Source organism: Rhea pennata, chromosome 3 (genome assembly GCF_028389875.1).
Source record: "Rhea pennata isolate bPtePen1 chromosome 3, bPtePen1.pri, whole genome shotgun sequence".
NCBI classification, from domain to species: domain Eukaryota; kingdom Metazoa; phylum Chordata; class Aves; order Rheiformes; family Rheidae; genus Rhea; species Rhea pennata.
In genome coordinates, this window is record NC_084665.1 from 12,507,626 (window position 1) to 12,626,795 (window position 119,170).

A 119,170-nucleotide genomic window follows, 5' to 3' on the forward strand; every position below is an offset into this window, starting at 1 on the left:
ACCAGAATAATGTGAGTGATAGATAAAGACCCTGTTACAGTTCGGGAGTGGTTCCCCAGTGTAATTAGGAAATGCACTGTTATGCAATTAAGAAAATTAATTAGAAGTAAATGTTTAGGGAATGTGGGTTGAAGACATGTTACAGCACAGTCTTGTCTAACTCTGTGGTGCTTTTAAGATCTGCTAGTGGTTTAATTGGCTTTATATCTCTGAATGAGCTATATTCCCAGACTTCCCTACTGGCCACTCCAGTAGCACGTAACATAATTTACTACATCTGTCAGAATACTCTGGCCTACCAAAATGATCATCAGCCAGACTTGCTGTTCAGTCTTTGCTCAATGCAGTGAACCCCTGTGGCCTGGTCAGGTTCATTCCCTTTCCAGGTAAACACATCATCCTCAGAAAGGCTCCTGTTCTGGTTTAGTCATCTCCATCCATCCATGCAATGATCATAAGTTCAGGGATGGAAACATTTCCACACCAAGTATCCTCAAGCTAATTATCACTATGCTGCCAACTACTTGGAGACTTGGCCAACATATTTTACATACCTTTGTTTTCAAGGAACCCTGAAACAGAAGTGTTAATTCAGAGTAAAACAAAAATTAAATAAAAATAAAATCACCTACTTCATATCTGTGAAAACTTCTTCTATTCTGCACATAGGAATTCAGAGAAGTGATATCCTGGTTAGAAAAATACCATGTTTTTTCAAGATATGCTGTTGCGTATGCTGTTCACACAATGTACTTTGTCTTTGAAAACTGTACCTCCCCATTGACAATAAGACATCCCCATTACATATCACCACCTCATCCAAGAAAGATGATAGGACACCAGGTAGAGAAGAAAGAGGTACCCTTAAAACTAGAGCAATGCTGGCAGTTTGATGGATAGAGCTTCAGGGCTGCTTACGAGGAAAAGTAAAATCGAGTCTCCCAGTGGCAGTGGCCCTGGCCCCTTCTGTCCCAAGGTGCAGGCGTCACAGACCTTTGGTGATCAGTCACCTATGCTGACTGACCGACTGCTCATGGGCAGCCCTCCATTTGGGGATGAGACCTCAGGCTACATTGCGCCACGAAGGGGCCCTACACCCCACGGCGCTCCCTCTCACACAGGCTTGCCGCTTCCCTGGAACACTAGTATTTGGATTTGGTTTTGTGCTGCGGCACAGCTCCCAGAGAAAGGTTGGCAGGTGCCTCACCACCTCTCCCGCCACCGGGATGGGGATGGAGGAGGCTCACCTGTATCATCTGCAGAGATGGGGGGCTTGAAGCAGAGCTTCTCATGCCCTAGTGAAATGCTTGGTCTGCTCCTCCACCACGTGTGGGAGGCAGGTGGAAGTGGCAACAGGCACAAACTGAAACAGGAAGTTCCACCTGAATATGAGGAAAAACTTCTTTACTTCTTCACTGTGAGGGTGACAGAGCACTGGGACAGGTTGCCCAGAGAGATTGTGGAGTCTCCTTCTCTGGAGATACTCAAAACCTGCCTGGATGCAACCTTGTCTAACATGCCCTAGGTGACCCTGGTTGAGCAGGAAGACTCAGATGATCTCCAGAGGTCCCTTCCAACCTCAACCATTCTGTGATTCTGGCAGGGAAACAACTCCTGCTTAAATGTGCTTCGAACGAAAGCAGAGCCACCACCATGCTTCAAAACGAGCCGGACCCACCTGGTGAGCTTTAGGCATTACTCTAAGGTGCCTCTTGGACTGAGTCTCTCAGAGGACTTTTGTCTGGAGAAACGTCTAGTACCTGAAGTCTGGGTGGGCTTGAGTCTGAGCGAGATGCCAAAAACCGAAAACTGTCAAAAGCTCAGAAGCTGCAGTGTCCCCAGAGCTGAGGCATCTCACAGGCAAGCGGCAGCCGACCACAGGCAACACCAAGGACTGTAGCTTGGGGTCAGGGCCTAAACTACAGGGATAAACAGCTTAAGTGACTTCCCCAATGATGCCCAGGAAGTCGTTGGCCAAGGGGAGAACTGAACTCAATTTCCTAGCTAGGAAGGTTATGCTTAATCTGGCTACTGCTTTGACAGGACACATCGGGAGCCCCCCGCGAGGCCCACCTCGTTTTTAAAATAGTGGGTTTTTTCTTGTTACTTGTGTTACTAGCACTACTATACAACGCAAGCCATGACCTGCATTTTCTATTATTATTATTTTCTGCCTCCGTAAAGCTTGTTTGTTCTTTGTGCTTTTGTCAGCTTGGTCACTAAAACGTGGTTAGATGATTTCTCTTCCAAGCTTTCATGTACCAGACCAGCATGTCTGAAATGCCAACATTATCAGTCTACATAAAAACATGCAACACAAAAATCTTACTCCAGAACAAGGATGTGTTCAAATTGAATTATCCTGAAGAAGGTGGGCGCTCTACTGGAAGTAACATCATCTTTCTTGTTATTGAGTTGACACCTGCTGCTTCAGATAGCCCCTTCTCACGGGATTTGGACTAAGGCGTTTTACAAATTAGAGGTCAGGCTGGTACTTTTTCATTTCCTCATTTTCTTTTAGTCTCCGTTCTTCCATTTAACTAATTCCAGGCTGACTCTTTCTGAAAGCAAACGTCTTTTCCAAGCCTCCTGCTACAGCTACCGCTCCCGCAGCAAGGTTTTCCCAGCAGAAAGAGGCCGTGTAACGCACGGCGTGCAAGGAGCCTTCGCGCGCGAGGCGAACACCAACCTAACACCCGGCAGATACACCCCCGACGAGGCAGGGGTTACCGCTGCCCTCCCGTGAGAGGGACCCTGGAGGCGCCGCCGGCTTGCGGCGCGAGCGGTCCTGCGCCCAGCGAACACCGCACCTCCCGATCTCGAGCGAACTCCGCGGGAAATCAGCGGACGGATGTTACGAGCTTTTAAAACACACGGCGGAACACAGCGCACCACGAGCTGAGTGGGTCACAGAGCCTCCCAAAATCCCAAGAGAGCTTACCGGCCTCGGGGGGTAAGCTCGCGCACTCGTCCGAGGGGCGATTACAGCTGGTGAGGAGGATGGAAACTCCCTTTCAAAAAAGCCTTCAGTGCCGTATCTGCTAAGGACGGCACGGTACGTTTGGTCAGCCTGGTGCCACGAGCGCGTTGGAGCCGGTGGGGTCCTGGTGCAGCAGGTTTTTCTCTCTCTCGGTGTGAGCTACGTTTGCTGGCACCAGAGGTGAATTTAGGCGAACCTCCAGAGAGCGTTGCAGTCTCTTAACTTGGGTTGTCTGGATCTGCTTCCCATAGTAGAGAGGAACGTTGAAAATGTTTTACCACAGCAGCAGAGGAGAAACATAGAGTGGAGACAGAAGTGTGACCCTGTGTGCAGTCAGGAGAATAAGAAAGAGAATATCAAAAAGGATGTAGGAATATAGGAACAGCTGAAATGCTGTAAGACACTGGAAGACCCTTACTGTTGTCTTCTCTGTAACAGCTAGACCAAGCTAGTCCGTTTAAACTAGCCTACGGAACCTCAACTTGCTTGAAGGACCATATTGAGATGCAGACCGACTAGCTTGAACTTAAAACATCACTGAGTTGTTGACTTTTTTTAAAGGTGCAAATAGGAACTGAGTTAGAAAAAAATACCTGAATCACCCCTTGAACTAATAATATAGTTTTTATACCTTTAGAAGTGAGTGGATAGACAAGAAAAAGCAATGTTTCAGAGTTTTCCACATAAGAAGACAGCAGTGGAAAGCCATTCGGTTTCTTGAGTCAGCGCCGTGCATTACCAGGGAAGTGCATGTACCTTCTTCCCAGAAAGCAGCAGGAGTCAAGGATTTTATGCTGTACGTGCCAGTTATGCAGAGAGACAGACACCATGGCAACAAGCTTGTCAGGCAGCAGCAGAGCACTACTTTAAGATTAACTATCACTAGGGACATCATTAGTGGTGGAGAAACTTCAAAACCTTCGGAATTTGGGGTTGTTTTGAGCCCAGAATCTCACTGGCTTTTCTGAGCTTTATCTGAATCTCCAGTCAGTAAGTTTATACTGGGATAACAACAGCAGCAGACTGGGATTCTGGATGCATCCTGAATAGGGCAGGAAGGAAAAACATACTCACGAAACTCCGTGAAACATACTCACACCCAGAACACACAGTTGAGTTCGGTTCAGCAGAACTGAATTGAAAAGGTGAAATGAAGTTTGAGAAGGACTGTTCCTTCTGTCCTGACTCATAATCCATGAACGTGCTCATTCGCCTGCAGTGATGAGAAAGGCGAGATCCCCATGTAAGTCTCCTATTCTGGGAGGATGAACAGGCGACAGATAACTGCACGTACTAGGTTTGACTCTTTCTATGCTTCGAGCTCTTAGGCAGAATCCTAAATCACAGTGTTTGTCTTGTGCCTCATGCAGATGTTTCCTCTGGTGCAAAGCTGGTGGCAGATGCTGATGTGGTAGGATTTATACCCACAGGAAGTTCCTGTATAAGCAACTGCAAGACAATTAGGCCACAAGGAGGTTGAAAGTCTGAATCTGGACTAATATGAACCACATTTTACAGGAGCAATATGCAGAGTTCAGGTTTCCATGCACCAGGCTGCAGTGAAAACAAAACCATTTCCACAGGGAGAAGGAGGAGAGAAGGGGAAGGTTTGAAGAGCCACCGCAGAGCTTCCAAGGAGGCCTCTTTGGCCCCATCTTACTTACCAAGTCCTGAAAGTGCCATGTAGCAAGGTTTGTGTAGTAATGATGAACATATCACAAATTCATGAACTCTTATGTCTTGCCTGCATTACAATTCCCCATGACTGAGCTACTTCAATCTGAGGGGATCGAGCAGTGTTTGGCAGCTCTGAAAATGGAGCGTGGTGAAGCAGTAGTAGAGCTCAAGGAGCCCAGATGCCCAAGCACTTGCTCAAGCCACCATGCCTTGCTGCTGCCGTTGGAGCTGCTGCAAGCATCTTAGTCAACAGCCCACTAGAGCTAACTGGGAAACTGATGAGAACAGACATTTGTTCAGCTTGTAGCACAAGGAAGGCTAATAAGGGGATCTTAATCACCTTTTTGCAGGTGCATCAAGTAAAAAGAAGTGCATTCAATCCCATGAAAAGGCTTATTTTTCAGCAGTCGTCAGAGCCCTGATAGCCAAGTGCTGTGCTCAAAGAACAAGTGAGAGAGGAAGTGGCTCTTCAGGAGCTGCCTGCTTCCCAAAGATAAAGCAAGATGAAGTGCAGCTCTCTGCCCAGCCTGTGCAGGAAGGTGAGAGTCATGGAGATAACCATGAAACGCATTGTAATGGGGGTATCTCACTTAATGTGAGGGGAGAAGGACTGGGAGCATGCAATGGATTTCTGTGTATATTTGTTTCTTCCCAATCCTGTTAAGAGAGGCCTCTCTGTGACCATAATTGGAATAAACTGATAAATAGCTGCATGTGAGCAGAAAGATAATCCAAAGCTGTAAGCAGTTAGCTCACCCTGCTGCACGGTTAGAAAGGAGATGTGGTGCATACTCAAGATACCGGGCAGAGAAGGACATGTTCTTGCTGAACAGGCAGAGTATTTGCTAGAAAAGGGCAATAGTTCTTGAGACCTAAACTTGTCCCAGGTAGCTCTCCCTTCCAGGAAAGTGGAGGTGTGAAGATATCCTTTGCTGGTTAACAGGCAAATATCTACCATGAGAAGCTGGTAGCAACATAAGACGGCTGTGTGCACATCATGACCGATGATAGGGTCATGGCCATGACATTCAAGTGCAAGCAGGGGAAAGCTTGCAGTTCCCCTCACCAGCTGTTTTTACCCTGCAACCTGAACTAAAAGATGTTTATTTCTCTTCTACTAGCAGAGGATTTCTAAATGAGTGTAGCAAATACCATCTATTAGAGAGGTAGAGTAATGCACTGAAACAGGATATAGTTCCCTTTTAGTCATACAACTATATCCAGCACCAAGGAGAAATGCTAGGAGTTGTCAAACTGAAACTCGGAGGCTGTCATGAGGTATTTTTTGTTCGGAGATGAGGAGCAACCACCAGTTTCCTTCCTGCTTAAGAAAATTGCTTAGGAGAAAGTCAGCATGGAAGGAAAGCTTCTCTTAAAGATAGCTCTGACGAGACAGGGGGGTAGATCTGTGTTCCCACTGCCCATTTTGAGGGTACAGCTCTTTGTCTGCACTTCTTTGGCTCCCAGATAAAGTGTCATAGATATCATCTTGCCAATTCATAACAATATTGTGAGGTACAGAAAGGTTTTCTAATTACTACAGAGGCTGCTAGACTACCTAGCCTGCCACAAATACGGTTATTATGATACCATGAAATTAAAGGCAGAGATCTTTGAAAGGACAAAAGTTTTAGAAGATACTAGGGAAGAACAGCACTGTTGGCCAATGACTATTAGCTTCATTTTTTTCTTTAAATCACGACTCACCTTAGCACATCCGTCACACACAAGTTCCAAGACCCCTGCAAGTGCATTTTACATTCCTCCTCTCATACTTGCCTTTCTGATCTTCTGGACTTCAATCCCTTAGCTCCTAAAGCTCCAAACCCCATCCTTGGGCACTGAAATATGCAAATGGACAAGTATTCAAAGGAGAAAATCTCAGCTGAAGGAAAAGCGGTAAGGTGCCTACAGCCTCCCATCCTCACTCCTCTGCCTGGAAGAGCCAGCCAGGCCTAACAGACAGCTGCCGTCATGTTTGCCTGCTTCCCCCATTCGGACTTGGTGCCATGTCCGTGCCTGATCCCTGCATCCTTTCAGCAGCTTGCCTTGTCCCTCAGAGCTTCTTCATCCCAGCTTCTGCTGACACTTAGCATAGCCAAAGCAGGCAGCTGGCTAGGAAGGGAGGTAACCAGAGCAGCAAAGCAGAAGAGAGCTAAGGTACGTGTGCATCAAGTTTGTACTGTTCATTCAAAATCCGGAAGACACCTGTGGATATGCACCTTGGAAAACATCGCTTTCAATAAGACGGGTAACTTCTCCCATACTATGTGGCACTCTGAAGGGTCCATGGGCACCTAAGAAACTCAAGACAAGGCTTTTCTTTTTCATTCCCTGTAGCTCATTGAACACAATTTTTGCCCACACTCAGAGGGCAAAAAAAATGATGGATATTGCAAGCAACAGAGATCCATTCCTGGATTTTGAACACTGCTGAATTACGGTGCACAGTTAGAAGACAAATCAAAGACACCCAGACAGATCTGTGGTAAGTCAAGATTGTGACATTTCAGCATGACACAAAGAAATATTCTTTGGGCAGTAAAAGGAAGATAGAACTGAGTTTGCTTGTTTTATTTGCACTTTTTTTGCTCAAGAACATCTATATCTTCTAACTGAAAGGAAATCATTTCATTTTTATTTGACTTAAAATAATTTGCTAGTAATTAAAAAAGATTTGCTCTCTCTGTTGTCTGTAATAGGGAGAAGCCAAACAAGTCATTCCTTGGTTGTAAGAGCTGTAGAGGTCTCTGCTGAATTCATCTATAGTTGTTCAAACCAGTGTGCAGCACAGCCACTACGGGAGAAACAGAAGGAGCAGTTAGATCATCTGGAAGGTTCACAGCATGGTCTATCATGGCTCTCTATAATGGGCTCTGAGAGAAAATGCTGCAAAAGACTGGAACTGTATTTTTATGTTGTACGTGTAGGATCCATCTGCACTGGAACTTTGGGGAAATTTACTGCTGGGATGGGCTTCAGACCTTGCACATAGGGTTTCTATTGAGGAAGGACAAAGTTCTCCAGGGCAAGTTGCACGTTCTTTTAAAATTCCAGGACAAGATTATGCAACATACACAAATGTAATTGGATTTAAATAACTCTGACTGATGGCCACAGGGCTTCTGAGGCATCCTCTCCTCTTTAGAGACAGTCTTCAGCTGAGAAGACTAATTAGATGGACCTCTTGGGACCCCTTCCAGCTCTATTTCCTGTGATATATTTGTATTCTGCAAAGGGAAGACTGAAGCTGACTGCTTTTATTACGTCTTCAACAGGAGAAATTTGCATTATCAACAGTAAAAAAGACCTGACATCTTAAAAGGTCTTTTCTAATTCTGGCAGGTGGTTCAGTTTATTTTCAGCCAGACAGGAACAGTTTTCTACTGTCTGTTTTCTAAAACATTGACCATTGCCTCCCTGAAAGTAGACAGTAGAACATACTGTGAAAGCACTTCTTCAAGCCACTTTGGGTGTTTTGAACATATCTTTACTTTTTTAGTCATAATAAGTAAGTGTTTGGCTTACTAATTTGGACAGGTCTTCTGAGCTGAAGAGCTTTTTTGTATAAGTAAGCTTTCCCTTTGAATCAATATTTAATTTAATACTTACAATAGTTATTTTAAAGAAATGAATTTTAGTGGTGTTCATTGTTATAGCTTAACCACGTGGTATTTCAATTTGACTAGCCTCACCTCAGCCAAAGAGAGCTGGATAACTCCACTCTTGTCTTTGTCGAGGAGCTGGAACACTTCTAAAAAGCAAAAGAGGGAAAAAATGGATATAAACCCCAGAGTTTGGCATATAGAGAACCACTGTTTGACAAAAGGTAGAGGTCCAGCCTTTTACTATGACCTACTGCAGACCTACTGAGATTACAGCGGTTTTTCTCCTTTCCACTGCATGTAATTTCTAAGCCACCTCACAAGGCAGAACAGTTAGATCTACAGCAGCAAACAGAGTTGGCAGCAGGACAACTACAAAATCCAACATGCTCATATCTGGTATGATTTGGGGGATGCACATGTAAATCAGGTCTGAGTCAGCACTGTAAATGATAAAATGGTACCTTTTAGAGGAGATGGGACAACAAGGGGCCAGAGCACTGAACATAAAGTGTAGATAGTCATCAACCAGAAGAGCCTGGTAGATTATAAAAACATTTCCCCCCAACTCCACGGCCATTTGGACAAAGCAGCCTTTGCCATTTCTCTGCTGCTTTTTGGAACGGGCACGTTTTTGCTGGCTCCCTCGCATTTCCATGCACTTTGCTACATTCAGAGTTAAAAGACACCAAATACTTAATAAAAATCCAAAGTTATCAGGAATCTTCCTTGGCTGATGAAGGCCGGCACTTACTGAACAGGGTCTCCAGGCGGATCATGCAGGCCACAAAGCCATCGAAATCGATAGTCAGCTTGCTGCAGGCATAGCGGATGGCAATGCTCTGCTGCACTTGATTGTTGAGAGTGAAACCTGAAGGCATGGGAAGCACACAAATCACTGCCACAGCAGGTTAATATGCTGCCTTTGATGCGACTCATCTGTGGAGTCCTGCAGCTGCAGGCAGCTCTGGATGAAGGAGGGAGTCCATTCATCCCAGAAGGTCTGTTGGACACTTTCAAAGCCCATCGCACTATGGTGAAGGGACACATAAAGTTCTCCCACAGCATTTTGTCAAACTGCATATTTAACATCGTTTCACAGCATTATCAGTCCTCTGTTCCCTAGATAAACCCCTAATTAGTGAGTCAAGGGGATCCAGATGAATAGCAGTGATGGCAGCAGAGCAGGTTGCTCATGTAACATGTTGGGCTTTATTCAGGCCCGTATTAGTGTTATTTCTGTCTCTGGATCATTCACATAGCACTCCACTGGGCACAAAACAGATCAAAAACCAGCGCTTCTCTAGATGCCCATGAGCTGGCAGGCACTGCTGCAAAAATGAATAGCATAGATCAGAGATGATACAACTGCAGCATGCCTTGATAAGGCTTGCACCATCTCTAGTGTGGAGGAAGGTGGTGGGAGGAAATGAAGGGAAAAGAGACTTTGGGCATAGCTTCAGGAGAAGATGATTATATTAGGAAATAATGAGGCCAAAAATAGAGCAAGTAATAATCAGATGGACAAGAAATGATCACAGCATAGACAAAAATATTAATGGTTGAGAATGCAGAGAAGAGGACAGGGTTTGATGTATATAACAGCAAAAGGACTTAGTGGCATGTCAAAAAGCAAGAGTGGCACTGGCAACACTGCAATCTAGGAGATGGAAGCGGAGCAGTTAACATGCTCCACTGGCCTCTCAGTGCTTGTTTTTACTGGGGGATTGCAGTGGTCAGAAGGTATCCCCAAGCAGCATACCCACCTGCCTCACTGAGGGCCTTCCGCATCTCATAAGAGTCCATGGTCCCGGAGTAGTCACTGTCCACTTTCTTATAGATGGCCTGTGGCAGAGGAACAAGGAAATGTGGGAGCTGCTTTTAAAAGTGTGCCTGCACAGCAGTGGGGCAGTGGGGTTGTGCGAACACAGGCAGGTGGGCTTTGACTTCCACAGCTGGGTAATGACAGCAGTGAAGACATGGTCACATGAATTCACCAGAGGTTGGCAGCCAGAATGAAATATTAGGGCCTTTCTAGGGTCTAACCTTGGTTTGCTAGTCCATAGCTCTGCCATAGTCCCTGCTCTTGTAGCTAGACTAAAGCTAGACTGATCATGCCTGCCTTTGCTGCGTCCGCACCACCACTTTGCTGTGTAGACACAGGCTTAGATTTCTGATGGGCTGGGATAGGCGCTGCCCCTATCAGCCAGAACTTCTACTCATTGAAATGTTAATGAGAAGGGAAACATTTCAAGCAGCTACTGGCAAGCAAACCAGACTGGGAAGCACTCTCCCAAGGGCTGGCAGCCTGCCTGTCTTCACATTGCGTGGTGGCAGACAGAGCATTGAGGAAAATATCCTATCGTTTGGCAAACACAGCAGCAGACAAAGTCCATTCTGCTTAATATTTCAGACATGATGACAGATGCTTCCTACTGCCAGCAGGTTTGTTATCCAGCATTAGAAAATATGTAGGCCTAGAGCTCAAGCTGGAGTTGGCTCTCAGGGCTTGCTCTGCTGACGTAAGCCTCCTGATGGACCCAGTGCCTCCAGCCTGAGGGTATCTGAACACTTCTTCATGAACATCCATGAAAGATGCTCCGTGCTGAGCAGCATCAAACATGGTAGCAGCAGACTTGCCTTACAGGGATGTCACCAGATTTGCCCTTCCTTTAAACTGCTTGCTTCTTGGTGAACTTCTTGGGATATTAAATCCTCCATCAGAAAAATAACTGTAGTATTTCTACAAGATTTTAAAAATACAAAGATGCTAAATCCTAAAAATGTATGGTATGGCTTTTGGTAGATCCTAAAAACATATATTTCTTGTGTTTGCTCCAGCAGTTAACTAGCAAACTCTAGTGCCAGAGCATGTCTCAGAGACTGTGGTGCTCAGGCGATAATGTAACACACCGCAATGCCAGAGACACCTTCATATGAGCTTTAATAAAGCAATCAGCATGGTGAGACTCTGTCTTTTGTCCAGCAATGAAAGGGAGTCAATTTGGCTTTTCAGAAGGTATTGCAAATTATGGGGAATGGCAGGACTAAGGTGAAAGAGGCTCTGCTTGTGCCCTTTTAAATGGAAGGTGTTTCTGAGCCCTGGATCAAACTCCAGCTGCAAGAACGGAAGCTGACATGTATATTTGCCTTTGGTGCCTTAACCCAGCCTCAGTTCTGGATCTGCACTTTAGAGTTGAGAGGGAAGGGGAGACAGTCAGAAATATTATGTTACCAAATAGTTTTGAATCTTCATCCAAAGTGTCTTGAATTCTACAAGTCCCAAGGAGCCGGTCCCGTTCGTCTGAGGTTGTTAAGGCAGAGTTCAAAAATTAGGATTCCTCTATCCTCATCAAAGCTGGAAGGCAACTAGTTCTGCCAAAAACAAACCACCCATCACAGTGTAATCTTAATGCCATATTCACTCTCTCTTGTAATCTCCATCTCCTACAAACAGGCCCATATTTTATTTGCTTAGGGAAAGGGTCTCTAGGCTATCTGCACTCTCAAGGAATGATTCATGGGATTGCTAAACACCCAAGCGTCATTAGATCCACTCGTATGTTGTACAGTTAACAGTGGATTGAAGACCCCAGGAAACAAAGCACCTGCCTTGGGGGAGACCCCTGAACTGCAAGTGAACCACGGGAGCTGGTCTTCGGTGACGCCGCCGTCTGCACACCTCTTCCTGCAGAAAACCGCGCGCACTCATGGCTTTCCCCCTCCAACAGTTTCTTCAGCCTGGTTCTAGAGATCGAAGCTGAAGTTGTGCTTAAAACCCCAGCTCCCACCGAGCTGTCTGTGCGTCTCAACCTGGCCCCGGCCCGGGGACGCCCCGGCTCAACGTCCCTCCGCTGCTGCTCTTTGGGGAAATGCTCAGGCAATGGGAGGCAAAAAAGCCGGAGAGAGAAGCAGCCAGCAATGAAGCGGTTCAGGTTGCTGCTGCCCTGAGCTGAGAGAGCTTCCTTGGCCGAATTTTATGCCTTTGGTCAATAAAAATACATGTGCTGAGGCAACGAAAACGCAAACTTAGCCTTGTCTTGGCAAAGACACGCAACAGAGATCCAGAAACTTTAACGGTGATGAAATGACTTTTAAAGGATACATCTAAAAGGCTGATCATCTCCCTGCAAGTGTTAATGTTGAATCCGTCACTTTTAATATCCCTTCCTGCACACAAAGTAAGTAAAAATGAAAGTCAGAAGTACTTTTAGACCAATATTTCTCAGCAGGCCACCCCAGAGGTACTGGCCACGTTAAAATCTCGCTAGCAAAATAAATGGTCTGACATTGCACTGTTTCCTCCCAGCTGTGTGTCTCTCAGTTTATTAATAAGTGGACATTAAAATGGCTTTTTTGGTGCAGAGGCAGGGGATGCTCTCCTTTTAGGGGGTGGTAAATCTCCATCTGCCCACCAAAATCACACAGGAGCATGATAATAATAATTTCCCCTGGTGAAGGGGGAGGGATTTGGTAGCTCTGTGAAGGTGAGTGCCGGATAGTATTTTTTTCCCCCCTATATAAAGGGTTCAGCAAGTCAGTAGAAACTCAGCGGTGAGAGGAGCAAGGCGCCGGCCGGAGCCTGGCTGCGGAGCCCCGTCCTGCCGTGGGCCCCCTCCACTCCCCTCGCCTCCCGCTGAGTCCCAGCGCAGCTCATGCCGCCCCACTCAGCCTGCAGCCCGCGGTGCAACTCACGCTTTGCCAAAACCCGGTTCAGGATGGTTTGGAGCTCAGCTGCAGTCACTTCACAGTCCTGGGCAGAAAACATAACGCGGTAACGGGAAAAGCAGTTGAAGAAAACTGTACTCATTCTCTGCCAGCTACCTGGAGACTATTTTATCAACCCTATTCTCAGGCAGGTAAATCTTTAATTTTTTTCTAAAGCTTCCCATTTTCCAGCAGACATCCCATGGAGGAGATCCTCAGAAACCCATTAATATTTCCTTGCCTTTCAAATGGGAAACACGTTGTTTGTTAGGTGACGTGACCCAGCAAATATTAAACTTTTTGCCAGTATTGGCTGGATTGATTCCATATCTCCGTTTCTTTTGCGGCTAAAGGGGTACAGGGTCACATTCGAGATTTTCCAGGCTTATGGAAGCGACAAGCAAACAATACTGAAATTCCCTTCTCACAAGATAGAAAAGTCTTTCTAACTATGAAGAGGTTTTCACGCTTCGGTGCCCATGGCCATCAGGAGCAAATGTGACGTGCCAGCTGCAGCCTGGCACAGCGGCTTCGGGGGATACTGATGTCTGCCAGATACAATCAATAAAGAGAAATTTCACCCGACGGCTCTCTGATTCCAGCGGCTTCTACAACAGAAGCAAGGGATTGTCCAAATAGCCATTTGTTACAATTATGTGCTAATTCCACAGATAATTTATTTCACCATGGAATAATATTTTCACCAGTCTGACTCCCATCATCCATATTTTCAGAGTTTTTCGACACCTTGCGTTACCGAGTGAACAAATCACATTCTGCACCACTATGGGGAATATTTTAGCAGAACTGCTCTGTTGTGGAATAAATTGAACTGAAGCTGTGAGCTAATAAAAGGGGAGAAGTGCCTGGTCTCTGAAGGCCAGGAGTTAAAACAAACTGGCCAGCCAAATATTTGCATAATCACACCAGAGAGGTCACGATCTTTTCCTTTAATTTTAATCCACTTACCTCTCCTGAAAGCTTGTGAAACAGACTCTTGAACTCATCGTCTATATCTTTGTTATCGACACGAGGCTGGAGGAAAGAGATGATCAAGAATGTGACTTATGATGTGGTACTAGAAAGTGAGATGTGGGTGGCATAAAGCAACTTCACTGGGGACCAGTTACAACCATGGAAAATGCCTGCTTGCACCGCAGCAGTGGCAGAACAGAAGCGCTCCTTAAATCAAGGCTGGTCAGCGGGTTGCCTTCCCTTGGGACTAACCACTTTCTAAGACTGAAAAAGTTTTGAAAAAGTCTCCTTGCATTATCAAAATAGTCATATAATTCATTTTGAAAGAAAAATGCGTTAGAAAAAAACCAGCCTGTCCAGTTCAGGTGTTTACCTCATATGGTTTTGCAGCCACCACATCACCAATCACCCTAAGGAAAAAAGAAAAAAACAAAAAACAAATAAAACACAACAACGCAGAATGACTAGTTTACCATTACCCATAGAACAATTAAGAAAACAACGTTTTAATATAAAAGGCATTGCCAAATGCACAGAACAAGCCTCTAGCTTCCCTGCTTCCTGCGCTTCCCATTTCACCTCTGCCTGTACCACCTCATTTTAAGATATTTTCATTGGGAAATCCAGCTTTATTGTTCTTGCTTCCTATGCAGACTCCTAGTTCTTTCATTCCATGCCTGCTTTGGTGAATCATCACTTTTTAAAACCATCTCTTCACCACCATACTCACAAATCCTTCCCCGCACTCTTAAGTAGGGGCAACTTCTACTTTGTAGTCCTGGGGGTCCAGTTAGGACATCGCTGCTCGCCGGAGGCCATCTAATAAGCCGTGACTGTGTGTTTTGGATGTATGCGCCATGCAGGCTGGACTGTGTAATAAAATAGGTCCTAGAAATAGATCTGCTTGGCTGATTAATTGCTGGTTAAGGGGAAGCACACGGAGGACACGGGTCTCTGGCACAGAGCCGAACATTTTCCTTCGTGCATCTCACCAGCGAAAGAGGAGGCTTGACAGAAGATACTTACTGAGTTTTAGCCTTTTTCTCAGAAAAAACTCGAAGGCAAAACTCCCCGTTTTTGTAAGGCTCAAAAGTGGAGGGCACGATGAGGTACTCTCCTCGGGGCAGCTTCATGCGGCTGGAGACCTCGCGCAGGTTGATGTAAGTGCCGGACTGGGCTGCTGGTTTGTTTCTTGCAAAGAAATCACGGTTCAGATGAATATCCGTGCTATTTTCCAGCTGTGGAGAATATGTTTTGGTTAGAATTCATTTGTCAATTGACTGGTAAGCCAGACACTCTACTTCAATTTCATTGCTTAAAAGCCATCCCAATAAGTTCTTCTTAGCATGAAAAACTAAATCCGTGAGTGATGGCACAAAAGATAAGCGCCAGGACTCTGCCTGGGAAACAGTCAGGCAGATAATTAGAAGGGGAAAGTGTCTTGCTCTATAAAGATTATCTTCTCACATACCTCTTCACAGTCTGTGTTATAAAAGTAACTTAAAACACCATAACATGCACTCAAATTTGGTCAAATTAGTACTTGCTATACAAGTTGTCTCATGTATTGAGCACTTTTTCCTTTCATAGCCTAGTCATGAAAAAAATTTTGATTTCACGAATGCATTTCTTTGGAGCAATTTGTGCTCTGTGGTAGAACTCCTAATTCGTAGCAATTATGCTGCCTGATTTCTTTAAACAGACAGAAAAGAATAGCAAACAGGACAATATACTAGCATGAGGGTGAGATTTTTCAGGCCAGTTTAGAGGACTTAGCCAGCTTCTATTAAAAATATTAAAGATATGTATATAGCAATTTGGATTATGAGGTAAATAAATAGTACTCAACTTTTCCGTAATATTCATGTATCATTAAAAAAGTGATACACAGTATAGCTCATAAAGCACTGATGTAACAGGGAAGAATAGTATCTCTGCTTTTGAACCTCACATTCCTGACTTTTCCTCCACAAGGATGTCTTTCAAAAAGTATACTCCCATGATCCACAAAAAGAGATGTATGTTTGACACAGGCTGTGGAACACAACACACTGATAAAAATTCTGCCTGTCTAAGATCAGAGAATACAAAGGTGTTATCAAACACTTTAAGTTAATTCGGTGTTTTTCTCATAATCGGTAGAATAACAGGGGTTTTTATCTTTTGGGCGGTTTGAAGATGAAATTGGATTTGGGATTTATTCAACACCCTCACCACTTCTCTCCATTCAAGCTTCAGCTAAGTGGAGCTGCAAAGATTAAGAAGTCAGATCGCACATCTTTTTCAATGCATAAGGTTCATTTTCCCTTTGCATCTGCAAGGCTGCTAAAAGAGCAAAATTAATTGGTTCGTGACCACACATTAATTTACTGAGAGAGAAGGAAAGGGTTGAAAACCTAGGAAAAATTGGCAGCACAGACCACTGGACTTAAGGAAATCAGTATAGGCTATTCTTACTGCCAGACACCCCTGTGGTCTCTTTCTTCAGGAATGAAGTCTCTTTCCTTAATATTGACAGCTCTGAGGATTCAGGAAGGTTGAGCTGGGTTTGCTCATTAACAGCAGCCCCAGCTCAGAACGATAAAAGGAATGGATCCCCAGAGTCTGGTATTTCCTCTAAAAAACATTAGCTTCATTTTCTCATTTTTAGAGTTCAAGGGACCCTGTTCTGCCTTCATCTTTAATAAATAGACAAATTCTGACCTCTGCTATATGAAATCAAATTTCAACAAGCTTAAATGAGATCAAGATTGGGACTCAGATCTCTGTAATAAAAGCTAGTGCCCCAATCCCTTGGGAATGCTTATTGAGAACTTGAGATATTAGTGCAGTGATAAAAGAGCAAAGCTCTCCAGAAGAACTGTCATCAGCAAGGAAGAAGTCCTGCTGGTAGTCTTTCCAGTGTGACAGGAGGTGTCCATCTGAAGGTTAGGAGCCTTCAGCAGAGATCACATACCTCCGGAGGAATCTGAAAGGAAGAGAAAGAGCTAATATTAAAGGGCTGCTACATACATTCTTCAGCCAGTAAAGAAAAACATCAGATAAAGCCTCATTCAGACACTTATTTTTCATACTTTTTTACAACCACATATTGTAGTGTACAGATCTGCAGGAAGTTCTAGCTTGTGCTAGAGCTGTTCCAAAGGAAAACCAGGATCTCCAGCCAGAGGAATCTGCACAACACTTAATTGCTTTTCTCCAGATGTGATGGCGTGAATGATACTGTTGGCTGGAAACCTTTGGATGAGCCTTGAAATGTTCAGTCAGGAGACTCAACAATCATTTAGTTTCACCTTGTAAAACTGACCTCTGAATTTTTCAGAGCAGACCTAAAATCTACAGGTCTACAGTTACGGGAATGCTGATAAAAATATAAGGCCACTGGCCATCAGCCTGAGAATGAATAGACTGTTGTAAGGTGAATATAATGAGTAACAAATTTCAAGATTTAGTCCTTGCTAAATCAACCAGACTAAATCAGCTATGTTAACTGGTAACTCCAAATATAAGGTGGCTTTCTGAAATGCAATCAACTGTAGTGGGAGCACAAAATCTGATGAGAGCCAAAGGGATTGTGCGCCCAAGTCATGAAGAGCTTCTGGAAATTTCGTTTGTACAACGCTTCTGAACAACTTGAGATTGCCCCTGGGACCTCAGTCCTTGTTCCTTATATCCACCACACCAGAAGTCAGGAGCTCAGGGACAGGTCCTGTTACAGGATTTTTCACATGGCAGCTCTAGCTACACAACTTATAAAAGCTCTGCAGGGCAGGTGGGCGTGAGCTCACACGTTTTCACTTTCTCTTGTATAGGGATCTGCTTTGGATGGCCATCCGTGTTGCCCTAACCGGATTCCCTCAGCCACGGCATCAGCTGCAATGATGTAAATCTACAGCACTGAGTGACTTGGATTATGGCTGGATGTCTACGTCAGGTGGCTTAGGAGCCACTTCTTTCAAAAGAAAGCATTCGTCTTGTTAAGAGTCACTAAATCTCCCTAATAAGGAAAAAAACACAGAGGAAGCAGATGAGATGAATTATGTGTAAAGCAGAAAGGGACTAGGGAAAACAATTCCCAGTTTTGAACCATCTCACACAAGACACATTAGCAAAAATCAGCCATTACCATCTGCTCCCACCTGTGCCAGCTAGTGATCTCCATCCAGAGGAATCTATACTACATTTAGTCACTTTTCTCCAGATATGATGTGATGAATTAAAATATTGGTTGGAAATTCTTACATTTGCTTTTCTCCCCTCACATCACAGAAGTTAGAGATGTCCTTGGAGAATTTTTCCCTACATCATACTTACAGAGACAGAAGCAGAAGGGAAAATCAGGAAAAAAAAGCAAAACTATTGTTCTGAACCAGAACAACAGCATCTAGCAATGAATGAAAACAATTTTCAAATGCAAAGGGAAAAAAAATGCAAGCAACTACTGAGCATTAATGATAGGCTGTAATCAAAGCCAGTTATCTGGACTTGCCAGGCTCCCTCAGCCTGCCCCCATTCAGATGCTGAAAGAGAAGGCTCTCAATAAGATTATTGCAAATTAATTGCCTAGTTTTACACCTCCCTCTTGTTCAAGCGGGACAAAAACTGAACACAATTTTGTCTCAAACTTCCCATTTATCTGGGTCAAGAAAAAATGAGAGAATGATTTGCATCATCTTCCAAAATCCAGTTCTTCCTGAAGTGTAGTGCTGAATGTCAAGATGTTCACATTACTGATTTCTTCCAGGAGAACGGAACAGCAAACAAAACCTTAAATGATGAACAAACTATACCTTATAGAGTGAATAGCCGATACTAAGCAGAGCTTCCCCCATTCTCTTCTGTCTCCTACGGTTCTTCTGCATCAAGCCCACCAGCAGAGTGCAGCACGGCTCGTTCGCACTCCCTTCGTGGTCATCATCTGGTTCATCCAGCCGGATTTTAAACTGAGGATTGGTCCAGTATGTTGCTACAAATTCCCAAGGCAAAACAAAAAGGAGGAGATTTTGCTCTCATTGAAACCAAGATGGTTGCCACTTGAATTGCAACAAATATATGCTTGGAAGAACCTTTGCCTGGAGTTTGCCCATACGCTTCCATTATATTATATGGTTCTATGTTTTCACAGCAATGTCAAACATCAAGTGGAGCCATAGCAAATCACAGCACCCAGATATTTCCTGGGCAGTAACAAAAAAACAGGAGGAACTCTTGCCATTAATTCCAACCAGGCATTTATCTCCAGCAGATGTCCTTGGCTGAGGCTGCTTCTGGTGCAAGAGGACCAAATGCCAGCAGGCCTCTCCAGAGGTCTAACCTGAAAATGCATACCACACCACACTGCCACTGACCTGGGACACTTTCCTGGTCTATCTAACCCCTTGGAGGATTATTCCAGTCTGAAGCAGAAGGAGCGTAAGCAGGAAGAGCACAGAGAGGAGAAAGAGGAGAGGCATAAATTAACTGCGCAGTGGGGAGATAATGCCCTGCAGAGGAAAGAAGTGTGAATTAGATCTTGGTTTAGACTGCCAAGCTTTTGCTTATTATCTAAACCTTACAGGAAGAATTTCACCTCCAAAACCTGCCTATCTAAACCCCACCTGGTTCAAAAAGAGTTATTTTGTTTGTTTTCTTTGTTATTTCACCAAGTGTCCACTTGGCTATGTCTCTACCTGGGTAGTTTTGGCAGCCCCCAGCAGTGGAGCCCCGTCTCCACTGTCCACTAAACAGGGTCAGGTCCCACTTATTGACTGTGTTTCTGGTCAGTGTGTCAGGAGTCAGGTTGCAGATCTCGAGCCGGGTGAACTGCCTTTGAAAATCTGAAAATGCCATCCTGGCACACAAAAAGACCAGGTGAGTTCATCAGCCTGTAACAGTCAGAGCAAGCAGATCCCCTTCCCAATGGGGCAGCAGATATCAGTGTCACAGAACTGCTCAAAATTGCATTTAATCGTACTCTGAAATTTAAAGGTGGGTAGAAACCCCATTTTCCGCAGTGAAAATATCTGTATCTCATGAAGCCACTTGTTATCTGTGGCCATTATACCTTATGGGCTCAATCATACCATTTGCTACTAAGCACAATCACAGGCAAGCAGTCCCTCATGGATTGTACTTCACAAATAAATTCACTAAAACTAGTGGAACCATATGTGCAATAAGATGCTACCTAATACAAGTAAGAGCTGGCCCTTCTAAAAGAGTCACTCTGTGAAAAAAGAAGAAAAAAGCCTCAGTTTGGTGTTTTGCTCTAACTCCACTATTGATGTTTATTTTCACCATCTCTAGTAGGTCTGCATGAGTGAAAGACCTGTTGCATCGGGCTGCGAGCATGAGGCAGGTTCTTAGCTCTCCACTGCCTTATGCCCCACACAGTTGCTTGTACTGAAGGACGGCGGGTGTTTATCCTTTAATCCAGTCTAGGATGGAGTTTGACACGGGCTCAACATTGATCTGTGTAATCAGCTAACTGGGACAGGCTTTCCATTAGCTCTGGGTAAATAGACTCTTCCCAAGCAGATAATCTAGACTTTTTCATTAGCGTGTAGCATCTAGCCAAAAAACAAGCCTCAAAATATAGAGCATCTGAGGTTCATTCTTGCCACCTCATTAATTTTATTGCCATCTGGTCTCTATATTTTGGATAAGCACTAAGTTACGCAAGCTCTAATAAAAGGTAATATTTGATTGGGAAGGGAGAGAAACAAGAGGCTAACAACTCACATATGTCACTGGTACATTAGTAACTCCTTTGGTACTGGTAGATTTTTTTCCATCCAAATGAAAGGACTGCTTAGAAAGCATATGTGCACATAAAACATCCAAAAGATTAACTAGACTGAATGATTCTCACCAAAACTCTCCATCATCTACTTGCTTATCCAGAGCCTCTTTTTGTCTGCGATCGATGTAATTCCATTCGGGAGCACTGCAGACAAAAGACAAAAGCAAGCTGTTCAGTTGTTACATTTAATTTCATGACAAGAGCAGAGTTAGGGTCTATCTTGGGTTACAGCTGACAAAGGCGTATGTATTTCTGCAACAATTCGACCTTCTGCCCCCACAGTGGTAGTGCACCCAGCAACCGGACTCTGCAGAGCTCGGTCAGATCCCTCTGCAGAGGGATCACACTTCAGCTGCACAGACAGTGAATAAGCCTTAAACCGGATCATCCCCGTGAGGTGCCAGAATGCACAAATATCGCAGAGACTGGCGGCAGCTCAGGCAGCGCCTCTCAGCTGTGAGATCTGCTGGAATGCCTGATATTCTCCCTAGGGAATTAATGTAAGTGCCACTGTTTGGATCACGGAAGAATAAGCAAAAAGGTGGAATTAGAAAATATATTGCTTCTCTGCTGTTTTGATGTTACTGTGTGACAAGCTGGATTCTAGTTTGATCTGCTCCCATATAGCTGTAAAACTCTACACCTGCTTCAGCAGGGCTGTCCTGTGCTAGAACAGGTGTAGTAAGATTCAGATGTGGCATGAACATGTGCCTGAGGCATGCTATTTCTTGGGGTTGAGCAAAGCAGCTCTGATAAAGATAAGAATAATCCTAATTTTTGCCTGTATTTTCTATCCTCGAACATTATACATCAGCATCAGTAATATAGATCTCAAAACACTGACTGAAAAAAATATATCCTGACCTAAATGAAAGTAAAATCCATGTGATTCTAGACATAAAAATTAAAGAGACGTTTTTTCTGGCATTCTCATGAGACTCTAAGACCAGACAGCTCCAGACAGATATCCAAATTTCGAGGTCTTTAGTTGAATTGCTCTTTAGCTGAATTGACCTTTACAAGATTCTCCAGCAGAAATCCAATACAGGTCTGATGGAGAGCCCATCAACATCCTAAGAGCTGGAGAAGAGGCAAAATGGTTTAGCTCTACTACATTATTTCCCAGGAATGGAACTGATCTGCATACTCTACTAAGGTCTTAGCAGCATCAGTAGGGTCGGTCTGGGAAATGTCATCTTGCAAAATGACATGGATATGATTTGCATTGTGTTGTTCACAGCTAAAATGTAGACTGTTGCCTCTTATTAAAAAGCTGTATCTGCAGAAAGGAAGTGTGTCCTCTGGGTAGATCAGATCAATATCAAATCTAGCATTTTATTCAAACTGATTTAGTATCTTCCATGAATGTGCTCTGTGATTTGATTAATTGCATATTCTCAAATTAATTTTTAAAAGATACCAAAATACAATGGAGAGAGAGAGGCAGGGGTATGTAATAACTTACTTATCACTCCAAGCTCCAGTCCATTCCACTTCACCCCAGGGATTTCTAAGCCTGACTAGTTTCTCTGGCCGTCCTCGGTAATTAACCTAAGGGAGTCACAACAAACAGAGCCTGAGCACTTCCATTATCCCAGTCATTATGTAGCAACTGCTTTCAAACAAGTTAAATATTATTTGTACTTGAGTGATGCGGTCCATTATAATTTGCAAGAGTTAAAAGACACCTAGAGGTCTTCCACCCTTATTTGACATTGTCCTGTGCCACCAAGTGAGCTGTTAGCTGCATCGCTCACGATTTCATATAATGATAGCAACCTGCAAGGAAAAACAGCAGCTACAAAATTGTGGAATATCTACATCCTCAAAAGCAGGAGGCATCTCACAACACAGCAAAGTTGGAAAGAGGTTATTTGGTATGAATATCTGAAAAAAATCCAGTTTGGGGGGAAAGAGGAATATCTAGGGGTCCCTGTGCGGGAACAGATGTAGAGGGGAGCTTATTAACAAGCGCCTTTCACATTGATGCTGACTGGCAAAGTTCATGCTCTCGCCTCATGCGGCACAAGTTTGTGGTGGAGTGGCTGCCTCCTCTCCTGCTTCTCCTTCCCTTCCTCCAGTGCAGTAACAGCTAGGGCCACCAGTCTCTTCATACAATACAGGTTAGAGGTTGCACACTGTACTCTGTAAAACTACCAGTAGTGTACTGAGCTTGAGCGGGTGTATTATGGTCTTTTTTCTTTTTTCTTCTGTAAGGGCTGTGCATCCTTTAGCAACATTTTTATTTGGTCAGCCCCACAAAGACCCTGGAAAGGTGAAGACATTGCAGTATTGCAATCCCGAGCTATTTTGTATGCTGGTGAGTGTAACAGCTTCATCCAGGCTGGATGAGCTGGATAAATCAATGAGTACCTAGGAGAGGCTGGCTTACCTCTTCTGCTCCAGTGACAGAGTAAGCGTGTCCCTTTACCAGCTTCAGACTCGTGATCGCTTCTATATCAGCTGCACTAGTTACCTGGGGCAGTAACAATATACACATTTATTGCCACACATTGTATACAAGCACACAGCTTTCATGTACAAATTAGTACAGGTGAAGATCGCCAAATTGGTATCCACAATGAATATCAACATTCCTGATGCCAAGTATATTAAATAGAAGCTAGATCCACAGCCAAAATTCACATCCAGAGTTTTATACTCCTATATAGGCAGCCCCAAGCACTGCCGAGATTCAAGAAAGTACTATGAGATCTAAATCTAAATCCAGACACTCATCTCAGGTAACAGATCCAGCCACCTGCAAAGACACATTTGTGTGAACTTAGCTCCAGGCTATCTTGGTTTACATCCTGTCTGTCTGAATCTGAACTTTTGTAACCTTATGTGCCACAAACCAGGATTTGAAATCAGATTATGAAATAGGATGTGGAAGGCGTGGAGTTTTCAAAACATGTACAAACATCTTCTGTAACTTGAGAGACTTTGCATTACAGGTGTTGATAATTTTTAGGATTAAAAAACAAAGCTAGAATCAGACTGTAGACCACTAGAAATTACCTCACAGAGTTTGCTCCAGCAGTTGAATATCTGGAGCTGAAATTACACAGATTTTAAATGAGCAAAGATACTCAGGGAATGAGACAGAAGAACGGAACTGAGGAAGCTCAGTCCCCATGGGGTTCATGGCTCTAAGTGCTATAGCAGACTCTCTTTTAAAAAGGGAGGTATGAAAAGAGTAAATTATTTAGAACCCAGTCCAAAGGTTTTATCATCAAAATCAATAAAAGTTTCTCGTTGACTGCAGTTCACTTTTAGTTCAGACCTTATGACCAATGCCTAACATTGATCTGAGCTTTTGTTACAGTATGGACAAGGGCTCTGAGAAGAGGAGTGACAGAGTAAAACAGCGGCAGCCTCTTACATCGATGGAGCAGCCCAGCAATGACCCAGCTCGCAGAGCCTTCTGGATGATTTGGTATAGGTCTGAAGGAGCCTTCTTCAGTTCGTAGGACTCAGAGATGCCACCAGTGAAATCCTCAAATGCTTCCATAGTGGAACCTCCCGTGAGAGCTTCGTAAGAGCCGTTCAGCCTATGGAAGAGACAGTAGAGCAATATAAAGAGTAATCTCGGTTCACAATCATTTGCAGTGCAGAAAGAAGGGCTTGCAATTCAGTATCTCTTGGTCCTTCCAATCATCAGTGTGACCTGGGACACTAGAATTAAAGAAATTTGAAACAGACGGTTGGTTGTGTCCTTTATGGACCTACAGTAAACTAAAAATGGGAGGAACAGAGACTGCGTTTGGGTGAAGTATGTTGTGCCTCACACCATAACTGCTTGGGCAGTCAAGTTTCTCACAAAAAGGAATGCTGCCTCGCAGGTAGCCAGCTTACTTGGCATAGGCCTTCTCCAGCAGGGCGCTCCAGTATTCGCTGCCCTCCGCTGAGTGGACGAAGAGCAGCTCCCCGTTCTTGGTGGGCAGCCGGTCATCAATCACCACATCCACCCATTGCCCATACTGCCAGAACTGATGAAAAGATGAGAGAAATCACTGATCAGGGCTGGTATGCGTGTAATATTACCACTCTCCTGCCCCTATTTAATGCAGGCTCATGTTACTCTTTCTGTTTTGTATCAGCTTGGGGCTTCTGACTGTCATCCACTGGCCTGTCATCTAGTCCCCCTGGACAAGCCACTGTGGACTGTCATTCCCATGGACTCCTCTGGACTCCTCTTCTTTGTAATAGCTGGAAGAACTCCTCCTTCCTATGCTTGTGAGCCATTGAGTAGGCTTCTTAACACAGTATTAGACTTCTGCTGATAGCTAATATTAACAGCAACTTCTTGTACATCTTGAACACCAGAACACCGCTTGTGCTCTGTGTACAGGTTATGTAGTGGAGGCCACATAAAGCTACTGGGTACACACTATACTCTGAACTCTTCCTGTTCTAATCTACTCTTTTAATGCAAGATACCTTGAAGAGATTCAATTTTCAGAAAGCACTGAAGGCCATCCACTGTAAAAATCAAGCCCCTGTAAAAACATTGCAAGGAGAGGTGACCCAAAACTGGAAGCACCCAATAGTGCCAGTCTGCTATGAAAACACTGGAAAATGTGAGAAACATTGTGAATATTTTTTTTTTCCTTGAACACTTGAAACATTTCCTCTAGAATTCCATGCAATCCTAGATGGAAAAGGAAAAAGGATTATTTACACAATAAACCCTCTGCTGGGATGAGTTGGCAGAAGGGATGTAGGCTCCAGTGCACCTGCCCTCACCAAAAGACATCCTTTAGTGTCACAGGACAAAGCCATACCGCCAGGTTACTCTGGGAGCAGAGCTCGTGCTTGAACCTAACTTCCACATCCTCAACACAGCCTGGAAGGTAAAGTAGATTGGCTCAGTCCTGAAATTGGTGCGCTGGCTCTCCAGGAAGGAAATTTGGACAAAGCGGCAGGGAGGGAAGGGAAGGAGGAGGGATCTTGTCAACCTGAACTCCATCTCCACAAGCAGTTCAGACATAGCTTGGCTTGAGCCACATGGCAACATGGGTTCAGCTGACTTTAAAAAGCCAGTAAAATGTCAGCTGCAAAAAAGTACAACCTAGCCTAGTGAACATGTGTCATGTAACATGATTTAATATTTAACTCTGTTCCTCTTTTCTCTTCATCTTTCCCCCCATGCCAAAGACAAAAAAGCTGCTTTTAGCTAAATATGGACAAATTCTCTTTTATTCACAATACACAGATCATATAGGTACCTGAAAATGAAAGATCCCAGCATAGTCCTTTTGGAAACTCTGAGCCTTGGGAACAACGCGGTACAGAATATCCGGATTCAAAGTAAGAGATGCAATGGCAGCGAGGAGCCAGCAGTCACCTAAAAACATGCAAGTTCCAAAGCAAATAGTTAATTAATAGGATTATAATTATAATATAAATATTTGTAATGATATATAATTATATAGTTAATAGGATTATAATAGTTAATTACTCAGATTCTCATTTTTAGCTTTTGGAGAAGGTTTGGTTGACAGCAGGAAGAGTTGAGTGGCTAGTCCCAGTTAGACCTTTCTTTGAAGGTCTGAATTTGGACCAGCACTTCAGGCTATTACTACAGATTTCCCTCAGAGTCTGACAACAGCCAAGGTCCACTGGGAAGTCTGAAAGGAGCTGAGTCTTTTCTCTGGACTGCAGGTTATCCTGGAAAGGGTGGGCATGCAGAGCCCCAGCTGGAGGCTGGGCTGCCTATTTGCTGTGGACTGGAGGCTGAGTACATGGCCCTGTTGCACCTGAACTTGGTGCCCTGCGAAACTCAGTAACTCATGGCTTCTTACAGTACCTCAGTACTTGCACACTGCAAACATGAAGAAGGAGCTGCTTCTGCGCTTCCATGGTTCGGTGATGCTTTCTTAGGTGTGCAGAAAGTCTAGGAAAATTAAACTGTTCTGAAGGTACTAAAATCTTCCTGGTTCCCCATGGATTATCTGTGCCTAGATTTAGTTTCTTTGTGTAGGTGCATGTTCTGCAGAATAAATCAGCCTAGCAACTCTTCCTTCAGTGGAAATAAACTAACGGAGAAAGCAATGAAAGAGTTCAAACCGTAGCATGGCTTAATATCTCAGAGCAATAGTGAACTCTTTATATTGATTTGAGTCTTGTGTTGCAATGCTGCAATGAATATGATTTGTAATGCTAAGATACTAGGGAACTTGCCCAGTGCTATGTGCTTTCTGCTCTCTCTATCCCTGCTGGGAGATACCCAGATGCCTCATGTGAGCTGACCCAGAAACTGCTGCTCCCAGTTAGGCAAGAATAGGCTTGAGGAACACCTGCAAAGAGGAGCCCCAAGCATGATGGACTGTAACCTTCCCATTTACGTGTGTTAGGGGCTGCTTGCTTGGGAATAGCACCTGAGGAGACAGTCCTGTGTGTGCAAAGCACTTGAGCTGACTGATCGGATGTAGGTGTGAAAGGGTGACCTGATGCAGGTGTGAAATGTGCCAACGGGGAGGCAAAGCAGGGTGCTGGCACGTGAGCCGCTGCTGAGCCTCCCACAGGATTGCCCCACACCATCCAGGCTGGCTACGGTCAGGAAAGGGCACTCAAGATGGAAGGGGGTAGAAAAGGGCTGGATTATCCATTTCCCCCACCATCTGCATTTCTCCTGCGAAGAGAATAAAAATGCTCATCGTGCTCATCCTACACATGTGAAGGTTGAAGAGGAAGTGTGAGGCAGGTTAAATACTACTTTAGAGGAAAGCTGTTTGAGCCAAGAGCTCTTACTTGAAAGCTAAGATCCCCTTGCAGAAGAGGAAATAAATTAAAATAAATGGCTCATAAAAAGTTTAAATTGGAAATAGAGGAAGTTGCTGCTGTGCATATAGAAGAGAGTCCAGAAGCCTACGCCTCTAGAGCAATTAGGAGCAAAAACTTTCTCAAGCTCACCTTCAACTTAGTTACGTTACAAAGTGCTTGCATTCAGAAAGAGAAGGCTGTGTAAAATAAGCAAAATTGGGAGAGTACATGAGGGTATAAAGGCATTAGGAGCTTCGTCTCCCAGCGAAACATAGACACAAGAAAAAGCAAGACCGAGAGCCCTCAGACCTGCTTTGCAGCTGTTTCTCTAGGCTTTCCTTGGTACGTGCACGTGCCTTATGCCATTATCATTACTCTTTCCCCTTGGAGAGGGAGAAATAATGGTGCCAAGTCCAGGGAACAGCTCTTCACAGGAGGAAGATGAAGAGTCTTATAAAGTTACAATTGAAACCCTTATTTTTTCAGTTATCCCCAGCTTTCTTGCTTCCCAACCGCTCCTGGCCTGCTGTGAAGCACAAAAGGCTGTTTCTGAGCAGATGCCAGAGCAGGGCTCCTGGTGTCCCTGTTTGTCCCCCTGTGCCCTGGGGAGGCTGCAGGAGGTCTGTAGGAGTGACGAGGTGGTGCGCTCCCAACATGTAGCGTCTGGAAGGGCTTCCCCCTCCCTGGCTCAGACCAAGCTTTTAGAGCCAGCAAAATCCTTTGCAACTGTCTAGAGTATCAATTAACCGGGAGAACGAGTGACATTGGTGTGGACGCCTCTGCCTCTCGCAAACGTACAATGCACCCTAACCTCCTGCGGAAGCGTCGGGGGCAAGCCTGCTTGAAGTATTACTGGAAAGAATTGTTTTGAAAGAATTGCAGGGCTAAACTTTGTCTTAAAGATTGCTACGCTTGCCTTGAGCAACGCAAAGTCTCATCGCTAAACCCTACTTGGGAGCCTAATAGCTTTGTCTAAGCTTTTGGCTGAACAAGTATTAACCATGCCTTCAGAAAGGAAGAAATTGGGAATTAGCTGTTGTGTTTTAATGAGGATGCAAGAATCTGTGCATACCAAGGAACTTCCAGGATGGGTTCTACATTACACAGCCTGTCTCTTATCTTCTTGTACACCACGATGGGATCTCAGCCTGTAAGTAAAGTTTCTTGGCTCTACTAGAATAATAAATTGCTAATTGAAAAAAAAAAAAAAAAAACAAAAAAAGTGCAAGCTGATAGTGCACATTCATTTCTTCAGAGTTCAACACCATTTTGCCAGCAGCAGCTTTCAGAGTTTTGCATGTGGTTGTGCCTGTGCATGGCACAGCAGAACACACTCTCTGTCCCTGGTAAAGCAGCCTATGTATGACCATTAAAACTTGTCGTAATACAACCACATATTACAAGTCACCTTTCAATATGTGAGGAAACCATTAGATTCCATTTCTAAAAGTGCATCTAGAATTTTTGGAGCAAGGGAAAATGAGGCCAATTGGCCAAAGAATTAAATATTTAATTAGAATGTATTTCCAACACAGTTGCAGTCAAAAAAAATGACAGCAACAAAAAGCATTTCTGCTCACTGTATATATTTGAAGTTGTACTCTTTTTAGCTTACAAAAATAAAGAAGCCTTCCTGGCATTGACCCTGCAAGGCTGTGTCACCTACAGGTACATACTCTGCTTTCTGTTGAGTCTCATATTTCATCAATAGAAGTTTCAAACAGCTGCCAATTACAATACTTGCTGCTGGTGATATATGTGCTGAAAAGGAGCCAGTTTGATTCTTGGACCCAAAGTCATTTGTAATGCTAGTGAGATCCAATTCTTTTTTTTTTTTTTTTTTTAATTTTAAATGAAAAATTCAAACCTTGAGTTTGTGATGGAAACATGAAACCTAGCTATGCATATATATGCAGTTCTGAAGAATTACTTTGACTATTAGCATACCTCAGATGAAATCACTCCCTGCTCAGAGATGCGTGGAGAAGGCCCATGTTTCCAGTGCTAGGCAGCAGGCTTCCTGCTTTACAAAGCTAACCGAACTGCTCTGGTGACCACTGCATCTGGGGCGAGCAGGGAACTGCACCTCTTTTCTATGTTAATGATGTTTACCCAAGTGCACTGCACACACATAGGCCATAAAATTAATGAGGAATATGATTAGTTTCAGTCCCTACAGAGAAGCATTTGGTTTCTGCTTAGCTACCATCCAAGCATCTACACTGAAGCACCTTCATGGACCTAGGGCTGAGCTTAAGCCAAAAGTCCAAAGCATCCAGCTCCACCATCTCCCTGGCCCGTATAGAGGCCTTTCTGCCCTGGCTGTGTCCTGGCTGCCGTTTCTGCAAGAAGGGACCAGGGTTCAGTCCTGTTGCTCTGACTTCCCAGCACACCAAGCAGATCTGACTCCTGGTTTTGCTCTATCTCAGAGCTGCTAAAAGCTTTGGTTGCTTTCAAATCTCCGCGATGTTCTCAGAGCTGCTGTAAGGCAAGATGCCCCCAAAATGAGCCTGCATGAGGATGCTCTCCTCCAGCCTGAAGCCGGGGAGCTGAGGCGCAGGGAGCACTTGCTGCTCCTTCCAAAGCAAAGCAGCTTTACCAGCGCAACTGGTGTGGATCTAGAAAGCTGTACTAAATTGAGAGGGTTTGGGTATGTTTTCTATTCTTTTAAATTAAATCTTTGCCACTTGCTACTTAAGACCTTCTGCAAACAACTCTGGGGTTAACTTATTCAGCTAGCTATAAGAAAACTTGATAAGTCACCTGTAATAACTAAGACTATGCGACTGTATTTCAAGTTTTACTAGGCTATCAAAAGGATACAGTTCAAAGAGCGTTTTAAAATATTTCAGGTCTTTCAAGTTCCCATCAAACTTCCCAAGCTGATATTTATCCAGCTTATGCTGTTGTCAAAGAAATAAGTTTAATGGAGTGAGACTAACTCTGGCTTTTCTTGTTCCTTTTGTTCATATAAACCCAGACCTGCAGTGTTATTTTTAAAAGAAAAGGAACATGTCAGAAAAAAATATTAAAAATAGATTTTATTACCCTAAAGGACTTGTTAATGGGTCACATACACTACTTATGTAAATACGTAATCGGGGTCTGTTCAATAGAAGTGTTTTACATGAGGGCTTTAACAACAAGTACTTTGATGTTTGAGGCATTGGATCAAATAACAAAAAAGCATAGTGTGCCTCAGCAATGTTAAGCAAATACCCGAACACTAAAAGATTATCCCCATGCCTGTATTCTGAAGTTCGTATGTAGAAGTGGTTGTAAACAGCCTCTCAGAACCAAAACTGGATTTTCTTCGCTCTCTTATTCTTTTCCCTCGCAGAAATCTGGGGTTTTTTGGTTTGGGATTTTTTTTTCCTCCCTGTTTAGAGAGAACAGTCAGCTCCTAACAAAAGCGGAGTGGGATTTTGGGGGCCTTTCTTGTGAGTTTAGGGGCAGCTTTCTGGAACAGCACGTGGGGGCTCGGCCCACAGGATGCCGAGCTGGGAAGCCGGCAGTGCCCCCGTATTGACGGGAGGTGTCAGGGCCCAATTCTGTTGTTACCGCTATCTAACGGATTTTGGCACTGCTCTGTACTGAAAGCCTGTCAAGCCCCACAAAGGTCCAGGAGTCCTTAGAGACATTCAGGAGGTGACAGAAATAAAAAGGGGCTCAAGGTGTTTGCAGTCAGTTTCTAGGCTTAGCACAAATGATGCATTGACCTCTTCTAATTCGAGAGCAGGTAATGTTCCTCAGCTCTTTAGCTTGTAAGCTGCCAAGGAAAATGAGGCTTTACTGCAGGCATTTTATTTTTAATGCTGTTATAGAAATTTCTCAAATTGGAGGTGACAAGACATGTCGCTTATATTATTTGTCAAAGCAATTCTCCTAAAACTCAGTAAGTGATTCCCTGTACTCTGCTCTAGCATCTATCGAATAAATATCCTGGAGCAAGTATATGATAGGGCATCTTATTTTTAGCATGTGGAACATAGGCATACACACTGGGGAATTTTTTTAGCAATTGCTTTAGTGGTGCTGTGTTTACAGGACTAGCACTGGTATCATTTATTGCCAACGACTTGAAGAAACTGTTTGAGTTTGCACATTATTTGCACAATAGATGCCAGTACAGTAAGGTCAGAAGTGCTGCAGTGAGCAGCACACAAGTGAGAAAGGCTGGTTTCTCCGCGTCTGATCTATCAAGTTCTCATTAGCAGAGTTTCAGGGCTCCTGCCTCTGTATGGAGTCAGGAGAGGCTGCTGCTGCTGCTGTCTTTGGAAGCTGGATTTTGTCAGCTGGGGACCCAGGAATGAGGGCCCCGACAGCAAGAATAAAAAGCACTTACAGCTCCCTTCTGAGCGCCAGCCTAAGGGCTCTGCGCAGACGATGACAAGCACTGGCGCTCACGGCTCTGCCCGACAGCTGCACACACACGGTGAGCATTCAGCATGGAGGGTCGGGGTTGAGGGGGCGGGTTGGGTTTGGGTTTTTTTTTTTTTTAGGCTGTGGTCCTCGTTTCTAGCGCACGCTTGCAAGCGGATGGGCACAACCCTCGCTAGCGCTTGCTCCCCTTCCCGAATGAAACCCCGAAGGACCAGGCTACAGGGTCCAGTGTCCTCCGTGCCCCTCACCACCGGAGCAGGGGAGCCTGGCTTGGGGCTGCGGGCTCTGCCCCAGCCTGCCTATAGGGTAGCCAAGAGGATGTGGTGTATGAGCAACTTTTAAATTAAGCTTTGGGGTTTTTTCTTCCAAAATAAAATTCAGAATTTGTCTGCTTACCCAGGGCTCCTTGGCAGATGTCTGTTCGAGTAGCTCCTCCAACTATAAACTGAGGGTTGGGGCATAACTCCTGGAAAGAAACATTTTGAGAGCATGTGTCATCCTTCCTGGCCTGAAAAGTTCCCATTTCTTGTTCATTGTTTCAACATGAAGTTCAGAAAATACGAAACATTTCCAACATTTCCTAAAAGTGCACACCTCCTCCTTTCTCCCACTAACCAGCTGTCACAACCGCGTTGCATCATTACATTGCAACCTGCCCTTCCTGGGGGGCCGCGAGCCAGATCCCGAGGCCCGTTGTCACTGGAGACTGCCAGTGCTACGAGTGAGACGTTTTGCAGGTCTGAGGACAGCGGGGAAACCCAACTTTGGGCTTCAGACCTGGTTCTCTCCCGCCCAGCTCCCCTGCCCCAAGCTTGCTTCCCACGCTAACACTCTTCCTAGCGACTCCGCTGTTCCCCCCGGCCCTTAGGGGTCGGCCAAGCGGGTTGACGTTGACGTTGATGGTTCTTCTTCTCCATCCGGCTCCGGAGAGCGTACAGCAGCACTCGGCTGTGCCAGCGGGCAGGAGGAGGAGATTGCTGCCCGGAAGAGTCGTCCGTGGGTTTCTTCCCCACCTGCCGAACTGGAGCCACATTAGGCTGCAGCCCCTGACGGCATCAGCAGCATGTGGTACGTTACTCGCTTGGACACTTGTCTCCTCTGAGCCACTGCCTAGGGTCACATCGGTGTTCCCAGTGTCTCTGTTTTACGAGAAAAAATTTCTACGCCTTGAAATTTTCCTCCCTTTCCCTCTCCTTCCCTCCCCTCCTGAGGAAGGTAAGTCATCGCTGGGTTTTTTCCTTCCTCCCTCCCCCTTTTTTCCATTTTTTTTTTTTTTTCTTCTTGCTATCTCAGGGAGGGGTGAAACAAGGAAAGAGGAACGAAGTAGGGACAGAAGCAAACGGCTGGAAAATGAGAGGCCAGAGAAACAGCGAGGCCCTCACCTGGCGGCTCTAAAACAGTTCTCAGCACCTAACCCCTCCTGACCAGAAGGGCTATGTCAAACGAACGGGCTGCTTACAGGATGCACGCGCCTGGGAAACGGCGGCCGCTCGGCGCGGCGCGGGGTGGCGCGGCGCGAGGGGTCCTCCCGGGCCTGCCTCGGAGGGGCGCGGGGCGCGGACGGGGCCCTCTCCGGAGAGCCTCGGGCCCCGCGCGCACCTCTCCGGCCCCGCGCGCACCTCTGCGGCCCCACGCACACCTCTCCGGCCCCACACGCACACCTCTCCGGCCCCACACGCACACCTCTGCGGCCCCGCGCGCACCTCTGCGGCCCCGCGCGCACCTCTGCGGCCCCACACGCACCTCTGCGGCCCCGCGCGCACCTCTCCGGCCCCACGCGCACCTCTGCGGCCCCACGCGCACCTCTCCGGCCCCGCGCGCACCTCTGCGGCCCCACGCGCACCTCTGCGGCCCCGCGCGCACCTCTGCGGCCCCACGCGCACCTCTGCGGCCCCGCGCGCACCTCTGCGGCCCCGCGCGCACCTCTGCGGCCCCACGCACACCTCTCCAGCCCCACGCGCGCCTCTCCAGCCCCACGCGCAGCCCTCCGGCTCCCCACGCACACCTCTCTGGCCCCACACATACCTCTCCGGCCCCACACATACCTCTCCAGCCCCACGCGCACCTCTGCGGCCCCACACGCACCCCTCCAGCCCCACGCACACCTCTCCGGCCCCACGCGCACCTCTGCGGCCCCGCGCAGCGGGCTTGGGAAGCTTGAGGGAGAGAGCAAGGACGGATGCTCTCGGGAAGCTGCCCGGGGAAGGCCGGTCTCCCCCTTTGCGCCCGGCAGCGGGGAGGTAACGGAGGAGAGGAGGGGAAGCGTACGGGCCGGGCGGCCGGCGGGCTTCGGTCGGGCCCGGAGCTGGCGAAACGCGCGGCAGCGCGGCCCGTACCGTGGGCCGCTTCCAGGCGACGCCCTGCGTCCCGGGGGAGCCGGGCCCCAGCTGGCCGTAGCCCAGCGCGGAGGGGCAGGCCGGGAACTCGTCGTCCTTGAAGAGCGCGCCGGCCCGCAGGCAGCGCTGCCGCAGGGCCGCGTAGCGCTGGCCCAGGTGCGGGGCGGCGCTGGCGGCGGAGCCCAGCCCGGCCGCCGCCGCCCGCTCCCCGCGCAGCCGGGCCGCCGCGCCGGACATGCCGCCGCCGCTCCCCGCGCGTTTGCGCCGCGACTTCCCTGCCCCTTCTTAAAACAGGCTTTTTTTTTTTTTTTTTTTTTTTGACAAGGAGCGGTGATGGAGAACGGCCCGAGATAAGGAGTCCAAACAGAGGCGAGCCAGCTCGCCGGTCCGCAAATATTTGAAGAGCGTGGGTAGCAAAGGCGGATGCCTCGGCCCGCGCCGGGCGGGCGGTTGGGCGAGGCAGAGCCCCGGCCCCTCGCCCTGCTTCCGCCAGCCACCCGCCCGAGCATCGCCCCGCCGCCCCGGCCCCGCCGGCAGGGCCGCGGCCGAGGGCCCCCTGCTCCCCCTCGGCCGCCGAGGCGCTTCCCGCCGGCGGACCGGTGGGGAAGCACCGTCTGGAGGTTACGGAGAAGAGGGAAGGGTGGCCGGGGTGCCGTGGGCACAGAGGCAGCGGAGGGTTTGCCAGCCCTCAGCAAAAACTGCTGCTAAAGTTGCACGAACGCACTGGGACCGGGAAAATTATAAAAATGGTTCGGATTTCAGTTGCTTCTGGGATCTGCATGTTTTTGTCTGTCTCTTCCTGTTTTCCCTCTTCACAAGGGGAGAGCGAAACGGGGAAGAACAGAACAAACCAGGAAAACGCATCCTCTTTGTTTTGGGAGAAGGATCTGAAAATCAGGGAGAAGTGCAAGAGGTGCCCTGAGCTGCAGCACGGCGCCGAGGAGAATTAAAGCCGCTTAGCTGCCTGGAAGACCCTCCGCCATGGGAAGGGATCAGCTGGGTTTGGGAGATGCCTCCTCCGGGTCTGTGCTGCTCCTGCGAGAGCGGCGTGGGGACTAGGACGGCTCCCGGCCGTCTCTCTGCCGGGCGACGCTTTCGGAGGGTGCAGTTTGGAGCCTGAACGCTGGGAGCGGGGCGGGGGGCGGCTGCTGCGCGCCGCAGGCTGGGCTGGTGGGTTCAGCCACCGCGCGCGGAGCCAAGCAGGCGCCTTCAGGGCGAAGGGGGAAGAGCTGGGCGCTTTCGGCGCCGGTGATGGTCCCCGTGACCCTCTCCAGCCGGACTCCGCGCGGGGGCTTGCGGCCACGCGCGTGCAGCTCTGTTACCGCGAGCAGAGGCTCGGTGTCAGAACACGGTCCCGTGCACGAACGGAGGGGCTTTCTCTCCGACTCCCGGTCGGGACAGTTATCTGGAGAGATTCTGCCAGCTGAAAGAGCATCGTCCCTGTTGGGAGCAGGAAATGCCTGTTTCTTCTTCCCTAGGTAAGGCTGGCATGTGAGGGGGGACTCGGGGATTTGAGGGGGGGAGTCAGGAAAGAGATATTATTATTATTATTATTATTATTATTAATATTATTATTATTATTGCACTGGGGGTGGGGGTATGGGACTCTCAGTGCAGAGATTAACATCCTGCCCGGCCAAAGGCACAACGCAGCGGGGCTGCCGAGGGAGCGCCGCGCAGGGGCCGGCGCAGCTGAGCACCGACAGCACTCGTGACACCTCTCGGGGGGGGGGGGGTGTAGGAGCAGCAGGGCGCGGCCCCCCGCCCTCCGCGTGGCGGTAAGGGGGCGGGGGTCACAGGGGCGGGGCCACGCTGGGGAGGGGCGGGGCCACGCCGGGAGGGGAGGGGCCTTGGGGGGAGGGGGAGGGGCCTTGGCGGGGGGCGGGGCCACGCCGGGAGGGGAAGGGCCACGCCGGGGAGGGGCGGGGCCTTGGCGCGGAGGGGCGGGGCCTGGCGCGGAGGGGCGCGGCGGGCGGCGGCGGCTCGGGGCGGGGGCGGCGCGGCCATGGCGGGGATGGCGGCGGCGGTGGCGAAGCAGCGGGCGGCGGCGGGGGGCGCGGGGGCGCACGGCCGCGCCACCCCTTTCCTGGGCCAGGACTTCGCGGCGCTGCGGCGGGAGTGCCTGCGAGCCGGGCGGCTCTTCGAGGACCCCTGCTTCCCCGCCGCCGCCGCCGCCCTCGGCTTCAGGGAGCTGGGGCCGGGCTCCGGCAAGGCGCGGGGCGTCGTGTGGCGCAGACCCACGGTAGGGGCCGGGTCGGGGCGGGGGGCCGGGGCCGCCGCGGGGCCCGGCGCCGTTTGACGCCCGTGCCGTGTCGCCCGCAGGAGCTGTGCGCCCGGCCGCAGTTCGTGGCAGGCGGAGCCACCCGCACGGACATCTGCCAGGGAGCCCTAGGTGAGGCGCGGCGCGGCGGGTCGCGGCCGTCCGCCCCGCCGCGCCGCCCGGCTTGCTCGCTCACCCCGCCCAGCGGATCCCCCCCCCCCCCCCCCCCCCAAAAAAAAACCACCCTAACGGTGCAGTGTGGAAAAAAAAAAACAAGTTACGAAGAGCGAGGGAAGAAGCCGGGGCGGGAGGGGCGAGTCTGGCTATCCACAGAGAAAACCTTTGGGATTTTGGTTTAGACTGGCAGCGCAGCGGAGGAAAGTTTCTCGGCCCTCGCGAAGGGAAGCGTGACTAACGCGGTGTTTCTTTCCGCTGTCGGGTTTTCTCGGTGGGACTGGCAGAAGAGCGAAGCCCGTGGACTTGTTCGCTCTCTGTCAGCGTAGTAACAGTCGTATCGCTGCTTACTAGTTTCTAGTCCTGCTGCTGCTGTTTGCATTTCGTTGTACAAGAATATAGCAGGTGGGAAAGCTCATTGCAGATGTTTCGTGCTTGCCACAGTTCTTTCACGTGCAGCTGACAACATTTCTTTCAACAGTTATCCTCGTTGGTACTTCAACAGTAAGACAGCGTTGGTGTGGAAAAGCCCTGAAAATCAAAATACCACAGATAGTGAATGTAACTCTCCTCATGCCCGGTACCGTCTGTGGTGCGGAGTAGGCTCCACTGTGTACACTGTGAAGTCCTTGGCACGGTGCCTGCGTTACCCTTTCAGAAGAAAGAGCTACGAGCTTTGCGTTGGTCAGCTCCCTTCACGCATCCTCTCTCTGCCCGGTAGCTTGTGTCCCATGACAAATGCTTTGGCAAAATAGATGTTCACGCTTGTACTGGATATCTTTCCTCTTGTTTTTATTGTGAAACTTTGCAGCTAAGGCATTGTTCAACTCAAAATTACAGTCTGTTGTAATTTCAGTCGTTTTAACAGCTAGCCCCTTGCGGAGATGCTTGTTTCTGAAGGCAGTTAGCTCCTTCTGCCTTCACTAGGCTTCCAGCTTTTCTAGCCACATGTTGTGGCAGCAGTAGTATTGTAATTAAAGATTTGCAGCTTAACCTTCAAGTTGTGGAGCTGCTGTTGCTGATGCTTTGAATTGGTGAAAGCGTTTGTTTCTCGACAGCTGTTTGGACCGGAGTCTGGATGCTCTCGAGAGATTATGTGTTACCACCAAAGGATATGAGTTGGCTCACCGCATGTTTTCTTTTTACCTCCTGAAACAATGTTTGAATAGGAAGTTGTTAGTGCTCTCCTTTGTTTCCCTGTTTTAGGCGCAACCAGCTACGACTATGAGTAGCCACACTGTCTTCCTATGAATCTGGGCAGGGTTTTGATATTCTGTGTTAGTTTAATTGTTGATTAAAATTAGGTGCTGTTGATCTTTTGTCTAGTGTGTAGCCATCAAGTCACTAAATGGCTGTATTGAATCAATCCTTTTTCACCACTTTTTCAAGTGAAGCTAATAGCGGTGCTGTACAGATGCATTTTGCTGCTGCTGCTTAGTTTGACCCCAACATTACAATTGAGACATTTTCAAGCTTTATTTACTTGAATTTTGTGTGCAGATACTGATGTCCCATAACATTATTGGATGTTCTAGAGTGGGTTGCACTGGGAGATGTCACGTGCGCTTAGAAGCCTGTATTTTTCATTATGTTGCTTTTTTTTTTTTTTCCATAGAAAGCTTTTATAGCCTACTTACAGCTTTGATCACAGGGCCAATGTCCCATGGAGTTTAATGGTCGTTACTAAGCCAGTCAAAACATCCACAGAAATAGGCATCCAGAAGCATATATTCTTATTGCTGGAGCAGACAAAGGTCTCTGCATGGCACGTACCATTGAACAGCTCTATCCATCAATGAGTAGTGGTACAAATCTTTTTAGCCCCAGATCTTTAGCTTTTGGGCCAGATGCAGCCTATAAATTTGTTTTGTGCAGCCCAGTGACTGTTTTTGACTTTTGTACTGGATGATAACTGTGATGCGTAAGAGACCTGTTTGATTATCAGCATGGAATAGCTTGTCTCCTTGCCAAGGCAGCAGTTTATTAGCCTCTGCAAACACCAGAGTTCTTCCCTTTGGGCTTTGGGTAATCTATTATTTTGGTTTTGTTTGCTCTTTAGAAGAGGCTTTTTAAAACTAACATTTGGAGTTAGTTTTGCAGTATCAGATCTGAAGTTAGTTATGGTATTTGGCTAAGAGTGGCAACAAATAGGATGTAGTGACTCACTACGGCAGAAGAGAAGAGCCAATGCCACTGCATAAAGGAAGCTTATTCACCCTTAACCACATTCTTCGGAGGGGAGATCACCATGGTATCACAACACTGGGGCGTACACAGGACAGTATCTCTCATCTGTTGTTCAGGCACAGATGTCTCCTCCTTAAATAAAAATGTATAGAAAACCAATAAATGTAGTAAGATGAATTTAGAAAATCAGATGAATGCTTTTCCCATGCTGGGAACTGCTGAGCTATAGGTGGGTTGCTACAGAATCTTGTTTTTAACCAGATAACTTCCTGGAATTCCATGTTATTACTATAAATACATTCAGTCGTTAATGTAGTTATTAATCTATAGCTGTGATTGTTTTAAAATGATATGTTTTGTGAAACACAAAACACTGATAAGTTTTGTGATTGGCTGAAAGTACTATTTCTTCCTTTGAGGTTTGTACTCCTGCATGGGCTATGTAGCGACCAGAGGAGCAGCCCTTCAGTAATGCACTTCCAGATGCTTTGGTGAGAAGTTCTGCCTCTCTCATCTCTCCAAGGATGGCCAATTTTAAGCCAGACTCTTTATGGCTATTTATGCATGCATTGCAATTACATTTTTTGTGATATTCTCAGGTGGAGATAAAGTAAATGCACCAATGGATGTATAAAATAAGAAGATAGCAGCACACAGGAAGCATGATAGAAAAAAAGAAAAAAAAATTACTTCCTGTTAATATAAATAAACTCAATCTGCTAATACCCACTTTTCCAATAACTTTGTTCTGCATATTTTATTATGCATTTACAAAAACTGTCCATGATTAACCTAGCCTTGCTCACAGTGCTGTCAGCCTTCGAGAAACTCTTGAAGTTTCCTTCTCTATTAAAGGAAAAGATTATTTGGTAGTGACCCTGCTCAGGCCTTCTTAGTGCAAGCTAAAACTGCAGGTAGTATCACAAGATCTGTTCTCATCTAGGCTTTGAGTAATTACATCTACCTCTAGGGATGACTGTTCAGAAAGCGAGAGTCGATACCCTGACTGCTGTTGCATTTTCGAATGTGGAAGGCGAAGGGTGGTGTGTGTTTGGTGTACGCTGCATCTGCCTTTTAACCTCAAGAAGCCCATGCCCAGAGCTGGCCAAGTTAAAGTCTGAGTTGTTTGACACCAATTTCTCATTAGAAACTAGCATAATATTCAGTAGGAAGTTTTTATGACAAAGTGTGCTATTCCTTTCTCTTCAGCCTGCCTTAATAGGGTAGCTAAAAAGTAAATTCTTTCAAAATTCCCCATAAGGACTTGGAGGGGAGTTTCATCTCCTTGAACTTTAGTGCCTCTAACCTGTAGGGGGAACATGACCCAAAGATGTAAAGGGTGTGTGCTCTTCATCCAGATAACTGATTAGCTTTATGACTGATGCTTCCTAAACTAATGTGGTCACATTGTATCATTCACTTACTCTTTCTGTGCTGCTGCTCTCCTGGTGCCTGCATTATTTACGGAATAGAAATGCTAATATTTCTTCAAAAGAGTGGTGGGAGAACTGCTCTCTGAGCCAGATTTTTTCCTAATTTAATTTGGCATGTTCTTTTCTGTCAGTATAACACCGACATCAGATGCTCTCAGGGTCTCTTGGAATGGTCAAGTTTAGCTGGTTGAGTAAGGCAGTGCTGTATGAACTCAGGTGTATCGTATGGGCTGAACGATTGAGAGGAAAAATACCTTCACCTGCTTTGTAGAGCAGGCACAAAACATCTTCAGCTGTGCCTGGCAGCCTTGTTTTATAGCCCAGGAGCTGTATGGTTTTACCAGTTGTGCTTTAGAAAAAGCACAGCTCTGCTGAGCAGGTTGAGTTGCTGTCTTTCTGGGTTTATCTGATTTGTTGCAAATGAGATCATGTGTCTGCCTAGCCAAATGGAGACGTCCTTGTAGTCCAGATAAGCATACTTGTGCTGGCTTTAGTCTAGCTAGTATAGATCTGAGATGCTAGAGAGACACTGTTGTAGACTTCACCTCCAAGTTTTGCGTGTCTCTCTGTAAAAGCCTTACAGAGCATGGGATGCGGTGTTGATTGCTAGGACAGACATCCTCGCTGCAGATCTGGCTATGTCTAGGGACAGCCCAGCAGAGAAACCTGGTATTCTCTCTGAGGTGAGAAACTTCTGTAGCCAGGATGGAAGGGAAAGGGTGGATGCAATTCCATATGTCAAGTTTTCTGCAAATCTCTGCCATGTTGCCTGAACTATAATTTCAGAGTGACTAGCATGGCTGAGAGCAGTGCACTGGGGAAGTCATCTTGGCTCTACCATAGCTTGTCCATGCTGCAGCTGCACCTTTGTGTTGCCGTACAGATGTACTCAAGACACTACTTAAAGTTTCTGACTGACAGCCCAGAATACAGGACAGGTGTGGCTCCTATATACAGCCCTGCTCATAAACTGTAATCAAGAGACTTTTGAGTCTCTACATTGCGTAGGCTATTTGGCTTGTGTGCTGAGATGAGGCCTGTTATCCTGTCAGCTTCTGTGCGTGTGACTTGTTTCATGCAACTGGTGTTTAGGATGCTTTAAGGTTGCTTGTTTGGTAGAAGCTACGAAAAGTTGCACTAAGGCTTACTAATTTCTTCCCAGTGTGAGGTTGCTCCTGCTTGAGGGACAGTGAAGAGAATGAGGATCTTAGCTCTTTTAGGCTTTCTCCTTTTAGAGATTTATGGGCCCTAAGAAGGCGCAGGAACCAGTAACTCCTGGCGCTAGAGAAGGAGCGGCCTGGATGGAGAGGCCAAGGGCTACCCACTTGTGTGCAGTCATGAGGTGTTAATGGAGGGTGTGCAGCTAATTCATAGCTGCTACTGCTGTGTGTCGCTCTGATGAACTGCTAGTCCAGTGCACATGGGTATTTACATCCATGTCTTCCTCCCACTGTGCGGAGTGTCTGGCATACCTTGAAGAGTCTGGACCTACTTTAACTCAGTAAGGCAAGAGAAAGACTTTTTTTATTTTTGGCAATATTAATGAATTGACTGGCTGTGCAATTAGATGAGTGCCAGTGGGAGAAAACAAAATAAGGAGGAAGGAGAGGAGTCAAGATATTAATTCAATCTCACCACCTGAAACAAGAGCCCCAGTCAAAGCACCAGGGCTGTCTTCTGCCAGAGAATTGTCTCCAGGACTTTAAGAACACAACTCTTGTCCAGAAACTGCCTGTTCTGGAGACTTGATTAAAAACAAGGAATTTCAATATAGAAAGAATTTCTAGGAGCTCTCTTCCAAAGGCGTGTTATGCTTACCACGTGACCAGGTTTATTTGAGGACTTCTTTGTTAGAAGAATGAAGAAACAATGACTAGAATCACTCTGTGCAGGCAGACTGTGTGTAGGAGAGCACAAATTACGCAGAACCGAAGATGAAGTCCCGTTTCCTTTTGGCTAACGGGTGCATTTGCAGAGCTCTGTAATGTCCTTCCTTGAAGGAGGATTGGTGTGAGGTTTAAGTGCTGAAGCCCTCATGTAATGGGTGATGGAGGGTCATACTGTTAATAGTAAATTAGTCCATAATATTATTCATATTTCCAGTATCTTCTGGCCGCAGTCTCTTTCCAGCAAGCACCGTTCTCATGCATGACAGTATCTCTGAATGCACCATGGTAGCTGAGGCTACACAACTGAACAGAGAGGGTCTCAGTGCTATGAAAGAGACTGTAATAAGAGCTGACGTGTTGCAGGGTGAGATGTTGCAGAGGAGGCAGGGGGAACAGCCTCATTGCTTCGTAATCTATCGGAGCTGAATGACAGTGATTTTTTTTTGTTTGAAAAAACATTTTTTCTTGTTTGACAAACTTCTCTGGTACAATGATTTCTCCATTGCATGCAAGCAGCCAGGTGTAGGGCTGAAGGGAGAGTTTATGTTCATTTCTTCCTCTCTAGGTTACAGAATAATGAAAGCATCTCAGGTCTGAAAATTATTGTGAAATTTCACATCTTCTACCTTTCTTGAGATGTGGAAAGGACCGTGGGACAAATGTCATCGTGCGAGCTGGTGCCAGGGGACAGCTACAAAAGGGATGGAGAGCTTGGAGGGAGCTGCAAGTTGCCTGCATTCCTCCTAACATTGTCTGTGTGATACTGGGTTTAAGCTTGAGAGTGGCCCTCAAGATCTGCTTTTAGAGTTAATACTCCATGAGACTTTCTTACAGCCACCCTGTTGAGCCCAAACTTTCACTTCATGAGTTTTTGACCCCTTTTTCTAAGGGAGGTAGCTGGCTGTGCAGGGACTGTTGCTTTGCAGGCCTCTGACTTTCTAGCAGCTTTATCTGGTTTGTGTTTCTTGAATTTGCGATCCTCCACGCACTGCAGGATGATTTTTGTGGGATCAGCCCTAGAAGAGAAAGATAAGCTGATGTATAAATTCCTGTGTTTACAGGGCAAGGCAGAGACAGATCTGCTAATGGTAATGAGAAGTTTTGAAACACAGTTTCTTGCAATGGGTTGTGGGAGTCTGGGGATCAGCTGGGTCTTTAAATCTTTAATCACTTCGCTAATATGTTGTAGAAGGTACATGGCTGAGCAGAAAGGTAATCATGCTATTAAAATAACAGTTTCTTTTAATAATTACCAAAAATAGAGGTAATGTTTATGCAATTGCAGTCTACTTTCCCTCTGCTTGGTAAGAGATGGTGTGGAAAAATACTACCCAAACAGCCTGTACTTTGGGGGTTCTGGCACGCAGACTCGGTGTACGTTGGCTCAGTCCCACGAAGGGTGAAGAGGTACGTAGGACTGGGAAACAGTGCCTACCTTCAGACCTTTCCTGACTCTGTGGTGGCTAGTGCCAGAGACTAGATGTTTGACTAAATCAGAAGGGCTCTAGCTAGTGCCTTCAGAGATAGATAATATCAAAGGAGTTCTGATTTCATAGGAGTCTTGCAAGAAAACTTTGAGAGCTAGTCCCTTGGACAAATCTCTGCACAGCAAGTCAATAACCATTTATGAAACATGGAGGAGGGAAAAGAAAACAGCCTCTGCTTACCAAAATATTGATCCTGTGAGAGGAAACTGCGCAACTGGAGTTCTTGCACATGTCCATAGGTCCTGCTCTTTCCCTTTTTCCTCCATGCTGTTTCCTAACCCATAGATACTTGATTTTTGAACATTAGATTTTCTTTCAAATAGTCCAAACATGGATGATAAATGTGGTGATAGATCATAGAAAGCGCATTTCTACCTATCTCTCTTTTTTCTGGGGCAGGGGATGCCAAATAGTTGTATATGTACAGCTGATCTGCCTTAGAGGGAAACTGATGAGAGGGATCATCTTCTGAAATAGCTAAGGTGATTAATTTTCTGAAAGGTGAGCAATCATCTCAGAAGTCTTGACCATCAATATACAAGTAATAATATGTAATCCCTATGTTCTCCAAAACCAGTGATGTTTTCTGGTGTATATCATCTTTACAGGAGACTGTTGGCTCTTGGCAGCTATTGCATCTCTCACCCTGAATGAAGAAATTCTTGCCCGTGTTGTTCCCAAAGATCAGAGCTTCCAGGATAATTATGCAGGAATCTTCCACTTCCAGGTGTGTGGAAAACTGCCCTCCCCTTGAATGTCTTTAGCCAGGAACATGTGTGTGGTAGGTCAGACCTACATGTGTGGCATTTCCTGGAATATTTTGAGGGACATTGAAGAACACTGATGTAAAGCAGAGAAATCCGAGGAGAGGCATGGTAATGGAAGGAGGAATGCTTGCTGACAAAAACACCAGAAGCAGAGGTGTTCTTTGTGATCCTTCCTCCATCAGCAGATCCAAGTGACAACAGGGATTCTGGTGGGTGCAGGCTAAGCTGACTGCCAGAAGGATTTCCTTCTAGGAAATCGATGTTAGTGGAAAATGTCCCTGTGACCTGAGTACGCGGCAGGGGATGGTGACTAGGTATTGGACACGTTCTCTTTGCAGTTCTGGCAGTATGGGGAGTGGATGGATGTGGTGGTTGATGACAGGCTGCCCACCAAGAACGGGGAGCTGCTCTTCGTCCACTCGGCGGAGGGCAGCGAGTTCTGGAGCGCCCTGCTGGAGAAGGCCTATGCCAAGTAAGTAAAGGAGAGGACTGGCTTCTGTAGACGAAGAACTGCTCTTGCAGTCTCCTCGTGCTTGTTCTTCCCTGTAGTATCTGCAGCTATGCAATTAAAGTTTAAGTCTAATTGTTAGCCTTTAAAACTTCTAGGATGTCCCACGAAGGCTGCTTTAGCAAAGGTTTGTTGACAGGTGCTTAATACAGTAGCCAGCAATACTATATTTTCTGCTAGCCAAGAAAACTAGCTCTTGCTTCTCATAGCAAACATGTTTCTGCAGTGTTGTCTCTTATCATCTGGGTCCAGGAAGCTGAGTTTCATCCACTCTAAGCATGTGTGATGGTATACCATCAAGACGTCTATTCAACGTGAAGATGCTCAAATCTGAATTTCCAATTTTACAATGGTCAGAGAGGAATTCTTCCATCAAACATTACTATTCTCAATTGATTTAAGAAATTGAGCTAGTTCAGATCAGCTAAAAATCAGGCACATAGTTGTTAAAAGGATTGGAATACGGTGTGGAACTAGGGAGGCAAGTTGTTGGTTCTTGATTTTTATTATTTATTTATTTTTCAGTTTTCCTGGATTTTTTTTAATTGATATGACTAAACTTGCAACCTACATAAATGATCGTGTTAGGCCTGAGATGGGCTTTCGTTGTACAGAGGTGTAAGAAACAAAGCTGGGAGAGTATCCGTTTGTAGCTGGCATTAACTGTCATGGTTCCACTGAAAGCAAAATGCTTTGGCAACGTTCTTGCACAATTGAGTGCTGGTCTGCAAGAGAAGAGATTAGGGAGACTGGTTACATGTGTGTGTGTATGTCCTCTTTCGTGCAGGCTGAATGGCTCCTATGAGTCTCTTTCTGGGGGCACCACCACTGAAGGCTTTGAAGACTTCACTGGTGGAATTGCAGAATGGTATGAGCTGCAGAAGGCACCACCCAACCTCTTCAAAATCATTCAGAAGGCACTTCAAAAAGGCTCTCTCCTTGGCTGCTCTATTGATGTGAGTTAGTCTGGCTTATTGCTGAACACTGTGATCTTGCTGTAAGGCACTGGTAGGCAGGGAGATGCTGCTAACGCTTTCTAATGCTGCTAATGGTTTCTGTACTCATGTTCAGAGGTAGCAGCCTGTTTGTTGCAGAAATTGTACCAAAATTTCCCAAACGACCAGGGTAATAATATTCCTGAAGTAGAGAGGCCTGCAATGCTGCCAGGCCTTTGAAAGGCTGTATGAGAAAACGTGTGTTGCCAAAACCTGAATCTATACTGTAAGGAAAAGAGGTGCTTTGGCCCTGCTTGCAATTATTCAGCATCCTTTTAGCTTCACTGAAACAAGTACAAATGTTGTTATTGTGATAATCTCTGTATTCCCAAAGGAGATTAGATGCTTAAAGGGAAGGTAAACTGTTTACAAGAACTCCATTCACAATACACACCCAAATACTTCCTCCCACTTTTTTTAAGTTAAATCAGGGTTGCAAGAGAAGGAAGCTTCACAGCAGGAAAAGTATTTTATTAAGGAGAGAATATGTCTCAGCATGTGACTTCATGGCATTTTCTAGGCCTATTCTTATAGTTTGCATGAAGATATGAATCTGACATCTGGATTTTTGCTCCAGAACGATAAAAGTCTTTTTTCAAGTCTGTGGGAAATAAATATGTTATTTTGTTGGTAGGTGCTGACACTTAATGAGTTATAGTTATAAATGAGTTCAGCCTCAGAAAAATCTTTTCTCTCTTTCTCTGACAGAAGAGAAGCAGCAGAGGTTAAGCACTGCATTTAAAAGTACTCTGTGGGTCTGTAGTAGAACATGACGTAGACTGTAGGAGTCCTGCCTGCTTGATCCCACCCTCTGCCTTTATTTATTATTTTGTTTTGTTTAGCTTCAAGCCTGTGCTTTCTAAAATGATGGAAAGGCAATGACAAACGTGTTTCATGCAGATTTAAATAGCTTTAGAGCAAGAGTCAAGCAGTCACTTTCTAGCAGGAAGTTATTTTCAGCACTTTTGGGCCAGATTGTCCGGAGTGCTGTAATACACACTAAAAAGGTCAAGGGCGATGTCTTCAGGCATGAACAGCATCAAATGTGTAGGCTCTTCCCACGTTCCTGTGAATGGTAGCACCTAGCATGGCGGTGCTGGGGAAAGGAAGGGGACCCTCCCATCCCACAGTGGAGTTGAAGGACGTAGTTTGACTCAATAGTTAAAGCGCTTGATTGAGGCTCCCAAGACCTGGGTTTGATCCCTAGTTACTCCTAGGCAGACCAGTCCCTTGTGTGTTCCTCCCAGTCCCCTTGAGAACACAGAGTTCATAAATGTGTATTCGCTTCATACAGCATTTTGAGATCCACGAGAGTATTTCAGAGCCAGGAGACATCACAGCTTCTCGGCTGCTAGCAGTACAGAGCTTCTAGCGTGCACCCCGTCATGACCATGGGTCCAGCTCTGCCACATATGTTGCCATCTGCTTTGCCTGCTCTGCTGCACAGATTGCTCCCATTGCTTCTGTGTGGTCACTGAAACCATCTCTGCAGCCTCCTAGTGAGCCAGTGAAAGCTTTGCCCTGTTAAATTCCCTGGCTTGCAGGAAGTCATGCACACTGAGTTTCTCTTTGCACTCCCAGATTACAAGTGCAGCGGAGACAGAGGCAGTCACTTCCCAGAAGCTGGTCAAAGGACATGCGTACTCTGTTACAGGTGCCGAAGAGGTAAGTGCTCAGCAGAAAAGGGGGGAAACGCGGCAAGCTTTGCACAGAGTCTCTCCCTGGGGGATGACAGCAACAGATTCTTCTTCAGTCATACGCCGCTATTCAGTCTTGCCTGTTTTAAAGAGTCAAGTTTTCTATTCCCTTTTTGAAGAAAAAATTAGTTACTTTGTGTGTTTTCAGTTCACACTTTGGATAAATACGAATGTGACTACTTAAAGTTTTAACCAAAACCCCCCTTTTTTTCATGAGCACTCCTGCTGTTTCCTGTGACCTCTCTTGTGAGAAGCTCTGTGCAGAGGGTATACTACCCTCTGGTGGTTACATGGCCTCTTAACATTTGTTTTTTAGTTTTTTTGTTTGTTTTTAACTACAGTGGCTGGCACTGTAACAATGCACAAGATGTGTGAGATGTACCAAGCAAAAAAACACTTATCCCTTAAATGCCCACCAAACAATGCCTTTAGGCTGAACACAGTGTTTAAAAGAGGATATTTAGCCAAGAATAGGTATCTGGTAATGGTAAGACAAGTGAAAACAGAAAAAAAGCAGACGGATCATGGAATTTTTGTATATGTGTAATGGACTTTGGGTCATCTCACCAATAACTATTTCTGAAATAACTCTGAAATTTCAGAGTGAAATGTAGTGAGTGGGCAGCCTCTGGCACACTGTATTGAAGTGGATGGTGCTCACAGGCAGGTTTGTGTGTTTGGAGTTGGCCCTCTTCTCACAGCAAAAGTAGTAAAAGAGTTTGCTGACCTTAATTCTCAAACAAGTGTGATTGTGCCGTTAGTTCCCTGTGATTAATGTGCCATTAGTTCCCCGTAAGTAACGGTAGTTTCCATGGAAACCTGTAAAGCTTTGCTTGGACTGGACTCGGTGTGAAGAGAGATCAGTAGATAGTAAGCTAGTGCCTCTTCATGGTGCAAGAAGGTGCTGTTCTGGCAGGGCTGACATTGCTGCGCTGTGGGCATTTGTGTAATTAAAGAGTTTGTGGCAGTCCTCACTGCAGGCAGTCCTAGCGTCCCATCTCTTGTAATGGGCACCGTTCAGATCACGTGTGGGGAGGGAAGAAAAAGCATTTGAATGTGAAGGGACGGTTGATGTGTACTGGACAGCTCTAGAGAAATACTCTTTTGTACATGCTTTTTGGAGGCACTGTAGCAGCTTTGTGTTTCCTCTGGTTGAAATCCTATCAGAATTATTTTTAAGCAACACAAGAAGGACATTTTTTGTCCTGAATTTTGATTTGTGCACAGTGTAAACATCTGTGCATGCTTGAGTGATTAGAACACATTCAAAAACAGTTTGGCTTTACGCATTTTGGACCAGATGAGTTAGTGTGCATTTGTGTTTATGTCCTCATGTATAGCTCAAATATTTACTCTACTGCATCCTTTAGCTCCTAAGAAAGGTGGAATAAAGCCCAGTGCTGAGCCCCTGGATAACTAAACCCATCTAACCCATCAGGTGAACTTCAGAGGAAGCATACAAAAGCTGATCAGAATCCGAAATCCTTGGGGGGAAGTGGAATGGACTGGCAAATGGAACGACAAGTGAGTTAAGGGCTTGTTGCCAGCAGGTGCTTATCGCAAGATGTACTACCGTTCCTGCTGTTCTGTCTTCTCTCTACCTGAAATTTCTCTTCAGGTCCCATCTGGTTATGATGTTCTGGCTTCAACACTAGTGTAGTGGTGCTTTCAGCTGTTTAAAAAGATTGATTTATCACTGCCATCTCCCATGTAGGCTTCATGGTATGCTGTGCCCTTCATACTGAAACCTGCCTTCATGTCTGATGCAATGATTTGGTTAGTGATTGCTACAGGCCTTTGTATAGTCTCTGCCTTTTTAACAGCCTGGATTTAGTGGTAAGCTTCTGAAAACTTTTTTTCTAAAAGGACATTAAAACTCTGTTAACAATGAAAGCTGGAAGACTTTTCATTTCTTAGCTGGGCACTATTTTTTGAGGGGCCTTCCTTTTCCCAAATTAAAGCCTCATCTCAAGCAAGCTATTAGCACTCTGCTTCTGATCCTTATCTTGGGTATTTAAAACCTGAGGCATCAAATACGCCAGTTCTTTATATCTTAATTATGATTTAGTTTGAAAGCTCTGGAGCTGCTATCAGCTAGATGTCATGGAACATTGCAGTCATGTAGAACAGCAAGAAAATGAAATCACTGTGTCAGAACAGCTCCGTTAGGATTTGACACCTGCTGCTATATAGTTAATGTGGGTTTGCCTTTCAGCTGCCCAAACTGGAATGGCGTTGACCCTGTGGTACGGGAGCAGCTGACTAGGAGACATGAAGATGGGGAATTTTGGTAAGTAGCACTGGATTTCCACTCACTCTGAAGGAACTGGCCTTTCCTCAGTTTTTTCACGTGATGTACCTTCTCCCACCAAACTCTTGAAGATGAGTGAGCTAATTGGCCAAAAAACTCAAGTGCTAAATCACAGTGAAAGAGAGGGAAGATAGAAAAGGTGTTTTTTCAGAAGAACTGTCCATCCTAAGTAGATGTTTTCTATGGCATTGCTTCCCACAGGATGGCATTCAATGACTTTCTGAGACATTACTCCCGCCTTGAGATCTGCAATTTGACTCCAGACACCCTCGCAAGTGACAGGTACAAGAAGTGGAGTCTGTTGAAATTGGATGGGAACTGGAGACGAGGAGCCACTGCAGGGGGTTGCAGGAATTACCCAAGTAAGAACATGCTGTCACTACAGTCTTTGAGGAAACCTTTGTTCTGGTTGGATTACCTTAGAAATGTGATGTTACACATTTGCACACAGACTCTCTTGGGTCAGGATTGCCTGACCTTGTCTTCCAGTCACAGTTAATTTGTTCTTTCTGTGGGCACTTAAATCTAGGTAGTTGTGTTTGAAGTGGATTAAAGTGAAGTGGGTTAAAGCAGTAGCCCTGGTGAAACAGTGATCAGAGTCCCCTTTCCCTAAGGGCGTGGGGGGCTGAGGCTGGTTCTGACGCCTGCTCCAAGCAGCAGTCAATCAGGCAGGTGTGCACCGTGGCACAAAGCTTGTTTCTTCTTCTGGGGTTGTGCAGCAGTTTTGATGTGGGCATGAGGGTGGCCAACCTTGAGAGCCATGTATCTCCCACAGTGTCGGCACAAACTCAATATCCTTGATACTCGCTAATTTGGCATGGCTTTTCTGAGAGGATATTGTGTCTGGGACCAATGTCCTGAAATACAAATGTTCTGTAAATGTTGCTCCCTGATAAAGGGTTCAGCTGTAGTTGATAAGATGAAGGTTGGGAGTAGTGTTAGTTTTTCTTTCTCATATTCCAGTTTGGAAGTCAGAGCTGCATCTGTCCTAGCTGACAGATTTGTATGTTGGGGTGCAGTTGGTCTCAAAGAAGGCTCTGAGCAGTTTGCACAAATCTACTTCCCTCTCCTTTCCAGACACTTTCTGGATGAATCCACAGTACTTAATCAAGCTGGAAGAAGAAGATGGGGATCCAGACGATCCTGAGAAGGGCTGCACTTTCCTAATTGGCCTGATTCAGAAACACCGTAGGAGGCAGAGGAAGATGGGAGAGGACATGCACACCATTGGCTTTGCAATTTATGAGGCAAGTAAGGCAGTATATGTGCACAAGGGGAAAAGGAAAGTTCACTGTGCAAACTGGGCGGAGCAGTTCTTACCTGCTTCTCTGCTCTGCAGCCTACCAGGAGAAATAGCCTAGAGACCTTGAGAGTAGTGTCCTTGTGGTGTTCTGCACAGTCCTCTGTAAGAGTGGGCTTTCTACTAGAACTCAGCAGAGTTCAGTTGGACACAAGCTGCAGCAAGGAAAATTCCACTTAGATGTTTAAAAAGATATCCTCCACCAAGAGAGTGGTCAAGCACAGGAAGAGGTGCCTGGAGAGATTATGGAATCTACATTCTTGGAGATACTCAGACCTACCCTGGAGAAGGTCTTGAGCAATCTTATGTAACTGATATTGACTTTGCTTTGAGTAGGTGGTTGGACAAGATGACCTGTAGAGGTTCCTTCTTACCTATATTGCTCTATGCTTCTAAATACAGGAGCAAGAAAAGTATTTACAAAAACTAAGAAATGCAGAAATTCAATCTGAGATCAATTTATCATGCAGTAGTAAAAAGAGGCACAATAAGAGCAGCTACAGTAGGGATTTGACCCAGCACGTGATGCTTTCTAGCATATTTGCCCTGGCATGGAAAGTACACCCAGTAGCAGAACCAGCGAAAGCACCTGTAAAACTCATTCTGCTACAAAAAGGATTGGAAACATGTCTATTCTAACTCTTTAACCAAAACATTTAGAGGTATGTTGTTCAGAGCTATAAAGCAGAGATGCTGCGCCTAACAGGGGCTGGAAATAGGAATAATGCTTTTACCTGAGACTTGTAATTTTTTACAGAAATTTGTAATTTCTGTAATTGTAGGCAATAGATGCAACTGCTTTCTTTTCCAATATCCCAGCTTGGAAAAGCTTGTCAAAGAATCTGCTCCCCATGGGCAAATGAGGTTATAAAGCAAAGTTAAGTCCCCTGAGCCCATACAGAAACAGAGGACTGCATTATTGTATTGCTTAGCCCCTCTTCCTCTGCTGAACGTGAAGAGGTCAGTGAGTGAAAGAGAAGGTGGTAAAAAATAATAAAGAAACTGAGTCAGTGAAAAATATCACTGACTGTTCCCAGGCCAATCATGAGAGCTGTGTGGGTGTCTCACAGTGGGCTGCAGAGGAGAGTGTCAGCAGGAAAACATGATCAGCTTGGCTACATCTGTGCTAGCGTCTGCCCACGCTGCTGGGACAAGCCCTGTGCCACTCCAGGACGGAGTCAGGAACTGAGGCAGCATTAAGCAGTGTGGGTGACATGGGCTCAGCACTCAAGTTCCCTCCTTTGTTGTGTGTTGGGGGTTTTTTGGTGCATCTCCTGAAGCATGTGGGTGGACCCTCTAAACAACAGTGAAAAGAAATAACCCTGGAACAACAAACAAACAAATAACTTTATCCCAATTTCCTTGCAGGTGCCCCCAGAGGTATGTGGTATGGATTGGTGTTCAAGGTACAGAGTTGGAGATGAATGTCTTGGGGGGAAAAAAACTGTTAAGAAGATGCTCCTTCATAGACTCTCTGCAGTCAGCATGACTGTACAGTCAAAAGTTAGAGGCTGTTTATTCTGGAAGTGGGCTGGGATCATGTTTGCTTTTTTTGAGAACATCTTGGTATGGGTAAGAGCTGTCTGTACTGCAGAAATTTGCCAAAGCTGCTCTTTCACTGGTCTTTTTCTAGCCATATCAAACCATACCTACTCCTGCAGAACACAGCTATTACTTTTCAGGTTTGCACACAGTTCGTGTCTGACACACAACTAATAATCCAAATAAGTGTTTGTTTTCATTTCCTTAAGCACTCTTTGGGTTTTTTCCTGTTTCTACCTGCAGCTAGTTAATAGCAGGCCCTAGGGGTCAGAGAGGTGTGTGCAATGCAGTGAGCTCCATACGCAATTCAAGGCAGGGCCGCGGCACCTCTGAGCTGGTGCTTCTCGGAGGAAGAAATGAGCTTGAGCAAAATGCCAGGGCAACCTCGTTGCATGGCTGCCTGCACCGGAGAGGGTGCGTGCAGAGTGCCCAGGGCACCTCACAGCTCCTGAGGCGATGCGCAGAGCGTCCTGCGGCACAAGTTGCTGTAACATTTTTTTTTTGTTTGTTTGTTTTTTTTTTAACCAAGCAGGAATTTTTATCATCCCTGTTAACTACATTTCTTATATACCTTTTGAATGTTTTAGTAGCATTCTGATTCTGATAGCTGCTCAACCCTTACCCTAGTGGTCCAAAAAATGATTTATATAAAAAAGAAACTCAAACTACAGTCCCTTAACTTTTTTTCCACTGTATGTGGAATTTTTATCCCACCATTGCAACAGGTCTGACAAGTTTTGCGTTCTTAAAAGTCTGTGAAGGAGAAGGTTTCCAGACAGTCCATGTTTCTTATACTTGCTTCTAGATCTGAGGTAGCTGATCGTGATAAATCCAGTTTAGAAGAGTTTACTCTGGAAGATACTACACTCCAAATACGTTTTTATAAAGTGTAATGTTCCTTTTATTCTTAAAGGGCTTTAGAGCTGGGCTCACTGCCTCAAGGCAGTCTGCCTTCATAGGCAGAGTTGAGCCGAGATGCCCTGGTGGTAGCGTCTCCTGAGAGCAGAGAAATATCAGTAGTAAAACATTTAGCTTTAAAGAAGGTGGTTGGTGCTAAGAGTCTGCCAGATGCCTTCACAAACTATTCATCTGTAAAACATAAGCTTGAATGTCTGACTGAGATGATCTGCAAAATACACTTGCACCTGCAGCTCAGGAGTATTGTGTTGTGATACCCTTTGGCTTTTTTTTTTTTCTGTCTTTTAATTCCGTTGAACTGATACGTATCTTTTCATACTTAACTAATTATAATTTCTATTATATTCTTAATTTTTAAATGCAAATACATGCAAATGCTGGAGGTTTTCTGTTTCTTTGTTTTTCGTAAGTTTTCTGGCCAGACGAATGTTCATCTGAGCAAAAACTTTTTCCTGACAAACAAAGCGAGAGAGAGGTCAAACACCTTTATCAACCTCCGAGAAGTGTTGAACCGGTTCAAGCTTCCTGCGGGAGAATATATCATCGTGCCGTCTACCTTTGAACCCGACAAGAATGGGGATTTCTGCCTCCGAGTCTTCTCTGAAAAAAATGCCGATTCCAAGTAGGTGACTGTTCTGTAACTGTGTAGCTGCGGGACGTGCGTGGGCGCGCCGTGTGCGGGTCTGGGGGCATGCAGCAGCGCAGCTACGGGGCAGAGCGGCGGGTGCTGTTAATGCCTTTAAGCCTATAAAGTGTGTGGGGGGGGGGAGGGTGGTTTTTTGTGTTGTCGTCGTCGTTTTGGTTGGCGGTCCCACCTGGGGGCCGATGAACACGTTCACAGGCAGCCTTTGATCCCGGGCCTGGGCTCTCCCGGCTGCGGAGGGTCGTCCCCTCCGGGCACAGGGGTGAAAGCTGGACTCTGCGCAAGGCACCGTGCTGGGGGGAGCCGGCTGGGCACCCCCCATGGTGCGGGGCGTCCTGTCGGTCCTTGTTGGTCCCTGGACAAACTGGCTTTACTATATCCTGCCTTTGAATTGGCCATAGTCTGACTGAAGCCTACAAAACCTGGCTAAAAGGGAGAAGCGTCCTTCGCTCTGGCAGTTGTGCCCTGAATGACCAGACTGAGAGTCCGTGCGGGTATTTTGTGTTTAATTCCACTTTCTTGACTCAGTGATGTTCTGGAAATGGAAGCGATGGAGAAACTGTTTATGTGCAAAAGAGGAAAGTTTGAGTAAACGTAGCAAGAAGGAATGAGTCTTTTTTTGGTTAATTTTATTCCCAGCTCTGGCTGGGCAGGCGTTTCTAGTAATTGGGCTGTAACCAGCTGGATTCCACAGCACGAGAAACCCCAGAGGGTGGCAGTACAGGAGATGCTAAATGTATGTGTTTTGCGACTTCTACGAACGTGTTAATCAGGAGAAATGATGTCACTCTTTAAAAGTCATGCTGGAAAAAATTCAAGGTACTTGCTCAGCTAAATGATACCTCTGATAAAATTAGAAAGGGTTGTAATGGAACTAGCTAATTAGCTGTGAAGCCATGAGAAAAGTTCTGATGTGTTGCAGCTTAAAAAGCAGATAGGCTGGGGTATTAGGGAGGGATTTCCTGGTTTTCCATAACTATTTCCTAATTACAAGAAAAATACTTGAATGTTCATCATTATTACCATAATACAAAGAATTCCTCATTAACTGAAACTTTAAGTAAAGATATCAGAAAAGTGACTTTTTCTTTGCTTTTAATGTCAATCTCTTTATTTTTTTCTAGGGTTATAGATGATGAAATAGAGGCCAATTTTGAAGAGGTAAATCTTAAATATTATAAATTGAGATAATTTTGTCATAAATATAGGGGTTGGATTATCCTGTGCCCTGTGCAGTACAGCACAGTACACAGTATAGTACTTTTCCTATAAATGTTATCAAGAACTTTGGAAGCGGATCTTCGGATACCCGTAGCTGAATGTCCAGCAAAGACAATGGAAACAACACAAGCAATATTGCTACAAGTGAATGTAGCCTTTCCAGGCACCAGGTCGGTCACTATCTGCAGAAGTAACTGAAGCCAAGGGAAATTCCCTTTGCTCTCCAGACGTAGATACCAACAGTGCAGGCTTAGGACTCCCTCTAGCCGTGTGTGTGTTTTTGCCTGCAGTGTTTTTTCCGTGAGTAAGAAGTGGCTCCCCATATGTTTAGTCTTGCCAAAGTTGAGAATCTCGCCTCTTAAGGCACCATGTTATATGTCTATCACTTCGTGTGATTTTTTTTTTGCAAGGTGAGAACCTACATTTTGCTTGCTTTTCTGTAAGTGGAGACAGCTGCTCCAACAGTAGTAGTAGCAGCAGTGATGAAGTTCTGGGTTTGGTTTTTGGGGGGTTTTTAGGATAAAATAAAGACTTAATTTGATCTTTTTTTTTTTTTTTTTTTTTTTTTTTTTTTTTTAAGTAAAACCAGTAGAAAAATATTGGTTCCTACAGTCTTTGCAGCACCAGCCCTGAAACCAAAACTGACTATAATCAAAGCAAAATTACTGTGTACCTTCAGCTTTGCAATTTAAGTTGCATAGTTTTTACTAGAGGCAAGAATATGCATTAAATACACCTCTGTCAGAAAAATTCCAGCTTTCAGTATTCTGCATTTCTCTTCTGTAGGCTGAGATCAGTGAGGATGACATTGAACCCAGTTTTAAAAAAACCTTTGGACAGCTAGCAGGAAGTGTGAGTATTTTTTGTTATGTCTTACTGGTAGCCTAGGTGAGTGGATAAGAGAGCTCTCTTGCCTAGTATGCAGTTTAATTCCTGTGCTGAGTCACATTTCAAACACGTGCATAATTGTGCATGCAGACATCTGTGTAGTGGTCCATTTACTCGTGCTGTGGACTTCTTGGAGCCCCTGGCAAGCAGTCTCCATTCTCTTTGAACTGCGGACTTGACTTTCATCCCTGCAGGGATGTCCTTGAGGCAGCGCGTTCGGTCTGTGCGCGCGCCGAGGTGCGTGGGCCCCTCTCCGGGGTGACAGAGGGCTGGGTTACCTCTCCTCCCTAGGCTTATCTCAGCCGCCCTGGTAGTGCGCAGCCAAGAGAGCGGAGTGAAACCTCACTGGGCAGTTGCTGCTGGATGAACTTAGAGCTTGCGTTTCCGTCGGCACGTGCTGAGAGCTCCTGACCGCTTCATGGGGGCAGTGGGCAGTCCAGTGGTATCCAGACTGGCTTCTATGGGGGTGCAGGTGGGTTTGCCAGGAGGCACGGTAGAAAGGCAAATAAGGTACTTGCAAATAAGGTACGACCTGCACCATACAAGGCGTACATATAAACTAGACTTGCGTTGCAAGGCATTGGCAGAAACTCCCAGGGGATACTCAGATTTGGCAAACTCACCTGAAGGAGTCTAGAGGCTGCTTAGGAGATGGTGTCTACAACCCCCAGTTGCCAGAATTTGATTTTATTTTCCTCTTTTCCACAGGATGCAGAGATCTCTGCCTTTGAACTGCGCAATATCTTGAATAAAATCATGGCTAGACGTAAGTACTTTCCTCCAGCTTTCCTTCAGTTGGCTGTTAGCAGGTTACAGGTGGGACTCCAAGAGCACAGAACACACCACTAACTTAGGCAGGGTCAGATCCTTGGCCTCTGCTCCAGGCCTGCAGCTTGCCCTCTCTGTATTGCCAGGGGCCCGTACCCTGCTCCTTCAGGGGGTTGCAGAAATGCTTAGGCTGCGCCTGCGCTGAAGGCGTGTTTTACAGGACGTGTGCTTTGGCAGGGTGCATATGGATTCCTGGTAAAAATGGATGCCTGGTATCCCAGGATCCGACAGTTTGCATTGTTTGACATGAAGATGGACTGATTTGATTAATGGACTGGGGAAAGTATTGCTGCTACTTTCATGCTGAATGATTCAGGATTCAAACTTGACATGAAATGTTAAATAAGTTGGCACTCAGGTTATCGGACAAACTGCCTGCTGCTATTTCTGCAAACTATAAGCAACTATAGGCAACAACTATAAGCCTCGTGGAGGCCAACTAAAAGTACTCTGCAAGTGACAGTCACCAGGCATCCTACTGTCGCATATTCCTCGGGAACTGTAGTTAGCATCTCGACTTGTGGAGCTGCAGAGTCTGCCTGTGCATCCACCTCCCTGCCTGGAGAGAGGAGTGCTGTGGCAACCTGCACCAGGCTAGCTGAGGGACCTGGAGGTCATATTGCTGTCGTAGGTGAAGAGAGTTTTAAACGAGAAATTTGTTCACCAAAACAACTTGTGTCTGAGGGAAAAAAAAAAAAAAAAAAGCAATCTACTGTGTAAAAGAATAGCTTGTATCTGAGAACAGCTTTTTTCTGAAGAGAAATAATGTGAGGCTATGACAGAACAACTTGTAGCTTTGTGGTTCGTCTTGCTGAGCAGTTTGCTGCCCCTCACCCCCATCAGCTGCCCATTTTCAGAGGTGGGGACCAAGGCACAGCCAGTGGTCTCGGATGTCCCTGACCAGGAGGAGGAACTTCAAATCTCTGGGCTTCCTGGCGTTTTTCAGTGAAGTCGTTCAGACCTTGTCACTGGGTTATTTTCCCTTCCATTAAAAAGTGCTCGAGCTTGAAGAGGTAGGTTTCCGTAATTTCCACAGTGGAATCTTAGGCAGGCAGCATCTGTGGGCACCAACCAATTAACAGTTGGGTATTATTTGTAACCAGGCTTGATTTGATGTTCTTCCCCTGCATGAAGCTGTCTCCTGTTGACTGCCACAGGGGCTCAGAAGTCCATGTTATCCACAAAAGTCCACCCTTGTCTTTGTTGGCAGACAAAAGGTGCTTGATCTGTCTGTGCTTCTGTAGCACACGTGCAAACCAGAGTGATTGGGGTGTTTGCTTGGGGAAACATCCCAGCTAACTTCCACCCTAGATTTCGTTGCCTGGGAATCACCGGGAGGCTGCTGATTAGCCGGCTCTTTGTGCAAATCAAGAACCATCTTACCCCCGGTTGCAGGGAGCCCGGCAGTTTTTGCTGGTGTGCCCTCCCACCTAAAGTTCTCTGTTGCCTGCAAATCCTGACTAGAGCGCTTGGGGGGGGGGGGTAAACTTTGCCCCCCTGCAGTGCCGGTGAGAAGGACCAGAAGCGGTGTCTTACCTTAAAAGGGGCAGCTCTGCAACATAAGGCTGTTTCTCTTCCAGCGTTTGAGGGAAACTCTAGGATTTTCTGGCAGCAGTTCTCCTGCCTGCGGCTGGGCGGGTGCCGCATCTCCACAGTGTGCAGGCCCTGTTGCATTAGGGACTTGCTGGTTCCCAAAGGCTTAAGATGATACCAGTAATTCCCGGACCACTAGGCAGGCATCCGCCGCTGCTCGCTGCGCTGATACGGCCCTGCCTGGGACAGTGGTGCAGCAGAACACCTCTTCCCAAAGGAAGATTTCATGTAGATTTTCATTACACACTGTAGTTAGAGTTCCCAAGCTACTTAGGAAGGTGGTGTGGTACAGCATGCAACAGTAACCCTGCCTTTGGCTCTTTCTTTACAGGCCAGGATATTAAATCGGATGGCTTTAGTATTGAGACGTGCAAAATAATGGTTGACCTATTAGATGTATCCTTTAAGGCTGCTCCGAGGCAATATTCTTCTGGCTATGCTGAAGCAGGTGAGCTGCTGCCTTCCTGGTGGCAGGTCCGTACCGATGTATTGGTGACTCCGAAGGCGAAGCAGCTGGGTTTTCCCTGCATGGAAGCAGTAGCCCTGCTGCTGACTGCAGCAGCCGCATTTTCTCAGGCAGTGGGGAAAAGTCTGTCCTCAGAGACGATCGCCTGCTTTAAAGTCTTCCCTGCTGCGGTGGGTTCTGGTTTAGCTGGTGACAGTGATGGTTTAGCTGGTGCTGGGGAAAGGCACTGACTGGCTCGCAGCAGTGCATGGTGCAGATAGCCCTGCTGAGGGAATTTGGACTAGTCCTTCTAGTCCTTCTAGTCCTTCTAGTCCTTCTAGTCCTTCTAGTCCTTCTAGTCCTTCTAGTCCTTCTAGTCCTTCTAGTCCTTCTAGTCCTTCTAGTCCTTCTAGTCCTTCTAGTCCTTCTAGTCCTTCTAGTCCTTCTAGTCCTTCTAGTCCTTCTAGTCCTTCTAGTCCTTCTAGTCCTTCTAGTCCTTTATTTTTTCTCTATTTTTTCTGTTTTTCTGTTTATTTTCTCTATTTTTTCCAGTTCTGCAATGGCTGGTTTTGGTAAGGGCATTTTAAAGCCAGATGGACTTCTGGAAAATAAGGCAAACAAGCAGCAGGCAGCTAGACAGCATGCTGGTTTTTTTGGAGCTGTTACTACAAAGAGTGAGGGCAAAAGTGTAGGGTGAGGGATTCGAGTCTAAGAATAGTTGTGTTCAGTTTGTCCGTGAAGTGGGAGTTGAATTGCAGAGTCAGAAAAAGGAAAAATTACCTAAACAAGATGAAGTTCTGCTATAATTTGATGGAAAATATGGCAGTCCCTAGGGGCACTCCAGCAGTTTTGGGAGAGATGCAATGACAGGGTTCGTCTGGTACCTGTTTCTTCAAGAACTTAAAATTGTGTAAATAGCAGGCTTGCTCATGGCTTTATCCTGTTTACAGTCCAGACTTTACACTCATGCTCCTAAAACTGTACTGAACTACCTGTGTGGAACAAAATGGTACCATCTCTGCTCTTTTATGCATGTATTAAAAAGGTAAAGAAAAGCCATGGAGGAGCAGAAAGCTTGGTGAACTAATCACTGTTTAAATTAATCAGTCAATCTCATCTTACTGGTTTAGAAATTAAAGCACGAAAGGAAATCTTATAGAGCAGTTATGTATTCAACAGGACCAGTTTGTAAGAAACAAGCTTCACCAACAGCTTGCATCTTTTTAATTGCAATTTTTTGAGTTTTGAGTTAACACTGCCCCCTATGTAAATCTAGCAAAGGGAGTGGGGAGAAATACTTTCTCTTCCTTCTAAAGAGTTTACCTTAACTCAAACAAGACTGATGGGAGCGGTAAACTGGGACTGAAGGAATTCCACACGCTCTGGACAAAGATTCAGAAATACCAGGTAAGAAGCAAGTTTTTAAACATACAATAAAGTATAGAGGTGGTTGTGGATTGACTTGCTTCATGCAATATGTAGCTATTAGATAGTATGTGTGCCAATTTCTGTATGCAGTACCTTGGTATATAATCACAGAAAAGTGTATTTTATTCCATTGGAGGAAGGGGGAAAAGTTCAGTAAGCTTCTCTTACCCTGAGGGAGAAAGGAGGCCTCAGCTCCTAGTGATGCCTACAGCATTTCATAGGCTAAAGACAGAAGGAAAAAGGAAACACAAAAACAGCGGTCAAATATGTACAGTAAAACTTGTGTTATTTAACTCCCATGTCTGTCCTAGTTGAACCTCAGCTACGTTAGTCAGTCAGTGAAACTAATAGTACAACCGAAAAATCCTCCCAAACCACGTGCATCTACATGAAGCGGCAGGTGATAAAAATTGAGTTATTTTCTTCCGTGTTTTACTTGGTAGCTCCACGCTGTCTGCTCGAGACCGTGCCGACTGGGAGTCGGGCGGCAGCCAGACTTCCCAACAGCGTGGACACAGCAGGGGACTTGCAGCACCAGGGACTCCTTTTAGCTCATGATGCATTTGTTCCCTCAGGCCCCAAGGTTTTACTCCTGAGAGCCGACACGTGTGTCAGCTTGTCCATCAGCTGCCTGGTAGAGGACTGAAGGAACAGCTGCCTCTCTTCCTGGCTCCCTCCTCGAGGGTTTGGGGTTCTTTGATTACTTGCCCCCTAAAATATTTGTCTTCCCACTTACCAGTGCACGTTTAGTGTAGGTCTTACTGCTTGCTCTATTAATGATCCTGCGGCCGTACGTGGGCACGTCAGAAACTCTCCAGAGTCTTAATCCAGTCTGACTGCCTCATTAAAACATCTGGGTGTTTCTAAAGCTACTCCTAGATGAACTGGGGGATATTCGCGTGCAGGCCTTCTGACAAACGGTTTGAACATTTCTAAGCAAGGTGCAGCCTGAATTTTAAAACACTTCTGACTGAAGCTATGAATTATTGACCAGGTTGACTTTGGTTTTGTGTTCTACAGAAAATTTACAGAGAAATTGATGTGGATCGATCTGGTACCATGAACTCGTATGAGATGAGGAGAGCACTGGAAGCAGCAGGTTTCCTCTTGTTCTTTTTTTTAAATCATCAGTTTCAGGCTAGTTGATAGATATTCCCTGCTGTCCCTTATACCAGTTTCAGAGCTCTTTACCTAGTTCAGTGCTTTCAGGAATCAAATTTCCATTTGCAGAGGCTCTAGGGACTAAGACTGACACTTCTAAGTTGAAGCATGTTGTATTCCTGGACCTGAAAGATCTCCACTGAATCCATATGCTTTGCCTGGGCTGTTGTCTCTATGTAGCAATGTCTTGCTGTACAGGCACACTAAAAGCACCTCAAACAAGGAACCTGTTTACCATTTTCTTTAGAGACAGGTTTTGGTGGGGTGTTTTGTGTGTTAATCCTTAGTATTTTATTTTAGGGTTCAAGTTGAACTGCCAGTTACATCAAGTCATTGTGGCTCGTTTTGCTGATGAAGAGCTCATCATTGATTTTGATAACTTTGTCCGGTGTCTGATTCGACTGGAAACTTTGTTCAGTGAGTACTTAATCACAAACACACTCTGTAGCTCTGTGTTTTCAAATACACTCTCATTTGTGTGGGAAACTTTTTGTACTGGGACCAAAGTTGCTTCAAAACTGAGGTATAAATGCTGCATCCCAGTCTGTACCCTACTCCTAGAGATCAGCCTTATACATCAGACTGCTGGAGTGAAGCCAGAGTCTTTTATGCAAAGAAATGTTGATTTAAAAGGGAACTTCTTTTTTCTAAATGGTTTGAGAAGTACTTTTAATGTTACAGATGAGCCCACTGAAGTACGTACAGTCCCTTTGGCAAGCAGTTCTTGTACACTAGCACAGTTACAGTACTTTTCCTATATGTGGATATATATTTTTCCCAATGAGGTTTACAGTTGTCCCATACTGGTTTTGGATGTAGACCATTTTCATAAACTTAGAATCTGGGAGTAAGTTCCTTTTTGATCTGAAGCGCAAGAGGACGTCTTTCTAATCATTCCTGTATTCATCCTCATCTCTGATCTGTTTCATACCACAGAAATGTTTAGAAAACTGGATACTGAGAAAACTGGAGCAATAGAACTGAACCTTGTTACTGTAAGTTGATGGATCTAAAAAGCTTGTTCTCTGGGTAGGGTGGGGGCAACAGCAGGGATTGTCCTACTCCTGTCTGACTGCTTGGGCTGGTTGTGTATCTATCTGTTCATACGTATTATGGCTTTAAGTATCTTGTGTATTTACATGCAGCTTTAAGAAAGGTTACCCTTTTTAAAAATGTTCCTACATCAACTCTAACAACCTAGATAAGTTACTTTAACCTGAAGCCTCTCATCTCTTACTTGCAGTGATTTTGGTTGAAGCTTCTGCAGGCCTCTTTCCAACTTTTCCTATCAAAAGCAGGGAGAAACGTATGTGTGGTATTGACTCAAAAGGTCACCATGCGTGCCCTGCAGCAGCAACCAAGCAAGAAGGAAACTAGCCTCCTACACGTTTTTGATTCACCTGTTACATGAACACAAGTTATTTCCTTCAGGATGTAAGGGAGGAACATGCAGAGCATTCCAAAGTTCTTCTGCATTTGTGGCCTTAACTTAAATGAGGCGTAGTTTTAAATAGTTCAGGAAATATCATCCAAAATTACTTTCCCTAAGAATACTTTGACTTTCTTCCTCATGCTAGAAATAGGAATTTGCATAGTTCCAGCAGGTATTTTTACTGACCTTAACCATGGCCCATGTTCTCTTTTTTTTGTGTGTCTTTCTGTCATATATAGTGGCTGTGCTTTACTATAATTTGAAGCACTGACATCAGCTGAAGACATCTAAAAAAGATGAAGATTCTGTGAGGATAATCATGCAACATACCAGGGGAAAAAAATAGTGGATGTGCCTTAAATTATGAATGATAACTTCCCACAGTTACTAGGAGGAATCACAGTTGAAGAATCTGCAGCCTCATTTTAGAGATAGGACAGTCTTTATCTACTATTATATAGCCTCTGTTCAGAAGCTTTAATTTAGTAAATATTCAATGTAACTTTTGAAAATACTGCTTTGCTGGTATCCTCATATTTATTGTATATTTTATGACTTCTGGAGGAAAAAAAAAACTGCTTATAGATTATCAGTCTGGTTCATTAAGTGCTTTCTGAATAACAGCACAGTTAACTGTTCTGTTTGGTCCCATGTATGTGCAACTAGAAAAGGGATGGTGCTGCGCATCTCAAACACTGATGTTTAAGTTAAATGTGCATCTCTTATCTTTGCAGTCAAGCCCTAACATTATTCAGGTTAAATATTCTTTGAAGAATTTGAGTAGCAAATACCAGTGGGACCAAATGGAGGACAAGTCTTTCCAGCCTGCCCATTGAGGTCCATTTATAGCAGAAGGCTGTTGGCAGCCAGAATCTTTAAGAGAAAGCTGGTGCGGTCACAGAGATTCTTCATTTCCTGCCTCTTGTTTATGTTCCTTTGAAATACAAGAAATATTACTTCCCCTTTTCTGTTTTCTTATAAGAAGTTTCATATATAATGTTTGCAAGGCCATTACTCCTTCTTGAAAGAGGCATGTGCTTCTTTGAGCTGGGTTCTCACAGAATATATAGATATGCAGAACTTCAGTTGACAGGAACGGAGTAAGTTTCTTTTTAAGGGGAAAACAGCACTCTGGATCCAAAACTGTAAGGCACTGAGAGATGCTCTAGCTGGATTGTGGTTACTGAAATAGGCAGCCTGATACTGTGGAAGGCTGAGGGTACAGGCAGTGAATTTTTCCAAGAAGGTTGATCAACAGTGTGCATATACCCTGTATTCTTCCTACTAAAATTACGAGGCTGTGAGCAGTGGAAGACCACTGCTTCAGATATCTCAATTCAGCTGACTTAATCTTGTCCATGTGAGGAAATGTATCCTCTTTCCTACTAAGTTTTGTGTTTTTTTTTTTCTTTCAGAAAGCAGTAAACATGAGCCTGAAGGTGATTGTAGAGAGGAGCCTTACAAAAATTCCTCTCCCTGAAGGAAAGATTTGATCTTTTCTAAGTAATGCTCATTGGCCAGTGATTACTCCTGAGCAGATAGATACAAAGGATAGTTCTATGGGAAAGATTTTATTTCAAAAATACTTGTACCAAGTCTTTTTTCTTACATGTGTCTCCCAGCTTCTACAGTTAACAAAAGATACATGCAACTAACAGATACTGGCTGTTTTAAATGCAGAAAGTCAAGCCTGAAACAGAGCCCCTCCTCCCTCTTCAATACAGAAAATAACTGAATGTTACCATAACAGAATGGTACCTTGTAGTGTTAACATTGTCAAGTGGTCTAACATAAAAGCTGGACATTAAAATACCCAGGAGTTAAGGCTTATGAGGAGAAAAGAGTTTAATGGTATCACAGTCAAATAAAAACAACTGTCAAGACTACAGAAAGTTTCTACACTTAGTTTCAAAGTACAAAAGACAATAAATACACAAGGCTCTTTGTAAAAAGAGGAGTCTAAAACTACATCGTCTGGTATATAGCATGTAATATTTTGAATATATGGAATTCCTAAGATGCTACAGCATTTAAAAGTTATTGCTCAATGCATTGGTCACATGTTTCTTATTGTTTAGATGCATTTCAACTTAGTTACTTCAGCAAATGTTCTGCTCGCAGCAAAAGCACTTGGGTGCTGTGCACATACTTTAGATGACTTTAGTTTCTCCTGTCTGGAAAAAAGCCTCAGGATAAATGTGGACAAAGCCAGTCATCTGTTTCATGCCGACTCCTTCAATGGTGAATTGAAAGGGTCCTTCTGTTTATCGCAGAAAAATGTGAAATTCTTTTCTGTCATGCTTGAAAAAAAATCAGAGTGGGTACTTGAACGTTAGGCTTCCTTAGACCAAAGGTTGCAGTTTCATTTGCTTGTAACCACTACTTCATCTTGTCGGATGCCCTTTTCTATTTGCTAATGCATCTATCCTTCATTTGTTTTCAAAGCACATTCTTCATAGCTTTCAAATTACATTGTCATTGAAATAAGTAAGTCTCGTGATACTGGAACCAACACAAAATGAACTTTTTTAAAAGTCATCCATGATTAGTACTTCAAGAGTCTGGCTTCTGTACTAGATCATGCCAAGCTTCTTTGTCTAGGTTTAATCCTTGGATACAGCTGAGGGTAAAACAGAAAAGAGATTTCAAATTTTAGTGCTTAAAATTGTACTTTTCCTTTATACTCACTTTGGTGATACAATTCTAATATATTTTAGTTGCAAGGCTTGCTTATAAAAAAGAAACTCAGCATTAACAGAAGTAGATTTAGCATTTGTTGGGCAAGTTTAATAGTACTAGTAAGTACAAAAGTACAATTACAGCAAAAGGAAGGCACTGAAAAGCAAGTAATGCAGAACCTTCAACTTGGCCCAGCTGGGTGGACTAAAGGAAGTATGTGGTTTTATAAGTCAAGAGACTTCTGGTTATTTTCCCTGGAAAATGGAAAGAAAGAGGGAGTTGCTAAATTCTAACTTGCTTTCTACCTCTCAGTGTGTAACAGCCTTTAGATACCTCTGGCTTTGGGCAAGCTGGGAACAGCTGGCTGCCTAAGGACCACAGAACCACAGGAGCTGGGTACTAGTCAGTGGAGGGCCAGGAACTTCGGGTAATGGCCGGATAGTAACTCAGTAGCCTCCGCCCCGTGGCCCTGAGCAGTGTGCTGTTCCCACGTGCTGGCTGTGGGCCCGAGCCCCCGCCGTGGGGTGCCCCCGGGCCGCGACAGTGCCGAGACTCTCGGGAGCTGTTACCTTCCGCTTGCAAGTGATCCCCTGGAACAAGTCCTGCTCTGCAAACCACGGCTATTGGCAAGAGAAGGCTGCACGTCGTACAGTGAGAAGGCTTAGCTCCTCCATGCTGTACACTGCAGGGCACCTCTACGCTCCATCCCAGCGTTGTTCAGGTAATGTTCTCCTTAAAGACATTCTCTATTCAAATAGACCCTAGATTTCTTTCTCCTACTCAGCTAACGATTAAGGAAATGCCAGCAACTTTATCCATAAGACCTGTCCTCAGCCTGCTGACTGTGACTGCACCACCAGCAGAGATGGAATCAGTTCATTACATCTGATAACACCTGGTAGTGTTTTGTTCAGTATTAAGAAGTCAGTATTTTGACAATATTATCATGTTTGTGTTCACTTCCAGGGTCCTTGCATAGCCTAGGAAGGTGGTGAACCACCGAGAAGGGTAGAGTACTGATGCAGATAATTTTTTCCTTAGTTTTGTTCAGTGCACATAACTGCAAAAGAATAAAGCAGCTATGATTTAAAAAAAAAAAAAAAAGCTTAATAAAAGACCTTATTAAACTACCAAAGACTTTTTTCTCAGGGCTGACTATCTTGGCCTGGATTTCAGCTGTAATATTAAAAGTCCAGTAGTTGCTTTTGAGAATAACCACAGAATACTTAGGTAGCAACACAACCAAGACTGAACAGCCACAAGCAGGGAACAGGGAATGCTTGGGTAGTTTTCCCAGAGGTTCTGTTAGGGTTGTGTTGTGCTCAGAAGGATGAGTCGCTATCGCTGTCTCTCCTGTGTTGCCTTGTGCTTTTTTCATTACAGAAGCACAAACATTCCTCATTTCTTACACACCTGTGCTCCTGCTGAGCACAGCAGCTGGTGAAGAGGTAGCATGTGCACAATGCTGCCCCAGGGCAGAAAAAATATAAGCCTTTGTTTCAGACCCTATTGTGCAGGGCTGACGTGGGGCTGCTCTCAATTTAGAAACATTTACATTGAGAGAGGAAAAGCTAAGCAAGCACTATGTCGGGGAGAATTTTATTACTTTGAGGGTAGGCCTAGCCTAAAAATGAAACAAATGAAAAACTTGCTTTGAATTAGATGTAGTTGCTCTGGAAGTCTAACCAGTGTAAGAATAAGGATTATCTATATGAGGAATAAGGTTCAGCCTCTTTCAAGCATCATACTTCAATCACCTTAAAATTCAAGGCAGTTATCTTTAGCATTAGCAGAACCTCTCATCTCCTGCAGAAGGGTTCCTGGATATGTAGCAAAAAGCCTAATGGAGCTTTTATACGTATGTCCATCTGCTACGGTTTTCTAGCAACTCGGTCACAAGGAGAAATATGGGGAAGTAATTGAAAATATCTCCTGATATCCATATACAGCTGTTTTAAAAATAATAATAGAGAAATGGAGAAGGAAAGTAGAGGCCACTAACTTCAAGGCTTTTGACATATACAAAAAAATATTACTTAAAGAGCACATGCCAAAGCATTGTGAAATTTCTGTTAGATTTGTCAATCTGATCTCTTTTAATACTAGAGAAAGAAAGAAAGAAGGACTTACCCCAAGCAGGTTGCGGGGAACGTAGCCTTCCTTGTCATTCAGCCGTGCCCACCACCACTCAATTTCATCTTCATCTTCCCGGCGCAGGATTGTCATGCAGTCTCCCTCCTTCATTGAGAGCTCATCATCATTCTGAGCCTCGTAATCCCAGAGTCCATAAATCACTCCTTTGTTCATTATCCCCATTTTCTCCTGGACTCCTGCAACATTAAAATCACAAAGCAGCTCACTACAAAAATTGGATCCTGACATCAGATCACTGGAAAGACCAATGTACTCTTAGAGGACAACAGCCAGGAAAAAATACCTCAATTCCTATTCTACTTCATATCTTGTAATCAGTCTACTGAAAATCATTCCCAGAATATGTGGTGTCAGGAAGTTAGTCCTTGCACACACCAGAGTCCTTCCTTACCTTGTATTCTTTGGACATGGTGTAAACAGTGAATGAACATGAGAGGAGCTGCGATTGATAAAAAGGTAAGATTTTTAGGCCAGTGTTCGGGCTTCCTGTACATAAGTGATGAGCAAGAAACACTAGTTTGTATTCTTAGTTCACCAATTATCTGTCAAAAGGAGACAACAGTGCCCACTGTCTTCATCACTGTTCTGCTGTTTGATGGAAAAAAAAATGACTGATACACTCTGGCTTGTCATTTTTCCCATCTACATCTACACTCCTTATAGATGTTATTTAAAACTTGCTCTTTTTTAGAATTTGAATATACAGCCATAGCCAAAGATGAAATACTCTCAGTATACAGGATACTGCTCCCCAGCTTCTAGATAGCAAAAAAAAAAATTAAGAATTTTAATCAATTGCTATATAAACTTCTGTTTATCTAATTACTCCATTTTAAATCAGTGAATCTTGCTGTTTTTCTGTTTGTTACCCTTTTCTCATGATGAGGATATAAAAAGCTACGTTGTACATCGTATCACAAAACTTGTCATTTTTCTCTCCATCTTTTACCTAGTACAGTTAAGAATCCTATACTAAAGCCTATGTCTGCTAGGGAAGTATTCATTCAAAAGTTCTTCACTTCTGCATTGCAGCTCCTGTAAAATTGAGTTACTTCCACTGCATCACATTCTGATCATAAAAGCTCTTCTCTCGCTCTTAATTAAATCAAATGCAAAGAAAAAAAAATAAAAGTTTGGCAGAAGCTAGGCTCTGCACACATGTAAGGGATAACCCAGAACTGAATATCAAAGCAGAGGAAGAAGATCCACACAATAGATGTGGTCTTCTAAGAAAACACCAACAAAAAAAAGAAAAAAGGTTTTGCACCAGGGTAACAGTAAAAGCATGCTATTAAAGGTACTAAGTTAATTAAATCTTAAAAATTATTTAAATAACATCAAAGTTGTGATTTCAACACTAAACAACTACTAATTTAAACATACTTGCATTTGTTAATGCTTTTTAATATTGTTCATTCTTCACACATTCCTAAAGAAATTTAGTAAATCAGTCAATACTACACTTGAAATGCTTTCCTCGGCAATACACACAGGTTTTTCATCTTGCAGGCAACAGGCCAGGTTCTAATGCAACATCTGTTCTAGAAACAGATACTCATCCCAAACTTCCTTTACATTAGGAAAGATTTGCCGGTGAATGAGTTTCTCACCGTGACTGTAAGCAGCCAGGAATAGTCACAGCAGTGAGGTTAAGTGCTAATGGAACAATGTGAGAATTTGACAGCCAAACAGCCAAAATGTTTCAGTTTGGAAAAGACAACAGTAAGCCAAGGCGTTATAATCCTTTCAAGATGCACTGGAAAGTATCTTATAATAATTTACATGAGACTATTAAGTGCGATCAAAAAAAAGACCCTACAGACAAAAAGAATGTGTTTCTTCACACTGTGCCTAGTTAAGTCATGGGTCTCCTTCCCACAGGAGGCTGCTTATATGAATTTAAGAATCAGACAAATTTCTGAAATAAATTTCTCAAGGCCTGTTAAACACAAGGTATTAATCTCTGACTCATGCCAGTGAGTAAATCAGTAAAAAGAAAAATAGTTAAGTATTACTCTTTTTAACTTAGTCCTATAATCTTCCTTGGGCATTTTCTGTTGATGACCACTACCGGAGTATGGATACAAAACTGAATGGAGCTCGACTTAGTCCACAGACTCAGGTGCTAGTCAGACAGGCTCCCTCCTTTCCTAAGGAAATCTGTATATTTGGCACCAAGATACACAGTCTTCAAACTTAATGAGGACAGCTGGACAGACTGCTTTGAAATACGCTAGCTGAGCAGCTACAGACATTCATACTGCTCAGACCTCCCATGTTCCACAAAAAGAAAAAGGCTGTATTTTCAGTGCTCCAGCCTCTTACAGATAATGACAGTCCAGCTGATAGGTGCCTACACAGCAAGAACTACATAAAAAACATAAGAAAAATAATCTAATATCCTCACTGATTTAATAGTCACCATACCCCCCCCGAGGGAATTCAGTCGCTCTATTAAAAGTTTCCTTGTAGCCTTACTCCATGAATAAGATTTACAAAGAAATCCCCCATTTGACGTAAAGTTCAGAAAATAAAAATGCCAGAAAGTCAAGTTCAATGCTTACAAACCTCTATTAAGGCAGAAACTTGGCAATAGCTTTCCTGATTCTGAAAATTCATCTTAGGAAGTATTCCTCATTTAAAGACATTAGGCAGAACGTGAACTGCCCCCTGAGAGATCCCCACCACCTTTGTGCATAATGCAGTACTTACCTGGGAAGATCTGCTTAATCGTTGTCTCAAACTAAGGTGTTCCCTGATACGTGTGCTCTGTTCATTTCAAAGTTTTAATGCAGAGGAAACTCACACTACTCAAATCATCTCTACAGGCTCAGCAGCTAGGAAAGCTAGTTCCAGATGGACCTCACTCTTGCAGTAAGCTGGCTAAAAATCCTCTCCAAGAGGAACTTGGGGCATGGGCAAAAGTATGTGCAAGTTACCACTCCCCATCCAAAAAACATACGGAAGGTGAGAACCTAGCACGCTCCAGAACTCAGCTGTCACCACCTACCATACAGGAACTGGGAACACTGAGTGTAGCCTTCCTCCATTTCTTCACACTTGTCTGCAGCCGTTTGCATATCACTGTAGGTCATAGCAAATACAGCTGCACCGGACTCCACCAGGAACTTGCACACCTGCACGTTATTGCAAGATGCTGCACAGTGTAAAGGGGTCCTGCAGGCCAAGAAGAAAGAGAAGACAAGTGACTTTTATTGTTCACAGCAGGGCTTACAGACTCCTTGGGGCAAACCACTTTCAGGCATGACCTCCAGCAATCAGTGCAGCCTCTCGGAAGGTCTCCCACCAGAAGCAGTTAACCCAGGCTGCCAAGAACAATTGTTTTTCACAGAGAGCAGCAGTTACCTGGAGCTGCCAGAGCCCTAAAGTTGGGTTTCAGTATGGATCTCTGGTCATGCTGTCCTTTTCTAATCCATCAAAACTTTAAGCACATTCATCATTGCAATAGAGACCACCTCAAAAATACTGACGTGATGCCTTCAAGACCGGACTTGGGGACAAGTACAGGTAACTGCAGCAACTACAGCTGTGGGATGACGAGTATTTCTACTTGCAGCCTTGGGCCATAGACACTTTTGTTAGAGGCAGAAATACAATAGTAAACCACAGCCCTGCCATAGCCCTTCAATCAATAAGATCCCCTGGCACCCTAAAGGGTGGATTTGTAACCCAGTATCATTTACAAGCCTGGTTGGGGGTGTGTTGGGAGGTGGGGGGGGAGGGGGAGAGGAGGGAGCTATTTAATTATCTGAGTACTGGACATAAAATTGAGAAGAGCTGGCAGTGCTGGAAACCACCCAGAGTGTGTGTAAGGTGTATGCTATCGCACTCTGAGGGAACACTGGGAATTTCAGCAAACAGTTCATCACGTATAAATTGCCTTAAACATATGCCTAATATCTCAAAGAAATAGATATTTCCTGACTGTTGCATCCACCCCACCAGGCCTGAAATACACTTTTTTCAAATAAGAAATATTAGTATAGATTTGTCTATTTTCTCCTCTATATATCCCCCCACAAAGGCCCTTCCTGTTGCTGCAGAAGCCAAATCCATCTCTTCAGGAGCCAAGAGCTTCACGGAGCCTTCTGTTATGACAGGCAAGAAGCTGGCTGGGCTATCCAGCACTGCCACTCCCATCAGAGGAATTTGTGGCAGCCCCCAAGCAGCAGTTCTCCTGCAGTGAACGTTCAGAGATTCTTAAAGAAAGTCTTACCATCCATCGCTATCTGCAGCATTCACGTTCACACCAAATTGTACCAGGAATTTAACTATTTCTGTGTGCCCGGCACATACAGCATTGTGAAGCGCAGTAATCCCTTCATCGTTGGGCATGCTAGGATCTTCAACCTATTCAACCAAAAAAGGAAAGATTCACATTCCAGCGAAGCTCTCTACAATTAACATCTCTACATGTAGGAAAATTAGTTGTCTTATTCTGAAATATAATTTTGAGCCATATTTCTATAAAGAATATAAGCAACAGGGAGAAGACTGCAGGAGTAACATATCTCACAAAAATATTCACATGTGAGCCTGTAGCCTCCTTTTAACAGTGAGAAAAAAGGAATTCAGAGAAATATTTACAGTATCTTGGTAATTTAGTAAAAGCATTTATAACAAACCTCAGATACATGTATTTTGCTTACAGTTTAATAGAGAAGTGAATTTTGCTTGTCAAATACTTTGCTAGCTTGCTAGATAAGGAGGAACATGCTTTGCTACCTAAGAAACAGAAAAAATAGCCTGCAAATTTCCAGTCTTGATGCTAAATATCCAATGCGTATGTAACAGCTAAAATGAGCTTCCAAGTGGCCAATTCTGTTAGGACTTCTTTTTTCCTCAGAGACAAATCTAGGCTGTGTGCTGTTATTTCAGTCTCTCATCCCAGTTCCAAGCAGCTTAGCTTTGACTTCCCAGTTCGAACTGAGATTGCTACTCCTCTTCTTGAAAGATAGGAATTTGTACCTCATAAATGATTCTCTGCACAAGGTCAAACTCTCCCTCCAAAGACGAGTCCAGAAGCAATGCGAGGGGATTGAATTTCACCCTCATTCCATGTGCAATTCTCTCAGAGCCAGTTTTACGCAAGTTTGTCCTCTTCCCCTGTGAAAAAGTAACACAAGTTACAGGTATTTTTTGCTGGGAAAATAAGAATATAAAGTTGTTAATTTAAGAATAACAACAAAATGACCAGTTAAGGCAGTTTTGCATGAAATTTAAACTATTCATACTATTTTCTAACACTTCCCCCCCACACACACACAGTATGAATACAGCAAATCAGGAACATTATGAAAGATCTTTCCCTACATCTTAGGCAAAGGTCACTGCTCAGCTCAAATAGAGAAATCACCTTGATCAAAAGCATCAAGATGATTAGACTCTCAAATTTATAAAGAAGAGAAAAATAAATGCAAATGTTTGTATTCAGGTTATTTCAGCATTGATTTTTACAGCTATCACACAAACCACAAAACTTAAGACTCCACAAAGTACATAACATCTATGCTCAATATAAATAAATAAAAGAAAAAATAACTTCCTAATGATTTGCTAAGTTTAGCAGAGTTATTAACAGGAATAAAAACTGCTACGGAAAATGGTCTCCATAAGAATGTAGAACCAAATGCAGAATAACTTAACATGTTCACAGTGATACTGTGAAACAAAGTGTTTCTATAGCTTTATTTTCACGCAGCTCTTTGCTGTAGAGAATATGCATACATTAAACCAGCACTCTCCCCAGCTGGCTGTGCAGTAGTAATAAACACTATTCATAAGGCTATGCAAATTTCTGACAGATGTCCAAGCAAAGAGGAATAGAAATGACTCATGTTTTGCAAGAGTAAACATGTGAAGATAAGCTATAGAAGAAGAGATTCACAGAAAATATTCTTTCACCTGTTGATTTATACCTAATACCACAAGTACAGGCTTTTTAAATAAGCAGCCTGTTAGCACAACCCAAGTATTTAAATATGAATCAAGAAGTTGGGCTAGTTTATTCTCATCACCAATTTATTACAAAACCATCCAGAACTGAGTTCTTACAATTTAGGAAATCCTAGCACTCAACTTTCCTTGTAAAAGGGAGGAAGGACAATGTTTTAAGAGCACAAAGAAAAACATAGAGTGACTAGAAATGCAGGAATTACAAGCGTAAAAAGCAGGCTAAAACATTTAACTCCTCTGCCCTGAAGTGGTGTTGGTGGGGAAACCACACTTCTCTACATCAACTTATGAAAATTCTGTTGTGATTGGTTTTAACAGAACTCTTCACGGAACCGAAAATATTAAGTATTTCTGTTCTACAACTGTGAGATAACACCATACCACAAGAACAGATACAGGCTTCCAAAATAAACATCAGGACAGTAAAGTGGTGCCTACCCTTAGCCCAAAGGGACTCCACTCTGATGCAACTTGAGAACTGACTGGTGTCCAATTAAAGTCCCAAAGAAAAAATTAGAAAATACTTCAGTAAAGGAAGTGCAGGCAGTTGGCATCTACAAATGGGTTGTTAGAGTGGAGACCAGAAAAGACTCTGTTCCTCCGTATTTTGCAAACAATGCGCTTCCAAATAAATAAATATGACTAGAGATTAAGATAATTAGATTCCATCTCGTATCAACAATAGTAGCAAATACTCTTGAAATTTGTATCTGTGCCTCAAAAAAGTTTTATTTACTCTTACAAAGGCATTAAATTTGGATGAAGTAGGCTGACTTCTATAAGGAATGCATTTTAAAGCCCTGAAGAGTTTTAATATTTGTGTACCAAACTCCATTTGAAACTTTTCATTACTGTCATTCATTTTAGAAACAGCAGAGACTTTTCATTAGCGTCATTCATTTTCGAGATAACAGCAGCAAACAAACAGAACAGATACCTATAGAGAGACTTCTATCCTGTTTGTGCAACTACTCTCCACACCCTCCCAACGATCTCTACAATACAACACAGAGGATCCACTTGCAGAATTTGAAGTGACTTATTCACAGAGTGCTCAAGTTGTAGGCTAATACTTACCGGAGGCAAGGAAAACTGTCCAGTAACTTCAGGAGGTCGCATATTGAATGAGTCCTCTCCCAAACTTTCCGGTTCCCCTGATGGATATGGAGGTGGTGGGTATGGAGGATATTCCTCCATGTATACTTCCAAAGGCAGCGAAGCCTCGAGGCTTGGTTCTTCCATTTTGGGTTGCATAAGTTCATCACTGTCAGTCGTTCCTTCAGGTACAGTGTCCAAAGCTGCTGAGGGCAGAAGAACTTCACTCTGATCTGCTGGTGTATTTTCTGCTTCTTCAGCTATGGCCGGTTCTGGTGTGGAAGCAGCTGTTTCTTTTTCCGATTCTGCACTTAGGTAAGGATTCGGGATTTCCGTTGGGCTTTCAGGACTGGCAGCTGATGTGGTCTGCTTGGAGGAATGTGATGGGGTAGAGATAGTCTCCATGGCAGCCAGAGTGGTCCTCTGATACAACAGCTTCTGAATATTAGGCCCATTAGGTCCTTCTGGCTCGGTAATGGAGCTACGTTTCTTCAGCGGTCTGGGCGCGTTGGACAGCTTTTTCCGTAGCGCTTCCAAATCAGCATCACTCTGATTGCGGTATGGGTTGGACAAGAAAGGCAACAGTTTGGTTGGGCTAAGGGGACGGGGAATTCGCTCTGTTTCCTGATTCTCATGAGCAGTGGCCGTTGCTTCCATTTCAGGCTCCGGACTGCCTGGTTTGCCTTGGAGGTTTGAGTAGACATTCTCCGTCTGTGGCAGCTGAGTCTGTGCACCAGCACCTGCCATCACAGGCTTGCCATACACTAGGGAGCAGTTCAGAGAAGGGGTGGGGAAAAACAATTGTGAATATTTGATCAACAAGCCTCACAAGAATGTGCATCCTGATTCACTTATCTAGGGCAAAGAGGCAGAATACTAGAACTGACTGAACAGAACTGAACTGCTAACCAGGTTTACTGCTATCACTTAGTTATTTTGGAAACATAAGACAGATATTCTGCATTTTTGATTAGAACACCAATATGCAATTTGCAAGAACCCCCTAAGATTCTTACAGTTCTAACCCACTTATTTAACCAAAATCAACTTTGCATGCACAAATCAGGTGGAATGTATATCCATCCCGAGATTTTATGACGAGAAAAGAGTGGCAGAGTGCCATACGCTTACTGCTTGGGAAGTGTGGTCCTCTGGTTTGCGCCCTTGTCAAAGCACTTTGTACTGCCTGCTGGAAGTTCTTCCCAGGAGTCTGCTGTTGTGTATACATGCTATAAATTGAACTTGCAGCCACAGTTTGAGGCTTTCGGAACGGTGGAAGTGAGGTCTCTTTGGACGGCTGAGGGGTAAAAGGCCTCACGGCTGCTGCTGGTGGACTCTCCTGTTTGGACGAGGGAAGAATTTGGTCCTGGCTAGAGGAAGGACCTGCCACAGGGACAGAGATTCTTTGCCCTATCTGCTGCGAAGCGTGGGAAGGCTGCTGTGCCACTGGTTTTTGTTTGTTCCCCATAGTTACGATAGCCAAAGGCAACTTCTGTGGGTTTCCATCCAGCTTAGTATCAGAAGGTGGCAGGTGATTAACTTGACCAAAGTAAGGCAGGTTTATCTGTTTTGGTTTAGTGGGGACAGGTGGTGGTACTTTTGTTACATTTTTATTGGCTGTCTGAAAGACAAAGAAAGGGTTAAATCAAGATTAAACTGCAAAATAGGTTTCAGAGATCTGCTGGGAGGGACCGTTGGCCCCCACAGATGACACAGTATCTAGCAATTGTACTATTTCTCTAATGCGGTTTACAATCTCACTTAGTAAACATGAAAAGACTTCTTGAAACATTTCATCATCCCAGTTTTATAGTACCAAACTTTGAACCTGCTCCCCTTAATTCCTTCTGTAACAGCTACGTTTAAAACAAATGATGGGTGTGCATAGTAATTCTCTAAAGGTAGCTGAGATAAGAGTCTTTAGGCAAGACACTTGTTTTCCAGTGGAGCACCTGGTATCTTTCCAGTTTTTCTATGTTCTTTTGCCCCACCACCCAATCAGCTAATGCCCTTGTGCCAAGACTTAGGTGGGAAGTCTTGCTGCAATCAAGCATCTGAAAGATACCGTTGAATTAAATGGTAGAACAGGTGTCTAAAAGCCCCACACAAATACTTCTGCATATGTAAACTTCGAAAAAAAATACATATATACACACTAGACCAAGTAACCCAGCCGTCTGCAGGCAATCAAACAACATCGCGAGTAGAGGGAAGGATTTTGAATGATCAATTGACATTCAAAGACTGAAAGACTTTTTTTCCTTTGAAGTATTCTCTTGAAAGAAAACCTAGGTACTTTCAAAGAGCTTCTCAATAGCAGTATTTGTAGACCTGTGTAGTAATCCCTCTCAAATAGGATACAGGAAAACTAGATAAAGTCAGGAGTTGAACAGTAGTGCATGTTTCCTGCATACCTGTGCTTCTCGCAAGAGATCCTCGCTGCTCTGGTTCTTCCTCAGTGTGCCCAGCCCAGCAGACTGGTCCACAGAATCAAACATTGAAAATGGGCGCACTTTCTTCTCTTTGTCTCGCAGAAAACTTTCTCCTTCAGCTGGTGTTAGAGAAAGGAAGATTTTTTTAAAAAGACAACAAAACTGCAGGAATAAGGGCCCTCTTCTGTGCATCTGTGCAGTAGTAATAGAGACAGATTATATAGGAGATGCTTTTTGTATGCATCTTTTCCTTGCACTGAGGGCCCAGGGGTATGTTGAATGCTAGTTCTTGCAAATTAAACAGCATGCTTGCAGACATTAGTCTCCAACACCTGAAATAAGGTATTTTTGAAAAATCCCACCACCATCATACCAAAGTCTCTATGGCGATATTAGTGTTTTTGGTCTGCTCAAATATATTCTGTGCATTAACACAAACATTTTGGGAAACAGATGTCATTAACTTGATTTTACACATTTTAAAATTAACCAAACACATAAGAACTTACCTTGTCCTTCACTGGTCACAATTCCTTTTGCTGAAGTCAAGACTGATGCTTGACTAATGAGATTGTCCACATTTGAACTACTCCAGTCAGAGGCAGAAGGGGAAGGTTTTGAACTGGGGACCACAGAACCTAGGAGAGAACAAGTGGTACAAGTCAACCTCAAATTGTGTTTTACTAACCTCTTCATTTGGGGTGGGGAAAGGTTTGTTTTCCCACACATCAGGTTTGGACAGTATACAAGTATCACATGCAGGTCAGCTGCTGTAAGCCCCATCACTTCAGGGTTTTTTTTTTGTTTGTTTGTTTTTTGTTTGTTTGTTTTTGGTGGGGGAGGTTGTTTGCTTGGGGGAGGGGGTTGTTTTGTTTTGAAATAATAGGAATGCAAAACCAAGTATAGGAACAACTACCAAAGCAGTGCACGCTGCATGTGTCTGCATTTTTAGGCATTCAGACAAGAAGCCTCTCTAAAATAGTTTCTTTCTAGCTAGGATGGAACTTCCCTTGGCTATTACAGTCCGAAGAAGTGATAGGATGGTAAGAAGGAATCGGCAAGAAGTAACATGCGCTAAATATATATAAAATGCATTAAAGTAGAAATAAATACAGACAGCGATATCCAAAACAGCAGATAAATCATCTGTATGTTCAATATGCACATGGAAACTAAATTAGAGCTGATTTTTATATTCAGTTAGAGGTAGATACCAAGTCAGCTTCATAAACAACCAAGTTAATGCTTGCAACTTGTTATTAGTTTAAACATTTTACCAAATTCTCTCTACTAAATTATATATTACCATATATGATACCCAGTTCAAATACTAATGACGAGTAGCAGGAAAAATCATCTTGTTGAAGTACCATATATCTCTCTAGGAAATAAGAGATTTTGCCAAAATGCTAGAAGTAAGGAGTGGTGTTTTAGTTCACCAAATAGCACATCACCACATATTCCTATAAAAAAAATTTAGATTTTATACAGATCAGAGCTAAAATTCCACTCTAGCAGTTTTCATATCTGCAAACCAGATAAAAAGAAACAATTCCCCCCTTCTCCAGTAGGGTGAACAATACTTGCACTATTTTTGTGCAATGGCTACTTCCTGTACAGCTGTCACAACTGCAGAGGTGAAAGGAAGATACAAAAGGAACAGAATTACCCTACAAGCTCAACCTCTATTCTTCCTTCAGGGAAGATCCAAGTTTCTCTTATCTCTCAGTGGAAAGGAAAAATCTTTTGCTTCCAAGAATGAGAGGAAGAGATCTTTACATCTCTGCAGTTACTTCAGACTTTCTTTCACTGACCCAAATTTTATCTCAGAGAAAGGCACAGAAAGAAGGAAGCAAACCTCCATTAATACTCTAAGCAGGAGAGACCAAGCCTCCTGTCAGGTGTTGCACCTAGGTCTCTCCATGGCCATAACGCACCAACACGTCAGGAAGTTTATTGCTATTTCTGTGCTACAATCAGCTGCCTGCATTATATTATTTCTCAGTATGCAAGTTATTTCTTTATATGTGTCATCTCCCCAAAATACATAACCAAAAAAAAACAAAAAAATCTGGCTTTTTTTTTTTTTTTAAAAAAAGTCTTGCAACCAGGTTTTTACTAGATGTGTGCTAGAACAGCTAGCTTCTAGAAACTTGAACTGTATTGTAGAGGGTTTAGGAGTATAAGAAAGGATCATTAATTTACATAAAAATCCTCCTGTATTCTATTCCTTACAACAGTTCAAATTACTCATTAAGAGGATTATTTAATTTAACACATTGAATCCTATAACCTCAGTGCTTAGAAGATAGAATCTGACAGTTCTTGCAGTGACTGTAAGACTGACATCTCCAATAGTATTTTGTTGAAAAGAAAATTCAGTGTTGGTAGATTAGAACAAAACAAAACAGTTCCGGAGAAGGATTACTAATTGCAAGTTACCTGCAGGAACTTTAGCTTGTGAACTGCTCCCAGCTCTCATGTTGGGCAGAGTCTGCGTTTTTAGTGGACCATCAGGTACTTGCAGATCTTGTGTCCCATCTGAAAATGCTGGTTTCACCAAAAGTTCAGGTCTGGAAGTGATACGTGGCATAGTAGAGGACTGGATGTAAGGACCTACTGCTGCCACTCGACTTGGAGCAGAAGCCACTGGCTGAGGTAAATTCCCGTCTGAAGAAACCTTAAAAAATAAAACAAAAAAAGGATTTTATGCTGCAGCATCCATCCATCCAAAGAGTTTGAACCACAAGTCAAGAAGGATAAAACAACAACAGAAAAGTGATATTCCAGTATTAAGAATGAAGCTTTTTAGGCTTTAATGGAGATTAACATGCTATAATAAATAATGAAAAAAATCTGAAAAAAAATCCAAGACAGCATAAGAAGAGTCCTTGGCCATAAAACTGGCCCATAAAGTAGGTTAACACCAATGTACCCTGAAGAGTACTTTAATAATACAAGACTTACACTACATATAGATAAAGATGACAAGCGTAGCATCTGAATAGCCTTCCCCACAAGCAAATCTTTACTTCAGACCGACGGGCCACAAACGAAGCAAGATTTTTTTGTTGTTGTTATTAAATATCCAGCACTTACTGGTACATTCTCTTTCTGTTGCAGAGCTGCCTTTTTCTTCCACAGGCGCTCTCGCAGCTCATTAACACGCTTATCCATGACTGCCACCTCCGAGTTGCGCTTGTTTAAACACTCTCTCTGTTGCTGCAGCTTGGCATTCTGCTCCTGGTTCAGTTTGTTCCTCAACTGAATAAATTCACAATGGGGGGGTGGGGGGAGGAGAAGGCAGGAAAAAAAAAACAACAACAACAAAAATCGAAACAAATCAACTTTCAGGACCAGGCACAGGAAACAGTAACACAGAGCAAACTCTTTTTAAAAGGTCATGTCATACTTGCACTCAGATTATTTTCTCCTTTTCTCTGGAGAAAAGGTTGATTAATCTCCAAATTCTGCTAAAGGAAAAGGTATATACTGAATACTCCTTCCACCTTTTACCTTGAACACAACACAGCTAATACTACATCCTCAACACTCGGACAACTACGCAGCTCAGTGAGGAGTAAGAGCAGCGGGATTTCTCTGCAGCAAGGCGAGCAGCAATCTAACCAACTTTCAGCCAGCAGAGTTTCGGACCCCAAGCCAGCTTTGCCGTTACCTGCAGCTCCTTGTACAGTCGGTCGAGCTCGGCTACAGCCGACTGGTTGTCGTGGTAACCATCAATCCGGCCGTTCTTCAGCATCTCCAGTTGCCTGGTGAGTTCCTCTACCTTTGACACAGCCAGCACCAGCTCGCGCTGCTTTTGCTGGAACAAACTGTTCATCTGTTCGATCTCCTCCACTAGAGAGGACGAGAGAGCACAACAGCGGCGCTGAGAAGCGGCCCGGCGCGGGCTGCCCCCGAGGCAGCCGCTAAGGGGGCAGAGCGCGCCCTGCGGAGCAGCTCCGGCTCCAGGCTCCTGCTCCCTGCCAAACTGGCTCTTCCTCGAGCCGCTCGCTAAAACAAACTCACCCCAGCACCTAGCAGGACTAGGCAAAGTCTGTCTACTTAGTACTCTGTCGGAAGAAAGAAAGGGAGGAAGGAAAGAAAAAAAGGAAGAACGGAAAAAACGGAAAAAGTTCTTGGCTGCTTGAAGTAAAAATAAAGCAGAAACGTGGAAACGAGCAGAAATGTATTTGTCAGGCTGAATTTCATCTGACATCTAAATTCACATTTCATCTAGATTTCACATCATGCTGAATTCCATAAGAGGATACTCATTTAACCACAAGGCATATTTATGGTATTAAGAACTCTGAATTTTGGTATTAAGAATGCTGAATTCCAAAGTCTAAGGAATCAGTGTGAGTTCAAGCAAGTGCCAAGACCAGACCTACCAGGGAGTGTGCAGGGATAGATACACACGCTCCAGGATCTAAACACTTCTCCATATCTAAGTATTACTCTACTGCCCTTTCATTCTTTTAAAATCAACATTTATTTTGTGCAATACAACCCAAAAAGATGATTAATTTTCCCCAGAGAAAAACATTTTTGCTTTATCTGCAAAGCACCATTCTTCCCCCCCTTTTTTTTTTTTTAGGAAAAAAAACAACTAATAAAACAGTATGTTTTCATTTGACTGCTACTGGAAATGACAAGTTTTTTTATGGTATGTAGAGAGGGAGGAGAAAGAGAAACAGAAGAAAATCTGTTTAGACATGAAGCCCAAAACAAGTATTTAATATTGAATAATCAGCTGGTGTACTACAAGCATTCAAATATCACTGTTGTCAGCTGGACACTAGTCTGATTTCTGTAATTAAAATACACAGCAACTTTGTTCATTAAGTTACCTCTTGTACAAGAGGCAACGTGGATACCACGCCAGTCAGCACACACTGCTTCAATACAGTCCAAGAAAAGAGTAACAGTCTAAGCATACGCAGCGTATTAACGCTGAGGATGGAAAAAGTTACTGTGGTAAACAGGTATTTAAGGAAGGAACATTTAAGTAAAGAAACAACCCACACTGAAATAAAAGAGTAAATACATTCGACTCAAAACACACAGCAGAAATGCACTTTTGGCATATTCTAACGTTAAAATAAGAAAATATTTTCCTCTAGGTCATTCAGAACTTCTTTTGGTAAATACAATACACCAAAATTAAGATTAACACTTCTTGGAATTCTGTAAATACCTCCATTGAAACATTTAAATCACCTTAAATTTTAGAGTTCCAAAACAGATGCTTTATTAAAAAAAAAAAAAAAAAAAAAAAAAAAAAAAAAAAAGGCAAGCTGCTTTCCCCCAACAGGAACTCACCTAATTTCCCATTGCTGAGTCTTTTCTGTTCCACATGGCCTTTCAGTGCTCTGACTTTCTTAAGTTTGGCTTCCTGATTCTCAGCAATTTCTTTCAGTCGCTTAAGTTTTTCCTGCTCAGCAGCTTGCTGTTGCTGTCGCTGATCTTGCTGTTTCAGGAATTTCAGACGCTGCTCCTGCAGTTAAGACAAGAAAGTTTCATTTTTTTTAATGGGAGGCTTATGGCAAGGTACTGACAAAGTCTCAAAATTTAAAAACAGTCACAGCAACTCCAAAGAAAAGTTGCTTTAGCCCAGTATCCTGACTTCCCAGTGTCAACAGAAGTCTCTGAGAAAAGGGCAAGCACATACTGATACTGTCCCAGTACAACCCTCCAAGCACCACCATTCTGTAGTGCAAGGACCTACTGGAAGAGAGGTGGTATCCATGTCTAATAGTCCTTAATAAATTTTCCTTCTATTAAATTGTTGAAAAGCTTTTTAAGTCTTAGAAAAATGTTAGCATTTGTGTTCAATGTTCCAAAAACTCATTTGCCAGTTCCATTTAACCACTACTTAGTTCTTGAGTTGCAAGAGCTAGTATTTTTTTTTCCTCTCTTCCTTCTCTATGCTGCTCATACTTTGTAGCTCTCTATCTTATGACACATTTTATTTTTTTCCAGCATGATTTATAGCCTCATTAGACATTCTTTATACAGAAAGTATTCTAAACACTCTTCATCATTTTTTTCACTCTTATTTATCCTTTTTCTTGTTTTGTTGTATATTCTTGAGATGCGGGAGTCGCTGCACGTCACAGTTCTGAGATGTGATCATTTTTAGGTAATGTTCACTGCTATCCCAACGCAAAAGAATGCAAGAAATAGGGAACCCTTCATAACCAAGGTGAAAAGTTTAAAGGCTTGTGACTGACTTGACTCCATTTATACAGCAGACACTGTCTTAGTGGAGAGGATCCAGTTGCCTCTCCAAGAGTGTAAGAGTAGGATGGTGCAGCATCAGTCTCAACATAGATCTCTATAGTTTATATCTAAAAGGAACCACTAGATCATCTACAGCAACTTGCTTTAAACCATTGGCCATTACATATGACTTCTAGTTCTGGATATGATAGCTTCTTCCAGTGGTAGGAGAGCTACTAAGGCTTTCCCAAGCACTCAGCCAAAGCATAACTGCCAAGACTATCGTTAGTTACTAACATTAGAGCTAAACATCTCCTCCTAAAATCATCAGTCGCATTTGGAACTCTTGTGGACTCTTCTGAACTCGACTGAAAAGGAAGGGCAAAAAGCAAGCCTGCTTTCTGGAGAAAGCCAAGCAGCACCTGCAGTGTATGCAGGAGTTTAGAGTCAATCACATACTGAAAAACATTAAAAATAGACATTACAGCCCATGCCTAGAAAGCAAGTATATATTTTTCCCTCAGTATCTATTTTTAATATTGCATCTGGTTTCAGAACGCAGGAAAGAGGCAATGGAAGGCCTTTCTTTAGAGCAAACTGGCCTTCCTAGATACCTTTGTAGAGAGGCATCTTAAATGAAACAAATTCTCCTGAAGGACACCCATCAGACAATTCTTCTGCAAACCATAGGCAAAAAACATCTGCCTGATGGGTGGCCATACAAATTCAAACATACAAACCTTTTTCCCTCCCTCTAATCTTGTATGGATCCCTTTACAGAAAGTATACATAACGTTCCTATTTCTGGTTTTATAGACAGTGACCACAGTGTTGGTGCTATATATTGAGACCTGCATATCTATTTCTGTCACTTGTGAGTGAATAGGTGAATAGCCAGGAGTTAAAATAAAAATAAAATTAAAAAAAAAAAAAGTTGGATCTATCTTTGATATGAAACACTGATCTCACAGCTGAAACTGAGGAGAGGGCGATATGCTGCCTGGGCAGAATAGGCATAAACTTTGCTACTAAACTACAAGTGAATACTCTAATCACTTGGTCAATTCAAAGCTGACCAATTTCTCATATTTATACTTTTACGTTTTTCGTATCAGTTTTTAACCATACAACAGAAATAAATTTTTATGGGCTATTTTTAATGGGCCACAGTGGGACATTGTGCCACCTTGCAGTTGCCACACAACCTTACAAACCCATGGTTTGAGCCACTTAGCTTTCAATAAGCACATCTCAGTGAAGGCACCAAACCAGATGCTAAATGAAGAGGTAAAAATATACTTTCTGTAAAGGTAATCATACAAAAAGGGAGGGGAAAAAATTGTACATTTGATCTTGAAAGGAGAGCGAGACAGGCCTTCTGACTGATGAAGAGCAGGACAAGAATCGCAGAACAGCCTCCTTCCCCAATACAGGACTCTTCGAAGGGCCAGGGACTCAGCCATTCAGATAGCTGCACACACTTCAGGATGGGTTGGTGTTTAAAGATTCTCTGCTGATAGTGATGTTTACTGTGACATTTTCAAGAGCAGGATGCAGCAACAATGCCGAAGTCAAATACGAACTATTGACTATAACATGAACAAATATGAAGCTACAAATTCTGCAGATGTGTTCAGAATATTTTTTTTCCCTAATCAATTCAAGAGCATCCCAAGTGCTATCATTAGCTTTTCTGTTATTGTTCAGCATGCACTTATAAATCATTCTCCTGGTTATTTCTATCACATACATGCCATCTTTTCCAGATGGCTATCCCAGAAAACCAGACATATAAAACTCTATCAGGAAAAACCAAGGTATCATTAAAGGACAGTATTATATCCAGAGACAAAAGCATCGTTCAGTGATGAAACCAGTGAATGGCTGGTCACCATACAAATGCAAACAGGGTTGGCACAGCCACGGGGATGAACTATAATATTAATGCTATGCACTCTACCCTTTTAGTAAGCTGTTTGATCACTTACCACTGCCATTATTTTAATGTTTTGCTATTGGATATTCATACAGGTTGACTTTCAAATTTAAAAACAGGGAGCCAAAGAAAGGGAGGACTGCGTTTATAAGAAGGGAAAAAGCCTAGTCCCCAGCCCTCCCGCTTCCTCATGTGACTCTTCCGACCTTTGTTCCTGGCTGTAAACAACGTCATTCCAAACCCACCTTGTTAGCCAGCATTTGCTGTTGAGCCTCAATTTGTTGCTGCTGGCGTGATGCCATCTCCTGAAGCTCAGCCAGTGTCATATCCATTCTTGGAGCACTGACCTGCCAACGAAAATCCAAAGCATGCTAATTCCAGAATTACTGATTGGCAAGTGTGGAATTCAATAGAACTACTTTAGAGAAGTATAATTAAAGTATTATAATCCTATATTGATATATATTCATACACACACACACACATGTATACGTATGTATATACACATCATAACTAAGCACCTAATAAAATAATTGTAAAGACACGGCATATTTGTAAATTAAAAGAGTAACATCTGTAAGGTTGTACATGATTGCCCTAGTCCAGCAACAAACATAAGCACACATCTCCAAATACATTAACACTTCAAGTGAAATCCCAGCAGTGCTTCTTAAAGGGACTTTTCAGAGCCCTTTATAATTAAGCTCAGCATGTATCAGCTTTGCCTGATTAAGCTCAGCACATTGTGGGATGGATCTCTGTTTGTAGGTAGATCATTGCAATTCAAAGCACTTCAACCTAAGTTGAAGAAAATGGAAAGTTTATATATAGCGAAAAATCAAAAGGCATCACTGTTATTATATTAGTTATCTGTTCATATCTTTCCTAAATCTAGATTCAGTCTTATACCCATAATTGGTGAGCCAGAAGATACAACGACAACAAATTCGACTGCAAGACACTAACTGGTCTCAATTCAAAACCTGCAAGTAAGGCAGGCCATCTTCCTGACAGAACTGGAGGTAAAAATAACCAGTAAACTGAACAAAAAGGGGAGACAGTTCTTGGATGTGTTGGGGGGGAAGATACTAAATTTACTGCTTGGAGATCTCTCATGAAAACTCGGCATTACGTTTCCCAATCTTTTCCCACCTAAATAGTTATCATATAAAGATAGGTATGGCAGCTATTCTCTGGATATCTTAGAGATCTTAAGAACTGAAAACAAGGGCGATAATTGTTAAAGTAGCTTTGTGACAATTCTAGAGCAGTCATTAGAAATCTCTTCAATATGGCCTCTTGCTTTCCATACTAGGATTTGCAGCAGGATCTCCAAAGAATTCAAGTCTGTTTTAGCTGCACTGGCTGTTTCATCAAGCACTTACTCCATTCTCTATTCTTCGATCACCAGGCACTTTCACCCCATTCCTTTTTAAGGCTGGATCTTGAGACCTTTGCCCACTCCCTGGATAGAAATACAAGATAGTCAAAGATAGTAATATATTGTAGGATTTTTTCTTTATCCCTTTAGACATAACATTCAGTAGGAAGGAGAAAGAATACAATCATTTTCTGTTTAGAATCTGAACATCTGTTCTTCACATGTTTTTACCACTAAGATAAGCTTAACAGAAAACACAAGATATTTTTATGAAGAGGCTGCTATTCAACAGACTGGGCAATCTTGTCTACTGTGAAAGGATTACAAAATATCCTTTACTTCGTTTCTAATCAAGAAAGAAAAAATCATCAATACTCATGCAGGAGTCACACTTACTAAAATGACAGGACAGCCTGGCTAAAACTTCATCCTATTACAATGAAAAACAAAGCTTCTCTTTTAGTTCATGATTTTACCCAATGACAGCATATGAAAAGTTTAGTTGTTATGACTTCACAAAAAAAGTTCAATGGCTTGCAAACAATCTTGGATATATAAGTAACTTTCTCTCTACTTCCCAAAAGAAACAGTATCTGAGTGGGGTCAACATTTATTTTAGAATATAAGACTGCTTAAAAACAGATAAACAGCAAAAACTTCAACCAACAGTAGGTTGTTTCAATATTTTCCCTTGCTCAACAGGCTCTTGGTAAGACTGCATTACAGATGCACAATTATAAGCAGTGTTCCCCTCTGTAAATGACACAAGTATCTAGGTAATTTAGAGAGAGGCTTTTGGACCAGAGTGTCTTAAAATCAGCATCTATAAGTTTTGATGTGCCTTTGTCAACTGTCTCACTGAGAATAGGAATAACAATAGTTAAAGATTAATCACCTATCATGAAAATGCATTTAATCTATAGCACACAGCATAAAGTTTAATACCACAAAAACCTTTTGCTTCCTGACAGTCAGTCTGACAGTAAAGATGCTACTTAACTAGAATCCTACTTAAATGTTGCCGTCAAATTACGTACAAATGGTGTTCAGGTACCAAATACTAAGCTGACTGACTCATTTCCCTGTAAGACACATGCACTACAGGATGCAACCATCTCTACTAGCTTTTTCCCAGTACCATGATACCTATTTCAAGAGTATGCTCCTGAAAGACTAGTAAGTACAGCAGAGCTCCTACCTATTCACTTGCTCCTCCTCAAACATATTGCTTAGCTAAGCTATGGCCAATAAAGTGTTGATTAAACTTCTGTTATGAGCACTGAGTACCCTGGATTTGAAAAATTACATCCTGACTACTAACTGCACAGTAAGATCCTCAGTAGATAAAAGCAGTAGAGCTTTTAACTTTTCATAAACTCATTCTGTCATCATTACACAATTCAAATGTCAAGATACGCTTAACTATTTTGTAATACAGTGAATATCACTGTTTAACACAAACGCAGTATTTCTAAGACACAGGAAGATTATCGAAGACCAAAGTAAGAAAAGAGAAGAGAGAAGAACCCAACAGATTGATTTAAATGTAAATGTCTTAAAGATTCTGCTGAAGAGATTAATATGGAATGTATGGGAAAACCTTACTGAACAAAAAAGTTCTTTATTGAACATATAGAATTGTGTTATTTAGATTAAAAATACAATGACATTACATTTTCAGTCAGACACTTGATTTTTAATTCCATTACTGAAACTAATATAAATGTGCAAATTATGGGAAAAACAGAGAAGACCTCTATCTTCTGCCAGGTATAAGTTTATCATCCCTAGTAAAATATTATCCAGGTGAAACACATTAAGCTCACATAATAAATTATATTACCAGACAACAGTCTGATTACTAGATTTAAAAAGAGAGAGAGAGAGAGAGAGATTATATATTCCTTATTTGGAGGCCAAAGACTTCTCTGGCTAATCTATTTTGCATGCAATGGCCTTGGATGACAAACTAGAAAAGCAGCAAAAGTTTCAACTCGGATTTAGCTCTCAGGCCTGACAAGTGAGGACAGAATCTCTGTTCAAACAAGCAATAGTTCAAAGAAGAGTACTTAGCTACCATACTTTTCTGTTACTAGTATTCTCTAGTAATAAAAAAATAAATAAATTAAAAAAAAAAGAACAGTCAGACCAAAAAAAGGGCTGCAACACCATACTGACTACCAACAATAATATGTTATATATGCAGTCCGGTTCATTAACCTTTCATTAATGAAACTGAACTTAATTTACACAGATAAATTAACCAGCTGAGATCAACACCTACCTGCTTCCCGACAGGGAGAGCGTTCATGTCGAAGAAAGAAACGAACTTCACTTCTCTGCATCCCAAAGCGCTGCAGAAGATCCAGCATCCGTTCATTATCAGCTATAGGACGCTCTGAAAAGGTTAAAAAGCCAGGCACAAATTGACTATCCAGCCAGGCCAAGTTGACTAGGACATCCCCGTGAAGTCAGGGCACGCACAAAGACAAAACAAAACGGGATCTGTTGTCTTTCACTTGAACTCCGCTCCGACACAGTACGTGCGCCTAACCCTTGCCCTCAACCAAAGCATTCTTACCTTTCCGTTAGAAGCAAAGGGTGGTACAGTGTTTCTCAGAGTGAACAAACCTCTGAAAAGCAGATACAACCCGTGAAAAGTCTTGCTCCAAAGACAGAACCTGGGGTACCATCGCAGCCCAAGGGGTAGCAAATAGGCAATTTAGAGCCTTTGCCACTAGTGCCTTAGGGGTGTATTTGCAAATCATCCAAGTCACTCGCCACTGCAGGAATAAAACTAGCGTCTGTTTTGCTCCACCTCTGTGGTACCTCAGATAAACCTACTTCTTAGTGGTTCCCCCCTCCCCAAGAACTCCTCTGTCCTAATTCCTACAAGGAACTCTATTTCCTATTCCAGCGAGAATTAGGGTGAGAGAGATGCAAAAAGAAGCTATCAGAGAAGAAGAATTCTTCTCTTAATGTCTGCTAAAGGTTGTGATCATGTGCTTGACAGCAGCCCCTGCAGTCAGACTCAGGTGAAAGCACAAAATATTCTGAAAAGGCTTCCATGCAACACCTAGGGGACCTGACCCTTAGCTACTCTAAGCCATCGCAGCTCCTTTCCACTTCAAGTGCTCTCCTATAGTTTGTATCAGCTATAGATCTGACCCATTATCTTGGGCAACAAATTTGATGAAGTTTCAATTACATGCATTTTGAAAGCCATATTTCTAATAATCTTCATAAAGGCAAACTACTTTGGATTCATGACTCGAAAGAAAGATGAGCCAACAGAACGTTACTCCAAAAAAGAACTTGCTATTCTTTTCAGATAGTTAAGATGCAGTTCCTTAAAGAGTTATATGCATGAATCCCACTGAATTTGCTTTCCTGCTCTTGTTCCGAAGTTCAGGATTCAGCGTTGCATCTCTAATTTTTAAGCCTTACTCATTGCCTTTTGATACTACAAAAACCTGGTAGGAGTCTACATATACCACTTTCATTTAGCAGTACTCCTCCTCTTCTGTATGACTGTTCCTCCAGATTTTCCACACTTCATAGCTTGGCATTCATACACAGACATAATCAGAATTATTTACAGGCCTTTAAATCTTTACATAAAAGCAATTCATTTTGTTATTCTAGCTATATTACCATACATTTTCTTGCCTCTGTCGAAAGTGATGGCAATTATGCAGTTAAGATATCATAGTAAGTCAAGGTAAGTATATGTAGTCAAGCTATTATGATAGTATCTGAAATCCATGATCAGGCTAGGGTCCATTTGCACTGGGTACCAGAGAAACAAAAATTATTATTCCTGGCCTAGGAAATAAGATAAGCAGACAAAGAGTGCAATTAAGTATCACTACTTCTGTATTAGTTCCATTTGTCCCAATATCAATTTTGCTGGTTATTTTGTTATTTAGACCAAAAAAAAAAAAAAAAAAAAAAAAAGGAGGAAAGATAGAAATCAGAGTACTTCATTCATATTCAACAGAGGCTCTTTCACAGCAACTATCTTAGTATGGAATAATCACTTCAGGGAAAAAAATGTTGGTGTTAAGTATAAATGTTTTCAGTTTCACAGGAAGAGGAGCCACTAACACACGTTTTCAGCATGCGAAAAGCTTTTTTAACATAAAAGGGTTTCTTTAAAAGAAAATGCTGCAGCTGTGCTGAAGCAATCTAGGAAGGAAAATTTCTGGAGTCACTGTCAAAAGAGATTAGCTTTACAGAATAAGCAAGTAGGTCACTGTTACAGAAAATGCAGTCTCTCGGCAGTTATTTGTCTAGACAGCAAAAAAAGCTCTTCATCTGCTAAACCCTAATTGAAACCTCCCCCCACCCCACCCCCCAAAAAAAAGCCACTAACAGTACTACTGTCAGATTTCCATCTTAAAGAATATATAGCTGGCTTAGGAGACAGATCCCTAGCAGCTAGTCAGTGCTTCAGCCGAAACTATAAGCAGGGGAGATGCCCTTCACACAAAGCTTCTGTCAATACCACTCAGGGACTTCAAAAGAAGGTCAGAAAGATTTTCAAATACCAAACAAACCTACATTTGAAAAGCTCTGCAACAAAAGACAACCTATTAGACTTCACCTTTTTGTTCCCTATCTCTGTCTTAAAAAGAAAAAAAAAATAGACACAAACACTTTTGGACTGCTTTCCCCGGTCAAGGCAGTCATCTAACAGAAAGAAGTCTGGTGACAAGAAGATCAAGAAAGTTTGTCCTGAGATGTCTCAAGTTTCAGGTAAACCTGGGAGACAGAAGAGTAGTAAAACTGCCGCCTTCAGGGAGCACAGTGCCTCAAGCTGGCTTTCGGCAATCCTTCCGAGCACATTTAATAAGGTCTGACAAGAGAAGCTAAACTTCCTGAACAAGGGTCAGAAAAGGAAAGAGAGACAAGTTATCTAAGAAGAATAGAACTCAATAACTTAAGTCTGAGAACTATTTTTTAAACATACAACTTTTGTGTCTATCCCAGAAGGCTGGCATGCTCGTTTTAGAATAAAACAAACTTGTCTAGTGTTAAAAAAAAAAAAAAAAAAAAAAACACACACACACAAGAGGTATCTGGGCAAAACAAGAGAGTGTACTTCACTGACATCTAAAGAAGTAACACAAAGCTAAGTGTATTTTTCCCAAAAGAATAAGCCCAAAATACACACACAAAAAAAATTTTTTGCAAATGGTTGCTACAGAATGTTGGAAAGACTGCTTAGGAAGGGATATATTTTATCCAAAATTACATGTATATATTTTACCTTGTACCCAAGTCTTTTAATCTCACATGATTCGAGTCTACTGCATTTTATGTTACCAAATACAATCTGAAACTATAGAGAGTTTCACGCACACTTTACTGCTTGTATTTAAAAGTATATTATTAGTAAATATGGAGGATCAGTGAAGAGAACAAGAATAATTTCATTTCTAAAACAAGTTTTTGCTGTACAAATGGACTATAGAGATTGTCTTTTTTTTTTGGTCTTACAATGATGACAGCTCTGCAAGCAACATTCAGGTACCTCATGGTATTCTCATGGGATCTCAAGAAGTCTTTGCTGAGACTAACCCTCTCAGAAGAGAGAGTCACTGTTTTGCTTTATGTTTCTGTATTCAGATTATTTTTTTACATCATATCCTAGAGCTCTACAAAGACTGGCAACTTGATTTTATAAATAAAACTTATTATAATAGATGGTCCCACTTAGCCAGAAGTGCCCTTTTTGGCTTAGTAGGACCACTTGCACACTAGAGCATTGGCAGACTCTGCTTGCCTCTGGTGCAGGTGCTCTTCCTTGATTTAAGGCCAAACACATTGCCATTTCCAGCATATTCTGTGCAATCACCTTAAAAGCCAATCAAGAATCTGGGCTCAGGGAGAACAAGGTGAGGAACTGCCCAGGCTTTAGCAGGGGCCCAACTCTGGTAATTACAATAGGACCCCATCCCTTACCATCACCATGTGCCATGTAACAGGGAGCAGGGCTAAGGCTAACAATTCAGTAGTTAAAGCTACAACATACACCAAAACCCTTATTTTACTTGTCTATCACTCCAGACTTTGCTATTGTGTTGATTTAGATGGAGCAGGACAGAGATATATAGTAAAAATTCTTTCCTAAGAGATATCTTTTTGCACTAGATCAGTAATTTTATTACCGTTTATAAATAAAATATGGTTTCCTAATAAGAAGAAAAAAATCTGTTGTATTTTTAAGCCCTAGAAATATCAGAAATATTACTTTATGTCAGAAGGAACTAAAATCAGGAGACCAGACTCAAGTATCTCATGGTATTAAACACACATCTAGCTTACCACAGACTTCTTCAAATGGGTGTGAGCAAGAGTAGAAACAGTAAGACAGGCTCTTACTATATGTTTACTTTTTATTTTTTTAATATATATAATTTGATCCAGCTATCCTGAGATGCTTTTTTTTTTTTTTTGCATGACTTAAAATTCTCTCAGTGATTAATCTTTGTTATATCTCTGGATGGCTACTGGCCATGAATACTAATGGAGACATAAAATAGTCAGGAGTCCCTTCTCATTCAAGTAATGAAAAGTTAGTCATAATTTAGCTTTTGATTCACTTACTAACACGCTTCCCAGCTCCAGCAAAGCACTGCAAGCTAGGCAGATTTGCCATTCCAAGACAAAACTAGCAAGGATGCTGTGGGTGAGGAAAGCCACAACCCACCACATACATAAAATCCTCTTCTACAACTTGAAAGATAGAAACTAAATTTGCTGTCCTCTGTCTTGTCTCATTCCTCCCCAACCTTCAAGGTTCTTCTTTAAATCGCTTTCTGTCAAGTAACTTCTGCTACTTACTGTAACACTCCCTCCCCTCAGAAACTCAAATTTGGCCAAATTAACACTTTCCTGAATGACAGAGGTGTAATCAGGAAAAAGTTTTCCATTGCTACTGCACCTGAAAATGGTGATGGGATTTAGAAAAAGACTGTCTTTGTTACAGGATTACTAATACATGACCATTAAAAAAAAAAAAAGAAAAGAAAGAAAATAAAAGAAAAAAGAAAACAAACCACTATTGGGGATCCGGGGATCCTTTCCATGGCAGGGAGAAGGAAAAGAAAGAAAAAGCAACTTACTCAAACAAGTCTTTGGAGGATGCGAGAAAGTCAGAGACGGGGTGGCACATGCACAAGAACATCTGAATGCTTGAATTTTTTTCTTTTGCTTTAACCAGTTTGCGTTTGTGTGTGTCTGTCTGCATACGTATTACTATATAGCAATTCTGATGAAGGGATTAACAAAAGGTAGAAGCCCTTTGGGACAGGACCATGCCTGTCAGATCTCTGGGCACACCGTGTTACAACGGAGAGCGTCCAATAACTCACGAGTACATCCGACACACCTGAGCCACACCACACTTCAGCCAGGTGGCACTCGCTCTCGCCGGGCTCTTTACACAGCTCCACCACATCCCTGCAGGTTGTTTCTGGGGTGACCGGCACCTCCGTGAAGTGCTGCTCGTTGTTACTAAGGTACACTGTCAGAAACATCTGAAAAAGACAACAGCAACAGCACACGGTTACTTTATAATGCCAAACCAGACTGCACATCCAGGACAGCCCTTTGCTTAAGCACATTATTTGCAAGAAAACAGTTTCACTCATTATTAACCATCCATGGAGCACACAGAATTTCAAAACAAAACCAGGTTTTCTTCTAAGGTAAAAGCAAGTGCAATGGAGGTAATTTTCTGCTCACCTAAATTATGCTGGGGGGAGGTTGTTTTCAATCTGGAGTTGCTGCTCCTCACTGCTCTTGTAGTGGTATCAGAACTCCCTACCTTAATTTACCTTAAATATTTTTAATCGTAAAAAACAAACGCAAATTAAATCTGTAGAAAGACTGGAACCTACTGCATTGGAATCGACAGTGGAAACACGTAATTTACACTTCCGTAACACCTTTCACTGGAAGGTTTCTCTGAAACAAGTTGGCTTGCTATGCCATTAAATAGTCCCAGTTTGAATACCAGGTCCCCCAAAAATGCAGTAAAAAGGAAAACTATTAAGTTTCACTTGGCTTCCTCTTCACAGCTGTAGGAGGATCCTTGACCTTTGATTATTCCATCTAAACACATTACACTGCTAGATGTTGTTCCTGCTCATCTCTCCCTCATCACAACTAGAAAATGTGCATTTTAAAAATCAGTTGCCTCTGAAAACCAGTTACTTTGTGGTATGCTATTAACATTAAACTGCCATCAAAGTTTAGGATCTCGCTAAAAATTAGAATTTGTTTTCTTCTGAGACCCACTCAACTTCAGCATCAACTTGGCTGCCCGATGGACAATTTCCAGCATCACAAAAACCAGCCATATGTCTCCACAGAGCAATGACTCCAGTAAGCACTCCAAACAGCAGCTACAGCAAAACATTACTGAATCCAGACTTTTCCGTAAGCCTGGAAAGCCTATTCCTGTACAAAAAGACTCAAATGTAGTGTTAGAGAATTCCCACCCCTCCTCATTTTAAAAAAGAGTAAAAGAGGTACAGCTCTTTTTGAACAACAGCCCAAAGGTCAAAAGAAGTCTAAGTCAAACAAGACAAGAGATGTGTAAATACCCTTCTAATATGAAAGCAAAAGTCATTTTGCCAAGCATTATTTCAGTAATGTTGCGCAAATACTTTGGGCTGAATCACCTTTGATGCAACTGCAAAGTGAAATTTAACCCATCATTTCACAACGTGATGAATCCCCTACCCTCCGCTGCAGTACAAATGCATGTATGTTCACTTGCTAAAGTCCTCAAAGCTTTCCAGGATCCTTTCAAATGCCACAGTTTCCTCCACTCCAGCGAGCGAAGCTGCCTTTCTTCTTTTAACAATTTCTTCAAAAACACTCAACACTCAAAATGTCTTGTTATACAGAGTGCAAGTCTTTGCCCCAGTTTAGGCAGTATAAACATATCAGAACAGCATCTCAGTCCCAGGGATGGCACCGGATTTAGTACCATCACTATCCAGAGCTTCTGGTCTCTATTTTTGCAGTGTTCTCCCAGGTGACATCTCCTGATGAACTCCTAAATACCTTCTGGAAACATTCAGAGTGGGGAAAAGTCTACAGAAAAAGAGCTCAAAACCCCTGTAATCCTTAGGAAATTCTTGTAAGGAAGGGAATTAGGAGTAGATAGAACATGCTGAATGCCAAGGTGGCAGTTGACGTGAGTCAGAAGGGGGGCAGCAAGGCAGATGGCGCGGGACACCCAGGGCTGGCAGGGTTTCAGCTGGAATTGGGGCTGTCGTTCACGGAGCAGCCCTGCTCTCCGGCGGGAGCATCCTGCGCGCGCCACCTGCAAGCAGACAGGTTCCCAGCCGCTCGCCCACGCGCTTCCAGGAATTTGTTTTTGTGCTGCTCACCCTGTGGCATGTTTTTTTGTGCAGGCCTGAGCTGGACCACAGGCATTCAGGTAGGCTCAGCTTACCGCGTGCACTTATTACAGGGTGCAATTGTTGTGCTGTTTACAACACAGCACACTGAAGTACTGACCTAAATTAAGAGACAAAAGCTTTCCCAATAACAACTCTGATATTCAGCTTTAATCTTTTGTCATGCAACACTGTTTTATGTATTAGATAGATAGTGTTACCATAGGAAGCTGATTGGGGGATGCCACATGCAACCAGCTAAAAATACCATTTAATCGCAAAAACTGGGGCAGAAGAACATAAAATAAAAAACATGCTCCCAAACAGCTTTAGAGTAGGGCTATATAGAAACATAAAATATATCCATCTGAACATTAAAACTTCACTTGTAATGCTGTAAAACCTTGTATGCAGAACAATAAATTGTACAGGCTTTGTATATGCAGCAAGAGTTAATAGTTTGAAAAGATAAGCTTATAGATGGGAATTAGAAGAAAAGTATGAAAACATGGGCATTATACACAAAGCAGGCCTAATTGGACCCTAGCAGGGCCGTTCACTCTTCAGAGTGCCTGTTTTCCTCCAGCTGTTAATCCTTAGGATTTACCAACACAGACAGCTACACAGGAAGGATCACAAGATGCCATTTCTACCCGGAACGCTCAGGATAATTACTAACGCATTAAGCCAAGAGCACTCAAACCTGTTGAGTGGGGACCATTTCCAAGACTCAGTAGTATCTGCATTAAATCCATCCCTTACATTCCAAGGGCAGAAAACACAAACTCCATGCAAATTCCCTAAAAAGCATGCCCCTAAGTCTGACCCCTGACAAGTCTAAAGCAACTACAGAGTTACAACGATTTAACCTCCGCAACTATCTCCTTCCACTTCCCCTTTTGGTCCAAGGGCAATTCTGCTCCTGCCTGCTCCACTGCCTGCTTATCTGCGAGGACTCCAGGGGCAGCCCTGCTCCTGCCTGGCTATGTCTGAACCTAGGGGAAGCTCTTCGGAGAAAGCATACATTGCAGAAACTTCTGGGTCTCCCAAGAAGGCTGGAAGAGGTAAACAAGCTGGTGTGAACTCCACAAACCTGCTGTGCCTCCTTGGCACAGGCCATAACACCTGATGGCTGCTGTCACTTGCAACACCTTGTATTGCCCCCCCCCCCCCCCCCCAAAAAAAAGCCATCCTTCCCCAAGAACAACTGAAATGCAACACCTACTAACCACTCTACCACTACTTCATATTCCGTTTGACTTCTGTGCAGCAGCAACAGACAAGGGGAACAAGAACACTTTCATGGCACTTGTTCAGAAGTTCGAACCCTGTAGATTGCACGAAGCTAAAGAGTAAAGTGGTCTTTTCCTCCTCCCTGAAACTGAAGTTAAGATGGTTATAGGTAAGTATCCATGAACTAATAAGAAAAGAAAGAACAACAGGTAAAAGGTAAATGAAACTCACTTTCAAGCTAGGCACAAACAAAAAGCTAAACGAAAAAAAAAACACCACACCACCTCTACCACAACCCATCCTAAAATCTCAGTCAGATCTTTCGCTTGTCTTAGGAGAGCATCCAGGCAGACAGTGAAATATCTGACAATTCCATACAGCCTTGGGATTGGGGGGGGGTTTCCCTCCCTTAAACTTTTAAAAACTGAGCTTTAGGAAAGCCCAGCATATAGGCTGAGCACGAAAAGAAGTTGGGTAGCCAGGAAGCTAGATTCTGTTTGCTTCTCCACATGAGCTATTGCTTGCCGATGTCTCAGTTTTTTGACTCATCTATTTGGACAGATAGATGCTATTATCACATTGATTCAGCTGTGATAAATATGATTCAATCTGTGTTCAGTATGAAGTTTTAAAAAGGATGTAATTTAGAGACCATTTATTTGTTCGTATCAGTTTTCAGATGTTGCAACAGTGCTTAAACAAGTCTGCTCAGGTGAAAGAAAATGTGCTCCATTCCCTGCTCCTCCCATGCTGGCTCCCTGCATATATACAAAAAAAACTATTGCATTGCTCTGCTTTTGTATAAAAGCAGCAAGAAATCCTCCGACTCATTTCCCCCCCCAGGCAGTACTCCCTACTTATAAGCACGGAAAAGCTTTAAAATGTGAAAGCATCCCAGCAGCACGGCATACTTACAAGGAAGCAGGGATGTGCTGTGCCTCTGGTGAAGCTGTTCCTAAAGTGACATCACAGCTTTCAGCTGACTCTGCTGTATAGCTTAGAAAAGAAAAGTTTGCATTTATGGAGCCACCAAATGAGGCAGTTCGATCGAAGGCATCAAGGGCATCAAAGGAATGGCCAAGGACATATCAGCTAAAGCAAGAGACCATTTTTGCAAGACAACAGTGATGCATGATTTGCAAGCAACTGAATGGCAAAGCAGAGTACAAAACATACAGGAGGACTTTAAAAGCCTTAATAAAAAATAATAAAAGCCTGCCACTTAAGACACAAATACAAGAAAATCCAAATTGGTGTGAAGGACAACACACAGTCCTCTGAACATGAAATATATCATTTAGTTTCAAGCCATATTATTCATGCATCACCTCCAAATATAGCCAAAGTCTAGGTTATAACACACCCAGGAACAGGAAGAGAACAGAGCAAGAAAAGCAACCAAAAAAGCAGGACAGATGAAGGCATCAATTAAAGCAAGTCACACCCCAGTTTATAATCCTCCATCCATCTCCTCTGTAGGTCAATTCCAAATATTCTTATATTTGCCAGCAACTCTGACCCATTTCTTGTTAAGCTCAGCAACATGACCATTTCATACAGCTCCATGGATATTAAGTAGAGCATAATAGGTCTCAACATCCATAAATAAGTTTTCAACTTAAACTGAAACATTTCACATCAGAAAGCTCTATGTAAGTGCCAGCCTCTGTGACCACACCACATTTTGGCTCCTGCTGTGTTGTATTAAAAAAATAAAAGCTTCCTTCCAAAACGATCTGAAATACAAGTTTAAAATGTGTGAGGAAACATACACACTACAATTTACATCCATCCAATGAGATACCCTTTCACATCAAAGACTAATCATCTCTTCTTTAGATCAGACGACCTCGGCTATTGATTAAAAAGCTTGAAAAATGGAAATTCAGCTTACTCTTTATTTCAGCTTTGACAGTATTCCTGTAAGAATCATAACTCCATCTCTTATAAAATATCATATACAAATAGAGAATCCGTTGACAATGTTGACTTGACCCTGTTTTTCACTATTTGCGTAATTCTTAACCTCATACAGTCTTCTCCTGTTTACCAGACAATATGCAAGACAAACTGTGACATCTATTCACATAGCATTTTTTCAACTTCAAAGCAATTTAAAACCAGCAAGTCTTGACACAAGCAAGCAGTTTCCCACTTTACAGACAGCGAAACTGAGGCATGCAACACCGCGATGACAGGCAAGGACATTATTCAGTAGCCAAACAAGCAAACTGCCTCTGGAAATCGTGATTCATTTCATTACCTTGCATTAGAACTAAATGCATAATTCTGTACCACAACTCCACATTCTGTGGGGTTTAGAGTGAGCCCTACTACCCTTGAATCACATTTCCATAACATAGCTAAGTAATAGGCTTCGTTGGCATAACAAATTTTCTTTGACATCATTTTTAGGGAAGCATTAAAAGCCACTCTTAAGGTTAATGATGCAATGTTTTTCCGTAATATTCTACTGTTGTCTGAGTTATATCTACTAAATCCAACTGCAAATGCTTCAAGATAGGCACCACATCTTCCTAGAACGTGGAGAGCATGTACACCTGACATGCTGTATAGGTAGGTCTCCAAAAAGGGGATCAGAGCATGCCCTTCAAAGGCTTTTCCACACACACTGTGGCTACATAGCAGCAATGTATCTCAATACTGAAAAGCCATTGTTTCAGATGTGAAATAGCTTTTTTTAAACACTGCGTGGTATGGAAAGAATTACAATAACATAATATTACATCCTGAACTAAAATGTATTTTTAGAAGTTAATTTTAGTTAGCTAAAAAACTAGCAACATGTAATTTTCAGAATGAACAGATTAACCATTAAATTTCAAATGCAGATGACAGAAATGAGAAATAACTGCTTCCACCCACCAATCTGATAGCCAAAGTTTTTACCCCAATCAAATCTTTTCTAATAAACATACAATCCTTTTAAACAAAGGGTTTTAAATGTAAGTATTACATCTTACCTAGGGAGAACACAGATGCTGCACCTTCCTAGACAACTTTGAAGAAATCATCTGCTAAAATAGACATTTTGCTGACTTGATGCAACTTCCTAAACAACAGAAGACAGCCAGTACAGTGGCGGCTTTTCATGTTGTGATAAGCTGCTTTCTGAGCTGGTTCATAGTTACAGCTCTCAATTTAACGTGATGAACACCTCAGTAACAAAGCTCTTCCATGATTCCTTCACATCAAGTTCCCCAGAACCTTACAATAGCCCTTCAGGAGGCAGCACGCTCACTTATTGTACCTAAAGATTAAGGTACGCAAAAGATTAAGGTAAGCAAAGGATTATACAATAGACTTAGTAGAAGACAGGGACACAGGATGATTGCTGCCACCGACTCTTTTCGTATTCAGCTGTTCAATAAAGCAAGCTTTAGCAGAAATGCAGAGTAAAGTTTAATGTTTACCTGTGGCCACACCTGAAGAGATGAGTTCGGTTCTGCCTGTCTCATCCACTGCATGCACTACTCTGTTTACATTGTACTGGCTTTTCGCCATAACCATGAGAAAGGAAGTTATGATGCAAGGTAGGTGGAGTACAGTAGGAAGCACCACGCAATTGTTAAGATTATTCCCGTCTATATAAAGAACAGGCCTTTTCCCTTTTAATTGTATCTTGGGAGAACACAGAACTCTTGGTCTTTACTCTCAAAAACACGGTAAGTTACTGTTTGTATAAATCATTTAAAGATAAATACATTATGTATTTGTACATTATCTTTCGTAAAAACATCTATTTTCTCAGGATTTAAAAATAAGGTACATCCATGTGGATTTCTGATGGGGAAAGAAAGTAGGAAACAGCAGAGAGGCAGCTTTCCCTCTTCTCCCTCCCCATTATTATTTTTTTTAAGCACAGAGAGAACAGAATGAAAGCCATCTGCTTTTGGTATACACTAGTTAAATTGGGCAAAAGCTATAGCACAAACATCAATCTCTGCCATCATCTCACCACTACGCCTGCACCTGAATCATCATTAGGGAAATCTGAAGATTTCCAGGAAAACAGTCTTTGAGTTCTCACCAAACAGTTACCATCTGAAATCAATGAATCTAGGTTTGTGAGCCTCCAGCTTCATGACCTGTAACTCTGAAGCACTGAGTTTTAACTGTCTTCATTTCAGAATTAAAAACTCAGGAAGAAGTAATTACAGTGTTAGTGCCAAACTTCACAGAAAACCATCGTCTTCTGCATCTCTTAGTTTAGCCATATCGGTTTTGTGAAATCTGTTGGGCTCTACGTAAGGCTGGCAAACCCTGAATTCCTGACCTAAAACCCTACTGAAGGGGGGAGGAAGTAGGCATGAGGCCACTATGAAAAAATCTTTCCAAACTAAGGCTTTTACTTTGAATCCAAGATACACTCTTCTGACTTAACATTTCTCTTCAGTCATACTCATACAACCGAGCTAGAATTCACACATGCCATAAGCCAAACATCAGAAAGACCGGGGCAAATAAAGCTTACTATTTTGGACAAATACTAAAAACAGGAGCACCACACTCCTATGCACTCCATGCTCCTCAGCTGATTCACCAACTGGTAATGAAGACAAGGATGTTTCAGATCAAGGGTGGCACTTAAAGCTCCTTACACTTTTGTACTGCTGGTATTTATTGCAGTATTGGCATTCAGCATAAAGAAGCATTCTGAAAGATATGGGTCAAGTTTTTAAAGAAATATAGATTAAACTGGTTCAAATAACGTATTTAGGAAACTACAGTCCTTTAGTGATCATTCACTTCTGCAACACATCAAGTATAGCTTGTTCTGTTCAAATATGAAGCCCTATTTGGATTTACACCAATTCAGTCAAATTACTGCACGAATTCATGGTAAACAAATCTTGGAGACATTCTTCTCGCTGCGCCACACCACAGCATGTTCACATATCTATTCCTGTTGCCATCCGTCTCAAATGTTTCTCTCCTTCGCACAGTCCCCTCAAGGACTCTCCTCCTCTCTCCATTCAGAAGCTTCCTCTCAAAATGCTCAGTCATGGCTCCTTAGAGACACCACTTTCGCACTGTTAGCCACTCCATAAAGACCCAGTGCGTAAAAACCAACTGGCAGAAAAACAAGCCTACATGCAATGTTTGGACTTGTATTGTTGGTGTCCTAGTTGGAGCTTGCCCCTCCTCTTCCTGGAGCCCACAAAAGGAGAATCAGGTCGTTGGATACTTGTCCCTCATCTTCTCTGTTCTCCACTAAGTTAAGAACACTTGATACACAAGGAGAAAGCTATTAATACTATTTTCAGGTGCACACAGACACACACACAAGACCGCATAATTCTTACAATAGCTACTGTACGCCAGGAAATGGTAACAGTCTGACAGATAAAATACAACCAGAGAGGCTTACAATTGCTCCTCATCCCCCCTTCAGCAGAGCAACACACATCGCACCAAAGAGAAGACTCTAAAGACAACATCCAAGCATAATGAGCCAGGTTTTGAACTCAAACTGAATCATCTCAATTTACTCTACTTGCATCAAACCCAGAAGCAGTATTTGTACAAAAACAAATAAAATAAAGATACTAAGCTGCTCCTGCTGAGTGAGACCCTTAGGTCCCCCTGCACTGGGAATACATGTTACCGCTCTTCTAGCATTCTAGACGGCTGGAGGCCAGTAAAAAGCACGCAAAATGCTTTGGGACACTGTTGAGAATGGTGCTTCTCAAAATAGTCCATTAAGATGCACGTATATTCCTACAATGAAAACAAAGCCTAACACTTTTTTGTGCAGCCAAAGAAGAAGATTTTGCACAACGCAGGATGGTTGAGGAGGAAAAGGGAAGTTACACCCACATTCAGGAATGAAGGTGAATTTAGCATAACCCACACCTAAATGGAACAGACTATCACAGTAAACTGGCAGCCACACCACCCACGCCATACCACCTGCTGGTTAACTAAAAGCAGCAACTCCTTACTGGGCTTAGAAGTACTTATTTTCTACTTTTCCAGCTCAAATATAACAATCTCACTGATAAAAAAGACAATCGACATTCACACCAGGAAGCACTAAGTGTCAGCCCTCCAGAACGTGCAAGTCAAACCCACGGTTACCATGCAACGAGTGCCTGACACATAGCTCAAACAAAATTTATTACCTTTTATTTACAGGCAACAGGGGACTTTCTGGGAATGCCAGAAAGGAGGGAGCATTAAAGTAAAAAAAAAAAAAAAAAAAAAAAAAAAAAAAAAATTGTGAACTGGTGTCTATCACCTAAACAGCTTAACAAAGGATAATTTGACTAAGAAAATGGACACTTTGGGATTTAATAGTAAAACAGAACAAATCACGTGGCCAGTTAGAAATTGAGAGGGAAAAAAAGTTTTTTAAGTACAGAAGGCGGGTTTCAATCCCAACTACTTCACAGAGATGAGGATAAGACCAGTGCCAAACGCTGCTGAAAATACTACCACTTATGTCACAGAATCGCAGAATGGTAAGGTTGGAAGGGACCTCTGGAGATCATCTAGTCCAACCCTCAGCATAGCCCATACGGGGACTGAACCCACAACCCTGGCACTAGCAGCGCCACGCTCTAACCAACTGAGCTAAAGATAGTTGCCAAAGTCTCTGAGTCCTACCTCCACGAAACAGCCTCTGAGACACAACCAAAATGCTTGACACCCGCACAGGTAGCTCAGAGGACACACCACTTCTGCCACCTGAAACAACAATAGACATTTAACCACGAGGGTAGTTCTGACATGCGGAAAGCTACTGCATATATTGCTTGGGCTGTTCTGTGATACAGGCTGACCAGTCTGGTACCCTGAAGTGCATTAAAGCATGAAATTCAGGGACACTGTAGTGTTTCCCAGGCTGACATCTCCTCTGTGCCACAACTGCCAGACTGCGCTGTTCAGCCTTCTACCTCCACAACCAGCAAAAGGCAGGGGAGCAGGGGGGAACCAAGAATTTCAGGAGCACAGATCAGAAGAGCCTGCACGCTTTACTGCTTTTAAAGACAGCTCTAGCTTCCTATATATTTGCCTCCAGGAAGCAAAGCCAATGCAGAGTTATACAGAGCTCCTCACTCTCAGCAGGATTAATTTATGGCTGTGCTAGTCCAGCTGGATCCTGGCAGTGAATGAGAATGCCCAAAGATGCAAATGGAGGGGGATTTCTCCACCATCTCCGAAGACAACGGAGAGGCCAAGGAAAGCATAAAGTACCATCCGATTGCTACAGCTGAGCCGACCTGAACAGTGAGCTCCCAGAGGGGGCAGACATGCTTGTCCCAAATCCCTCTCCATTATGTCAGATTATACAGCCACGTGGCAAATCTCTTCAATAATATAAGCTTTTTTGTTCCTTTTTGCCTTTAGCACAGGTGGTTTTCCTTCCAACCAGCCAAGTGATCCAACTCTTTACTAAATTCAAGGGGAACCTACAAAGGCACGTGGCTTTGCGAGAAGATTAAAAAAAAAAATAATAAAGTAGCACCCTACCATTAAATTAATTAGGTGTAATGTCACACCATACCCACGCAGAAGGGCAGCCCTTTCCAGTTCATCACTGGTTCTGGCGGGAAACAGGCTCCTGTGGCAATAAAAGCACACCCTGAGGAACAACCTTCGCCTGTCTGCCAGCATGCTGAGAACCAGCAGCCCCTATACAGCAAGGCGGGCAATCAACATAGCCCCCAAAAACATCGAAGACGACCACTACAAAATGTCTACGCTTGGTGACTGTATCTGTTGACGCCAACAGCTGAAGTTATTGCTCAAAGTCATAAAGGAGGGCTTTTGAGCTACCTCTGAGCCGCAAACATGCAGAAAGGCCTTAGTAACATTGCGCACACTGGATAACATCACGCTACAGTGGCACACATTTAATTGGCCCAGAAGATGCACTGAGGTTTTGCATCTAGGCAGACAGATCTTTTTGTTATTTTGCAAATTAAAAGGACCAGTGGGGCTATTGCAGCTCAGGAAGTGATGAATGGCCTAGTCAAGCACATTATAATAGGATATATGCAACTTAACCATGAGGGCAGAACTGTGAGAGGGGAATCTCACCGCTCCAGCCAGCCTTTCGGCCCTCTGAGCGCCCCACGCAATCTGACCCTTGCTCCTGTAACGCAGAGCTCTACGTACTTTAACTTCCACTGGGAATCGTTCAGCTACTATTATAGCAGCTGCAGAAGGGTGGCAGATTGCACAGTTGATCACTGTCTGACAGGTTTTATTTAAGTACTTGCTCACTCCCAAAGCTCTTTCCAGGCAATACGAGGCTCTACACAGATCTACCCTACCAGCTAAGAAGTGAAGGAAGGGAGCGCACTTCATCAGAGCAAGGCAGCAGGCTTGCTGCGTGGCTGTGCACGTTGTCCCAAGCAAAATCACATCAGAGATCTCTGTGGATGACTTCTGTGGAACTGAGATCATTGAGACGGTGTCACAGCTACTTTTAATGAACAAAACAGAATAAATATGAATTTATCAAATAAAATTGTCATTTATTACGGGGCTCCTCAACAGGATTCTGGGACCTCCATAAAATGTTTCTTTCAGCCTGTTAACTCTTTGCCCATTCATTTAGCTTCCCTAGAGGTAGAAAACATCTTCTCTAACCCAACCTCACTAACTGCTATTTCCAGTCTAAGCACCCTAACACTCTTTCCGTGTAATATTGGGAAATCGCACAGCGGAAAGGCCCTGTAGGCGAGACCTAGATTCAACGGCGTAAGAGTAACGATGCCAAGGCAAGAAGCACACGGCGCTGTTTCCACGGCTTCCCCACACAAACCCTTACTTGTAGCAAAGGCTGGAAGACACGCTGTTTTATTAACAATAACATGGCTATATGTGTGTGGGAAGGGGGCAGCGTGACAAGCAGGTAATGCTCTTCAGAAACAACGCTCAAACACGAGCTGCAGCCGAGTTGCCTGCTTTGTGACTTCTGGTATTTAGCAAGGGAGCTTTGCATCACTCTCTGAGGAGGCCGGGAATATCGTGCCTGGCGCTACACCTGCCTGTGCTCTCTCACAACGCGGGCACCCCTTTCTCTCTCTTTTACATGCAGAAATCAGTCACATTCCCTGCTGTATCAGATAACTTTGCCTGAAACATTTCACTAGGTTTAAAGACACTCATCATCTTACTAGTTTAAAATTGAGACTCTCAAACACATTCTGGGAACCCCACTCTTAGACGGTCTTCCCAGAGTTGGGATGTCTAAAAATGGTAAGTATGGATTTCCTTTTCCCGGAGAAGCCAGAGCAGGAGACATCAACCTGCTCTGCATGGCCTTGATACTGGCCTGCTTGAGGCTGTGCATTCAAGGTAGCACATACACTTATGCTAGATGGAGAAAAAGGTGAGTTAGGATGTCTGGACACACTGCAAAAAAAAAAAAAAAAAAAAAAAAAAGGAACCACACAGGCTACTGCTTTCAAGCAGCAAGAAATTACCCCTGAATGACAACTGTACATCGGTATCACAGAAGCAGCTGAATAAGAGCTCCAGCTACAGGGAGCACAATCCTTCCTCTGCACTTCTGTAGGACTTGCTAGCCCAGCAGATCTCTAGGGGTTTAGATCTCCCTGCGCCTCAGTGAAGAGGCTTGTGGAAACCCCAAAAGGTGACAGTCATTTTTGCATCTATGTCTCGACTTCCGGCTCCTCGTTTGGATGTTGTAAGTCTGCAACTTATTTACCGGCCTGCAGGCTGCTGCCCCACTGGAGTACCAGAGCGCGGAGGTGGTCCCCTGCCACACGGCGGTAGAATGGAAACAAAATGACAAGGTTAAAAAAGAAGTCACTGAAGATGATCTCAGAAAATACCATTTTTGTCTTTTAAAGAACAGAATGCAACTTAAAGTAAGACTAGTACGCAATCCAGAGACTTTCCTTTAACTCTTGATTTAAAGAAACAGTGGAGTTTAGCACTTTATTGCAAGAGGGGAGAACTAATAATCTGAACTTAGATACATACTGTGATGTTTAAGTGCTTAAAGAACAAAAGAAGACAAGGAAAAATTTTTAGCTTATTTCACAGAAAACGGGAACGCTTCTCATATCCAAGTTATGCCTTACACAGTACGAGGGAAACATTCACTTTACACATACGAAGGATTTATGAACAAGCATCTCCCTTCAGGACTGTTCTCAAACATGGGACAGAACAAACTACTGCCACATCTCTCTGACCATTTACGACTAACCCTGCAGAAGTAGGAACACAGGAGATTTAGTCACTGAGGAGACAAAATTTGTTTAGGACAGCTAACTGAATACTTGCACTGCACATGACAGACTTGTATTTCAGCTGCACCACCACAACTATTTGGTTTGACTCTACTGCAATCCTGGTCTCCCAAATCCCAGGCTGCACTCACTGCATGACCTATAACTAGTCACTTAACCTCCCCACAGCTTAAGTATCCTTTATTAAATACTCTGATCCACCCCAAGAAGTCTTCCAGGGACCAGATGTTCAATATTAAACAGTGACTCAAAATAATAGCATGTCAGAAGCTTTTAAGTCAGCCATGTGAAAGCGTCCATGTTTTTCTTTAGTTCAGGTATCGTAACTGTAACCTAGGTGTCTTGTACAAAAAGGTTTTCTCGTACCAATTTCACAATCAGAGTTATGCAGAATGATGGATAACCTCAGTACACATTCGATTTTAAAATTTATGTGCTTTATTTTGCTAAGGGATAACATGAAGTTGTAAGTGTAGGATTAACAAAAAAAAAAAACACTCAAGACAAAGACAAAAAGTGCTCCCCTAATCCTCTTTTCTTAAAATGCATGCCACAAAGTAGCACACTCAGCCTTCTGTCAAAAGATCTTTCCATATTAAGACCCAGAAGTACTGCTGTAGTATAGAAGAAATGTACAGAACTGATGTGAATGATTTGCAGTGAATTACTATCTCAAAAATAAAGTTCTTGGTATTAACACCACTGCAAAGGTGGGGGGGGGGAGAGCTCTCATTTATACACAGTGGGGTTGCATTAAACATTCTCGTAAAGCTATTAGTACGGTGAAACCACCAGTGAGGATGTAGGCATGACTAATTCTAAACACTAGCAGCTAGACTCAGAAAATTAATGATTAACAAAAAAAAAAAGGAAAAAAAAAAAAAAAACAACAAAAGCCAGTGGAAAAGCAGTTTCTGTCTTTTTACATTTTCAGTATCATGATAGTGTCATGATTGCTGCTCCTTACCCAAATAACTCACTGTTCCCTATCCAGCAACATTTATCCCGTACTACAGTAGTTATCCAGCACTAGTTTAAATAATTTTGGGCTCTTTCATGTTCCACAGAAAACCCTGAAACTTCTAGAATAGCTAAGTAACAGTGACTAATATAGTGAAGTCCACTTCACATGATGTCCAGGATTTCTGGTGACCTTTCCACATAATATGATCTGACTGGTAAGAACTTAAGGTTAAAAAGACTTTGCCTGAGTCACAAATGACTAAACCAAGAGAAACCAAGCCTAAAGATAATAAAACTGAGAGCAAAAGACAAGTTTCATCTACTCGTTACATAGGGAGGATGAGCACCCTTGAGTGTCCAGACTATTAAGGGAGTGTTTATACTCCACAGGAAGCTGATGGTTCCCAGTTTAAAAGCCTCTCGGGGTTCCTGCGTTATCAGCAAGCTTGGGCACACAGCAGCGAGTCCTTCTCCCGTGCAACGGCATCGGGCCACCAAGAGCGAGGCAGAACGTGTCCATGGTTAAACAAGCTCAGTAACACGCACAGTGGGAGAGACCAGAGCATCTCCGAGGCAGGCTGCTGGCAAGGGCAGCAGCCAGACAAGCAGAGCATTTCCAAGCCAGTTTCTTAATCAATAATTTGAAGTGAACGCTAGGCATATTGCCATTTCAGAAGAATAACAAAATAGAAATAACCTTTGTATCCACTGATTTTAAAGTCCAACTGACTTGCATGTAAATTAATCTCAATACAGACTTGCTCACTAACAAAGCAGAAATCTCATCTGGCAATACCAAGAGGAAAAAAAGAAAAAAAAAAGAAAGAAAAACTGCAAATTATGCTCCCACCTGAAACTTCATGACTATATATTGACCGTTTAAACAGTAAAAACAAGAGCCCTACAAGGCGCTCATAGCCTGAACTCTTGACTAGACCAGAAGCAGCATAGTTAGCTATTCCCATGGCCTCTACAGCTTGACCTGGTACGAATTTGTAGTATTCTTCTTCCCTCTCTTTTGATAAAAGTCACATAAAGAAACAAAAATATTTAGCATTCTGCAGCGTAATATAACACAGATTTCAGCTTGTGTGCAAAGGTGTTAAAAAAGGCAGTGTAGAAATGAAATACATTTAAAACAATGCCTGAAATAATATTCACAGGATTAAAAAAAAAAAATAAAATAAAGAAAAAAACCCTCCTATTGTAACAGCATGAAAGAAAAAAAAAGAAGGAAAAAGTACTCTCTGAAACTCACCCCAGGCAGTATTTCCTATTGCAAACAATGACAAGTGACAGTCTGTAAGGGACACACCATAAAAGCGTAGAGGTACAAAAGCAAAACAAAACCATCATCTGTGCATTATTCAACATTATAAACAAAACACTTTAAACATTGTACACATTAAAATATTTGAGTACAAGCACAATGCTCTAACTTTTAAATTACTAACATTAAGTAGAAATTCAACAGTTAAAGAACAACCAGATTAAGAGATGAAGCACAAACATACAAGAGCTCACAGTCTGAAGTCCCATTCATGCATTTAAATCCATGATGGCAGACAGGAAAAACAGTGTGATATGACTGATAAATCTGACTGGAGCTTAAATAATTAACAGACGATGGGGAACTCTACTGAGAACCTACCGATCGCTTACTATCAGTTACTAACCTCTGCCTCAGCATCTTTTTTTTTTTTTTTTTTTTTTTTTTTAAGATAACCTTACAGATCTGCATCTTACAAAGTAGTAGAGATTCCTTTACATTAAAATCTCTTATTGTAAGCAGCAATAAAAGTGTTTGCAAAGATGCACTACTACTACACTATTACAGTAATTCAGAATCTATATAGTAGCTCTCGTGTAATTGTCTAATAAAATAAGGAAAAATACTTTAATTGCAGGTTTTTACAAAAGTTTAAAGATATGTTAAAAAAAAAAAAGAAAACTCACATATCCACAAATTAATGAGTATTCTGCAATGAAAAACTGTACTTAAAGAAGTCCAGCACTTACTGGACACAACAGTTTAGAGAAGATAGTTTAGAATCAAGGATTCAAGAGACTTTAGAAGGGCAAAATAGCTGTTTATGGTATACAAGTTTAAATTAGAAAAGAACGCGTGGCTACCCAGAAAAATCAGTTTTAGAAACTTAGCATCTTTTTCTGATGATAGAAGTCATTACTAATTTAGTAATGCAGGCACTGGTAAAATGGAGTTAGTTAAATCAGTTCCTAATCCTGACAATTTAGCTGTGTGTCTGGATCCATCCAGATTTGCAGAAGGCTCTCTATAACTAATTGCATGTAAGACAAATCATAAAAAAAACCTACATAGATCGGCAAGGGGCTTTAATCTCAACTTCAGCAGGTATTAAAGGGTAACTCAACTATCTGTGTCACCTCCTACTATCTGAGCAAAGCCATTTATTCAGTATGCATAATGACGCAATTTTTTTCTCAATATATTCTTATCTTTAAGGTAAGAGTGTAAAATGAAGAAGCGAGACCAATTATGTAGCAGAAAAAAGGCTATTTTTGAAGGTGTTTCCAGCTCCTTTTCACTCAACAGCACTAGTCAAACTCCCACAAGCCTTCAGCAGATGAAAGGCGAGACAACTTCACACAGCTCACCAGTGTTAACCCTGTTATTACCTTCATCAGTACCTTCATCAAACAGCTACACACGAATTACTTCATATTACACCCTTACGCAGCCTTTTAATCACATTGTCTTGGCATTTGGTTACAGCAGCAGTTTAGCTCCTATCTGTCATCACCACAAGAAAAACATTTCTATTTCAAGGAAGTGCCTAAAGAGTAGGAGTAGTTGTTACAGCAGTTTCTAAGGTTTTCACTGGCACTCTAGAAGTGAATTCCTGCCGGGCTCATAACCACTGTATGCCCTAGTTGGGGTCATTAGCCCCGCTACACTATTTAATCCCATCTCCATACCACTTTATCAGAAGAGACATGAAACTAGAGCAGAGACTTAAAATCTTACATAAACAATTTTATTTGTGGGGTGGAGAAGAGGAAAAGACAGAGTAAAAACTGTAAAAAACAAACAAAAAAAAAACACACACAAAAAACACTATCTTGCAGATGGCTTAGGGCCAGGCTACTAGCACTCATTTAAAGGACACAGATACTCATGCCCATGAATGCCTCATTACTGCATAAAGAAAGGATTCAGGTATCCTGCTTTCTCCTTATTTCTCTGAAAACCTTCTCTCCTCACCCCAAACTCTCTCAGCCACCTCATAAACAGAAAGGAGATTTAGTTCAGCTAAAGCAAATAGTACAGTCAAAAAAAAAAGTCAATGGAAAATGATGCGAATTGATGAGAAAAGTTGTAGTATTTATCTTTCTTGCAAGTATTTCTACGAAATACTTTTAGAACTACAATTTCCACACTTTGGTGCTTACATTCACGCAAGTACACTCACTAGAAAAGGATGTTTTTAAAGTGGCAAGTAGCTGTTCAGGTGCCCATGAGCCAGAGGAAAGAAGTATTTTTGTAATACCACTCTGCACCATTTAACATAATTTTTGGTAATCTCTTGCTGAAGACCATACTAAAACTTATTTTTTTAAGTGAATTCAAGTTCTAATACTCAAAATACTTGTGCTTTCTTTTCTTTAGCTACATTCAGCTTTCACAGATCTCTCACAATATGCAGCAAGCACAATAGGAAAATGACTGTATCCACCCCTTTATTTACAGGTTAAAATACAGAATCACTAAGGAGCTGCTTCATCAACCACAGAAAAGTCTGAACAATTTGGGTAATGCACACTGAAACTTGTCACCTCCAAATGCTGGCGGGATAAGCAACAGTAGTTCTCCCTGAACAAGCTTGTTCCTTCTACATTCGAATTCAGGGAAAAGAAACTGTCCAACAGCAGCATCCTTTGGAGATTTCACTGTCATATAAAGGTCCTCACCTAGCTCAGTTTTGACATCAGCTGAACTAACACTCTGCTATTAAATTTACTGCTTTTCTTTGAATTCTCTTACAATACAGTTGCACAACACACTGCCTGTTTCGTCTGCAGCTAGTCTGTTCCTCTGTCATCAGTTACACCAATAAAGTCAGCCAACCTTCTTTAGTGTTCAGCTAGATTTTATATTACCTCTCATTATTCCCTCTTAATTGCAGAGGAAGAGCATCACCCTGATAGGAGGGGAGGGAAAAAAAAAGGTAACAGCATCCCTGAAACGGGCATAGCCTTCCAGCATGATTCTTGCCTTCATCTCCCGATACAGTGCCTAACTTGATACAGTCAGTCCTCATGATCTGCCACTAGAAAAATTAAGATGAAAATATCCTTTAACAGAAAAAATGCTGTAGCAAAGGAGTACCTACACCTGTAAAAGTACCCGTTATCAACGGCTGTAACATAGGCCATACTACTGGGGGAGGGAAGAGAATAGTGAGATTATTTAAGGAAAAAAAGAAAAAAAAAAAAAAAAAAAAGTTCAGCTAAAGAGGCATTAAGCTTGCTGGGATCTCCTGCACATACTCCAGTCCCTGGGGGTGGCAGATTACGGGTTTCACTCGGCATCCCAGCGGGCAAACTCGGCATGCTTTTAACGAAAGGCGCCCAAGAAGAGCCCCGCTCCGCTCCGCTCCGCTCCGTCCCCCCCGGCCCTTCGCGCCGGGCCGCCACGCTGCGCTTCCACCCAGCTCCCGTCGCTCCGGACGGCGCGACTTCAAACTCGGCCAGCGCCGCGATGGCGCGCGGCTCGCTCTGCCCCGGCCCCTCTCCAAGGCGCCGGGGGCAGGCGCAGCCCGGGGACACCCGGCGGCGAACTCCTCCGGCAGCTCCTCCCCCGGGCCGGGCCGGGCCGGGCCGGGCCGAGCAGGGCCGGGCCGAGCCGAGCCGGGGGCAGTTTCGGCCGCCCCCGGGCTCCCCCCGCAGGGCTCGTCTAACGAGTTGATCCCGACGTGGAAGAGGAAGAGAAGGGCAGGCTGGAAGGGGAGGGGGAGACGGAAGGAAGGGAGAAAAGCACGAGGGAAGAGGAGCGCCCGGCGGCGGGGGGAGGGGAGGGGAGGCCCGGGCGGGGGGTCGCCGCCCCCTCACGGCCGCGGGATCCATTTTCTCTCCGGCTCCGTCGCCTCGGTCCCCGCCACAACTTTCCCCGCCGGGGGAAGGAGGGGGGGAGGCCCCTTCCTGCCGCCGCCGCCGCCGGGCCGAGCCCGCGGCCCTGCCCGCCCGGGACTCACCGGCATCATCTTGGAGCCGAACCGCATGGGGGCGGCCGGGGCCGGGTCCCGCCGCCCGGGCCGAGGAGAGCGGCGGCGGCCTGGCGAGGCGAGGCGAGGCGCGGCGGAGCGGAGCGGAGCGGGGCGCCACGCGGCGCCGGGAGACCTGTTGCGGGAGGCGCCCTCCCCGCCCGCTCGCCGCTTTGTTGCCGCCGGGCGCCGCTCGCCCGCCGCCGCCGCCGCCCCCGACTCTGCTCCGAAACTAACCCCGGGCCGGCGAGGAGGAGCCGCCGCGCCCCGCCCGCCGCCCTCCCCCAGGAGGGGCCGGCGCCGGGGCTGGGGCCGGGGAAGGCGGCGGGGGCCGCGGCGCGCTGCGCGGAGGCGCTGGCCCGGGCGCGGCTCCCAGCCCGGCTCGGGGCGGCGAGGGTAGCCGGGACGCGTGGCCCCTCGCGTGTCGCGTCCTCGCGGCTGCCTCCCACGCGCCTGCGGCGGCCAGGCCCGTGGTGAGCAGGCACAAACGTAGCCACGGGCAGGCTCTTACGGTCTAGGTGCGAGAAACGCGGACGTGGAGCGACTGGCCGAGGTCTCCAGCGCTTACGGAGCAGAGCTCGGCTCGTCCCGTGCAGCCTGCGCCTTCGCTGCCACCGCGGACCGACGGGCTCACTCGCAATCCCTCACGTACCAAACCACTCTAGTACCCCTGCGCGGGGCAAATTTGACGTTCGTGGTACGGTGGGGAAGCCAATCCTTGCGGAACAATGTTCGGGTTCTGTAACAAACAAAAAGTCCTACAAATCCATACTATAGCTGGGCTGTGCCCATGTGTCTGCCTCCCTTAGAAACCTCCCCACGTCTTTTAGACGGATACAGAGGCATAAAGGATCTCAATTCCTTGGACCAGTTGCAGGATATACTTTAAACCTAAGTATTTTGATAGTAGTGCTTTAAAAGCTTAAGAAAGGTTAGGAATGAAAGTATGTTAAATCCACATTGTTACTGGATTTTGTAGGAAAAACAGCACCGTTTTCCCTACTTCTATTAAAATCTTCCCAGTAATTACCCAGAATAAGAAGGAAGAGGGTTCTAAGTTCCCAGATGGAGAATAAAATGAAGACCTAATCTGTATATATACATTCCTATTATCTAAAGCAGTAAAGAAGCTGAAACAGCAGTAGTAAAAATCCAAGTAAACTTCCTCAGCAATAATCAAGTATTGTTTAATACAGGAATCACTGTTATAGCTGGGGGGAGAAACGAAAAAAGAGATCAAAAAGCTATTTTTGTAGTTGCCTAATTACAGTAAGGAAAAACAACAGACAGGTTTTTCCACAGCACTTTGAAATGTAGCAATATCTGAAACACGTCCCAGAAGTGTCTTAGATCTGTTTTGAGTCGGCTGTGCAAAGGCCCCGCCATCCTCTGCCGACCAGCTATCGCTCAGGAGGGGATTTCAGCTGCGGGAGAAGCTGAAAGGTGGACAGGCTCCCGCCGCGCGTCCAACCCGCGCTTCAGCAGCGAGGCCCGCTGCGCCTCCCCGCACAGAGGCGTCAGGCGCACTTGCAAGTCAGCCGTTCCCCTGTAACCGCTTGCCCACCACCGCGGCGAGTTCAACCCCCCGCTCTCCCGCAGTGTTTTTCTTTAAAACGTGCTGGCTCCAGAGGAGAAGCCGCGAGAAGCCCTTTCCTGCGACAAGGGTTGCAGGAGGAAGCGAAACGCCCGCGTTGCGGGCTTAGAGGCCTGGCGCACACTGCGTGCCCTGAATGCTCCCCCGCCGCCGCCCGGCCGTTACGAGAGAAACCGCGCGACCCCCGCCGGCCCTCAGCAACGCTCCCCGCGGCCGGCCCGCCCGCGGCGCCGCCCCGCGCCCGCGGCCCGCCAATGAGACGCCGGCCGCCGGCATGACATCACCTCCCCGCGCCGCCATTGGCCGCGGCCCGAAAACACGGGCCCGTCTCCTGGCAACGGCGCGGCGTCACGAGGCCTGGCGGGCGCCCGCCGGGGCCGCGCGCGGGGGCGCGGCCTGGGCAGCCTTCGAGCGGGCGGCTGCTGCGCGGGCGCTCTCTGCGCCCGCCTCAGAAACGAGGGCACCAGCACGGCTTCAAACAAAGTTTTAGCACTCCAACTTTGGGTGAGCGCTGCGCCTGTCACTAGTGGAGAGCGCGCCATAAACACTGCCTTACGGCCTCTGGCCACGTGTGGCTCCGTTCAGGCTCACCGCCTGAACGTACCAGCCAGCTACCCAAAGGAGCTCTCCAAGTCCAGGTTTCATTTGCTAGGACCTTAGTCAAAGTTTGGATTTATTCTACAATGTAAAAATAATTGCATGTCAAAGCACAAAGCATAGAGAGATGTGTTTTTTCCATAATTAATTCTCTACTGAATTTTCAGGAGTATCTACCTCATAAGAGAGAAAATAAGAGGCACCGTTTTTTAATCTGTTCCCCAAATGTTGGTGAAAATCGTTTCTAACTCCATAAAATCAAATTGGAAACAGCTAAATAAAAATCAACTGGAAAAGAGGCTTCAGATGCACGCATGTACGTGGTTATCCTATTTTGCTACTACATGACTCTTGCAGGCCAATCCACGGAGGTCTCTGTTGGCACAACTTCTGATTTTTGTATCTTCCACACAGCACTACAACCCTATCCCTGCTAAGGAAACTAATCTTCAAGGAGTGTCCTTATTTTCTTCCAGTTTTTGTCCGGGTTCTGCAATTCATACGCTGTGGGCCTCTCACTCCCATCTGCCAGCATACTTTAGATCATAGTTTCCACCCCAGTAGAGGACACAACATTAGCCAGGTTTGCAGGTAAAACGGGTCAAGAACACTTGCACCTGTGCAGATCTTAACAGCATTTTCTAACCCGACCCTAAGGCGGGCCACATTTCTACCTTGTTATAATACTGGACAAGCATGGCATGAATTTCCTGCAAGAGGTTATTAATTCCAGAAAAGACTGTAGCTTTATGAGTGGGCAGCAGATCATTTGTTCCCTACAGCAGGAAGGAACCGTGGGAGAAACATGCAAGGGTTCCTGACTGCAAGGTTTAACCCGCTGAGCATCAACAGTGTCATGCACAGACGAATTGGCAGGGGGCAATAGTTCTCAATCACATGGAGACAGTGCTTGCATGAAAAGAAAAGAAGATGAGATCGATGAGATCTGAAGCCAACTGCACACACAGCTGATGCTCTGTGCCTCCTCTCTGGTCCCCACCACTCTTGGCAGCCCATCTGGACTTGACTAAGCCCATACGCAGCTCCTCAGAAGCACTCACAGCAGGGGTGCGAGGGAAGTTAATACTCATAAATAGCATCCAAAGGAAGCAAAAAGGAAAAGACAAAAACGTATCATTCCTCTTCCTACCTCAAGAGATCTACTTGATCTCAGACACAATAAATTGCAATAGCAGAAAGATGCTAGAGAAAACAGTGGTATTGATAGTGAGTAGAAATCAATAGCATCATCTTTTCTTGCTCTTAGTCTTGTCATATGATTAAATCTGGAGGGGCTGGGAAACACTACTGTATTTCATGCCTTCAGGACACTACTTTCAACTCCAAAACTTCAGTTAATTCCTTCAATACTGTATTGAAGTAATTTTAACAGTAACTCCTCATCCTCTTCTCTAAACCTACCTAAAACTGCCTCCAGACCATCAAGTCCTCTTTTACAGTCCCTGCCACAACCAAGTGACTGATCAGGCAACAAACAGCTCATCTCTTTTGCAGTATTGGTAATTTTTTTGATTTATTTTTAAATTCGGTACCAGCCAGTTGTTTATACTGCAACAACCTCTCAACAACCTCCTTAATTCTTCAGCGCCAAGATGGTAAGCCTGGTTCTTAGGCTGTTTCCAAGACAGTTATTTCAGAGATTGTCAGAAATGAACACAACGCCAACCTAACAGCAGGAGCAGGACGAGGCCGGTTGTTTCAGATTTGCTATCTGCTGCCACCTACTGTTAAAACTGCACCAAATCAAACGTCTGACCTCTAGTTTCTGAGGGATGAGGCTCAACAGGACAGGAGAGAAGGGTTCTGAACTGAAAGAGCCGGGGGGAAGGAAAATGAAGGGAACATGCCAAGAGAACTGCTCACCTAAACTCCACGGGCTGGGGCATAGTGTATAAGGTTTGACAAGATTTATACAAGTTTGTGTTCTTTTGGGCAATATTCATAGGCCAACTTTAAGCACTTAATTTAGGTAACTTGTTTCCTGGGTATACCTCTACAGGGAACAGATCAAGATGAGGCTCTTCCAGAGCAAAGGCTTCCTATTAGCCAATGCTGTTGCATTTCTTCACAAAGTAAAAAAAAACTAGCTATAGAAAGAAAACCTGCTAGTTCTGTACCTTCAACACCTTCATCCAGTTTCACTAAAGCACCAACTGTCCTCTGGCGGTTCTTGAATCAAATTTCAGTATTCCATGTTGATTTTGTTATATTTGATCTGTTTAAAAAACATCAGGCCATAGACCTGGTAGTGGAAACAATTTGAGGAAAAATGCACTGCAGTGACAGTCTAACTCCCAGATGGAAGAAAGAAACTTGTATAAAGGCCTGCAGCTGAGATCCATTAAATCCTTAAAGGATCTGCCAACAACACTGACTCTGACACCCCACATTATCCCTTTGGTTTCTTCAGGAGCAAAAGCCTTTGCTCTGCACCACATCCAAAACCATACACCAAGCAGCACTTGGCAGGTATAAAAGTTTTAAATGAAGACATCACGGCTTGTCATGATTTCTGTCAAGTCTGACCCTTCATGTATAAAGGATTAAGGAATGACATAAAAGGCATATATTCCTCTCGGTAAAAAGAAAGATTGTACTTCCCTCTAAAATGTCTCGATTTCACAACTGAAATCACTCTCTTCAGCTG

General features: G+C 43.7%; 3 protein-coding genes across 5 annotated transcripts; 1 reads left to right on the top strand and 2 right to left on the bottom strand.

Annotated features, from left to right (window-relative positions):
• Positions 1–7,430: 7,430 nt before the first annotated feature.
• Positions 7,431–34,449, bottom strand: CAPN8 (calpain 8). Its single transcript, XM_062571578.1, has 21 exons — positions 34,213–34,449; positions 32,273–32,342; positions 25,957–26,075; positions 24,584–24,717; positions 24,111–24,279; positions 23,118–23,201; positions 22,191–22,276; positions 20,795–20,869; positions 19,614–19,774; positions 18,735–18,910; positions 16,901–16,912; positions 14,971–15,182; positions 14,318–14,354; positions 13,939–14,004; positions 12,958–13,015; positions 12,368–12,432; positions 11,498–11,566; positions 10,029–10,107; positions 9,017–9,133; positions 8,353–8,411; positions 7,431–7,454 (listed from the first exon to the last, which is right to left on the bottom strand). The coding sequence occupies exons 1-21, from the start codon at positions 34,447–34,449 to the stop codon at positions 7,431–7,433; spliced, it is 2,109 nt and encodes a 702-aa protein (XP_062427562.1).
• Positions 34,450–36,217: 1,768 nt separating this feature from the next.
• LOC134138223 (calpain-2 catalytic subunit) lies at positions 36,218–65,343 on the top strand. Its single transcript, XM_062571579.1, has 21 exons — positions 36,218–36,454; positions 36,535–36,604; positions 44,251–44,369; positions 44,748–44,881; positions 45,705–45,873; positions 47,494–47,577; positions 49,048–49,133; positions 49,825–49,899; positions 50,122–50,282; positions 50,998–51,167; positions 52,589–52,600; positions 54,091–54,302; positions 55,448–55,484; positions 56,331–56,396; positions 57,141–57,198; positions 59,185–59,249; positions 60,637–60,705; positions 61,747–61,825; positions 62,188–62,304; positions 62,824–62,882; positions 63,559–65,343. The coding sequence occupies exons 1-21, from the start codon at positions 36,218–36,220 to the stop codon at positions 63,580–63,582; spliced, it is 2,103 nt and encodes a 700-aa protein (XP_062427563.1). The 3' UTR covers positions 63,583–65,343.
• TP53BP2 (tumor protein p53 binding protein 2) lies at positions 64,879–114,518 on the bottom strand. Of its 3 annotated transcripts, none has more exons than XM_062571577.1 (18): positions 114,303–114,518; positions 94,594–94,741; positions 89,482–89,595; positions 87,202–87,281; positions 86,062–86,163; positions 82,981–83,155; positions 81,332–81,513; positions 80,755–80,919; positions 80,098–80,335; positions 78,165–78,293; positions 77,638–77,774; positions 76,355–76,844; positions 75,206–75,987; positions 73,142–73,279; positions 72,390–72,523; positions 71,163–71,329; positions 68,129–68,328; positions 64,879–65,939 (listed from the first exon to the last, which is right to left on the bottom strand). In XM_062571577.1, exons 1-18 carry the CDS (start codon positions 114,327–114,329, stop codon positions 65,898–65,900), a joined length of 3,450 nt encoding a protein of 1,149 aa, XP_062427561.1. In that variant the 5' UTR covers positions 114,330–114,518; the 3' UTR covers positions 64,879–65,897. The 3 variants fall into 3 exon arrangements, with proteins under 3 accessions (XP_062427561.1, XP_062427559.1, XP_062427558.1); XM_062571575.1 differs by lacking the exon at positions 114,303–114,518 and adding an exon at positions 113,599–113,613; XM_062571574.1 differs by lacking the exon at positions 114,303–114,518 and adding an exon at positions 101,284–101,334.
• Between the last annotated feature and the right edge of the window lie 4,652 nt (positions 114,519–119,170).

Coding starts and splice junctions, on each gene's coding strand:
- CAPN8 (XM_062571578.1), bottom strand. CDS start 34,449: ATGTCCGGCGCGGCGGCCCGGCTGCGCGGGGAGCGGGCGGCGGCGGCC. Junction 26,076..32,272: donor CATCTGCCAAGGAGCCCTGG/GTAAGCAGACAA, acceptor GCATGTTTTTAG/GTGACTGCTGGCTCCTCGCT. Junction 11,567..12,367: donor AGATGATCAGCCTTTTAGAT/GTATCCTTTAAA, acceptor TAACAACCTCAG/ACGAACGGGACCGGCTCCTT.
- LOC134138223 (XM_062571579.1), top strand. CDS start 36,218: ATGGCGGGGATGGCGGCGGCGGTGGCGAAGCAGCGGGCGGCGGCGGGG. Junction 47,578..49,047: donor CTGTTACAGGTGCCGAAGAG/GTAAGTGCTCAG, acceptor CTAACCCATCAG/GTGAACTTCAGAGGAAGCAT. Junction 60,706..61,746: donor CAAAGATTCAGAAATACCAG/GTAAGAAGCAAG, acceptor TGTGTTCTACAG/AAAATTTACAGAGAAATTGA.
- TP53BP2 (XM_062571574.1), bottom strand. CDS start 101,328: ATGAGACAGGCAGAACCGAACTCATCTCTTCAGGTGTGGCCACAG. Junction 86,164..87,201: donor ATCGAAGAATAGAGAATGGA/GTAAGTGCTTGA, acceptor TTTCGTTGGCAG/GTCAGTGCTCCAAGAATGGA. Junction 81,514..82,980: donor ACTCAGCAATGGGAAATTAG/GTGAGTTCCTGT, acceptor CGTCCTCTCTAG/TGGAGGAGATCGAACAGATG.